The sequence below is a fragment of the Equus przewalskii genome, chromosome 14 (genome assembly GCF_037783145.1).
Source record: "Equus przewalskii isolate Varuska chromosome 14, EquPr2, whole genome shotgun sequence".
Lineage (NCBI taxonomy): Eukaryota > Metazoa > Chordata > Mammalia > Perissodactyla > Equidae > Equus > Equus przewalskii.
In genome coordinates this window covers 7,472,351-7,616,529 of record NC_091844.1, presented here as the reverse complement: position 1 = coordinate 7,616,529, position 144,179 = coordinate 7,472,351, and the positions used below count along the sequence as shown (strand labels likewise).

Sequence of the window (144,179 nt, the reverse complement as noted above, 5' to 3'; positions counted from 1 at the left end):
GGAGACTTATCTTCAAAGTCAAAAGTCTGGGTTGATTTCAGAAACCTCCTGGAGATCCAGAATCCCGGCGAGCTATCTCATGGTGGTGCTTTTTGTTTGAGCACCATTTTTTCCCTCTCTTGAAAGAAAAAATTCCTGTAACACATTTGAAATCACAGTCTTCTGGGGGAGAATGTTTGTGAAGAGGAGGCTCTCAGTCTCCCTTCTCCATTCCACCATCCCCTAAGCACAGAGCATCTGCTGATAGAGTGGGGGGAAGTTGGGCGGTGTTGAGGGACCACAATCCTCTTGACCTCCCTGTGCTTGCTGACAACGTTGACTCCAATATTTCTTAAATTATCATTTTTCTCCAATAGCCCAAAGCAGATTCTCTATTTCTTCTTGCTTATTTTAAAAAAATCTATCTATTAAATACCTAAACGAGTGAACTGCTGTGCTTGGTGAGGGTTTGGGAAGAGACACATCAGTGGATTATACAGCACTTCCTTGCTCTCCAGAGCTTGGGGAGCAAGCGTGGGTATGACATTTTCATAGGTCGGACATGCTTCTCCAGGCCACACCAGCTTGTGGAAGCCACTGATGCGTGGGGCCACAAGAATGTCAGCCTGGAGTCTTCTGTAGCTCTAGATCTGTATCAATTAGGGGTGCATTTGGCTGCAAGTAACGGAAAAACCAATAGGGTTTAAACAAAAATTCGTGTTTGAGGCTGGCCTGGTGGCGCAGCAGTTAAGTGCGCACATTTCCCTTCGGCGGCGTGGGGTTCGCTAGTTTAGGTCCCTGGTGTGACATGGCACCTCTTGGCAAGCTGTGCTGTGGTAGGCGTCCCACATATAAAGTAGAGGAAGACGGGCGCAGATGTTAGCTCAGGGCCAGTCTTCCTCCAAAAAAAATTGGTGTTTATTTTTTCTCATGTTGGTAGAAGTCTAGAGGCTTGGCAGCTCAATGACATCAGGGTCAGTGATCTTTCCTCATGGTCACAAGATAACTGTGGACATGCTGGACATAATTCAAGGCAGGGAGAGGGGAAAGGGAAACCTTGGTCCTATCTCCACTTTTATCTGGAAATGCTTTCCAGAGCTCCCTGCAGGCTTCTGCTATGTCTCACTGATCAGAACTGCCCCATGGGCTTCCCTGCCCCCAAGGGAGTCTGGGAAGGCCAAATCCCAGCCACAAGCACTCAATTTCTTACTGTGCAGTAGTGCAGCCCTGTCTGCAGGCTTTCTTTTTTCACCTGTTACAGCCCCGGTTTCCTAGGAAGCTCCAAAATGTTTCTCTGGCTGGGTTGGAAGAAGGCCGGAGTGGCAATGCAGCATGTGCCTTCAGGTCTGTCCCTGTGCTCGCAGCCTTCAACAGCATCCTGGACCTGGATCCCGTGCCCAACCTCTCTTGCTTTGGGACAACTCCTTTCCCCAGTGGGAACATTATTTTGGAGGGGCAGCCAGTGTCCCTGATTTGGGAGGGAGTGGATCTGGGGTAAGGTCAAATGGTAGCCTCTCCATGCAGGGCAGTGAGCCCATGGAGCCCACGGAGCCCATGTGGCTCACAGGCAGTGCCTGGCTGGACGGACACAGACATGCCCAAGGTGCTGGTGAGCATGTTGTTTAGGCCTTTATGCCGGGACTCTCACGAAAGGAACATGCTATGGGAACAGAGAAGGGGAGAAAGGACTTCTGGAGTGGTGATGTGTGTTGGTTGGTGGGAGGCTAGTAGGAAGGAAGATGAGGCTAGTACATGTGTCACAGAAGAAAGAACATCTAGTTCACTGGTTTGTTTATTCATTCATTCAACAAACATTAATTTTTCCTTCCTTAGCTAGCAAAACAGACATGTCCCTTGCCCCTGGGAGCTTCAGTCTCATGGAGAAGATAGACAAAGATGCCAGAATGAGTCCCGTAAAATGTAAATTTGTGGAAAGTGTGAGGAAGGAGAGAGCTGTGGTGCTAGGAGGGGTGTAATCAGGGGATGTCACCTGCTCAGGCAGGTCAGAGAAGGATGCGTAAGGGTGAATGAGATTTCAGCAAGCGGAGGCGGGGAAGGCATCCATTCGAGGAAGCAGACTGAGCAGGGAGGGGGCTGGACAGGGCTGGCGGGTTTGGGGAAAGTTGAGAGGTCTGGGCATCCGAGAAACTATGAGCAGGCGTTGGGACAACTAGGTACCAGGCTCTGTACCAGACGCTTTTCACGTTCTGAACTTAAGTTATGCTTGGAACAATCCTGTAAGGTGAGGATTCCCTTAGTTTTGGTTCCTCTGGAACTGAACTCTGAGACTTGCGTGTAGGTAGTTCCAGGGGAGGTGATTCTAGGAGTAGGATTGAGGGAGCCCAGAGAGGGAGGTAGGAATGGAGGAGACACCAGGCGAAGGCTGATTTATGGAGGTCACCTGCTGTGGCCGGTGGGGCTCTTGTCCACCAGGACCCCCTGAAAGGCATCTAGAAGGTCTTTCACAATGTTTTTCTTGAAGGAATGGACACAGATCCGGGGGGAGGGGTCCTGAGACACCTGCCACAGGTGTTATGTTCATTTTAAAGACGAGGGTCACAAAATGTTAGCCTCTTGCCCGAGTTTCCACTGCTGGTAAATGACAGAGCAGCGATTTGAACCAAGGTAGGTTGTGACTACAAACGCATGCTCTCACCACCTTACTCTGCTGTCCTCGTCACTAGATATTACACCACACAATTGTCAAGAATCTGAGGAGTGGAAATGCATGTTAATGTCAGTGCTGGTGCGATATTTTTCTGACAGTCAATAACTCCTCCAGGTCTAAAAGGGATGCTAAATCTCTGCTTCTGCCAGGGCACCTACCTGAGAGGAATCACCTCCCTGGTGGGGGTGAAGGCCGACATTGCGGGAGCCACAGAGCAGACTAACTGGCCGGGGAGGATTTAACCCAAACACAACATAGTGAAAGGGACTTCAATAGGGTCTGTGGTGAATTGACAGTGGTTGCAGGTTCTTTGCTGTTTCTTCCACCAAGATTTAAATCTCTTCCCCCTAAAACCCAGTCTGGTCTTAGTGACTTGCTTGCCCATTAGGATGAGGCAGAAGTGGCTTTGTGGGACTCCCAAGTTTGTACACAGGAATCTCTGCAGCCTGCAGCTGAGCGGCTGGAACGGAGCACGGGCTCCCGGAGCCCCGAGCTGCCATATCATGTCTGACTGCTCTGAGGCTGCCACGTGGGGAGGCCAGGTCAGCCCTCCACTGGAGATGATCAGCTGAGCGAGCCTTCTGACTGTCCTGCCACGGTGCCAGACATAGTGGAGGCTCTCCACACCAGGTCATCTTCCAGCCAAGTGCCACCAAGGACCCTCTGCTGATGCCCTACGGAACAGACGAATCACCCAGCTGCCTGTATTCCTGACCTACAAAACTGTGCCACAAAGTAGCATACTTGTCATTTTAAGTTTCTACGTTTTGGAGTAATTTGTTCCTCAGCACCAGATAACTGGAGCACCCCCACGACTTTCTATTTCCTGTTGTCACCGCACTCTACCCTTCTTAGAAGGACGTGTGCCGGCTTCACATTTAGGCCAAAACGTTAGGTTACTGTCAGAGGCGTGGACTGAGTTCTAATATGCACACATTTAGAAATCACTGGGAAGTTTGGACCTGTCTTTCTTTCTGTGATTCATGGCTGGAACTTTGAGTCAGCATCTGAGGAGACTGCCCCTCAGAGGTGAAAACACTCCATTCTCAGCGTTGAAGTTTAAGCGGTGGATGTGAGTCTTGAGAGTCGATCTATGAACACAGGCACACAAAGCAGTAGAAACTACACATGCTGCGAGGAGGGTTCCCTGAGGGGGTGTAAGTAAAGCAACGACTATGGATGTGCTTTCTGAGAGGAGGTAAAGCAGAAAGTAGAACAAAGACTCGGCGGGCAATGCCGACAGTCAAAGAGACCAGGAGTCAGAGGAGACCCAGCTGGGTGCTCTGAGGTGAGCCGATGGTGTGCAGAGTCCACGTCAAGGCTAGCGGATGGATTCGAGCAGGAGCCAGAGAGACATGCAGACGCTGGCAGCTCGGGTAAAGCTACCAGCTTCCTCGCCTTGCTGGTGGCCTCGTCACAGTTACTTGTGACCTCAGTCACAAAGACATTGTTGGAAAAAAGGCACCTCCTTTCACTAATTGTGTAGCTAATTTAGTGAGGCGCCTCACCTCTTGGGGGGCAAGGATGTGACATGGTTTTATTTATTTTTTCAATAACCGCAGCCGGCTGTGCCCTGCCGAGCCCCTTTTGGCTGGCTGGGGATCCTCTCAATGACTCTGCAGTCCATTTCCCTAATTTTTCAATAATGCTGGGTTATTGGAACAGTCTAGTTGTGATTTTTCAGACTTAGTCTTGTTCATTTTAAAATTTTAGTCTCACAATCTGTTTCTTTCTTTTACCTACTGTTGTGAGTATGTGTGTGTTGTGTGCTTGTGTGTATGGCGGCGTCTGTCATCTCACACACTCTTCGTTTCCCCTGAAGTCACACCCTGGGTTGGTTGGGCTGGTAGGAGGAAGAGGAAAGCCCTCGACGGCTCCGTGCGTGGCTGCCTCTGGCCAGGCTACTGTCCTTTTCTGCGGGCCGCCACTGCTTTTCCATCTTGCCCTGAACTGGCCTGGTCCTTTTGATGCTTTCCGCCGAATGCTGGCTCTCTGGAGGTGGGAGAGGGCACTGGTCGGTTTCTCAAGGGTCCTGGGGAGGATGGTCTCATTGTGCACACTCCCCTGGTTTTTGTGATAGTGTTAATGGCCCCATTATTTCTGGGTGAAGAACCTCAACATGGCGGACTACCTTCCCATAGCAGGCCTCCCATATAAAGGAAAATAAGGCTTTTTCCGAGCCCTTGGTAAGTTCCAGCCATCTTGAAAAGCCCTTTCACGAATGTTACCTGACGAAGTCCTCTGGCCTCGGGAGGGAACAGAGGCTGAGAAGGGGAGACTTTCCCGGCCACACCCGTGGTCAGAGGCCTCGCTGGGATTTTCACCCCTGTCCTCTGTCCTGTCTGGTGTTTATTCCCCACACCATATCCACATGTCCACAATTGATCATTTGTGCTTCCGAGAACTTCCTTGAGCCTCATTCTGTCTTTTTAAAGATGTGGCAACCCAAAGTTCACGCAATTTTCCAAATACGGCTGAAACTCGGTCCTGTGTAAACACAGGATGACAGTTGTTTTGACAGCAGTGACTTTGTTGCCCTTCGGCTCAGGGGGACAATGGGTGAAGGCTGCCAGAAATGGTCACAGTGAGTGGACACATTTCTTCTCAGGGTTATAATGAACAGATCGGGTGTCTTTATCTTATAACAACAGTATAGGTGACTTTTCTGAGGTCATTTTAAGGAAAAGCATAATCATGAAATTCTCCCAGAGAGGTACATCTACAGTTTCCTGCTGACTACTCATTACTTTGTCAGATCTTCTTGAAGTTTATCAGCTTGCCATTTTATTATCTGGAAAAGTTGAGAGTCATCACAAAGTTGCAGATTTCTCTGTGTACTCCCTCATTTTAGACCACGCGGAAGCATTCGTTTATCTTGAAAGTTGGTTTTGGTCCCCAGGTTTCCTGTCTAGACTTGCTAAATGCCTGCTCTTCTGCTGGCTGTATTTTCAAGTCATCAAATTAGAACTGGGGCAGGTCTGCAGAAGGACCAGAATCCAGGGGAGATGATGACTTCCAGACGAGGCAGATTATCAAAATCTGGGATTTCACCCAGGCAAGTCAAGAATGGGCACAATAAGCATGCACAATCATGAGGAATTTAAGTCAGATTTACTGAACATGCTAGAACATTCTAGAGGGTGCCACTTCAGGTTTGACAGGGGATGTGCGTTTCAAGGGCTTTAAGTAAAATTTCCTCAGAGAAGTGCTACATATTTACTTTCCCACCAGCAGCAATGCAGGTGCCCAGTTCTCCATATTCTTGTCATTGTGTGGTAGACATTTTTCTTCTAGAGAAATTCAAAGTCAGTGAGCAACTAAGCCCAGGAAATGGAATTCTCTCAGGAAGTGCTCTTTGGAATGCCCACCTGGGCAGAGAAGTGGATAACATCCTTATTTCTCCCCAGTTTATGGTGTTTGCTTTCTCACAGCAAACACGTCGAAGGAATATGTCCAATGTTTGGAATCGGCTGTTTAATGGCTGTGGCTATGAGGCCATTTGGTGCTGCTGAGCCCTGGGGAACCCTCAGCCTGTGAGTTTAGAACGGGGCTCCTCTTGACTGAGGGGGGCCTTGCAACATGGCTCTGAGGGGATGCTGCCCCAGGGGTCTGTGAGCCTTGACTGTCCAGGATGGCTAGCGTTCAGGCAGACAGGTCGTTCCTGATGCAACTTTTCAGGTTCTTAACAACAAAGGGGCAGCTAAGCCATGTGTTCTCACCTGACCAAGGACCTCCCTCAAACCCTGGAAAAACCCGAGTTCACATTATTGATTTTAATTGAAATATTAATTTAAAAAGTATTCTTGGAAGCAATTTCCATACCAAACATTTTCCAAGAGTGGTTGACCAGAGTGTCTGCGAGAAGACGTGTTAAAGATATTAAAGATGAAAGATTTTATTCACGTCTCCACAACACCTTTTGCTCTGGGATCTGTTTTCCCTGCTCGTAAGAGCACTTTCTCCTCCTTTAATTCATTTTATATTTTAAAAAATCTGGCAACAATTTTAGTTTCAAAATTGTCCTTTACCTCCAGCTGTCCCGTCTCCTTCTGGCACCTCTCTAGAATGCGTCAGATCAGGGAGAGGATGCAGTAATGTGATGGCTAATTAAGTACCAGCCTAACCTGGGTTCGAATCCCAGCTCAGCCGCTCGCTCACTGTGTGTCAACAGACAGCTTCCTTAAAATCTCTGTAAACTAGGAGATAAGGCCTATCTCATAAGGTTGCTTTGAGGATTAAATTAAGTGAGGTAATGAGTGGCAAGTGTCTGTCACAGAATAAATGCTCCTTAAAGTATAGTTATTATTAGATGAATGATATCGACAATTTCCAACTCTAGGTTGAGTTGCTTCCAGGAGTTTTCGGATTACAGTGATTTCTCGGTTTGCTGGTTGATTTCCCAGCTTTCTGGGGAGTTATCCTTCCCCTTCAACCTGTTATCTCCCCCGCATCCTGCCCAGCCTGAATTCCCCTTTTAGACACAGTACCCCTCACAGCAGACGCTGATATGTACTTCCCAGACCCAAGCCTTGCTTGCGATCTGAAAGGATGCATAAAGAATGTTGAGTGTGGGGGCTGGCCCTGTGGCTGAGTGGTTAAGTTCGTGCGCTCCGCTGCAGGCAGCCCAGTGTTTCGTTGGTTCGAATCCTGGGCGCGGACATGGCACTGCTCATCAAACCACGCTGAGGCGGCGTCCCACATGCCACAACTAGAAGGACCCACAACGAAGAATATACAACTATGTACCGGGGGGCTTTGGGGAGAAAAAGGAAAAAAATAAAATCTTAAAAAAAAAAAAAAAAAGAATGTTGAGTGTGGCTGTCTCTGGGGAGGAGGATGGCATTCTGGGATGGGAATGATGCTACTTTTCAAAGCATTGTTTTACCAAATGCCCATATTCTTCTTCCATTTAGTTCACCATACTGATTTTCTCTAGCTATATTAGGGATAACTGTGTGATCTTAGCCACATATCAGTGAATGTTGCTGAATTTTGGGTTTCCTATTTGCAAAACAAACGATTTGAGTTGGAGACCTTTAACATCTTTTGTAATTCCTCCTAAGGACTCATTTTAAGACTAAAGCATTTTAGGAAGCCGGTTGCACGTAAAAGCAATTTCCCATCTAAGATATTTAAGTTGGCCACGACACCGGCACAGTGTTCCGTATCCCAGTAATCCATGTCTTACGGAGAGCCAAGACAGCGGGGATGTCTCAGGTCAGGCACGCGTGCCGCCTGTCTCCTCTTGTAGCCTGAAAGGGACAGTGTGCATCACTTCTGGCAGACCCAATAGATGCAGCAGGTCCTCCTGTTTGTGTGGGTGACTTCAATCCTTTTAAGTCAAGCCAAAAACTGGGATTCAGGTCAACAGCGGAAGGAAGCCAGTAGCCTACTTGATCAGCATGTGTGAAGTCTTCTGGGATCTCCCATCAAATGGCCTTGTTTTCAGAAGCTCTCCTCCTACTGGCCAGTGATACCACCCAGTGCTTTGAAAGCCACTGTTGAGCAATGGCTGGCTGGCATTCTTCAGAAAACACTTCCGGAATAGAAATATTTACGCTTTACCAAAGCCAAGGAGCTTAAATAAATTGATTGTCATTTCTTCCCTCCGTGGAGACTTTAACAGGCTGGAGGTTATTGTTAACATGCCTTTGAGGCAAACTGACAAAACAGGGCCATTTATGGGAGAGCAGCAAATGTGCTCACTGAGGCAAAGCTTGGTCTTCCCAGGATTGTGGTTTCAAGAGCCCCAGGGCGAGTGAGTCAGTACATGCTGGAGGGCCTGGCTGGTGGCTCAGGAAACACTTCACTGAGGGCCATTGATTGCCCTTGTGTGGGTGAAGCCACTGGAGTCTACAGGGAGGCTCACGCCGAGGCCAGCAACTCCATTTTGTTGATGCCCAGAGATGTTCAGACTCCCAGGGATAGGCTCTAACCAAACTTAAGAGGCTGCTGAATTCCAGAAGGTCAATTTGTTAAGTATAGTCTTGCCTTCCCGGTGCCTTATGGAGGTAAATGGGGGCTGAATTTGGGGTCTGAAGGCAGCTTGGGAAGCATGACATCAATGCCACTGGGAATGCAAAGGCCTAATGGAATTTTCAGATGGTACAGTGCAGCCATTAAGAGCTGGTTCCCGGGCCCAGACTGCCCAGGACTGAGTCCCAGCCCCTATTATATTGGTGACATTGGAGAAGTTTCGTTAAGCTTTCTTCCTCTGTCTCTGTTTCCTTATCTGTGAAATTGGTATAATTTCACCAGATAATTTCAAAGTTTGGTGTGAGGGTTAAATGAGATATTACATGTTAAGCATGGACAATGCATGGCACAGAGCGAGCGCCAGAAGCACTAGCTACCACCCTCATCATCTAGTGCAAAGGTCAGCAGTCTTTTTCTGTAAGGGTCAGATAGCAAATATTTCAGGCTTTTCTGACCACACGGTCTCTATTGCAACTACTCAATTCTGCCATTACAGCACAAAAGCAGCCAGAGACAATATGTAAGCAAGTGGATATGTGTGTTCCAGTAAAACTTTATTTATAAAAACAGATAGTGGGCAGGATTGTGTCCTTGGAGTGTGGTCTGCTGACCCTTCATCTCTAGAGTCCCTGTGAAACTGGAACCCCAGGTGGAATTACCAAGCAAGGCCCAGGGGCTAACACGAGGAATGGTTAGTCTTTCTCTTTAACATAACAACTCTCCCACCCTTTGGGAGGATGGAGTGGGCAGATAGGGAGACTGAGGCACTCATTGTCAGTGTGAAGTTGGCAGAATTTGATTCTCTTGACCCTTATTTTGGTGCCTTTTCCCCAACCCTGGGCAGCTCAGTGCTCACACGGGTGGAAAGGATCCAGTATGCTCATTTGCAGAGGATTGAGAGACATAAATTCCTAGTCAGCTGCCAGTAGGGATATCAAGGGATCAGGAAGGGTGGAGTCTCCATTAGAAGGGGTCTTGGTGGTCAACTGTCAGATGCTTCCGTCCCCTCAGCTGCATCCTGTCCAAGGAGAAGTGCGGTGAATCCACAGCCAGCCTTGACCGAGAGCATCCTCCAGGCACGGCATCCATGATGGCTGGAGTCAGATCTGTAATAAGGCCTCTGCCCCGGGCCCCACACTTTAGAGAAATAAGCAACAAAACCTAATGACTTCTTTTTAAATTTAATTTCAGTCTCATAAGAAAGGTTTTTGAAAGATAGGCCAACAATTGAGCAAAAAGGAATTATGGAAGAAAGTTGCTTAAACCAAACTGGACCCCTCCAAGCCAGAGGATGCTGGATGGAGAGCACCGAGTTTGTGTGGGGAGAGGAGAAAAGTCACATGCCTGCTCTCAGGATCCAGAGAAAGCTGCTGCTTTTGTATAAAGCTGACTGCCCAAATCACTCAAAATGGTATCTAGGCAGGAGCTGGGGTCCTGAATGACTGGACTTTCTCCCTCCCCTTTGCTGGGAGGGTGTGGTTTTGGAACTGCCTAAAAATCCTGAGTCAGAAAAGCGAGGTGTAGGGGTGGGTGAATCCCTCTAGTTTCAGGGTCAGAGAATCAGGCCTGGATGCTGGCCCTAGGCCCTGAACTCAAACAGGTAGGAATTCAGACTTAGCGATCCTAGGTGTATATTAAATACCTTAGAAATATCCACACACATGGTATGTGGGCTTCTGTTTGTAGTCTAATTTCAAGTCTCAGAAATGTTAGGAGTGAGCCTGGCTGAGCTCGTGGACAACTTGTGTTTCTGGACAACTTGATTTTCCTGGTTCATCTTCTGAACATGTCCCTTCTAGATATGTAATCAACACCCACTTGGCTTTCGTCAAAGCTGTGCTGGCTGGGGTACAGCTTTCCCTTACAAATGACCTTTCATGCATCAAATTTTACCAATTTTGTGTAGGTCAAAGTAAACCCAAAATTCCCAGAGTTCGTTACTGTTATAATCATTGTGTGTGTGTATGTGTGTGTATGCATTTGTGTTATGTATATGTATGTGTATACATATGTGTGTGTGTATACATGTGTACACACACATATATATTATTTGATTTTTTGGTTTTGTTCTCCAAAATTGTCCCCTGTATTTTCTAAATATGAACAGGGCTGGGGTAATGGGTGCATGGGCCATTTATTTGCCACCCTCAACTATTCAGAATAGAGTTAAGAGTCTAGAATGGAGTAAAAAAATACCCTCTAAATGGCTAAAATAGTGCTGTATTTGTTATCTGTTGCTGTTTGACAAATTTGCAGAAAATGGTGTTGCTTGAACAATGATAATCATTTATCAGCTCACAGTTTCTGAGGGCCAGCAGTTCGGGGGTGGCTTGGCTGTGCTCTGGCTCAGCTCTTTCATGAAGTTGCAGTCAAGATGTCGGCCAGGGTGCTGTCATCTGAAGGCTTGACTGGGGCTGGAGGACTGGCTTCCCAGATGACTCATGGTTGGCAAACTGTGACAGGGGACCTCAGCTGCCGCATACCCCCCCCACAGAATAGCTCGTCTTCATGACTTGGCAGCTGACCTCCTCCAGAGAGTGTGATCCCAAAGGCCACAGTGGAAGCTGCAACGCCCATTATGCCCAGCCTTAGGAGTCACCTACCTACTGTCATTTCTGCAGGTCAGTCCTGAGTTAATAGTTCCGATACAAGAGCATGAGTCCTGGAAGGTGAGGATCATTCAGGAGGGAGGGTCATCTTGGAGGCTGACTCCTGCCGGTGTTATAATATTTCTGTGTGAGATGTGGTACCCGCAGACTTGAATCAGCCCTGTTCAGGCCCCCTTTCTGAGGACACCACCTTCTTGGACTGCCCTCTATGTGCTCTGGACCTACAGATGTTGCCACCACCTGGTTCAGCTACACCTCCTCATGAGTACGTAAGGAATTCCTTGGACCCAGGACTTAAAAATAACCACAAAAAGATTATTTGAGAACCAAATCCAGATGGTCAAAAGTACACATGAACATGTGTATATCCAATTAGTACTAATGTACAAGTGTATGCACAGTATCATCTTGACATTGCTCCTGATACTTCCTTGTTGGAGAACTGGTGACATTTGTTGCCCTAGGGAGCTATGGCAGTGTGTCTGTCCTACCCCAGCCCTCTTCTTTGGTTGACCTTTGACGGCTTCTGCATCCCACGTGATCCATTCTATTTCACACTTTTAACTCGCACTTTTTAACAATAGTTAAAAAGAGTCCCCCTTTCTCTGTGTTGCTCAAAGATCATCTTTAAAGGACTAAGTCTTATCTGCAGAATCCCATAAGCTCCATTAACTGTATTGGAGTTAATACAGTGCTCTAGATACTTGCATTCTCATTCGTTCACTCACTTACTCTCTCATTCATTCAGCTGTGACCGTGTACCCACTACGTGCAGGGTATGGGCTGGGCATGGAGCCCTTTGCTCTCCTGTTGCTTGCTGCACGATGTGTCAAACACTGCAGGGCATGGAGCCCTTTGCTCTCCTGTTGCTTGCTGCACGATGTGTCAAACACTGCAGGGCTTGAGCTGAGTTCTCCTCCATTAGAATAGGCTATTCTAATGGCTTCTGCAAAACATCCTTCTACAAAGTGCCCATGAAAGCTGCCTGTAGTACAGGGGGACAAGTCTCGTTGTAGGTGGAGAACAATGCTTTCTGGGCTGATGATACTGAGTGGCCCCTGCAAAGGTCTTTTTTACTGTTGTGTAGCTCTCTTCTCTATTGTTTCCTATGTTCCAACATGCCCCAGATGCAGATGCTCAAAGGGCGTGAGCCCTTTGGTCCTCTCCAAGAGTGTATTCATCCTCTGACACTTGTATATCTGGCCTCCTGATAGAGATAGGATTCAAATCAGCTCTTCTAAAAGGTGGAGTGACTGCTTGAAGCAGGTGGCAGTAATGTCAAGAGTCCATTGAAAGAGACTGAGGAAATAGCAAAACTACACAAAGCAGAAATCAATACTCAGAGAGTCCCTCTGGGGACATTCAGAGGTAGGCTGCCCACACGGCTCGGTTTAGGGATGCAAGACAGCACACACATTCCCTGGAATGTTCATCACCCTGCATTTGAGGCTGGGCACAAAAAGTCTGGGCTACCAGGGAGGGGCCTCACACTCATAAAGTTCTGCACACGGTCTGGGGATAGGGACTATGCGACTATGTTACAATGGATGCTGTCTGCTCAAGAGAGTGACCTAGATGGAGACGGGAGGCCTCCAGAACTCAGGGGTGACAGCAGCTTTTCTTCTGTTGCGCTAGCTCCGACCTGTGAAGTCGGCTCTCAGCCGAGCTAGTAGCATGAGGAGGAAATGAGCCTCCACAGCCGTCCCGATTCGCTGTCCACCAATGCCGTCATCTCTTGGGTGGTTATTAGGGTCTGCTTTGATGTGGACTCTGGGAAGTCACCGTGAATTGATAGGTCTATAGTCTTCTCGTGGAAGGGATGGTTTGGTGAGTGTGGGTGTGCATGTCTGGGCAGTGGTGACCTGCATGTCTAGAACCAAGAGCTCCCTCCCCAGTTTGAAACTTGTGAACATGTGAGAACGTCTGAGCACTGACCTTGCTCCTCCCCCTGCCAATGGAAGGAGCATTTTCTAGGCTTTCCCCACCTAGCACCCAAGGCTATCTTTATGCCAAGCACCAGAACAATTTTTAAATATGCTAATTACCCGAGGGGAGCTCTTTCAAGGGGAAAACAAATAAAGTCTTCAATGAATACGTCTAATTCTATGTTTGCGATGCGTCCAAAAGCATTATGAGCACAAGCCACAGGTCCCACTGTTGACTGCAGGCTCAGGTGTGTTAGGTCTTGGACAGCACACCGCTCCCCGTGTCCCTCTCAGTTCAGCCGTGCAGGCTTTCAAATCAGAGAAGCTGGGGTGAACCTAAAAGACAGTTGGTTACCCAGCCACTAACTTGTGGACTTTATGATGGGGGCAAGGAAACCTACAGTTTTTGGCTGGCTACTCTGATGCAGGCATCTGCCAACGCTGTTCATTGTAACAGGTCCTCTGAACCGCCCCACAGTTGGTATCAAGACTCCTATTTTAATAGACAAGCAGCCAGTTTGACTTAGGGCTTGGGGACAGGCTACTGCCACACTTTCGAGAGCCAGGTGAGGGAAGAGTCCTGTACCCTCACGTGCACAAGTCTCCCACATGGCCCCAAACCACTTTAGGATTGATCCCCCCCTTCATCTTCCTTCAAGTCCCCGTGACCCACTACGATTGACGATCCATCTGTTCTTTCTCCTGAGCGCCCGACAAGGAGAGCCGTCTTGCATGGCGCTTATCTCCTGTTCCTACAGTGATGAATTCCTCGTGCCAGTCGGATCCTCCAACCCTCTCCCCTCTACCTTTGCACCCACAGCCTTGATGTGACTCCTGCTTCCCCCTCTTGTTCGCTCCTCTCAATTGTTATAAGCTGGTAATCATTGGAAAGAATTCAGCTAACTCCCGGAAGACCAGAAAGCCATCCTACCGGTCTGGCTGGTTTGGACTCACCTGCTGAGAGCGAAGCCCGCTGGCTGTCACCGGCCTGAGAGTTGGCCGGAGCTGGGGGAGGGCGGGGCTGGGGTGGAAAGGGACGTCGTCTAACTACTATTTTATAGGACACGATCCATTTTGCCTCCTCCCGTCCTTTCTCTGTCTAAATGTATTTGTGTGTATGTATATGTATGCATGTGTGCATATGTACGTGTATATCTATCTCTGGACGCATGTATTTATAAATACACACGCAAATGAATTAAAATCGAGTAATTCAAGCCCTGCTTTCAAAATGACGTTTTAAGAATTGTTTATCAAAACATAAAGTCAATTTTTGAAACAAAAGGAAAATGAAAAGTAATCCCTATTTTGCAAGTGCAACAAACGTCTCCAGAGCTTTGCGGAGTCGGATTCAGGCAAAGCCCCGCCTCTCGACTACCGTGGAGTCTGCGCATCTGTCCCCCTGCAAGAAGGACCCTGAGCGGCGGTCCTGGCATCCCTGGGCCCCAGGCTGAAGGCAAGCCCGTGGGAAGATAGAAAGTTCGAGAGGCAGAGTGCTCTGCCTCGAGCGAGATCTGGGCTGGGGCCTGAGCTCTGTCACCACGCAGTGCCTGTGCAGATTCGGACATGTCACTTCCTCTCTTGGGCCTCAGTTTTCCTCTTCTGTAAAATGAGAGCGTCCCTAAGTGACCCACAGGTTCCTAGGAGAGCCAGCATTCCGTGACTTATAATCACGGGGCAGTAGACTCTGAGAGATGCTGTCGCAGGCCCATCGACATCCCAAAGGCCCAAATCTCACCTCACTGGGGAGGGGGAACACGTGGCCCTGACTCTGTTCCGATTTGCAGAGGCCGTGATTCAGAGCCAAGACGGTGGCCCCAGAGATCTTCTTCACCATTTCCACAGGAGACCGAGAGTAAACTGGGCTGGGAACCCCCACAGGAAGTCTAATGCCAGCTTCTTCATTGACTAGCTCTGCGATCTTGGGCATATTTACCCTCCTGGGGTTTCTCTACGGAAACATGTGCCTTGCCAGGTCATAGTTAGAACTGTGCTGATGGCAGCGGCTGCCTCCAGTGCTGCGGGCTCCCCAGCAGCTGGTGATCATGACACAGTTTAGCAGCTCCACGGTGACCTGAGGCTGGCTGAGATTCCTGGCCCCTGCAGCAAAGGACTAGAACTTAAAGCCAAGGTCTAACGAGGTTTTTATTTGTAAAAGTGTCTTAGTGAGTGGAAAGCAGCAATTAGATTTTCCAGAAAGCACTTGACTTTAGTTTCTGGGAACTGTTTTTATGGCTTCACAGCAGTAAAGCCTTTTCTCTCTTGAGCTGCAGGGTCAAGTGGGCGCTGAGCATTCTCTCCTTGGGAAGCGTTTCCCTTGGATGGCGTTCAAAACAGCAAATCCTATTACACATCTCAATTTGGAAAATCCCTGTTTTGACTATATTTGACCAAGGATTAACTTCAAATTTAGATTGAATGAGCAGGTAACTTCTCTTGTTCACATATTTATAACGGTAATATTTCAATATTTCTAATTTTTATGTTTTTTATTTAGGTCAGTTTTGGGTCTTTTTTCTGAATCATGGTCAAAATATCCAGATGAATATAAATATAAGACTTTTTACACATAATCTCACTTCTTGTAACTAAGCACTTGTATAAGTAAATTTTTTTTATTTGCAAGTGACAATCCATCTTACAGTAGCATATGAGAGAGAGAGAGAATCTATTGGCTCCTAAGACAGTAAAGTTAAGTAAAACCCAGGAACGGAAGAGCTTCAGGCATGGCTGGATCCAGGGTCCATCAGGGTGCCTTATCTTTGTGTCTCTTGGACGGGTTCTCTTCATATGTAGGTATATCAACCACTAGTAGCTCAAGGTGTACCTTATACGTGCACAGTAACCCACATGAAAAAAGATCATCTTCTCCAATATTTCTGGCTGAAAGAGCCCAAGGAAGTCTGACTTGTCCAGCTGGTGTCCTGTGTTCCTCTCTGGACTAGTCACTGTGGCCATGAGCAGGGTATAACTTCATTGGTCAGGCCTGGGTGGCATGTCCTCAACCATTCTACAACTCAGATCGTGTGCCTGTTTTCATATCACTATTTCCTCATTTCTAAAAATAGTGAGAAGAATATTCTGGCTTATTACTTAAGGCGACATTGTTTGGTGATTGCTTGTCATCACGTGCTTGACTTTCTGGGACTGCAGCATTGCATTACACAGATGCCTACAGACATAGGCAGTGTAAACAGATGTTGGCTGCTCAAAACTCAGGCTGGCCTTCTCTCCACGGGATGACTGGAGGGAGGGGATCCGGTCCCTCCTCCCTTCTCCTCTTGGGATTTATGAAGGGCTTTCTCATCTCCTGAGTTGTTTAGTCTCTGCTATTGCACCCAGAGCCAAGAGTGGAAAACTAAGTTGAAATGAAAACCTTGGAATTTATTCTTGAAAAATCCCAAAGCCTTTGCAATGTGTCTCTCATTGCTCGAAATCAAGGGCTGGTGCTGTCAAGTGACACGTGGCCATCATTTGCATTATTTGACCTAAGCTCAGTGTCATGCTATATCGACGAATGGTTTGTCTAATAAGGAGACCATGATGGTAAATGATTCTGAGTCCTCCTCAGAAATGAGAGGGTGGCATCACCAGGGTCACCTCCCTTGCTAGGAAAGCCCCTTGAGATCCAAAATGAGTCATGACTGTTTCAGGGCTGTGCTGAGAGCGCAGTGCTTTCGTGTTAATTGAAATTCCCCTTTTCATGAGATTTCCTTAAAGAACAGGAAAAAAATGATCAGGGGAAAATGAATAGCATGATGCCTTAGCTCCTGAAAGGCTTGAAATGATTCCCTCTGTGTCATTTCACCCGGAGAGGAGACAGGTTCGTGCTGTTGGTAGATAGGGGAGCTGAGGTGCCACGTGAGCCACTTGGCCAATGTCACATGCTAGTTGGGGCCCAACTGGAGCCCTGACTCCTTCTCCGGGTGCACACAGCCTCAGATACATTTGCACACAGCTTCAGATGTGAAGTGGGGGTAATTTATTTTCACATCTTCCTTAGGAAACCAGGCCGTCCATAATCATCAGAACCTCGTACCACACATCCTAAAATTTAAAACTCATCTCCCCAAAAAGATCTTATAGTCTTACCCCCTTGGACAGTCTTCACAATCTCTCTACCAATCTTCTAGGTCATGCTCCTGCTGTGTACTTCTGAACAAATAGTCCCTCCCTGTGATCAAATGTTTTTGACCTCTTTTCAAATGCACATGATCAGTTTTCCCTTTCAGGTAGCCCTTTGAAGTCTGTTTGCATGTGCGTGCCCTCCACCATGGGTCGTTGAGCAATTACTGGAAGGTGGGTGGGAGGTGGTTCTTGGCTTTGTGAACACATGAATGCCCCCCTGTGACCCGGAGGGCTGAGACCCGCAGTGGGGGTTTCTCGAGCGAGGGCGCGTCCTAATTTCTTCCTGCCTGAGGATCCCTAGGAAACAACCAAAGCCATGTTCCAAAATTCCAAGCGTCTGATGTTTCCCACCACCAGCCAAGCCCCCTCTTCCTTGACCCCTTCCCTCCCAGTGGTTCCCCTCCTCTGAGTTGAATGCTAGCTGAATGTTGGGCTCCTGACCTTCCACTGGCCTGAGTGGGGCACCGGGAGCCTGTCCCAGGACCTGCTGGAGTGACGACGACGTGTGCATTCCTTGCTCCAAGGGCTCTTCTCACTGTAATTTCAAGACCAGGAGTTTTCCCTGAGTAGGCACGGTCTGCCTGCCCCACAGTTAATTGACTTCACTAAGCTTCCTGTTCCTTATCTGTAAAATGGGGATAGTATGTCCTACTCACCCACGGGGTTGCTGAGAGGGTCAAATGAGAGAAAACCCAGAGAACTTTAGAGGGACTGCCATCCTGACCTCCAGTCTCTCCATTAGGCAAGGCTGGAAGTTCCATCAGCTTGATAGGATGAACCAAATAGGCACAGAACCAAATTCACTCCTGTACAGGGACTTCTGAGATGCAGCCGCATCACTTTGTTTGATCCTCATGCTGATCCTGTGCGGAAGGTATGGTGGGTATCCCATTTTTGCCCATGAAAATCAAAGGTTCAGAGGTACAGGGACTTCTCATTTCTAAACTTGTCCTTTTCTCACTATGATGGAACCACTTGTAAATAATCTTATTCGGAAGATGTTATAGCTCTGCAGAAATAATTCAAAGTTGCAAAGAGTTTGCGAAAATATGAAGGGCTATCTGCATCTTTAAGCTATTTGGGGCAAAGTGTTGGGGACTGCATTATAGCCCTCTAATAAGAAATTTTCGCCTATTGATGTGTATGGGGTAGCTATTCTGTTTAAACCCAATTCGGGCTGAACTAAAGAAGCCTGGCTTACGGGCTGTCAAACGCACAATGTGCGGCTGCCTTAACCGTTAAAGACAAGGATGCATTAAACATTATCTCAGAGTAAGAGGACGCCCTCTGAAGACAAGAACGCACACTTCCCTTCCTAGACACCAATATCAGTAGCACCCGTATCAGTACTCCTGAAGATAAGTTACCTGTCCTGACCCTTAGGGTCATGTTGACCTGCTAATCTGCAACTGAATATCTCTTTGAAACTTTGGTGAATACGTATCCTGGGTGTGTTTGATGTATGTTCTTTGTTCTGAAAAGATATAGACTGTACTGAAAACTGTGCTTCTCCAGAGCGCTTTCTTTCTTTGTGAAGGCTGCTCTCCCGGGTTATAATCCTCAGTTTGCCTCAAGGAAAATTCACCTTCTTTCTCCTGTCTATAGAATGGTTATTGGCTATGCGTTGACATCCGTCTCTACTGTGTCTGGTATGGGGAAACCAGACTTGTCAAGATTTGGGTGCATCTGATGACAAGATGCTGGACCGGTAGATTAGAGGTTCTCCAGGTGGTCACTTTCTTGCTGGAGGCGATGACGTTCCAGTGGAGATTGAACATTTGCTTTTCTCAAGGTGCATTTTCACTTTAAGTGGCGAAGATGACCACTTTCTCCTCTGGCCTGTCCTTACACAACGTTGAGTGGGGAATATTCTGGGCATATCAAAAGCTTGGCCCTCAGACATCATGAGAGGTGGGAAGATCAAGGAGTTGAGAATCAGAAAAACCAAATTAGAAGACCAGAGCTGTCATTTAATAGCTGTGTGACTGGAATCACTTCTTTCACCTCTCTGAGTCTCACTCTTTTCTTTTATAAAATGGGTTTATTATAGCTTCATCGCACAGTTATTGTGAGGATTAAATGAGATAAAGTTGAAACTGGGGGCCAACTTAGTCATCTGTTTGCAAAAGTAGTTCGATAACACATTACTAAACCCACCCTACAGATAACATCCCTGATGCTTCATCCCTCTGGTAACAGAGGCTGAAGTTTTTCAGGAACTGAGAGTCGACTCCTTGACCAGGTCAGGCTGGTTAAGACCACTGACTCATCAACTGGGCATGCTTGGATGACCAATAGGTGACTGTTTGATGTCAGGGGGTAGGGGGTGGATCTCCACCCTCAGATCATGCTAAGGCAGCCCCTTTGTGCATATGAGTCCTCTGAAGAGCCATGAAGCTTGACCTCCCTTCAGACCACCCTGCCCCTCTATTCCAGAAATACCCCAATTGCCAATTTTTGGGGAGACTTGTTCTCCCCTCTCCTCCCTTGGCTGCCTTGTGAATAAACCTTTCTTTTTCAAACTCATTGTCTCAGTGATTGGCATTTTGTGCAATGGGCAAAGACAGACCTGTTGGTAATAAAATATGGAAAATTCCTGTTACAGAAGACAGTCGATAACAGATAATTGAATCTCCATGCCTCAGACTTTAAGCTGTCTCTCTCTCTCTCCCTCCCTGCCCCACTCCCTCCTTCTCTTTCTCCCTGTCTCTCTTTCTCCACCATCCCAATTCCACACCCCTTGGACAATCATGTGACATCTCTGAGCCTCAGTCTTCTCAACTATAAGAGAAAACAACAGAGTTCCTTTAACCATCAGGACAACTAAATCAACGCTATCAACCCCAAACATGGTTTTCCTCGTGTTCTCTGCAGGGTGGAGCTGAGAGCCGAGTCACCCCCTCCGTCTCCATGGCTTCTCAAAGAGCCTTTGTCCTGCTGCCGAGACTGACTGCAGCTGGCGATTGCCACCACCTCCCAAGGGCATGTCATAGTGGTGGCGTTCAATAATCGTCACCTGGGGATCAGGCCTGAGATCCCCCTTTCCCTCTAGTGAAGACTCAGATCGGAGAGCCAGAGAGGACTTAGGGAACCAAAGTTCAGAGAGTTGAAGTGACTTGTCTGAGATCCCAAAGCTAGTCTGTGCCTGAACCGTGATAAATAATGTGAGGGGACAAACGGCAGCAACCTCTCAATGAGTATTTGAAACGACGCCTGTTCTCCTCTCATTTTCCCTTGATTTTGAACTCAGTGTTATAACACTGTCTGGCTGGACTGCGACGTGACCACTGGGAGTCACTCCCAGAGCAGGGTCGGACTTTCCCCGGGTTGCATCTCCATCAGGTAGAAGGACCGCTAAGCGGGTGGGAGCAGAGAGCTCAAGGCCAGTCTTTCTTCTAAGCTGCTGTCTTTTCTTGAGTACCTTGGGTTTTCCCAGGTATAAAATGAATTAGACAAAATAGATGGTTCTCATGCCTTTAGGTTGTTCAATGTTCTAGAATTGGACCCCTTTGGTCAAAAGAAATTTACGTGTCACTTCAGAAGAGAAAATAGAAAACGCAAGGGTACTCTGGTTGAAATCAGGGAGGGAAGGCAAGAACCTGCCTGCACCCCCCCGACCCGGCACCTCCAAGGCACATCAAGGAACCCTACGGTTCCTCGGAGCACGGTTTGAAAACTGCTGGATTGAAGGCTCTGTAAGATGTTCTGGTTGTATGAGTGCGTGAGACCCATGGGGTGGGGTGGGCTGGGGCTGTTAGCAAAGACCTGCCCCCGCCAGGGTCCTCCCTGGAATGCTCCTTGCCCCATATGCCACGCGCAGACTCCCTTTCTCCCTTCCTTTCCTGCCCATGAGCTCAGATGGCAGGTTTCAGGGAAACCCGAAGGTTCTGATCTGCCCCCTTTCCTGGAGGAACTTATCCCTAAACTTTCACGGTAGGCGCTCTATGAGGAGAAAGCCTCTCCAGAGGTGCATGGGAGCCAAAACGCGTGCCTGGAGCCCCTGCTGGTGAGAGAGACAGTGACCCACTGAAGAGCTGCCAGAAGCATTAAGAGGTCGCGCCCTGGAGAAAGTGAGGAGGGGTACTCCCTGGTCATTGCCCCACCTGCACTGGCATTACATTAGCCTCTCCTGCTACATCGGGGGTCAGCAAACTACTGCCCACAGGCCGAGTACGCCCGTTGCCTGTTTTTGTATGGCCTGGGGGCACCAGGCAAGCATGTGAGCTCGAGCCGGGGTGTCTCCATGCACCCCTTTGCCCCACTCTCCTCCCAGCACCTGCAGAGCACTGAGCGGTGGGCTTCCGGCCTGCGAATTGGAGACTCAGTAATCTCTCTTCCTGTCAGCTGTCCGAGGGGAGACGGCCACGTCTCCAGGAGGAGACTATCTGCTTGTCATTGCATCAAGAGAAATTGGTGGGGACTGAATCCCCTTCTACCCCTCACCCCACCGATCTGGCCCGCCAGGCCTCGTCCCTCCACAGGTCACTCTTCTTCCTGATACTGTTTCCAGCAGATGCATCTGGGCCCAAAGTGTGCCCACCACCAAGGCAAATACATATTTTCTTCTTGGCCCACAATGTCTAAAATATTTACTCTCTGGAATTTTATAGAAAAAGTGTGCCCACTTCAGTGCTATATGATGATGGGCTGTGCATTTCATAATTATATAACAATAAACAATACTATTAGCTACCATTTATTCAGGCTCAGAAAGGTTAAGTAACTTGCCTAAGGTCACACAGCTAGTAAGTGGCAGAGTGGGATTTTGCAGTGACGGTTTGGCAGGAGAAGAGAATAAATGATGGACTGCCATGCTGACAGTATGTGCCCCCCCCCCCCCCACCTTCAGCTTCTTCATGGGCCACCCTCACTCCAGAAATGCTAGGTGGCTCTATGCCCTGGCCCTCCTCGTGAGCTCGCTCTGGGGCGGCTGCCAATGCTTCTTTGTAAAAGCTTCCTTTTAATTACCATGGTTGCATGTCAGGACACTGTAGCCAGAAGCTTCTATCTTTCTGGCATTTTCTTTCCTGTGTGGCTGCCCAGGTTCAGAGGTTCCTTTGTGACTCGGCTAACTCTCCTCCGGAAACTTAGATTTCCTCCTAAACTTCACCCTGTGGTTCGGGAAAGAGACCCTTGTTTTTAAGCGCTGCCAAGTTCAGTTTCCGGTGCGTCGGAGTTGACAAGCCCCCTGCCTCTTGCCCGCCCCGACTCATCCTTATGGAGCAGACTCATCCCACTTACTGGGCATCGTTCAGAAATATGCTGTTAAGCAGATTTTCCAGATATCAGAGTTCAGGCTCCGAACACCCAACTTTGGAAACTAAGTAACTATTTTGCATTTTAATCTTTGTAAAATAAGTTCTTACGCAGAACTCGTTCTGCACATTTAATCTTTTCCTGGTGACTTAGAAGCCCCATTAAAAACGTTAGTTATCATCGGGGCTGTGGCAGAAGGCTGCGTGAGGGGGTGACGAACTGTGTGACTTTGAGAGGTGTACGAACACAAAACCTCGAAGTTTCCGCTTCCTCATCTCTGAAATGAGATGATGGTGTTACCGACCTTTAGAATCGGGTGAGAGGGATGTGAAGTGATCGCACAGCCGTTGGCACAGCGAGTGGTGCACAGGATGCTCCCTCTAGGTCACTGATGTTACACTCGCGCATAACCCCACCCTGGGGCAGTAGTTCCCAGCCTTGACTCTGCCCTGCACTCCCCTGGGGCTTTTAACAGCCCGAGCCGGGGCCCCACCCAAGTTCAATTGACTGGAAATCTCTGGGGTGGCTCCTGCTCCAGCATTAATGCCCTTGTTTTGATTTGTTCTTGCCTGCCCTCTCCACCCTTACCCCGGCCCTAGCCTTTCTCAGATGCAGCTGAGCCAGGAGCCAGGGCTTCTATGCTGTGTGCAGTCTCTGTTCCAACACCAACTGGCCCCTTTCTGTTGAAACTTTAGTGAATTTATATTTTAATTTTAGAGTTTTTTCTGACTCCTCTGCCTATCGCTCTTAAGAGCAGCTGATACTTATTAAGGGCTTGTCTAACCCCTTCTCCTGCCTTCATCAGCCCTTCCACCTGCACCCACACCTGGTCCCCGGCGCCCAGGGAGCCCAGTCTAAGGAGGCACTTGCTCTCAGGGCCCGGCGAGAGTCCACGGTGTGCACACCGCCTTCAGTTCTGGGCTCTTGGCGCCTGTTGGTCTCTCCCTAGTCTCGGCACCCCCACCTGCCACCCTTCTCTGATTTTTCCCTTCATTCTCCACCAGGACTGGAATCTGCGTCTGTTTCCTCACTGACACGGCACAGTCACCAGAACGGCGACTGTGCATCGTAGGTGTTCAGGAATGCGTGAGCAATGGTCCCCACAGGAACCCTGGGCCTTCGCTTCCACCATTATTCATCATTCCTCTTTTACAGATGAGGACATGGAGGCACAGAAAGGCTAAATGATTCGCCCGAGGTCCCCAGGAAGTGGCAGCTCCGGCCTGGGCTGAGGTCTGGTGCCTTGCAGACCACCTCCGCATTCCATCCCTCCCACTGCCCGGAGCAGCTCTGGCTCCCAACGGGCTCCTCAGTCCAGGAAACCAGTAATCACGTTTCTAAAAAGAATTGTGTGATAAGTAAATAAGCCCTGAAATAACCTAAGACATGTTATTTCCTCCCCTCTTCCTGACAGTATAAACCCAGCTATTATTTTTCAACAGATAAAACCATTAGCTCAGAAAGTTTGAAGTTTCCTTTTCTTCTCTTAATTCACACCCCAATTCCCGACCCCGCTGCTGTCACCGACCACCGCAGCAGAGATGCCTGTCCCCAGGGGCGCTGAGGAGCCCATCTTGGGTGCCTGTGGCCACTTCTTATTCGGCCACAGGGAAAGATGAAAGGAAGTACAAGCATACCAGAGGGAGAGTTAGGCCTCCAGAGAGGGCGCTACCCTTCCCTCCTCACAGGAGCCTGGCCAGGGTGGGTGCCCGACAAGCTGTGGGCACGCTCAGTGGGCACTGGGGGCCTCCCCGCCAGCCGGCAGGGCCTGAGGTCCTGGGGAGGAGGGTGTCTGAAGACAGCGGGGTGAGGAGGACTCCGTGTGACAGCTTCCTCGGGGCTGGAGGCTGAGTGCTGCTCAGCAGAGGGGAGAGGTGCGTCAGCCTCTTCTTCCTGAGAAGCTGGGGAACTCTGAGCCACAGCATCTCCGGCCCTGTCCAACACACCCCGCCAGACCCAGGTTTCAGGGCGGGCTCCCCACCCACCTGGGAGCTCCTCACTCCCACACCCATCTCTTCTTCGGGAATTATTTACCAGACGCAGTGCTTGCGATCCATTCCCCAACTAAAAACACTATGCTCACCTTAGACTTCTCTAGACCGTGACTTTGACCTGTGGGTTTCTGTTACTGCCTCTCTTTCGCTCTCAGAGAAAGACCTTTATTTTATTGTAAATACACCCCTAAAATCATATATGATCAACGTCCCAGAATTTTGTATCAGTTCGTAACATCTCCACGAGGAAGCCTGGCTAATGATGACGTAGAAACAGTGGCAGGACTGCTTGGACTCTGAGCTGGCTTCCAGTAAGCTCTGTGCTGGGAGAGTCTGATTACATAACTCTGCCATGTGCTAGATTTTATTTATATGCGCCCCGAGGCAGGAGCCACATGGTTTAGTGTCCTACAGAGCTGCTGGTTTCTAATTGTTAGGACCCATCGCCTGTCACCGAGGGGGGACTTTTTATTGGATTGCTTAAGAGGCGTTAGGCTAGTTCTGTGCAGCACAGGGTGAATCAAGTCACTTAGGGCCAACTATGTAAGTGCAGAGAGTAGGGATGTGACTGTGGGATGGTGAGAGGTGACGGGCACCTCTCTCACCGGTTCTGATGCTCTAATTTCTGGTCAGAGGTGGGTGATGGAGGTAGGGAAAGGGGTGAACTTAGGAAGAGGTTAGGCTTCTAGGAAGGCTGCTAGAACATATGTGTTCTACAGAGAGCCCCGTGAACACTTTGTGTGACTTTGGTAAAGAGCAGAGAAGATGATGAACGCGGGCTACTGTTGGTAGCATCACTGGACGGAAGACCACTCACTTCCTGACCATCCTCCCTCTCCTCCATCCCGCCCTGAGTGATGGTCTGGCCACTCACCAAGTCAACACTCCGTGGTTTATCCAACTCCCTGGTGCTCTCAATATTGCAGAGTGCTGTTGCATCTGCTCCTAAAGCATACATTAAATTTGCCTTCCTCCCTGTGTCTCCCCTGCCTCCACCCAGAATCCTGTTATGCCTTGGGGGGACCATTGTCCCAGCCTAGTAACTCGTCTCTCTGCTTCTAGTTTCACTCCACTCCAGTTCTCTTCTGACCACGTAGCCAGAGCCTCCTTCTGAAGCACGGCTCTCTTCCCAACCATTCTTGACAGCGGTGGTCCTTGATCCTTTCTTGGTTACCCTGTGGCACGGTAGGGTCCCACTCAGAGGGAATACCCTCCCATGATGCTCCTGGCTGTTCATCCCTCCTCCTCCTCCACCTTCTCCTCCTGCCTCTCTGCCATAAGAACACACAACAGCCTGCACGTGAGGGATGGGGACATTGCAGGGATCACCTCGACGGAGTCTAATTAGTAACACACTACTTGCGCCATACTTCCTGGTTGACCTTGTGATGAATCAGGACATCGTGATTGAGCAACACTAGCCCAGAAGTAGAGGCCAACGTCCTTTGCAGGGAACACGAGGCCTTTCCCAAAGCCTCCCAGACCTACCCTTCAATTCTCATTTTTCTTATGGTGGCCTCCACCCTCTGCCTCTTCTTGTGCCGTTCCTGGAGCCCACTGTCCACTGTCTTCCTTGCACGTCTTGCACACACTGGTGGTCTCTGCTGCGGGTGCGCTTCCTGCTCTCCATTAGAGCAGTTCCTTCTCACTTTCCAGCCCCAGCCCAGCAGCGAAGCCTTCCTTCATCCCCTCGGCACTTGGTGTGCATGTTTGTCACAGTGTTTATCGCATTGAATTATATTTCTTCTTCTGATTTCTTGAAATCAACTTCTTTGGGTATAATTTACAAACAAGAAAATGCACTCATTTTAGGTGTGCAGTTTGACGAGTTTTGACAAATGTATAAACCCCTGTAACTACCAGCATAGGCAAGATACAGGATATTTCCAACATCTCAAAGTTTCCGTCGTGCCCCTGCCTGGTCAACACCCATCATCCCAGCCCTATGAAACTGCTGATGCGCTTCCTATCATTACAGGTTCCGTTAGTCTCTCCTCGAGTCTCATAGAAACGGAGCCTCGAGTATGTGCTCGTTTGTGTCTAGCTTCTTTCACTCAGCGTAAGGTTTTGGGGCTTCATGCACGTGCATGCACAAGTAGGTCACTCCTTTCTTCAGGGAGCGCTATTCCCTTATATAAAGAAGCCACCATTTGTTTACCAATTTTCCTACATCTGGGCTTTTCCCAGTTTTTGACTGTTAACACTGAGGCTGCTGTGAAGTACAGGTCTTTTGTGGACATATGTTTTTATTTCTCTTGAGAAAACAGCTAGGATTGGAATTGCTGGGTCAAAGAGTAGGCATATATTTAATTTTATAAGAAAATGTCAGTATTTTCCCCAAAGTAGTCTCACCATTCTACATTCTCACCTGAGCGTAGGAGAGTTACAGGTATTCTCTGTCTTTGTCAACATGGTTATTGTTGATCTTTTACATTTTAGTCACTCTGGCAGGTGTGTAGTGCTATCTCATTGCATTAATTTACATTTCGCCTCATCACACTGTATTTTAAATGTTCGTTTAAGAGTCATTTTCTCCCATCTGACTTCAATGCAGGGGAAGAGGTATTTACCTTTGCTGTTGAATGAACACAGTCTGAACATCAACACAGTCCCTGCCCTCACTCACTTAAAATCGAACTGGGACATCCTGGGAAGATGCTACATCAGTACTGGGTAGGATGACCAACTGTCCCTGTTTGCTGGAGACTGAGGAAGTTCTTGGGCCAGGGGACTTTCAGTGTTAAACCAGGGGTAGTCTTGGGGAAACCAGGATAGTTGGTCACGCAGGGCATGTGGGTAGCTGGCAGATTGCAGATGTGACATTTAGTCACAATTACACGAACCTGGAATTTTCTTTCTCTGTAACGGATCTTAACGTAGTTCATGAATCCCTACTTCTGCAGATGGTGGAAAAATCCAGTCTTTCCAGTTCAAGGTAACTCAGGTGCTTTCAGTCTTACGTATGTTTACACAAAGACTTACTAGTTCCAGATGTTCTGCCTGCTCCTTCTCCCCTCTTCTCCCAGCACCGCCCACCCCAGGAGCTGCCCAGTGAGCCTGTTGACCTGGTCATTGGCATTGTGCTCTTGATTTGCACATGTCCTGCCTTGTCCCTGGTCACAGGAGGCTTGTGCTTTGTGGGGTGGCCCAGGAGCTCTTCAGAGCCCTTCTGTAGCTCACTGGGGCTACTGGCTTCCCTCAGGCCATCTTCCCAGCATCCTTCCCCCTTCACCTCAGCTGCCTTGCTGCCCCGTCCACAGGCTCCAGGTTGGACACGGGGCTTCAGTATAAGGCTTGCTTGGAAATCAAAACGCAGATGCCTTCTTGTCTTGGGTCTCTCCCACCGCCACCTCCACTGCAGCCCCAAGCCCAGTCATAGTCCCTCGACGCTTCTTGTGTTATGTGCTGGTTCAAGTGGGTGCTTCGCCTGAGCAGGAGCTCTCTGATTTATGGCATAAACTCTATGCTTCAGGCTTCTACACTTTTGACTCTTGATATATAAGGATATGTTTCTTGAATTTCAACAAATAAAGCAAAAATAAACACAAAACTCTTTCGTCTCTCGAGGACCAGACTTAAAAGTCAAGGCTTTTAAAGTGAGCATTTTGATAATCAACCTGATGGCCATGTCTGCTTCTGATTCAGTCCTGCCCCTGCCCGCTCTGTTAGAGTGACATCCAGCGGGCGTTGCCTGCTGCTTGACGGGGAGGGTGGTGGGCACAGGGGAGGATGGGAGAGACGGGCAGCTCTGGAGGATGGTTTGAAGGCTTCTTGGAGAGATGAGACTAAAGACTGAACTCTAAAGAAAGGGTGAACTCTGGCTAAAGGGGAGGAGGGCCTGGAAACTCATTCCAGAAAAGGAGCCTGGTGTGAACCAGAGCGCAGAGCTGTCTGAGCCTGCCCTGTGGGAATGCTGATAAGGCAGCCTGGCTGCAGGGGAGGATGTGCGTTCCCAAGGAGATAAGAGTGGAGGGAGTTTGTGCCATTCCTTCAAAGTTCACCTCAAATCACCCGCTCGTTTCTGATAGGCACAGCTGGGCGCCTCGGTTGGCCACCCGCCCATTCCTAGTGTCTTATGTTCACAGCATGCCTTTCCCTGACACAGCATTTCACCTCAACCTGAGGTGAAGGTGTGATTGTCTCCATTCGTAGAGAGGAAGCCGGACCCGGCAAGGGCAAACCATTCGTGTCAGGTCCCAGAGCAGTCATTCCATCATCCCACAGGTATCTGCTGTGTGTCCCCTGTGTATCAGGTATGAGCACCACGAATTTTTATTTCTTTTGTACTTTATAAAATTTTCAAATCACACAATAGGACACTGCCTTCTAAAGTGTGAATGTGCAAGGAGTTTGATATCTTCCCTAAGTCTGTGTAGCACACTTAGAATATGCATAGGACTAGTTCTCAAATTACATATACAGGCACAGATATACACAGGTCTGGGCAGGGTAGCTCCAAGGCCCAGGCTTGTTCAACACTCCATTTAGGAGAATTGCTAGCCTGATAACCATCAGTAATTGACAGTAACTTAAAACTTTATTGAACGCCCTTTAAAAACATCAAAGTGTGCCTGTGTGTATGTGTGTGTGTGTAGCGTGCATCACTTCGAAGTGAAACGGAGCTGTGAACCGGGATGGAAGGAGGCCCCAGAGCAGGACTCAGAGCCAGAGCTGCTGACCTCTGGGGAGACGGCCGTTGGCTGGCTCGGCTGCCGTCCTCTCCCACCCTGGAGGAGGGAAGCCTGGCCCAGAGGGTCCTGGGAACGAGGCCCAAGACTCCACTCGTTGGCAGCTCTTCACTTGTATTTTTCATATTGAAAATGGGAGGTGACCTCCAGTTTAAGGAAAATTCCAAGAGATTTGTCTTGACTAATCATCTGAAAAATGAGTAGGGCAGCCAGATGATTTTTCCAAGGCTCCTTTTCAGCTGGCTGGGTCAATGAGTCCAAGGTTCCCTTAAAGGGCCCTTCCCGGTTTCCCACGTTTGTGACCCTGTTGTTTCCAGGGTCAGGAGGCCCAGCTTGGCCCCTGAGCTGGACTCAGGGAACTGTTGATGCTTCTAGGGTGTTTGAAGGGATGAAATGTCAGAGTGAGGATCACTGAGCTCCCAGCAAAAATACATTTCCTGAAGGGCTCCCTTTCCCCTAAGAAAATTGAAGAACAAGAACCCCCATTGACTAGCCATTTTGTCCCAGGCCTCCTGAGGGAGTTTTCATTTATTTTTATTACTTTTAGAGATCAAAACAGACAAGCAACTGGAGAAAGTGATCAAAAGCTAAATAATCATAAGATTATACAAATTGATCTTATGTAGAAAATTAAGATTTTGGAGACTATGCCATTAACATCTATTACATTGTAATTTTTAAAAATGATATTACCTAGAGCTCTTCTGAGTTCCAAAACTAAAATATATATATTTATGCATATACATATATGTTTAAAGTAGTGCACACTTACTGCTAATCACAAATATATATAGGTAGAAATAAAATCTCACTCTTCCCCTATGTTCTAATTTATACCTTAAGGAAAGATAGGCATGACACTGTTTATACAGCTACCCGTACGTTTTATCCCCTGCAGGGTATTTTATTATATGGTTGTATCATAATTTATTTAATCAATTCCCTGCTGATGGCTTTATCACAAGGCTTTTGGCTGCAAGTGTCAGAAAGCGACTCAAACTGGCTTAGACAATAAAGAAATTTATTCTATGAACTGAAGTTCACAGAAAGGGGGGCTTCAAACTGGGCTTAATTCAGTGGTTCTAGCTCCGTTGGTTGTCATTATTGTCTTTGGTATTTCCCTGTGATGTGTCCTCTGCGTGTTGGTTTTTTCAAAGGTTGTTTCCCCTCATGGTGGCAAAGCGGTAGTCGTAGCAGCCCCACATCAGGGTCACAGAGGAAGACAGAGAAGTGCTGCTGCCTCCTCTGCCAAGCAGGGGTCGTGTGATTCTCCCTGGCTGGACCCCTTGGCAGACATGGCCCCTCCTTGACCAATGAGTGGTCAAGGGTCATCTTCGAAGGAAGCGTCTGGGCTATACGTTCTCCACAATGGGCCCTTAGAGTCAGTCCAAATTTTTCGAAATTGCACATACTGTCAAAAAAAAACAACCTTGTACAGTACACATAAAGCTGAGTTTAGGATAAATGCCTAGAAACAAGTTTGCTGGGTCAAACAGAATGAAAGTTTTAAATTTGGCTCGATATTGACATTTTATCCTCCAAAAAAGATTTTAACAATTTTCGCTTACAACAGCTGTGCCTAGTTCCTACGACCTCACTTACTCAGATACTGGAATCTTCTAGTCTCTGCCAAAACAAATTAAGTTCCAGTTATATTTATATTTATGTTTCTTTGGTTATTAGTAACCTTGAACATATTTTTCATATTTATTGGCTGCTTTTCTTCTTCTGTAGAGTGTTTATTCACGTCCTTTGCCCAGTTTTTTCTTGGATTTGTGGGAATTGTTAATTTATTGTGAGCATTAACCCTTCGTTGGTAATATGTATTACGAACATTTTCCCTAAGTTTTCATTTGTTTGTCAAATTTTATTTTTTTCCGCACATTGTCTTTTCTATACAAAAGCTTTCACTTTCATGTAGCTGAAATTATAAGTTATTTTCCTTCACAGTCTCCAAGTTTTATGGCTTGTTGAGAAGTCCTTCCTCTGTTGAGAATGATTAAAACATCCTCCTATAGTCTCTCCTTTATTTTTTATTTCAACCTCCGATCTGTCTAAAGTGTGTTTGTTGTGAAGAGTGAGATGAGAAGTCAGGTTGGCATCCTCGTCTGTCTGGCCCCCAGGCTGTGGTTTCCTTACCGTTCTGCATGGCTCAGACCAGCCGTTCTCCTGTTTCTCCCTTCGCGGGCCTTGCCTCCTGTGGGAGGAATCCCAGAGCCACACACACACTCACCCCATTGCTTTATGTGCAGGACAAAGTGGGAGCTAGTCATCCAGCCCTGGAAGTGCCTGGAAACCATGTCAAGAGCTGTTGGGAGGATGTTTTCACAGTTCAGGGACTCAAGGAGCTCCCTTCCCGGCCAGCTCTGAACTGACTGGGGTCAAATGAGCTGATCGGTCTGTTTGGAAACAGCTGCTGGCATGGTGGGTATAAACCTCCCTTTCTCCTTGAGCCTGGAACATCAAGATACCTTTTCTCTGCCCTTGTTTGTTCGAAGTGTTCTTGTTTGACCCAGGCACGAGGTCTAGCGATTCTTCATCTTAAGAATATGTGAAGATCACCCGCTTAGAAAACTCAGAAAGAGAGATTCCCAAGGCCCCAATCCTGGTGCAGAAGGTCTGGGGCCAAAGTGTGAGAGATTCTGCATTTATTCATTGCTCTGGTCTGGATATTTGTATCTCCCCCAAATTCATATGTTGAAATCCTAACTCCCAAAGAAGATGATATTAGGAGGTGAGGCCTTTAGGAAATGATTGGGTCATAAGAGTGGAGCCCTCGTGAACGGGATTAGCGGCCTCGTAAAAGAGACTCCAGAGAGCTCCCTGTTCCTTCCACCATGCGAGGACGCAATAAGTCTGCAACCCAGACGAGAGTGCTCACCTGACCATGCCGGCACCCTGACCTCAGACCTTCAGCCTCCAGAAGTGTGAGAAATAAATGGCTGTTGTTTGTAAGCTATCTAGTCCATGGTATCTTGTTGCAGCAGCCCAAGTGGACCAAGACATTCATTCCACAGAGATTTCATGACTGTTCAGGGCACTGTCTAGGGTCCATGGGTAAAATACAGTGAAAATTGTAGACAGGTTCCTGTTCTTGTGTAGCTTACATCCTAGTCGGGGACAGAGTTATAAGCAAACAAACAAACAAACAAACGTACTAGGTACCGAAAGAATCCATTAGGCAAGGTGATGATTCTGGTAAACGCTGGGACGGAAGGATGAGCCATGGCCCCCACAATTTGGAACACAAACAAAGATTCAATCTCTGAAAAATGTCTGCTTTTGGTTCCTTCCCTCCCTTCCGTCCTCTACCCACCGATGTTGACACACTATAGAGGAGACTGATGATGATAAAAAGGGAGATGTGGCGGCTTTCTCAGAAGTTCACCATGTGACTTCTCCATGGCCCTTGTTACCACTTGTTTTGAGTTTTCACAGAACCTCAGTGAAATGGTTTAAAACTGAGCACAGGAGAAGCACCCTCGGGGCTCTTTCTTGGATGTCAAATAGATAAAATATTGCCTCTTAAATAGCCTAGACCTCATATCCTCTTATTTTTCCAAGGTAGGAGGCAACAAAGTGCTCTTTAGAAAAGCCGTGGTTCATGGTCAACAAATCTCTAAACTCAAAGAAAAGAGAAGAGGCAAAGAGCATCCCTGCTTTACCCAGTAAAAAGCATCTTCTCTTACACAGTTTCTTCCGCCTTTCGACATCAACAACTCCCCTGTGTTATGATGAGAGGATGGAGGAGCACAGGTCAAGTGACTTATCCGAGGCCACACAGCTCTGGAGTGGCGCAGTCAGTTCTCGACCCAGTCGCATCACTTCAAACCCAATGTTCTTTTCATTTCATCAGTGACGGCCGCACATGGTCTCCAGCTTCACAATATAACTTGAGATTTAGCTTTTTTGGATTTAATTTTGATACTTCTCAAACAAGCTCAAATGTTAAGATTTTTGCTAGCTGTCTTAGTTACCTATTGCTGAGTAACAGCCACCCCCACCCCCTGGCCAAATCCAGTAAAACAACAGGTGTTTTCTTTTCTTTCATGATTTTGTGAGTGGGCCAGCACCGGCCTGGCAGTTCTGCTCCACACGATGCCAGCTGGGGCTGCAGTCAAGTGGGAGCTTACTCGGGCTGGTGAGGTTCCATATGGTTCTCTCACATGGCTGGCGTCTTGGTGAGGACAGCTGCAAGGCAGGGCTCAGGTGGCATGCTGCGATGACAGGGCCTCTCTCTCTCCTGTAGTCTCAGGGCCACTCTACATGGTGTTGCCATGTGTTCCCTCCATCAGGGCAGCATATTTCTTACACAGTAATTCAGAACTCTCAAAAGCACAGAAGCGGAAGCTACTGGACAGTTGTGAAGTGTTGGCCTGGAGCTGGCACAACATCCCTTCCTCTGCCTCCTATTGGTAAAGCGGTCACACCAGGTTCAAGAGAAAAGAAAACAAACCACCCCTCTCAAAGGGGAAAGTGACAAAGAATTTGCAGCCTTCTTTCATGCACTGTAATGTCCAACAAGGAGTGCTTGTTTTCTCACTGACATTCTGTAAGGTGAAAAGGTAGGGATATTTTTCACAATGGCATTCGATAAAGTAAAGCAATGAAGGAAGTTGTTTGAAACATGACCTGCTCAAGATGGTGAAATTTTTAGTGATTTTTGTTTTCTTCTTTACTAAACATTTCTGTGTTTCATGAATTTTTTCAATACATCATTTTTCTAATCAGAAGAACAATGCCATTTGCTATTATATACGTATATACATGATCATATATATATACATACACACACATATATCCTGCAAACATTTTTCACTTGTTTTCTGACTTGGACCTTGGCAAAGTTGGTGATCAACCTGGATCACCTGCTCTGCCCTTAACCAGTCATGTGACCTTGCACAGGCCCCTGACTTTCCCAGGACTTGCAAGTAAGACAGGTTGTTGGTACTGGGAGTTTGATAAGATGACCTCTAAAGACCCTCCCAGCTGATGCACTTTCAACTCTTTGACTGCATCCAATTCAGAGAAAAAATTCTTTACTAAATCTTTTCTGTTAATCAGTTTGTGCAAGAAATATATATTCATTCAATGTTGGCTCTGTGCCAGACATGGCAGGCACTAAGGGAGTCTTGGTCCACGGATCCTACCCTTAGGAGCCTGAGAACTGGTGAGGGAGATGCAGTGATGGACAAAATTGTAACAAATGTTAAAAAGCATACCTACAAAGGGAAATACAAATTGAAGCGTTCCAAAAATGGAGAGGTGAGCACCATTTGTTTGAAAAGAAAAAAGAAATTCTACTGCTTTCCAAGGAGATTAGATTTCCACTTGTAGAGCTCTTCATTTAATATGTACGTATGTATCATTTGAATGTGTGTATCTATCTATCTGTCTATCTATCTGTCTATCTAATTTCTGAGTCCTTGATTTCAGAGCACCATTAAAGCACACACACACACAAACACACATATTTACGTGCAACTAGTTTGCAGAAATCAGAGAATTCCAGGGTTTCCTTGTAAAAAGAACGATTTAATACATACATTAAAAAAATGACTACTCACTGTTAAACAGTTTAACTTGGATCCTTTTCTTTCTAGTAAGCTTTTCAGGGGATGCACTGACAGAATATTCCCTGAAAAGGCTGCTAGGAAGGAAAAGTCAGAGTTTGTTGTTGGGATTGTTTTTAAGCTTGATTATTATTCCTTCTCCCTATTCCCAGATCTGCCATCTGTTTATTCTCTTGCCTTGAGATCTGCTACCACTCACTTCTACAAGGCCAGTAGGCTCAGTGTGAGTTTGAGCACTGCGCTGCTCTTCTGCCCCCAAACCCCAGCCCAACATGTATTCCAAAGCTGGCAGCCATGCAGTGTCTGCGTAGAAGGCTGCTGACTGCCAGTGTGATGGAGGCTGCAGGGATTCCTTGGGTCTGCTGCCATCACCAACATTACCATTCTCAATGTCTTCATTCTAGACGTTAGATTCCAGTCTCATCCTTCCAGTCTCACCCTTTTCAGCTGGATTTCTGTTCGGGTTATGGAAAGTCTCATTTCTCCTTTCTGCCTTGGCTATTGCCTGTAGAAACAACCAGGGAACTATAAATTAGCTATCTGGGTTTGTAACTTCTTTTCAGCCCAGTGTGCTAAAGTGCTTGGAACCAAGAGAACGAGCGGACATTCTCTAGTGAAATGATTCTTTCCTCACTACAAACTTTTGTGATCCTAAGCCAAGAAAGGCTCATCTGTCATCCAGACATTCTGGGTATAAACCCTTTACCTGCAGTTTTCCTACGTCTTTCCCAAATCAACTTAGCCAACAGAGTTTGGACTCAAACCTTCTTAGGACTCAGTAGGTGTAGTACCCATAACGATAGGAAAGATATCAACACACTCAGAGACTGTAAAGTTCCTTCAGTGGAAAAGGATATGGAAATTGAAGGGGAGAATTCCACAAAGCAGGAACTGACACAGATGACTCCAAGTATGGTTCTCAAGTCCTCAACTTGCCCAAGGAGGTGTACAGCGGAGGGTTTTGTTCAAGGGTAATGTGAGGATTCTGCTAGATGTAAGAAGCTCTTTGCCATTCACAAAAGAGATTATACCTTCCTGAATCTCTGCCTACTTGACCATTGGAGACTCAGTGCATGCCTGCTCTCTCACCAGATACAAACTTATGATGCAAAATCACCCTGTACATTTCTGATTGCCTACTGCAGTTCCCAGAAGTGTCCCAAGGAGGCCCAGAGGCCAGAGGTTCATTTCTTCACAGGGTGTATAATGGGTATCTTGATAGATAAGAATGGAAAGACAAGCTAAAGACTTCAGATTTTATTGGGGGAGGCTATCAGGAGCCACTTAAATTTCAAGCAGCAAAAGGTGGCACAATTGGCTTTAAGCAGATTGTTCTCTTGGCACTGGTGGCAGTGTATGATAGAGGTTCCCAACCATGTCAACCATGATCTGTGCCATGAAGGGATTTATCATGCATGTCTTAAACTTATTACAGTTTAATTCCAAGTGACATTATACTACTTTATGTGTAGTATAAGAACCTTGTAATACTTTTATTTCTCCTTCTTGGCCTTTGTGCTAATATTGTCCACATTTTTCCTCTACATGTCATAATACATTGTTATCATTTTGGCTACAAGCACTTATCTTTTCATGAGATTTAAATAATAAAAACAATCTTATCTATGTATCCATGTAGTTGTCATTTCTGTTGCTTTTCATTCTTTTGTGTAAATCCCGGTTTCTATTTGGTATAATTTTTCTTTTGCCTGCAGGATTTCCTTTAACATTTTATGTATTGTAGGTTTGCTGATAATGAATTCTTTCAGCTTTTGTTAGTCTGACGTCATTTCCCTTTAATTTTCAAAAGATATTTTTGCTGGATAAAGAATTGTAGGTTGACAGTTGTTATTTCATTAGTACTTTAAAGATATTGGTGCAAAGTCTTCTAGCTTGCATAATTTCTGATGAGAAATCCTCATCTTTGCTCTCTGGCAGCTTTTAAGATTTTCTCTTTATCACAGGTTTTAAACAATTTGAGTATGATGTATCTTGGTGAGATCTTTCTTATGTTTCTTGTGCTAGGGGTTTGTTGCACTTCTTGGATCTGTGGGCTTGTAGTTTCCATCATATCTGAGAAATTTTCAGCCATTATTTCTTCAAATATTTCTTTCTACCACTGCTCACCACCCCCATCCCCCCCTCACACTTTGGGGACTATGATTACATGCATATTTGGATCATTTAAGTTATTCCACAATTCATCAATGCTCTGTTCATTTTTTACCATCTTTTTTCTCCCTGTTAATTTTGGATAGTTTCTATTGCTATGTCTTAAAGTTTACTAATCTTTTTTTCTTCAACGTCGCATCTGCCATTAATCCCACCCAATGTATTTTTTTTTAAAAAAACTCAGAGTAGTTTTCATCTCAATAAGTTTGATTTGGATCTTTAAAAAAAATCTCTTTCATATTTCTATTCGATACGTTTGATCTTTTCTCTAGCATTTTGAACATAGGGAATACAGTCATAATAAATGTTTTAATATCTTTGTTTATTAATTCTGTATTTCTGGGTTAGCTTTGATTGATTGATTTTTCTGCATGTTATTTATGCTCCCCTGCTTCTTTGCATGCTTGGTAGTTTTTGATCGGATGGCAGACATAGTGAATTTTACATTGCTGTGCTAGACCTAACAGACATATACAGAACACTCCACCCAACAACAGCAAAATACACATTCTTCTCAGTTGCACATGGAATATTCTCCAGGATAGATTGTATGTTAGGTTATAAAACAATCCTCAATACATTTAAAAGGAATGAAATCACACAAAGTATGTTTTTTGACCACAATAGGATGAAACTGGAAATTGGTAAGAGAAAGAAATTTAGGAAATTCACAAATGTGTGGAAATTAAACAACATTTTCATAAAAACAAATGGATCAATGAAGAAATTAAAAGAGAAATTAGAAAATACTTTAAGATGAAAGAAAATGAAAACACAATATACCAAACTTACAGGATACAGCTAAAGCAGTATGTAGAGAGAAATCTAGAGATGTAAATTACTATTTTTTAAGATGATCCCAAATATATAACCTATTTTTCCACCCTAAGAAACTAGACAAAGAAGAGAAAACTAGACCCAAAGCAAGCAAAAGGAAGTATATAATAAAAATTGGAATGGAAATGATGAAATGTGAAATAGAAAATAAAACAGAGAAAATCAACAAAACCAAAAGTTGGTTCTCTGAAAAGATAAAACAGAATGGGCAAACCTTTAGCTAGACTGACCAAGAAAAAAAGGAGAGAAGATTCAAATTACTAAAGTCAGGAATAAAAGAGAGGACTTTACTAGTGACCTCACAGAAATAAAAAAGACTCCAGGGAATACTATGAAAAATTGTATGCCAACAAATTAAATAGTCGAGATCAAATGGATAAATTCCTAGAAAGACATTACCAAAACTGACTCATCAAGAAACAGATAATCTGAATAGACCTAAAACAAGTAAAGAAATGGACTTAGTAAAACAAAACAAAACAAAACAAAAAATTTCCTACAAAGAAAAGCCCAGGCCCAGATGGCTTCACTGGTGAATTCTACCAGTTAAAGAAGAACTAACACAAACCCTTCAAAAAACTCTCCTCAAAACAGAGAAGGAAGGAACACTTGCAAGCTCATTTTATGAATCCAATATTACCCTGATACCAAAACCAAAGACATCATAAGAAGGGTAAAATAAAAAACAATATTCCTTCTAAATATAGACATAAACATCCACAGCAAAATAAGAGGAAACCAAACAAAGCAACATATAAAAGGCTTATATGCCATGACCAAGCGGGATTTATCCTAAGGATGCAAAGTTGTTTCAACAATATCCAAAAATCAACAAATGTATTAATAGAATAAAAGACAAACTCCATGATCATCTCAATAGATGTGAACAAAACATTTGACAAAACCCAATACCCTTCCATGATAAACAGAGCAACCAACGGACTAAGAATAGAAGGAAACTTCTTTAACTTGATAACGTGCATCCATGAGAAACTCACAACTAACATTACACTTAATGGTGAAAGACAAGTGATTTTCCCTCTAAGATCGGGAACAGGAGAAGGATATCTGCTCTTACCACTTCTTTTTTTTTTTTTTCAAAGATTGACACTTGAGCTAACAACCGTGGCCAATCTTTTTTTTTCCTGCTTTTTCTCCCCTAACCCTCCCCCAGCATATAGTTGTGTATTTTAGTTGTGGGTCCTTCCAGTTGTGGCATGTGGGATGCTGCCTCAACATGGCCGGATGAGAGGTGCCATGTCTGCGACCAGGATCCGAACTGACAAACCCCGGGCCGCTGAAGCGGAGTGTGAGAACTTAACCACTCGGCCACGGGGCCGGCCCCTGCTCTTACCACTTCTATTCAACATTGTACTAGAGGTGCTAGCCAGACAAATTAGGCCAGAAATAAAGGCATCTACACTGGAAAGGAAGAAATAAAACTCTCTCTCTTCGCAAATAACATGATTCTGTATATAGAAAAGTTGAAAAAATCCACAAAAAAATTTAGAACTAATAAAAAGTTCAGCAAGGTTGCAAGATACGAGATCAATATACAAAAATCAATTGTATTTTTAGACATTAGTAATAAAAACATGAAAGTGAAATTAAGTAAAAAATTCCATTTACAATAGCATCAAAAAGAGCAAAACGCTTAGTAACACTTAACAAAAGAAGTGAAAGATTTGTACACTAAAAATATAAAATATTGTTGAAGGAAATGAAAGAAGACTGAGATAAACTGAAAGATATTTCATATTCATGGATCAGAATACTTAATATTTTTAGGATGCCAATACTCCCCAAATCGATCTACAGATTAATCACAATTCCTACGAAAATTCAAGTTGCCTTTATTGCAGAAATTGAAAAGCTGATCATAAAACCCACAGGGAAGTGAAAGGGATCCAGAATACCCGAAACAATCTTGAAAAACAAAAGTTCAATGACTCACACTTCTCAATTTCAGAACTTATTATGAAGCTGCAATATTCAAGACAGTGTGGTGTTGTCATAAGTCTCAACATAAAAATTAATGAAATAGAATTGACAGTCCAGAGAGAAACAGAAGTTACACCTCTACCTCACATCATATACAAAAATTAACTCAAAAGGGATCATAGACCTAAATATATGAGCTAGAACAATAAAACTCTTAGAAGAAAATAAAGGTGTAAATCATTGTGACCTTGGATTAGGCAATGGTTTCTTAGATTTGACAACAAAAACACTAGCAGCAAAAGAAAGGTAGATGAATTGCACTTCATCAAAATTTAAACCTTTTGTGTTTTGAAGCACACGCTTGAGAATGTTAAAATATAGCCCACAGAATGGAATAAAATATTTGCAAATTATATATCTGATAAGGAATTTTTATCCATAATATATTAAAAACTCTTATAAGTTTACAGAAAAAAACAAATAGCCCAATTAAACAATAGACATAGGATTTGAATAGCCCTTTTTCCAAAGAAGATATACAGTGACCAACAAGTGTGTGAGAAGGTGCTCGACATTATTAGACATTAGGGAATGTAAACCAAAATACAAAGAGATACCCCCTCACATCCACTAGGATGACTACCACAAGAAAGACAAGTAATAATAAATGTTGATGAGAATGTGAAGAAACCGGAGCACTCATTCATTATTGGCAGGAATGTAAAATGGTACAGCTACTTTGTAAAATAGTTTGGGAGTTCTTCAAAATGTTCAACATAGAGAGTTACCACATGATCCAGTAATTCTACTCCTAGATATATATCTAAGGTAATTAACAACACAATCACCTGTACACAATGTTCATAGCAATAATATTCATAATAGCTAAGAAGTGGAAACAATTCAGATGTCCATTAACTGATGAATGGACAAATAAAATGTGGTACATCCACACAATGGAATGTTTTTTGGCCATGAAAAGAAGTACTACCAACAGCATGAGTGAACTTTTAAATCATTATGCTAAGTGAAAGAAGCCAGTCACAAAAGGCCATATATTGTATGATTCCATTTATATAGAGTGTTTAAAATAAGCAAATCCTTGGAAACAGAAAGTGGTTGAGTGGTTGCCAGGGGCTAGGGGAAAGAGGGATGGGGAATGAATGCTAATAGGGTATGACTTTCTTTTTGGGGTGATGAAAATGTTCTGAAATTGGATGGCGGTGATGGAGGCACAACTCTATAAATATACCAAAACCCACTGAATTGTGCAGTTTTAAAAGGGAGAATTTTATGGTATATGAATTATATCTCAATAAAGCTGTACTAAAAATAAGAATATATGAGAGTACCTATTTATAAATGCAGAGGTTTTAAATAACCCTGTAGAAACACGTTGAACTGGTTGAAACCAGCTGAGGTTGGGAGTGTTGGAATCACAGCCAATGGCCTATCTGGTGCCCTCCCAAGAACCAACAACAAAATCTTCTAACTTGCAGCATACCAGAGCATCTACCAGACTGGCTCCACAATGGTTTCAGCCATTGCCCTACAAATGATCAGGTTTTCATGATAGAATAAGAATGAGGATTGAATTAGATGAGTTGTGCCCAGGGACGGGAAATAACAGCTCCCTCCCCATCCTCAGGTCAGGGGTTTGAGAAGCACCTTAGCCTCCAGTGAGTAATCCAGCTTCCTGCCAAGAAGAAGGCTAGAGATATTATTGCCACCTCCGATCAGAAGCCCAGGGCTAACTGGACACAAATGGCAGCCGGATCCTCATGTGACAAATCACAGCGAGTGTGCTGGAACACTTGTATGGCAGGTTACTGCTACCCTGGAAGTTGTAACGGCCTCAGGTTGCTGGTGGGTTTGGGCTCGCTAGCTAGGGGCAATTTCAGAGGCTTCCCCTTTTGGCCATCTCAGTGGCTGTAGTATGAACAGCCCAGTCAGTCACTCATTATTATTAATAGCCCATTTGCCTGCGACACTGGGGAGTGTATGAAACAGAGAAAATGCAGTCCCACCTTTAAAGAAGCTAAAATGTGGGTCACATTTCAGGGTCTGTGTTTCTCAAATTTCAGCCTTCCTCAGAATCACTGGAGGGCACAGATGGCTGGGTCCCCCCTCCAGAGTTTCTGAACCAGAATATGTGGGCCAGACACCCCCACCTTGCCATTCACTCACGTATTTTCTTCTTTCTATCTCCTTCTTTTTCTTCTCCAAATTTTCTTCCATTTCTTTTTGGCTTTGTGATTATCTTTGTCTTTATTTCCCCATCCTGTACACTGTCTTCACTACATTTTAAATCTAATCTTTTAGTTTAAATGCTATTTCTGGAAAATTTCCTTTCACGTGGTCCATTTTGCTAGAAAACACAGGTGAAAAAACATATTAATTATATCTCCTCAAAAATGTTTATCTCGTTTGACCCTGAAGCCAAGGATGTGTAGTGCATCTTGGAAGGCTTTGGATCAAAGTTCACTCTTTGAGTTTGTAGATATCGTCGATTTACTTGATATAGAAACTTCAGAATCAGAGTAGACTTGGAAACGGTGCCATGATTGCTCCATACTCAGCTAAGGGTGCCTGATGGCAGAGATCTTGGTTCTCCTGTGTTCTCCTATTCAGCCTGCTCTGAGGAAAGGGCCGCTGGAGACAGAGTCCCACCCTTCCTTGTGAGGTCGTGCAGCACTATTTCCCTCTCCCTTTAGATGCTTCAAGTGAGCATGCCGTCAACGGGGCTATCTTCGGAGAGAGATTTTGTGCTGGCAGATGTTGAAGATAGTTTGGTCAGTGCAAGTAAGAGCTGATAGTCCAGGCTTTAAGATTGTCTGGCTGGGTCCCTTCAGAGATGGTTAGAGTTTTTCAGTGTTTTCTAATAACCAGCCATGTGATAAAAGTGAAGCTTAGTGTATGAAAAATGACTTCCTCCCAGGAACTGTACTCAAGGCTGAGCTTTGGACCTGTGCCAGTTTTATTAGAGAACAGGAATGATGTCAGAAGCATTATGAGGCCTTATGGGGGCTTCTCCTATGGGACTATAAGCTTCTAAAGGGCAGGCACGTGACTTAGCACCTATGGCAAATGCTGACTGGTTTCTGGGTACATCTAGTCCTGCTCTGGACTCCAAGAAGTTCTGCTGCTGCATCAGAGAGTAAGCTGCATGTGATGACTCATTTCCACACTTTAGAAAACACTTTCTTTGAGTAGGTGTTTGGAAAGAAAATGCAAAATAGGTGTAACTTTCCTACGAGTCAGCTGCTGACTTGTACTGATGGTACCTAGAATAAAATCTTTTTTTTTTCTTTTTGGAAGCTACCTTCTCCCCAGATGAATGCTTTGTTCCTGAAAGTGGAACTGGGATATACCTGGGTGGAGCGATATCATCTCCTTGTGTGTAATCTTACTCGTTCCCTTTTTATAAACTAGCTAGAGGATCTGGGTAGTCAAGAGTAACCCCTGAGCTACTCTTGACACAAGAAGATATGGGGAAAGCATGTATAGAGCTGTTATGAATATTCCTATCTTTCAGTGAACATTTCTACACTTTTCCATCGGTCATAAACCTGGGAGTGAAATTCCTGTGTCATAGGATACGCATACGTTCCTTGATAGTGGATACTGCCACAGAGTTTCTCAAGGAGATTTTACTCACATGTACTCCCAGCAGGACTGTTGGAGAGTTCTAATTGCTTGAAATCTTTACCAACATTTGATATTTTTCTCCCTTTTTCACCATTCTAATAGACGTTCCTTGTATCTCATTATGGCTTTACTTGTGTTTTCTTGATGGCTAATGAAGTTGAACACTTAAATATTTGTTGGCCATTTAGATATTCTCTTTTGTTAAGTATCTGCTTAATTTTTTGTTCATATTTCTACTGAGTCATTTGTATTTTTCTTGTTGACTTGCAAGAGTCTTTAATGTGTTCTGGATGAGAATACCTTGTCAGATGTGTCTATTGCAAATACTTTCTTCAGCAATGTGTATTGCCTTCTCTTTCTCTTAATGGTGTCTTTGGATGAAAAGATCTTCATTTATCAATATTGTTTCTTTTATGGTTAGAATATTTCCTGTTCCATTTAATAAATCTTTGCCTACTCCTAAGTTATGAAGATTTTCTTCCATGTTTTCCTTAAAATGCTCTATTGTTTTACCTTTCACTTTAAGGTCAGTGGTCCATCTACAATTGATTTCTCCATATGCTGTTAGGTTGTGGTTCAAGACTCAATTTTAATTTTTCCACTTGTCTATTGAAATGACTCATTTACAGAAAAGAGTACCCTTTCCCCGCTTCACTTTGGTGACGTGTTTGGCATAATTCAGATAACTGTGTGTGTAGGAGTCTCTTTCTGGACTATTCATTCTGTGGCACTGGTCAGTTTGTCCATCCCTGCACTGGCATTATCCTGTCCTAATCACTATAACATTAAAATAAGATGATATCTGGTAATTAAAGTCCTCCTTCCAGGTTTTATTCTTCTTCAAGGTTTCCATGGCTACTGTTTGTACTTCATATTTCCATATGAAATTTAGAATCATCTGTCAATTCCTGAAAAAAACCCTACAGTAATTTTGATTGGGGTTGCATTGAATTCATAAATCAATTTGGGAAGAACTGACATCTTTATAAAAGTGAATCTTTCAATTATTGAACATGGTGTATATCTCCGCTTATATATGTATTCTTTAATTTCTCTTGGCAATTTTTATGATTTTTCAGTGTAGAGAACTGCATATTTATTAAATTTGTTTTTAGGTGATTGCTATTTTTAATGAGATTATACATGGTGTCATTTAAAAAATTTGCTTTACTACCTACGCATTGATAGAAGTAAAATTGACTTTTTAATTGACATTTTATCCAGTGACCTTGCTAAATTGACTCACTAGTTCTTTTACTTTGTAGATTATTTTGAATATTCTAGGCATAAAATAATGTTATCTGCAAGTAATGGCATTTATTTCTGAAGGGTGGTTTCACTGGGCTTAGAATTCTTAGTCAACAGTTTAGTTTTCTTTTGGCACTTAGAATATATATTGTTCCAATGTCCTTTTGCCTCCATACTTTCTGATGAAAAGTCAGTTGTTAATCAAGTCATTGTTTTCCCTGTACGCAATGTGTCATTTTTCTCTGGTTGCTTTCAAGATCTTCTCCTTATAATTGATTTTTAATAGGTTGACTATGATGTGCATAGGTCTGGTTTTCTGTGTTTATTTTGTGTTGAATTGTTGAATCTGTAAATTAATATTTCTCACTAAGTTTGAGAAGTTGCTGGTTATTATTTCTCAAAATATTTTTCTGCTCTCCTTTCCCCCTCCTTTCCTGGGATGTTATTACATGTATCTTGGCAGCTTGATGTTATCTGATGGGTCTCTGGGGCTCTGCCCATTTTTCGACAATCTGTTTTCTCTATGTTTTTCCTATTGTGTAATTTCTGTTAATCTATTTAAAGCTCACAGATTCTTTCCTCTCCCATTGCTAATCTGCTCTGGAGGCCACCTGGTACAATTTAAAATTTCAGTTATTGTCCCTTCCACCTGTTTTTTAAAACTTTTCATGTCTTCTGCTTCTCTGCCAAGATTCTATATCTGTTCATTCATCAATAACTTTAAAAAAATTACTTGAACATATTTGTCTTTATTTCTTCGAATATATTTATAATAGTTGCTTGGGTTTCTTGTTATATTCAACATCTGGACCCACTCTTGAATAATATATTTTCAGGGTGTAGAATTCCAGTTTTGCAATTATTTTCCTTTGATACTTTAAATACATTGTTCCATTGTCTTCTAGTTTTCACTCCTCCTAAGACAGCTGTAAATTTTCCCTTGAAAGTCATATGTCTTTTTTCTTTTGCTGCTTTTAAGTTGTTTTTTTTTTTTTTGGTATTTGATTCTCAACAATTTTATTTTGATGGATCTAGGCGTAGTTGTCTTTGGTTTATGCTTTTTAAACAAATTTGGTCCTCTCCTTCCTCCTCCCTGCCTTCACCACCATCACTACCTACCATGAGCAGTTTTGGCCACAGGAACCTAAATCCTCACAGAGGTTCTTCTTTGAGATACTTAGTAACAAACAAGTCCATTAGATCAAATATTATTTTCCCCTCAACTTGGGGTTTGCTAAGCTCCCTGAATATGTGGTTCATCAGTTTTGGAAAATTTTTGGGCGTTATCTCTTCAAATATTGCTTCTGACTTACTCTTTCTCTCTTTTCCTTCTCAGATTAGTTATAAATATGTTAAAGTTTTTGAATATGCCTCACATATCTTTTATGCTCCTTTTTATTATTCTTTTTTCGACCTGTGCATTATTTTAGACATTTTCTGTTAAATTGTCTCCCAATTCAGTAACTCTGTGCTCTGCTCTGTTTAATCAGTCGTTAAGTCACCAACTGAATTTTTATTTCACATGTTATAGTTTTTATAATGCTTGATTCTATTAGATTCTATTGTCTTGAGTCTATTGGATTCTTTTTTTGTAGATGCCCATTCTTTGTTAATATTCTTTATCCTTTTACCTGTTTGGTTTTTCCTAGAAAGCCTTGTGAGTCTCTGTTTCCTTGGTGCTGAGAGACTGTGGGAGACCCAGATATGCCCTGCAGAGATTCACAGCCCAGCTCCCCAGTGTTCAGTCCCATATAAATTAAAAATCTTGCAAATGTCTTGAGGGGAAAATATTATGTGCTTGAGGCAGCCTTGTCCTTCTAGGAGATTTTGGATTTGTGATTACTTCATGACTTCAGGAGATTTCTCTCTATGTTTGAAAAGCTTTCCATCTCTTTCCTAGTTATCTGCCCTACCCAGGGCCTCAGCAAATGTCCCATTTTACAAACTAGTCATATGTTTGAAGTCCCTCAAGTTTCTAATGTGTCAGAGGAGACCCACACAAGCTGTCAATGCAAAGTAACCAATAACCATTCTACAGATAAGAGAGATAAGGGGAGTTTTACTTGAATCAAACTGTGGATTATAATCTAGGAAGGCCTTTTCCAGAACAGAAGAAGGCACTTCAGAGAAAACATGGTTTTCAGTAGAGTCTTTTACCTTTTTAGGTTAAAGTGTACACATTAAACACACCTAGGATACATATTCATCAAAGTGTCAAAGAAGTATTCAGTTGTAAATTAGCAGGTCAACATGACCCTGATGTCAGGAAGGGGAATTTATTTTAGGAGTACTAATATGGGCAGGTGGGCGGGCATTACCAATAGGGTGTTATCAGCTTTGTTGGGGCGGGGGGGGAAGTGTGCATTCTTATTTTAATGGCTAAAGCAGATGTACAAGGTATGTTCAACAGGCCGCAATCAGCTTTTTTAAAACTCAAGCTGAATTAGTTTTGAATCTCAATAGTTACCCATATACCTCAAAATGTGCAAATCTCTTGTTAAACCACTGAAAACTTTGCTGGTTTCTCTTTTTCTCAGCAGGGTTCTCTGCCTGGGCCAACTTCAATTCTCAGCCTGCAGCCAGGATCGGTAAATGTCTTTAGAGGAAAAACAGCCTGGCAATCATCAGCTCGTGTTCTAATTGTTCTCTCTTACCTGAAATTTTTTTCCCTGCTCCTTATTTCTTTCACAGCAGTCTCATGCTTTTCAAAATACGACTTTTTAAATTTATCTATATTGTCCGATTATTATGGGAAGATCTAGTGTATTTCTTGTCCAGTATTTCACTCCCAGAAGTAGAAGTTCTTGACCACCTTATCTTGATATTTATTTCTCAACTGATAACATGAACTCATGTTTCTCAGTGCTCTTTCAACTAACTTACTTTGTCTTCCTTATTCATTTTCTCATTAATGAGTTACATAACATTTGGGCTGTGTTAAACATAGTGTTGAAAATTCTGCCTTGCATATCACCTGTGAATTCAGAAAACAAAGAAGCATGTTTGCAATCCTGGGTCCTGAGAAGTGGAGCTCTTGCTGATTAGACCTGAGGTCCATCTGCACAAAGCGTGGGTGGGAGGGAAGCAAGAGGAGGCTGAAGCCAGAGCTAATGCCCCAGAGAACAGAAGTGGAATGGTGGCCAAGGCAAGGTATTTTTCTGCTCTCCAGTTCCAGGACTATGAGTTCTTTGCAGGCAAAGAGTAGAGTGTCTTGTCACTAGGAATTTATTCAGGATCAAGCGAGATTTTGCTGAGATGCACTTGGAAAAGAAAACTTGTAGGCCAGAAAGGGAGGTAACCTACACCTGAGCTAAAACTACATATAAATTTCTCTATATGAGACTCTCAGGATGAGAACATTTTAAAATGAGAGGCTGAATATTAATCAGTTTCCACCTTTTGTTCACTAAGAGGTTGATGAGAAAGTAACGTTTGGTATGATGGACTTCTTTGTGATACAAATAATTCAATGTAGAACATTTGTGAGGATTTAGGCTCCTGTGGCTCAAACTGCGCAAGGTAGGTGACAGTTAAAGGTGATAAAGGAGGGGAGGAGGGAGCGGAAGATTAAATTATAAAAAGAAAGGAGCAGTCATTTTAAGGGAAAGAAAAAAAACTCTACCTATCTAACTCATCTTTTTGAGAAAGGTGGCAAAGGTTTATTCTGGAAAACCCTTGTGGAGGATAATGTATGCTCTATGGCTAGAGCAATGGATCCACTAGGTCTCCTGGTTTGCCACACAGTTACCTAGAAAAAGCTATTCACCAATCTCTACCAGTTTTAGAAAGCTCCTGTTACTAGGTATTGAATCTAGGAAATGACTGCATGCATTACTACATTCAGAGATAAGAATACCTGGCTTGGCCACATGAATGTGGGTCATTGTGTATGTCTGTGAGGAGATGCTGCATTTATACTTAACAAAATGAAGGTGATGCAATTTTTATACTTGATTGATTTTCAAGGAAACAGTTATGAAGGCCTAACAGTGGAGATGTGTAGAAGGATTTTTCCTAGGAGAAATATTTTATTTAGCAAAGTGATAGTACTCAATTTTCTGATATCCTTGTTGAGGCAAAATAACCAATAACCATTCTATAGATAAGAGAGATAAGGTGACCTTTACTTGAGCCAGGCTTGAGGAGTATAATCTGGGGAGGCAGTCTCCACAAAGGAAGAAAGCGTTCTGGAGAAGCATGGTCTTCAGTACTGTCCTGTATCTTTTTAGAGCAAAGAGCATACGTCAAACACACCCAGGATACACATTTATGAAAATTTCAAAGATGTATTCAGTTTCAAATTAGCAGGTCAATATGATTCTGATGTCCAGGAAAGGGAACTTGTCTTCAGGAGTATTGACATAAGCATTACCGATACTGGTGGGCATAGGAGGGGAAGCATGCATTCTTATCTTAAAATACTGCATCCTTTCATTTCAAGATAATATTTAATGCACTCTTTACTTTAATGGTTAAAGCAGACACACAGTGTATATTTGATAGACCATAAGTTAGGCTTCTTTAGTTCAAGCTGAATCAGTTTTGAACCAGAATAGCTACCTCATACCCCTCAATATGTGCAAATCTCTTGTTATCCTGATACATGGACACGTACACACACACAGGCTAGGAGGAGGACCAAAACCGAGTTGTTTCCCAAGAGCATAGCCTTTGAACTTCATCTCTCGTCCCCCTCACCAGGGCCTTTTTTTATTGCCCTATCAAAAATTGCCTGTTTTAAAGATTTATTATAAAACTACAGTAATCAAGACAGTGTCACATTGGTATTGTTGGGGAGGAAGACAAATCCTCTACTCTCTAGGTCCTTCTAGCTTGTCTATGAATTAAATTGACATGAGACAGAATAACAAGAGAAAGTCAAACAAAGCTTTATAACATGTATACATGGGAGAGACCCAGGAAAACTGAGCAACTCAACAAAATGGCCGAGCTGCCAGCTTAAATATTATCTGCAGCTAAAGACAAAGAAGGATGTTGGGGGTGGAGGAGTCAGTCCTGGGAGATTACCGGAAAAGCACAGTAAACAAGATGAAGGTTATTATTCAGATTTAAGTCCTTGTTTTCCACATTGATAAGAGTTTCTAGAGATAAGGTCATCCCCCCCTTTTTCCTGGTACAGAGGGGGAGATACCTTTACAGATGGAGATTTCCCTTACAAATGTAAATATCTCTTACAAAGTGTAATTTCTACTTCTACTTGGTTCTCAGAGCTTTTCCCATGTCTGTGGTTTTAAAAAGTAACCAGCCCCAAATAATCCTCATGCCAAAGAGACACATTTTGGGGTGGCCAATTCTGATCTCCCACAGTATAAAGACAAATAGATCAATGGAACAGAATAGACAGTCCAAAAATATAGGTACACATATATGGACAATTGATTTCTAACAAAGGTTCAAAAGGTAATGGAGACAGGGTGGTTTTTTCAACAAATGGTACTGAAATAATTGGACATCTATCTGCGAAATAAAAGCACATACACTAAAAAGCTTTGATCCGTATTTCACACCATCTACAAAAATTGTCTTAAAATGGATTATAGAACTAAAAGTAAAACTTAAAACCATAAAACTTTTAGAAGAAAACTTCAGAGAAACCATTGATGATAGTCTGAGATTAGGCAGATATATCTTATATATAACCAAAAGCACAATTCATAAAAGAAAAAAAGTGATAAATTGGGCTTCATCAAAATGAAAAATCTTCTGCTTTTCTAAAGACACTCAAGCAGTGGAAAGACAAGCCACAGAAAACATTTACGAATCTCATACCTGAGAAAAGACTTGTATCCAGAATATATGAAGATCTTTCCAGATGCAATAAGAAAATAAACAATCCAATTTGAAAATGGGCAAGAGATTTAACAGATGTTTCATCTAGGAAGGTACATGGATGAGAAATAAGCACATAAAAGGATATTGAACATCATTAGTTCTTAGGGAAATAGCTGTTAGAACAACTAAAATTTAAAAGACTAAGCATATTGGTGCTGGCCCTGATATCAGTTCCCCTACATTAAACCCAGCATATATGGGGTTAAAACCAAAGCACCTTTTCCCTGCTTACTCCCTGGCTCCCTGGCTCCAGAATCCACTATCTGCCATGGAGACAAACAGTCAAGGTTGCCCACCTTTAAATTCCCTTATCATCTCCTCTTCCCTGCAAACAGTGTCCCAAGGCTGGACGCAGGCTGGTGGGAAAGCTCTGACCAGCAAGGCCACTGACACCCCCCACCCCCATATACAAGCAGCCACATTCCTCACAAAGCTTTAAAACCCCTCACCTCCCCTCTTTCTGGGAGACAAGAGGAAACAAGACAAATTTGAGGTCTCACTCTCATCTCCCGGCTGGTATCACCCAAAATTAAAACACTTTCCTTGCCATAAGCCTGGCGTCCAGTTTTTATTTGGCTCCTTTTGCGTGGTGGGTAAAGAGCCTACGTCTGCAGGCGGTAACAATATGAAGGATTGGCGAGCAGGTGGGGGGAATGGAACTCTCAGGTACTGCTCGTGGGCATGTGAAAGGGTGCAGCCACTTGGGGAAACAATTTGGTAGTTTCCCCAAAAGGTCAAAATATACCTACTATCTGATTCAGATATTTCATTCCAGAGGATTTACCCAAGAGAAATAAAAGCCCACAAAGACTTATACACAAATATTCACAGCGGCTTCACCTGGAATAGCTCCAAACTGGGAACTATCAAACGTCCACCAACAATTGAATTGATGAGCAAATGGGGGTATATCCATACAATGGAATACTACTCAGCAATAACACGGAAGCAGCTATTGATGCGTACTATAATATAGATGAATCTTAAAATAATTATGCAAGGTGCAAAAAGCAGGCAAAAGGAGCATATACCATATGATTCCATTCATATACATTTCTAGAAAATGCAGGCTAATCAATAGTAACAGAATGGCTGATCAGCAGTGGCCTGGGGAGAGGCAGGAGGGATGAATTATAAAGGGGCATGAGAGAATTTTTGGGATGATGAATATATTCATTATCTTGATTGATTGTGGTTTACATAACCTGTGAAATACGTCAAAACTCAAATTTTCTACTTCATAGCTTTTCCCCAAGAGTTTAACTTTAGAACTTACCCTCTCCCTCCACCACAGTGTCTTTTCTTTTTTTTTCTTTTTCCCCAAGGAGCTGACACCTTAATTGGTGATAAAAGACAAATACACGTATAAAAGAATAATCCATTCAAAAATAAATAAATACTATGATGCACTATAGCAAATCATCGTAGTAGCAGCTATCTACAAGCAGGAGAACAGTGGCATAGAACTGGCTTGAAGACATCATGATTATGTACCAGTCCCACCTAACCAAGTGGTTTCTCATTTTTTTCTAGTTTTGTTGAGAAATAATTGACACGCGTGACTGTATGAGTTTAAGGCGTACAGCATGATGGTTTGGTTTACATATGTTGTGAAATGATTACCATCATAGCTTCAGGCAGCATCCATCTTCTCATGTAGATACAACAAAAAGAGAAGAAAGAAAAAAAGAAAAACGGAAGATAATTATCTCCTTTTGATGAGAACTCTTAGGATTTACTCTCTTGACAACTTTCCCGTAGATGATACAGCAGCGTCAGCTACGGTCATCATGTTGTACGTCACATCCCCAGCTGGTACCTTTTGACCACCTTCCTCCAATTCCCCGTCCTCCTCCTCTGCCTCTGGTAACCACGAGTCTGATCTCTTTTTCCACGTGTTTGTTTTGTTTTTTAGATTCCATGTGTAAGTGAGATCACACAGTGTTTGTCTTCCTCTGTCCGAGCTCTCGTCTCTCCAGAGAGTGAAGGCTGAGGCTCTGAGGCCGGTGAAGAGCTGGATTCGGCTGCTGTGGTTCTTGGGGTGTCTCGGTGGCTTGAAGTTAGGGGGAGGAAGAGGACCCAGTGTACAGAAGCAGGAGTGCTCTGAGAGGAAGGAAAACCAGGCTAGAAGGTAATTGTTGATTGAATCAAATGCTCTCAAAGGAAAATTTTGTTTTGTGTTTATATTGTGCATGGTTTTTTTAAAAAAGAACAGAGAAAGTTACAGACAACAACTAGTGTTAATTGTATATACCAGGCACTGTTGTAAATGCTTTACAAGTTATTTTCTCACTTAAAAATGTCCATACTACAATGAAGTAAATACAAACATAGTTGCAATTTTACAGATGAAAAATAAAGGCATAGAGTGGTTAAGAAACTTGCTCAGTGTCACACAACTTTACCAGCTGGGCTGTTTGACTGTAGAGACCAGCCTCGGGACAGTGAGCTCAATCCTATGCATAGGCCTAAAAAGCCAATGAATCTCAGTCCCGATTTTGCCACTGTTTCTCAGCTTGGAACCTCTTACGGACTATATCACTTGGTGCCTCGCTTTACAGAAGAGGCTGGTGAGGTGGGGAGGGAAGACTTGTTGAGGTCTCGGGACTGTGGGCTGGCCTGCAGTGAGGACCTGGATCCCTCCTTCCAGGTGTAGGCCTTTTCCCTCTCGCCATGTACAGGGTAGGAAATGATGAGGACATCTCGTTCAGAATCATCCCTTTAGACAACGAGGACTCAGATTTCTCAGAGAGGCAGTTTGAGGGGAATCCAAAAGAACCATTTTAAAGTCAGATTACTTCGAATAACGTCATGGATCACGATTGCTTAGGGTTCCTGCACATGGAGGGAAGACGAGGGGAAGTAATGCCATTGAGCTGATTTTTAAGGAGAACAACAGAGTTTGAAATTGAGTAAGGAACAGAGCAGACTTGCAGTCTCACAAGCTTTTTGTGAACCAGTAGGTACATTTAGACCTTTATATTTTTGTGATTTCTGTAACTGAAACCACATTTGCAGTGAGCTGGAAATTAAGTGGCTTTTTTGCTCGTGAAATCTTCACCTATGAGGATATAGGCATAATACACATGGAAAATAACCTTTTCTGCCTACACACACACACCCCTCCCAAGGTACTTGATGATAATGGCTCTTGAAGTGCCTTGAATAGGATCCAGCTACTACAGGATCTATTGGTTTCCTTGTACTGGATATAATAGTGTTTGTGGTCCCTTTGAGTATCAGCTACAGAAGGGACAGGAGCACATGAGTGTTTGGTTTGTAGGGACTGAGTTTTTACTTCATATTCTATAGATTTTTAAAGTTTCTATTCGAAGTAATACGTACTTTTGGTAAAATATCTACAACATATGGAAAAATATAAAGAGGATGAAAAGAAGTTTGTGTTATCAACAATTTCTTCCTTCCCAAATAACCACTGTGAATGCCACGGAGGTGTCTCTCCTTCAAGATTTTTTAAATGTAGTGTGTGGATAAAACCCTTTTTCTTTTTAAACGTAAAACAAAATCATAAGAGAGTGAAGACTGCAAAGAGAGGAAAATGTGTCAGTATAGGAGGGGACGCATACTGTGTGGCACTGAAAATGATAATTATGGAGGCCACGTAATAGCATAAAAAGCACTTGCCAAGTAGTGTCAAGTCAAAGAGATTACAAAGGTACATGTGCATAGAAAAGAAAGAGTAGATGGAAATATTCCCAAATGCTGAAAGTGACGGGAATTAGGCGCCAAGATCATGAAGGACGTTTTCATCTTTTCTTTCTTTTCCCTATCTTTTGTATTGTAGTTATATTTTTATTTTTACTTATAAAAATATTAAAAAATCTGTTCTAATCAGAATTTTTTGAACATTCCTACAGATTTAGTGACATCAGTTAAACTGTGTAAAGGACAAATGAAGACAATACGCTTCACCTAATGTTTAATGGCACGATAAATTGAAAACATTTTTTGAGCTGTGACTCATATTTAGAAGTTGGCACATAAGTGAAGACAAATAATATATCATCTTACCTGACTAAAAACAGTGACTTCCTTATTCACTGGAAGAACTGAAGACTGCACCCAAAATTCACAGAAATATACAGCTAGGCACTGCGACAGGGTAAATAAGAAAAGGAGCTGAAGTGTAGATCTAAATTCTAGTCTTGGATTTGTCCCTACTAGCCCCAGTTTCCTATTTCAAAATGTGAATAATAAGAAAATGTCCTGCCCGGGCATTGGTTTGTCATAAGGGCAAAACAAAACAAAAGAACCCACAGAGTGAATGGAACATCAGAGGGCCAAGAAGAGATGGTAGAAGGGGTTCCTGTTAGATGCTCATGCCCACCTCAAATGGCCTTTGAGTACTTCCGGGATGCAGCAAACACACCATCTTTGGATTTGGTCCATTTCACTCCTGAGAGCTCTGTTGTTACAAAGGTCTTTCTTAAATCGGCCTCCAGAACTTTCTATACCATTGTCCTAGTTCCATCTCTGGAGTAGGGTACCAAGGTCTCTAGCATGGTCCGATGGCTTCCAGGTGTGCAGATATCAATCCCCTTGGCCTCTGTGCCAATGAGAGAACCTGGCTGGTCTTTTCTGGCCATGAGCAGCCCTTGTTATCGTTTCCTCTTAGTGCCATGATGGGAGAACATTTGGAAAACACTGGTCAGGAGGACAGTCTTGAGAGTGACCACCCTCACTTGTGTTAGAAGTTACACCTCTACCGGGGAAGCTTAGCATGCAATCTCCTACCACATTTAGGATTCACAGAGGACGTCTTAGTCAATCAAGACCCTGATACTTGTTTGGTTTTGTTTCCCACCAGTGCTTTCGTTTTTCATGTGGCCTGTCCTATACTTACAAAATTATCTTTGGGAAGTAAGAATAGGATTTTAGATTTGTCTGTGTTTAATTTCATGTCATTAGATTTGGCCTATGGTTCCATCCTAATGAGATCTTTTGGGATCCTGATTTGTTCACTCAGTGAATTCACAGTCCATTTTAACTCCATCACATGACAAGCTTGCCAGCTCTGTCCTCAGCTGTAGGAACCTGTTCTGTACCTCCCAGCTCCTTCACCAATCCCTGGCTTGACTTTGTGGCCCTCTCTTCCCCTGCATTCATGGCCTTATGGAATATTACCAGGATCCACCTTCCAACCCCTTCCAACCTTCCAGTTCTTTTGGCCAATGCTCACTTGATAATTCTTTTGACTTCAGATTCCAGTTCTGCTTTCTAACATTGAATTGACTTTTTTTGGGGGAAATGTATTCCTTCCAATCTCCCTTCCTTCCCCTACTCTTCAGTTGCTACAGCTGGAGGGTGACCATGACCATGTCCACACTCAACTGGGCTGCCAACTTTGCTGGGAGAGATCAATCATGGAGTCTGAGGTTTTTCTACTGTGGACCACTCTTTAAACTGATCCATTTGTCATGGTATATAGGTGTTTATAGAAGTATCCAACTCTACTAACTGCGTTCTTAATCTTGCTCATAAAAAAGAGGTTTGCAAATGCTTTCATGGACTCCTGATTCATTAAATTCACAGTATTCCACCTAATCTCCCCATCTACAGCCCCATCAAACAGAAGATTGAGTGAACTTCACCAGACTTGGCTCATTCTTAGTCAATTCATACTTTCTCTTAGTGATCATGACTTCATTAAGTGCTACAAGACTATCGCTGTAATAATTCATCTAGAATCTTTCCTGTTCACTAACATGTGCTTGTGAAATCCCTCAAGCCCAGGAATAGACGTGGAAGCTGTCTGTAGGTATGAAGCATTAAGGGATGGCATTCTCCTAGGAGGTTTGGTAGGAAGCTGGAAGACACGACGGGGCTGTCTGGGAGAGTCATGGAGATGATCTGATTTGTTTATGTCATTTCCTGGAATAGGAGTGAAATCAGCAGGCAAGGATCCAGCCTGATACTCCCAGGGCCTAACCACAAAGGTCACAAGGCAGCCATTGGACTCAGCATGTTCACTTTTCCAGCGGAAGGGGACAAAGTTTAAACTAACAGAATGTGTCACTGGAAGGCACTTCAGAGATCATTTAGACCGGTGCTCCTCAGACTTAAATGTGCACGTGAGTCGCCTGCGGAATCTTATTGAAACGTAGATTCTGATGCCGCAGTTCTGGGATGGGGCCTGAGAGTCTGCACTTCTAATGTGCTTGCTGTTGATGCTCCTGCCTGTGGCCACACTCCATGTAGCAAGGATTTAGACTATACTGTGGGTTTTCTTTTTCAGGTGTGGAAACTGAAGTCCAGAGAGGTGAAGTGATTTCTCCAAAGCCGCACAGATCAAGTTAAAGGAGTCTTTGGGGGCCCAGACCAGTGTTTGTTTAATTATAAAATGGCTGGGCTTAGTAAAACAGAGGTATACCCCCCTTTCTTAAAGTCTCATGGCACGAGGAGGGAGAGCCGAGGTTAGATTCCAGGTATGTACATGCTTGCACGCAGGCACACATACACGCACATTCCTGCACACACATGTTGTCTGTGCTTCTTCGTATTCTCCTTTCTCATCAATTGTGATGTGTAGGAGATACATGACGTACACATGGATTACCAGGAACACACGGTTACAACCATAAAGATATTCTTAAATGCAAATCAATTCTGAATATGTAAATTCTTCCATAAATATATTCCAGGGAAACACATGAGTTATTTTTGACCTCTTAAGTATATACAGATATTCTGGAGTTTTGCCAAGACCATGTTACTGATAAAATTGTGTCATAATGACATTTTCCGATACTTTTAATAGTAAAAGCCCTGGGCTTGGCTGGGTGAGTTCTGTGCTCCAGCATTCATGAAGCTCCCTGGGGATTTAGAGATTTTCCATTAACTTCCAGTATTGAATTTTTCTTGCCAACTATATTTATCTGTTTTCCCCGAACTCTGTTGGGGGGAACCAAGCAACTGAGAAAACCCAGGCAGCAGAGTGTGTATGTGTGTGTGTCTGTTCATACGTTCACTAAACAGTGCAGGTTTCCGTCATTTTTCTCCTTGCTGAGAAGTGAGAAGGAGGATGGGAGAAGAAATTGTCTGGAATGGAAAACAGGGTCAGAAAAGTCCTCAAAATGAAATCTCTCCTCTCCAGTAGAAGTTCAGGAAAGATAATAAGCTAAACTGATTAGAGCAAAATGGGGGCCACAAACTCCTACTTGGGGAGGCAAATCCCCGTGGTGCGTTAGACCCAATGGTGTCTCATCCAGCGCCTGCATATCGACTGGGTAGTGGGCTTCCTGGGGCCAAGGCCTGGGTCTTCCCGGAGTTTTTCTTCTTCCAAAATGCCTAGAAGAGGGCGTTGCACCCAGGGGGAGGCCGGAAGCATCTCTCACATCAGTCGCTGGTGGCCAGCAGCCCTGGAAGGCTAGTGTGCTTCTACGAGCGCAGAGGGCCCATCAAGGAGCCCACGAGGAGGCGTTCGTCTGAAAGCTGCAGACCACCACTGCCTGCAGCTTGTCTTCTCTCCTCACTGGCCTCTTCTTGTCTACTCAGAGGCTCCCTGTTGGCTGTGGGAGGAAAGATCAAAAGAGGCAAAAGAAAAGGAAAGAAAACAGCTGGAGGAGATGGAAGAGGGGAGAGAGGAGGGAACATGAAGAGAAGGTGGAAGAGGAACAGGGGGAGGAGACTGAGGCAGACAACATGGGGAAGAAAGGAGGAGGAGAGGAGTGGGGAGGAGTGGAGGAAGGAGGAGGAGAGGGAGGAGCGGGAGGCAGAAATATGGTGAGCTGCTTGTGCAGAGGACACGGAGCTCGGGCTCCTTCCCCAGGCTGTCCCCCCCAGCCCCAGTGGCCGCTGACTTCCTGCTGGAGCTGCGTTAATGAGGACACTTTGGGTTGCAGGTAATTGAGAATCCGACTCCAGTGACCTGGCTTAAGAACACGGAAAGGATGTGTTGGCTCCCGTCAGGGAACAGTGCAGAGATAGTATGGGTTGGGTCAGTTTCCAGCACTTCCTCTGTAGCTCTCTGGAAACCCCTCTCTTGTGTGTGGGCTTCATCCTCGTGCTCACTTCCCTCTTTGTCTTAAGAAGTGTGCCCACAGCAGCCATCTGAAGAGGGTGCTTGCCACCACTGTCGAGCAGAAGCCTTAAGTCTTGCTGGTTGGACCATCCCTGAGGCCTTGCTGTGGCTAGAAGGATACTGTGCGCTGCCCGGCTGGGTGTGCCCATCCTTGACTTCTTTGGAAGGAAGGGTGGGACGATGCTGGCTGGCTGAGACCGGGGCTGCCAACCCTGGAGTTGGGGGTGGAGTTAGTCCCCCAAGCCTCATGGCTACTCCACTCAGAGCAAGGTGGACAGTTCCCCTCGAACTTTGAGGTCTTCTCAGCTGTTTTAGTGAGGTTACATCTTTAGAAATTTGTTGATTCCCCAGATGGCCTAAACCAGAACATCGCAGTATAGATGGGTTAAAAATCTGAGCAAAACCACTGCAAGAATGTTGCGTTAAACCCCGAGACCATTCTGCTCATTCTTAATGTTGAAATCCCGGTCCATGGCCAGAGTGGAACATTTGTTTTCACAATTAAAGCTCATTAACTTGCCAATTAATCAGGGCTACGTGGTAATCACCTAGAATGGGAAGGAGTTCTGGGACACCCTCTGGAAAGAACATCAAGAAGGGCGAGGAAATTGCTCTGTTCCCAAATAAAGAGCACTGATCCCAGGTGAGCTCAAAGAGTGATGCCAGACCGGCCTCCACCTCACTTGGCTAAGGGATCTGGCGGAAAGTACTCATTTTTTCTATGTCTCAGTTACCTTATCTGGAATGGACAGAATCTAAAGCATTTATATTTCCTAGAAAAATGCCCGATGTCTACTAAGTGCCCATTCTTGCTGTCTCTGTTATTGTCACGGAGAGAAGACACTGGTTCAGAGCAGGGAGACCCCCCCTGCAGGGTGCCTCGGGGTGTGGGGGGGCGCTGCTTGAGCGAGCAGTAGGGAAGACCAGAAGCAGGGGGAGGGGGCAAAGCGGGGGAAGTGTTGCGTGTGTGGGTGGCGTCACATCCAAGAGGATCAGGAGAGATTGTGGCAGGATGATGGCTGCACAGCATGTGCATGCAGTGCTTCGAACAGTGTTTTCTAGAGTCGGTGGGTGGCCCATCGAGACTGGCACAAAGGGTTCTTGTGAAAGGCAGCGGGAACAAGGTGGAGAGGTATGTTGAGGCGCACTGGTGGAGGGCCTTGAATGTCAGGATAGGAGATTTGGCCCTTTCCCTCCCTTGCTGCAGAATTTTGAGTAGCACTGTGATAAGCTGGACCCTGTGTGATGTTGAGAACGTCAATCTGAATGCTGGGCACAGGAGGGGCCAAAGAAGAGAAATAACAGAGGCAATCAAACAGCACCGTCTCTCCTGAACGGACCAGGCCACCCCTCAGGGAAGCCAGAGGCTCTGACTACAGCCCACATTCCCCGGCACCCTCCCTGCCCTGCCACGGCCCCCCTTCCCCGACACCCTCCCCAACCTGCCGTACCCTAAGCATCACCTTGCACCAAGGGATGATCAGTGGGTCTCCTCGTCTCCAGGATGTTGAGAAGAGAGCCTTGCAGTGTTCCCAGGGCCCATGGCAACGGTGATGGGCAGATCATGAAGACGCTTTGGGTCTGAAACCTGGAAAGAACTGAATTCAAGGTCCTGCAGCATCACTGGGGCTCGTGTCTGTGGACATGGTCAAAGAAGGGTTGGAAGATGGGTAGATGGGGAGAGGGTACCAGACTCCACTCCTGGCCCTGACTTATCAAGACTCGGATGACAGGAACCCATGACAGGCTGGACATGCTGGCAAGCCTTGTCCAGGTTTAATGCGAAGTCATATGAGGAGAGAGACACTGGCTTCTGAAAAATTAGAAGAGAACAGTGAAGAGTGTGGTGTTTCGTAAGGGTTTGGCACGTTTTCTGAGTGATTCTGGCTGTCTGCCTGGCGCTGAGTTTCCTGTTCATAGTTCCCCACATGTGTCACTGCCGAGGATTAAAGCCCTAACAGCCTCTGACACAGGCGTCACCCAGAGCCCGCTTTCTTCTTTCTTTTAGCCTCGGCACAGTTGGGTCGTCTGACAAGATGTGAGGTGTCACTCTCGTGCTGCAGGACCAGACCCAAAGCTCTTTTGGAAAAAGTAAAAGGGAATTAGCAACTCTATCCAGGCTTCAAAATGCACTTTTGTTTTTAATAACCGACATCAGCTCAGCTGGCCTCATTTGGGGGAAGAAACCCTGCGGGCTTCTCTGAGAGTTCCCACCACCCGGGGGGCCAGCGCTCGCACACGGCCCAGCGATGAGGAGGGGACGGTAAGACGACTGATCGCACTTCGGGGTTTTGTTTCTGTATTTTTTCCTCCCTATCTTTTTGCTTACTTACACAAGGATGAAGTATTTAGGAGGGGAAATGGAATCCGATACAACTGATAATGTTATGCTGTTTGTTGAAACAAGATTTTCAGGATTTCTCAGAGTTACATGGTTCTGCAGGCATATTTAACCTTAAGATGTGTCCGTGAGCCGTATTAAAAGATCACCTATGATTATGCATGCTATATTCTATGGAAGACTAACTATGAAATATATGGGAAATGTATAAACTACATACTACCTCTAAGCCATAAATACTGATGTGACTTTTGGTAAATTGTGAGGTTTAATTGAAGGGTATTGTAAACAAACTCCTTGTAAAATGCAGTTGCTGATGTTAGAATTAAGACATTTTATCACTCTCTGTTGAGCTTCTGCAGTTTTCGAGAGGCGTAATCTGGCCCAATATTTGGCTGAAAGCATTGCATTATTATTAACACAACCAGTGGTTGTTTTTAAGTTATATGTATTGTAGTAGCAAGACTTGTACATATTTCCTTCAGCATGGGCTTAACATGTCATCTAATACTCATGAGTATGTTTTTTCGGAGCTTGCAGGTGTGACGCCTATAGCTGAGAGGAGGACGGTGCTCTCAGGGGGGTGATGCACACTGCCTTGCATTCCTTATTCAACACCCTTGACCTCCATAATTCCTAACACTAGTGTTGTTGTGGGAAATAAGAAAATAGGACAGAATCTGAAAGATTAAAGCAAGGAAAGAAGAAAATAAAAAGGAGAACAAAATGAGGTTTACCGTTCAACTCAATTCAACTTAAAACTCCTCGCTCTTATGCAAAATGCTGGTTTGCACTGCGGCTATGAGGGTGTGAAAGCTGGATGGTGGGAAGGATGTTTCAAGAGATGCGGCTAGTGACCAGCTGGTTTGGTAAATCACAGTGTCAGCCTCAGGCGACTGGAGACCACGATGTGTGTGTTGGAGGCCGAGGCAGGATTTGCATTCACTGTAGATGCGTGGATCCGATGGGAAAGGCAAGAAGGCAATGCTGCCAGAAGGAGTGGGGAGCCTTCCTGAGATGACTTTGGCCTTCTGACAGTGGTGGTGAATTTAAAAAGACACTGTGGCCTTTCTCAATTCAGCAGGCAGCTGTTAATCTCTTCACCCACAAACCCTTTTGGGCACACATCTATTAGTTTACTTAGGAGAAAAACTTGACAGGCATGGTCGAGGAGTGGCTAAGATCCACTTCTAAAATATCTCCTTTAAAATGTACACAAGCAGCACATGCTCACTGTCAAAAAGAAAATTTAAAAAGAATACCTAGACATAAGTAAAAAAGATGAAAAAGAGAAACCTAACGTTGTGAGATAAACACTGTTAACATTTTGGTGGGTATATTTTTCTCTGAACACATTTACATTTTGAAAACACATACGTGTACTGTCCATGCTGTTTTATTACCTGCTTGAGCAATATATTGTGAGCCCCGCTAGTGAATTTCTTTCTGAAAAAGCTTTTTTATTTTTTGAGGAAGATTAGCCCTGAGCTAACATCTGCTGCAAATCCTCCTCCTTTTGCTGAGGAAGACTGGCCCTGAGCTAACATCCATGCCCATCTTCCTCTACTTTATATGAGGGTTGCCTGACACAGCATGGCTTGACTAGCAGTACTGCAGGTCCGCACTGGTGAACCCTGGGCCGCTAAAGTGGAGCATGCGAGCTTAACCGCTGCGCCACGGGCCGGCCCCTCTACAAAAGACTTTTTAATCATATTACACAGATAATTTACCAAATCATGTTGGTAGATATTTGCTTGTTTTCTTTTCTATTATTGAGATTACCTAAATCAACCTCCTTGTAGCGAAAGCTTTGCTTCTCTTCCTCATTATTTCCTTGGGATAAATTTCCAGAACAGGAATTGTGGGGTCAAAGGTGTGAGCAGTTTTGAAGCTCTTGATCCTGCTGCTAAATTAATCTAGGAAAGAGCTAATAATTCATACTCTCTCCAGCATGTAGGAATACCATTTTCCTACACTTTTACCAGCATTGAATTTTACCTTTTTTTTTTTTTTAAGTGTGCTAGTCTGATAACTGGCAAAAGGTATTTTGTTGTCTTAATTTGCTTTAAAGAAACCCTTTGTAGGGTCTGGCCGCATGGCTTAATGGTTAAGTTCGCGCTCTCTGCTTCGACGGCCCAGGGTTTCACCGGTTCGGATCCTGGGCACAGACATGGGTCAGCTCATCAGGCCACGCTGAGGCGGTGTCCCACATACCACCACTAGAAGGACCCACAACTGAAATATACAACTATGTACTGGGGGCATTTGGGGAGAAAAAGCAGGAAAAAAACCCGAAGATTGGCAACAGTTGTTAGCTCACATGCCAATCTTTAAAAAAAAAAAAAAGCCTATCTATTAAAAAAAACAGAAACCCTTTGTAAAGCCTTCTGGCTTCCTATTCTGCCCCTTTGGGTTCAGTTTCTTGTCTTTTTGGGTCACTCATTACCAAAGGCAATAGTTTCCTACAGTAACTTACGCCAACCTAAATTCTGAGGCCTTTGACCTCGTTTCACGTCTGTTAGCGAGTCGGCTGAGAGTGGGACTGAATCAGATACTTTTGCTGAGGCTTTGTACGTTTTGAACAACCTAGGGCAAATCTCAGTCTTGATTATTTTATCTCCTCTGTATCTCTAAAATCTAGAGATAAGGACTACCCTTCCGCTCCACCACGCGATCATGCTAGGAACATAAAGGGCAGAGATGGAGGAAAGTCCTTGGAATAGAAAAGAAGTAAAAATACAAAATGGTGCTATTAATATTGTTGTTACTAAGAAGTTTATTTATATTCTCAGCTTATAAAGTACATAGTTTTTGGAGAGCTGCATGCTGAAATTTTGACGATGTCTTCTAATTCTAAACTCGGAAGGGCTGGGTGTGTGTTGCAACATTTTTCTTGGTTCTTCAGCAGCAGTGTTTGCTGGTTCCAGTAGCACGTGAACATACTTTAAAAACAGATTTTATTTTGTTGCTTATGTATCTCACTTGCATACAGGGCAACACGCCTTTCCTCTCACATTGCATTGTCATCCTCCACCTGCTTTGCTCTGATCCCCAGTGTGAGCTTCTTAAAAGTGGGAACTGATTTTACGTGTGTTTCTCTCTCCAGGACCTGGTCTGGGGTCTGACACCCTGTGGGGACTCAATAATGTTTCTTGAATGAGTCAATGGAAGGGAGCTAGGAACATTTTTATCCAACTCTGCGAGGAAAGGAATATCCCAAAAAGGAATCGCAAAGAATTTTAAAAATGGAGCTTTTCTGGGGCAAACTGATTATATTCTTTGTTTAGTTTAATTTGGGTTGGTTTCAGTTTCCACTGAGTAAATCTTTAAAGCTCTCAGTGGATATTGAGCAAATGAATACAAGCCAAGGGCAGAACCAGAAAAGTCGAGACCACAGCTTTTGCAAGTGCGAGTCTCTTGGATTTGGCGTGGGTGTGAAAAGCTTTACCGGGAGTACAGAGTTTCACTCTTACCTCCAACTCGGTGCCAGGCTGTTAAAAGCAAGACCAAACTGACATTTAGCGATGGTTAAAACTTGGAACTAAGTAAATAATGATGATGGCTAATACTTAATAGAGCGCTTACCATGTGTGAGATTTGGTTTCAAGTGCCTCGTCAACGAGGTAGTCAGTATTATTATCTTATTTTGCAGATTAAGAAACTGAAGCACAGAGAAATGATTTGCCTGAAGTCAAACCAGTAGTTAGTGCACAACTGGGATTCGTGATGCAAACCATCTTCCTCTAGAGTCCATGAGTTGGGGAGGGCAGGAGTGACTGAACTTTAGAGGCAATGACACATGGTTTTTGGACAGCTGATGGTGTTTGTGCTGTTCATTTGGGTCGCCTTTCATTGTGTTCTCACCAAGGAGCATACACTGTTCTGGGTTCTTTGCATTGAACACCTCTAATCTTTCTCACAACCTTGCAAGATTGGTATCATGATTCCAGCTCCAGGGCCAAATGCAATGAGACTCTGAGAAGCTCAGCAAGTGGCCCTGAGGTGCCAGGTAGGGATGAGCGAGCCATCAATCTACGTCAAGTCTATCGCTTTCTAGCCCATGAGTCACACTGCGCTGGACAATTGAGTGCTGATGTGCTTGGTTCTTCCCTCCAAATGTGATGAGTCCAGTTCTGCTGCATTTGGAGGTGTTGGTCCTGGAAACTCAGCCAAGCCATCCCCTCACTTGGGGGTTCAGTGGGGGCTGCTCAGCCTCAGTCTCCCTGAATTATGTGGGTCAATATGAAGTGGCACCTGGAGCTGATTTTCAGGCTGGATGCTCCCTGGCAGGACCATCCAATTCTGCATGTCAACCTAGACATGATGGGGGTTTGGAATATGTAGGGACACTTTCTTTACACTTCCTGTCCATTGAGCCCTCCATTCTGCACCAAGGACGTCTCCGAGGAGGCTGGGATGGAGCATGGTGAGTACAGTGTGGGAGCAGAGGCCCTCTCTGCTTCCCCTGGGCAACTTATTTTTCTTTGCTTAGTTGTCCCAGTTACAAAATGGAGATAAGAGTATAAATTAAAACGGTATTTTACTTGTTTTTCTGTTAAACTTCTTGGTAAGATTTTGGGATTTTTAATTTTTTAAACAGCTAACACATGATTGATTTACTTTTGAACAGATTACACAATTTAAAAGGCTGTTTAGTGAAGTCTCTCTCGTTCTTCCCTTTTCCCAGCCATCTGTTTCCCTCCTTCTCACCAATAGGTAACTGTTGTTAATAGTTTCTCATATTTTCTTCTACTTCTTTCACACTGTTGTAGAGTTCTCCGGTGAAACGGAGTCAATAGGACATACAGCTCTCTCTCAGAGGAGACTGATTGTAAGGTATTGGCTCATGTGGTTACGGAGCTGAGAAGTCCCACAGTCTGCCGTCTGCAAGCTGGAGCCCCAGGAAGGCCGCTGGTGTAGTTCCAAGGCTTGAGAGCCAGATAGCCAGTGGTGGAGATTCTAGTTCAGATCGAAGCTTGAGGACCAGGAGCACCAAGGGCAGGGAAAGGATGATAGGTCAGCTCAGGCGGGGTCAGACAGAGTTAGTTCAGCCTTTTTTGATCTACTTAGGCCCTCAACATATTGGACGATGCCCACCTACATTGGAGAGGATCATCTGCTTTACTCGGTCCACCAGTTCAAAGGCTAATCTCTTCCAGAAACACCCTCAAAGACACACCCAGAAATATTGTTTAACTAGGTGTCTGGGCACCCCATGGCCCAGTCAAGCTGACACATCAAATCAACTGTCGTACACACTAACAGCATACACTCTTCTGTCCCCTGTTCCGTAACTGTATCTAATCAGCTAGATAATCTTTTGGTGGACTTTTAAGTTGTTTGCAATCTTTTGCTATTACAACCAATATTGCAATGTGTAACAGCCTTGCCTGGGTCATTTGGCAGAAGCGCAAGCAAGTGTATTTGTTGGCTAAATTCCTAGAAGCGGAATTGCTGGATCAAAGGCTATGTGCATCTGTGATTTTGAAATATATATTTCAAAATTGCCCGCCCACCTCCCACCAGGTTAGAACAATTAACAGCTCCACCGGGAAGGTCTGAGAGAATGTTCCCCTACATGCTTGTCAACACAGTATGCTGGCAAACTGGTTTTTATTAAACTTTGATGGTCTTATAGGGGGAAGAGTTTAACTCACTGTGTTTTTAAAATTTTCATATCTCGTATCATGACGGAGGGTTTTTCTGGAGGGAGACAATTTTTTTTAGAGTAGTTTTAGGTTCACAGCAAAATTGTATAAATTACAACTGATGAATCTGCCTTGACTCATCATGATCCCCCAGAGTCCATAGTTTACATTAGGGTTCTCTCCCAGTGGGGTGCATTCTATAGGTTTGGACAAGTGTATGATGACATGCATCCACCATTATAGGATCATACAGGGTAGTCTCACTGCCCTAAAGATCCTCTGGGTTCCACATATTCACCCTCCCCTCAACCCCTGGCAACCCCTGGCAACCCCTGGTCTTCTTACTGTCTGCACAGTTTTGTCTGGATGGACCACAGTTTATCCATGCACCTACTGAAGGACATCTGGGTTGCTCCCAAGTTTTGGCAATTATAATTGAAGCTTCTATAAATATCCATGTGCATGTAAGTTTTCAACTCCTTTGTGTAAATACCAAGGAACGAAGTTGTGGAATCGTATGGCAAGAGTGTGCTTGGTTTTGTAAAAAACTGCCAAACTGTCTCTAAAGTAGCTGTACCTTTTTGCATTCCCCCCAGCGACGAATGAGAGTCTTTATCGCTCCATGTTCTTATTGGTATTTGATGTTGTCAGTGTTCTGGGTTTTGGCCCTTCTAATTGGTGTGTAGTAGTATCAGTATTATTTTAAAACCATTTGTGATCATAGCTTCTGGTTTGTTCAATGATTATTTTTTAAGGCTTGGCTGTGTGTACAGCCACAGGATGCCACAGTGGGGGAGAGAGATCTGCCTGCTGCCTGCAGGGGTCACAGAAAACAGCCAGGCAGCCGCAGGAGTTGCGTACATGGCGATCAACATTATGAAAGAGACACATGGCTGCTGAGACACTGACTGATGAGCCAAGATCTGCGTTAGCCTGGTGACGGGGAGCTCTGGTGGGGGAGGCCTGAGGTCTGAGGCTTAAGGCGACAGCAGAGGGACAGCAGCCTTAGAGCCCTGTTGCAGGAGCAGCAAGAAGGTCTGTGCATGGCTGTCTGAGTGAGGGGGAGGGAGGTTCGAGGTGAGCTTGGAGACAGACACACGGCCTCATCACTGTGGGCAACTGGGTCCATGGCAAGGAGTCTGGACTTGCTTCCGAATTTCTGGTAGCCTTCAGTCACAGGCTGGGGAGATGGTGCCAGGCTGTAAAGGCTTACCTCATAGACCCTACATGCTCACCTGTATGATATTGTGGAGGGGCAGTTCCTATGCACAAGCACTATGGGTGTCATTTTGTATTTGTCACAAAAGGTTGTGGCAGGGGTGACATTCAGCATAGGGCTGGCATCCAGGACATTGGACTCTCTTGCCCAGCCCTGAATTCTTGTGTGTGTGACAAGTGGCAAGAGCTTTGCCTAAATATGGCCATGGAGACATTCTACCTGTTGCAGAAATAAAACTCAGTTTACACAGGGCTTTCTTGTTCATTATCTCACGTATTACTAAATGAACTGATCATTTCGACAAACTATTATCAAGTGTCCAGTCTGGGCTAAGCTCTGCATGAGCTGCTGATAGGGTGGGAGAGGAAGAGGAGGTGGGAGGGAAAACACAAAGATGAAGAAAATGCACAGCAGCTTACAGCCTCGTTTCAAGACAGAATCAAATGTCAGCAGTCAAAGAGAAGGCAGGAAGGGGACAGTGAAGAGGGCCCAGGCACTTCCAGGGGCCTGACGAGAACTCTGGCCCTGCAGTGTGGGCCACTTGCAGAGCTGCCCCAGGGGCCTGCCTGGGGACCCTCCGGGGAGGGAGCTTCTCTTAACATCCTTCTCTGGAGGTGTAGGCAGGGTTATCATTCTAACTGCAGAGGTGAAGAAATGAGAGCTTTCCTCAAGACCACTGAGTGGGCAACAGGGGAGCTGGGCCCGTCCCCTGAACTCTGAGCTCTCTGTGCTTCAGAACAGAGCAGAATTCCTGTTTAACATCTGGAAAAGGCCCTAAAGAAAGGATCTCTCTCAACGACCCCTCTGGCCCTCTGCTTCCATTATCATGAGTCTGTAGCATTGGCAGAGCCCTGCAGAAGGGGTGTGGACTGGACACAACCTCAGGCGGCTGAGGGTAAGGCTCCAAGCTGAGAGAGGCTTCCATCTTTGAAGAAACATAGGGCATCGAGACAAAGTATTGTTGTTCAGTCTCTCAGGCCCATCTCTGTGGCACAACTGGTCATTTGTGGCCATAGCAGAGTGGGGTTAATGTGTGTATGGGTATGTGTGTGGCAGCTGGGGTGAAGGCCTCAGGAGCTGCCGGCCCTGACCATGTGCTAAGGGTGCACGTTTCCACAGATGTGGGAACATCTAGGCAGGAAGCGGGAAGGCTCTGAGATCAGTTACAACCTCAGGGAGCTCCAGCTCCTGGTCCGGGGAAAAGAGGACACGGTTCATTTCTGAGAAGAAGGGACTCCATGGGTAAATTCTAGGTGCTCAATCTGGACAGAAAAGCCCAGGCGAATGCAAGATGGGTTGGGGCTGGCGTTTGTTGAGTGATGATCATAGGTAAAAGAGGCAGCTGAAGGAATATTTACAAAAGAAAATTCCAGAGACATATTTATAAGCCTTGATATGTATCTGTGCTAATCACAATTGAAATGAATATTTCAGGATTCATGGATTTTTAGGCTTTTGGTTTTCCGATATCTGTTCTTAATCTGTCCACAACAATGGTATGACTAGCTCTAAAGACTAAAATTTTAGTGAGGATTTTAGCGAATTTGCTGTCTGAAGCATTCAGACTTTCCCCAAACCCACGAAGAGATGAGTGATGACGTTGGTACAGAACTAGGCAATGGCATGTTTGTGTCTCTTGTAGATGTTTGCCTTTGAGTCCTTTGACGGGAAATTATTGGAAGTGAAAACACTTCTAAATTATCCCCTGTCTTTTTTCTAAACATGCTGAACCTCTTGACAGTGAGTCCTTTCTGGGGTGAGGTAAGCAGTGTTGCTTTTGATGACTGTAGCTACTCAGTCATTTATGCCAACAACATAGTCCAACATGGGCCACAAAACCAACACATTCCAAAGCCATGAGTGTGCTCCCCAAAGCTTGGTGTTGCTTCCCTAATTCTATTCCTGGAGTTAGCAAGAGGGTAGAACTTGACTGAAAATCCTGGGGTAACTTTACTTGGACCATTTATTACCTGTGATTTCATTTGCTGGCCCTTTGATCTCTTTGTTCTGGGATGATTAGCAGCCGTCCTATCGTGGAGATGCCGGTGGTGCTGGGCCTCCCTACCCAGGTACCAGCCTTGCCTGGCAGTTCTTGAATGAACCAGAATCGGCAGTCTTTCATCTGTCTCCTCATGACAATGTCTAGGTGCTTTTCAGACATCATCTGTGTTCCTTACGCAGGTTTTATTGTTTTTAATTTGTCTGGAAGGGAACTGAGGCCCAGAGATACGCAGTTTCTTGAGACTGTAGCAAATGAATAACAGAGACAGTATTTGAACACAGATCTGTGCCCCTCAAGCCTCTTTACATCTCATTGTGCTGAAATGATAAGGGGGCTTGACAAAGAGAAATAGTAGTTCATGAAATGGTTCCTTTTAAGACATGGTTGAAGTAGTCAAACTTGTATGAGTGATGAAGTTCTTCAGAGCTCACTCACATGGAACACTTGAATAAGGCTGCCGTCTACCGCCTCTGATAGGAATTTAGCATCCAAACTGACACATGTGATCTGTAAGCTAGCTTTTTAAAAAGGTATTACGTACAAAGTTTATTTTCTAGACTCTGAAATGATCAGTAGATAATATTTAAGCCAAAATCAATACAAAGAAAGTACATGTAATAATAAAGTACAAATTCAACTATAATAGGGACTTGATAGATATTTCTCTGGAATGATGAAGCAGACCCTGTCTGAAGTAGGTGGGGAAACCTGGTTCACAAAGAGTCTCACCCGTCTGTTAAAGGATAATCTACACGTTAATAAGGTGAGAGATAAGTGCTGGCAAAGGTGTGGAGCAAAGGGGGCCCCTGTACACTATGGGCGGGAATGTCAACTGGGATAGCGACTATGGAAAACGGTATAGAGTTTCCTTGAAAATTAAAAGTAGAACTACTATATGAGCCAGCAATCCCACTTTTGAGTATATATCCAAAGGAAGTGAAAATAGGATCTAAAAAAGATAGCTGTACTCCCATGGGCATTGCAGCATTATTCCCAACAGCCAAGATATGGAAACAATCTAAGTGTCCATGAAGGGATGAATGGATAAAGAAATGTGGTATGTGTGTATACAGACAATGGAATATTAGTCAGCCATGAGAAAGAAGGAAATTCTGCTGTTTCTGACAATATGGATGGAACTTGAGAACATTATGCTAAGTGAAATAAGAGAAAGACAAATACTTTATATCACTTACATGTGAAATCCAAAAAAGATGAACACAGAGAAACGAAGAGTAGGGTGGTGTTACCAGGGGTTGAGGGGTGGGGGAAATGGGGAGATGTTGGTCAAAGGGTAAAAACTTCCAGTGTAAGATGAACAAGTTTGGGGATCTAATGTACAGCACAGTGATTATAGCCAACACACTGTACTATATACTTGAAAGTTGCTAAGAGAGTAGATCTGAAATGTTCTCGCCACAACAAAGCAGTGGTAATTATGTGACAGAATGGAGGTGTGAGCTAACTCCATGGTGGTAATCATTTTGCAGTGTACAAATGTATCAAATCAACACGTTGAACATTAAACTTACACAAAGTTATACGTCAATTATATCTCAATACAGCTGGAAAAGAAAAGCAACAAAAAGCATAATCTGTAAAATCATATGCAAAGATTCACAGGGTTTCTTTCCTGGATGGAAAATACATGATTATAGTCGGTGATAGAACGCGTACTTGGTCTTAGTTGATTAAAAAATCTCCTGTGAACTTGCCGTGACTACCTCTGTGAATGAATTTCCCTCAAGGTTTAAGCATTTCTCCAGATTAACACCATGGGTTACTGAGATGACTCAGAGAGAGAAGGGGAGGTTACATCTTTTCTTTTGTAATAATGTGGGAAATTACACCCACCATCACATACTGTACTTGAATATTTATCATCAACCTCAAATTCTGAGATTTATTTAACTGCGAGATCAGAGTTCTAAACTCTTTTTCCCAGTTGAAATTTTTAAGAAATTTGGTAAGGTAATGTGACGTAGCGTCCAGAAACTAGGTTCATAGGAAAGTGAACAATGCTGGTGGGGGTGCGGGGGGCGGTGGCGGGGACAGGTCCTTCCCTTCGTCTGGCACTAATATCCAGATCCTAAATGACTGTTCTAGGGAAACCTGCTGTTTGTGAGTCAGCCCCTGAAGCACAGCTCTCTTCTTTCGCCCGGCCCTGTCTGTGGGGTCGGTGTAGAAAACAAGTGTTGTTGTGTTAGTGGACCCACTCAGTTACATACGTATAGAACACACGTCTCTGAATCTGATCATCCGCCATGGTCTAGGCCAGTGGTTGTCCATCCCGGCTGCACATTGGAATCACCTGGGGAGCCTCAAAAAATGCTGAGGCCTGGGCCCCACCCCAAGAGGGTCTGATGTGTTGGTCTGGGACACAGCATCGGCACAGGGATTTTCAAATTCTCGCCAGGTGATTATACCGTGCAGCTGGTATAATGTGGTTTGAGAATCACTGACCCGGGAACTAGACAGCCATAAATTCAGTAAATTACCCAAGCAAACAGGAAGCTGGCTAGAAAAAGGCTGTCTGGAGTGATTGCCAAATCCTGCCTGCTGGGAGAATTTGGGTCCACTTCCCAGAAACCCTTGTCCCTGGAAGTTATCAAAGGCTCTCTATCCTGTAAGTGTGCTTTGAATTTTCTAAGGCTTGGCGGGCATAAGTAGTGTAAATGTAGCCACTTTCCTTCATTGGCAAAGATTCCAACATCTGCTCTGTTCAGGATAGAGTCCGTCAGAGAAGGAGCCTACCTTTAAGCATTTGATGAGTATCAGAGTAGGGAAGAACTCAAGCCCCACAAAGTCGGGGTTGCCAGTGCCATCAGAGGGGGGAGGGGAAGCCAAGGGGTAGGGATAGGGGCGATGGTCACCCTGTTCCCCTGGTTGGAGGGGTGGGAAAACGGTGTTTAGGACGGTCCTGGAAGGGTGAGGAGGAGGAGGGCATGAGCTGGAGGAGGAAGAAAGTTAACATTCTGGGCAGAGGGAATGAGTAGCCACTGGGGAAGCTGGCAAGGAGACTGTGTTTGACTCAAGCCTAGAAGCATGAAGGGCAAGGAGAAAAGTGTGTTCAAAAAGGTAGAATCAGGGGAGACCGAGGCGGGTCTGGAATGTGAGCCCAGAATGTGAGCCCTGGTGGTCTGGGCTTTCTCCTGGAGGCGGTGGAGCCCTGCGTGAGTGGTTTTAACTGCCAAGGTTGAAGCAAAGGGCAAATAGGGACTTGCCTAGCACTATTTATCCCGCTAATCTGGATTGTTTAGAGGAAAACAGTCAGTTTGACAAGATGGAAAAGAAGCCCATGTAGGTCACGCGTCAGTTTTGTACTGACAAGGTGGGTGTATCGCATGAGGGGGTTCGCACTTTTCCTAATTGCTGCCTTATTTCTCTCGCTTCTCTTCTCTAACTTCTAACAATTCCTTTGTTCCTCCCAGTCCTTCTTGTGAGGAAGAAATTTAAGAGATTTCCCCTCTTCCCGCACATGTAATCTTGTCATCTCAAGTAGTCACAAGGAAACTCTGAATATAAAAAGATTAAGTGTGCCATTAGGAGGTTTGATGGTTAGCATGTTACTTATGTAACAATTTTGGGTCATACCGACTCTTAAGTAAATAAAACCGTAACTGCTTTCTTTTTCTTCTTCTTCTTCAAAATAGAAAAATAAAATTTAAAGGTCAGCCAGATTTTGGCGTAAATGGCCAACATACTTCTGCAAATGATGTTTCTCGATTAATCTTATTGCATCTAAATGCTCGTCAGTGTATTCGGGGAATTTTACGTGTAAGAAAGTCTGTAAGCGCTGCTAGTGATTCAGCCTAAACAGGGGTAGAGAGAGCAGTTTCCCTGGAGTTGAGATCACTTTGTCTAAGTCTGATTTTAAAGTACCGAAAAATTCTTATTGAGTGCTTTGTTCTGTGTTAAACTTTTTAGAGGATACAAAAAAAGAAAAAGGTGGGTGGGGAGGATGGCCAATGTCCTGAAAACCTCTTGGGCTTGCTTTTTCTCCACTGGAAGAAATGAGTGAAACCCTGTTAGCAGACTCTATCCTTGGTCCTAGTATTTTCTTTATGACCAGGTTACATTTTTCTAGATAAACTTTTCATATCTATAGTTCCTCAGTTCTGCTTCTTACTGTTCTCATGTTAATTCATGGTCTCATTGCCATGGGTTTGACCCAGTTTGAAAGAATCTAATGATACACGAGGAAGGAAAAAAATCACTTTAAAAAGATAATCTTATTTACATATGAATCTCAGATACATGACAAAGTTTAAGGAAATAAAATATCAGAAGTCTTAGTTTTAATGTCTTAGTTCTAAATATTGGGCAGTATTGTCCCATATCTACACCCTTTCTCATCAAACCTCAAGTCCAATTTTGGATTGGGAAGACATCCTTACTCCACACTTGAGCGTCTTGCACACCTATCTTTGGGGGGCCAAAAATAACAACACGAAGCACCTGCCAGGTGTGACTACAGCAATAAACACTTTCTCTGTATTTTCACCAGCCTGCCAGGCTGGGCTCTACTATCCCCGTGTGACAGATGGGAGACCTGAGGCTGATGAAGCACAACCAGAAAGAGCAGAGCTGGAGGCATCGTGGGCCTCTCCTCTCTGACTTCACGCTGTTTGTGGCATCCCCACGGACCGACGTTTGTTGCTTGGCTCTCCTGTCGGCATCACAAAATAGAGTGGTTGCCCATATTACTGTTAGTCACCGCCAACTTCTCAGATCGTTCAACAGCTGCCAGCATTTCTCTTCAGTCACTTCTGTATTCAAAAAGCCATCTTTCAGCCTCCATCCTAACTTTCTTCTGGAAAGTTCTCTGCTTATTTATTTAGGTGAATCTCATCTTGTTATGAAGGGGACTTGAGGCAGCTTGTTGCCTGTTTAGATGTGTTTCCAAGTCTGTACGACCCCTTGGGGAATGTAACAAGGGTTTCTCCGGAAGGGCTTGGAGATGGGGGCCGGGGAGGAGCCCTGCCAGGCAGTAAACTCTTCCTGTGTCCGGAGCACTTGAGTTTCGAGAGTTACTCCCATTAAGACCTTGGGAAAGTGTCGAAGCTGCTACCTCCTGGAATTTTCCCATCAAAATCAGTCCTCTGGCGTGGTAAAGAATGTGTTTGTAAAGTATCAAGAAAAGAAATACATGCGTATATCTATATTTAAATTGCTCAAAATAAGCATACAACCCTGGGAGCTGGACGGTAATGGTGAAAATTGTAACTTCATGCTGAGGTTAGGCCGGAACTTTCTTTTGATAATTCGAGCATAAAGTTAAAACATGAGCTCCTTACTGCACTTCAAAAATATGCCTTTGTCCACAGAGAGTTTTCCCATTCAAAACTCTTTGTACTCCCACGCGAAGTCGGAATATTTTCTATGGAAACCAAATTGTACTTCCTTTGATCTGCTGAAAATTAAATTTCATGCAGTCAGTAGGTTATTGTTTTAAACTCAACTGCACGAGATTAAATTCTGGAACTGAAACACCAATGACACAATTTCACAATGCAGTTGTGACACTCATTGAAGCCTCAGGTGTTGAGGTGGATGGAAGGTGCATCTGGCACCAGATGGCCTTCTTAGCCCAGTGGGGACAGAGTTTGAGAGTCTGAATGGAAATTACTAACAAGTGCAGAGCACTAGCTCTTGGTTGTTCACGCAGGTGGCTTTTAGTTGTAAATCATTCTCACGGTCATAAATCCCTTCTCAGAACTCCGTAACCCTCCTTTGCGAACCCAGGTGGACAGATGGTGTTCTCCTGAAATGGCTGGATCGGAAAGCCTGCGCTGAGGCCTTGGGTTCTCAGTCACCACCTCAGCATCATTACCTTTCCCGTGCTTATTTGGGTAGATCGACCCATGTCTCTGTCATGTGGTCTTAAATGTTAAAATATTTCAGCATGGAGACTTCGATGTGTGTGTTGTGCGAGTGTAGATATTGTGTGTGTGTGTGCTGTGTTTGTTGTGTGTATGCTTTCTGTGCGTGTTGTGTGAATGTGTGTGTTTTGCGTGTGTGTTGATACTGTATGTTGTGTGACTGTGTGTATGTTGTGTAACTGTTGCACGTGTTGTGTTTGTGGTATGTGTATATTTTGTGTGTGTGTTGTGTGCGTTTTGTGAATGTTTTATGTGTGTGAGTGTGTGTTATATGTGTTATGTGAGTGCCCAGTGCCTGGCATATATTTTACTAGGGTCTTGGTAAATATTTATTAAATGAAGGCAAGGTCATGAGTCCTGCCCCCGTGAAGCTCATTGTACGAACTCACAGGCTGGACTGGCAATTCCTTGAGGGTAGGGCCTATCTTGGGTTCATTTTTCTGTCGTTCAGTGTTACTCAGAGGGAGGCAACACTGGCATAAAGTAAGTATAGGGGCTCAGATAGGAAATATATATTGTGTAACTAAGCACAATTTTGTTCTCAAGCTCAGTCTTCTTGAGGCAGACACTTATCTTCCACATTCACCTTTTCACATGCTATGCAGTTCTCTTTTTTATTATGTTTACAGTTTATTTTATGTCCACATACCGTAGAACGTAAGCTCCAGGTGCATAGGGATTTTGTCTGATTTGTTCCTAGATACATCCCAAATACTGAGAACACTGCCTGGTATGGAGTATGTGCTCAATGAATATTTATTGAATGAATAAATGTAAGAATAAATGAGTTGCAGCATGTCAAGGTTTTTAGCCAAATACAGGTGTTGTTATCTCTGTCACAGCTTATTTGAAACCTCAGTAACTCTTGGTAAAGAGCCTTCCAGGCTTTCTCCCTCTTGGTCCTCTCCCTAAGGTTGATCTAGCATCCTGCAGGGACTGCCTCCCATGCTGGCATTGTGGAGGGGACCCCAACCCAAGCTGTCCCTGGTGAGATGTTTCATCCTCTTAGTCAATGGTGGTAGTCCCTGCCTTTGGGTCCTTGTTGCATCCTGTGCACTGTGTGTCTACTGTGGTGTGAAAGGTCTCGCCCAGGGTGTGGGGCATCAAGCCACCCAGTGTCCATAGCTGTGGGCCTCGCCATTGTCACAGATGTGAGGCCCCTGGATTCCAGCCTGCTGCTCCCAGAAACTCCCTGTGGCTCCTCCCACTCTACTGGTGGCAGCTCCCTGGGCTCTGTGATTCTCCTGTGCCCAGCTCCAAGCCGAGTCTCACTCTGCACCCAGCTTCTCTGGGGGAATCGCCACCTCCCAGGCTACCCCAGGAGGAAGAGGCCACCAGCCCAATAACCATAGGTTTCTACTCCCGCTTCCAGACTTGACTGTAAGAGCTAAGCTCTTGCTTTCTCCTTTTTCTCTTTCCATGGCCTCTTCCCATTACCTACAGGACATTCCTCTGTGGCTATGTGGTAGAAGGTCCCCACTGTCCTGGTCTAGACCAGCTTACTCTTCAGTTTGTGGGTCCACTTTTCCTCCCTGACTCTTGAAATGTAAAGCCTAGTTTGAGGTGTTTCAAATAAATGCCTTTTGTCCCTCAAAAAAGCCTGGCACAGTTTTTCACCACATTTTAAGACACATCTTGCAACAGGTGATAGGTCATAGTTACTTGGGAGCATTTCTTTTCTTTCCTATTGCACATATTACAATTAATGACATTTTAGCTTAGACTATTATCTGGCCATGGCCTTAAACTCTAATCTGGGGTTCAAAGATGAGCAATTTCTTTTTTATTCTAGTCTCCATCTTCCTCTCTCTAAGGTCAGGAATGCCTCTCCTTCAAAGGTATAAAGCAACCAGAAACAATTAAAGAGTGACCCAGAAAGAATATACATTGTTTTATATATTGGAGAAATATGACTTCCATTACATAAGGTCACCCTCTGAATCAATACAAATGAGGTTGGACCCCCTCAATGCAATAGACTGGTTTCCATGCTATACCCTGGAATACGGCTAAAGGAAAAAATGTGTCCTTCTCAAAGAGGCACGGCCTGTCATGGAGCAAGGCATGAGGTCTCTTAGACAAATGGGACAGTGCTCACCCAGGCCACGGACCAGTCACAGCATCTGAGAGACCCTGGCGCAGGCTAGGATGCAGGCTCCCACGACTAATGCCATTAAACCTGGAATCACCCTCCTGTCTGATTCCTTGATTGTTAAGAACACTCTGATGCTATCTTGGTTTCCCAGTGTGTTCTTCCTGGAAGAAGAAAACATGCTGCCAGCAGATAATAATAACTTGTCCCTTTGGCAGTTGTAGGTTTTATTTTAAGCTAAAAAGCCAGAATTCCCTTCTAAACTTAGGCGTCTGTCTCATAAGAACATTACAAGTGCAAGACACAGAGAAACCTGAATTCCCAAGTCTGTGTGATGAGAGCCAGGCCCCATGGACAAGGGAGTCCACAGACGTAGGCCACCCTGCAGGACACTTTGGGGTTAGCTAGATGCCCTTTTTGGGAACAATTTGGCCTCAAAGAATGTCTTTATTTTAAAACTTCTATATTTAGGTCAGAGTTTTCTATGTCAGTTCCCTCTCTGTCTCTGTCTCTCTGTCTGTCTCTCTCTCACACACAAAGACATGTAACTAGAAACACACAATAATGAATGTGGATGTGAAATAGAGAAGGGCTAAATCTTGTAATAATAACCAAATCTAAAAAAAAAATCACTAAGAAGAGCAAGGGGCACTCAGATGTTGGTGATTACAAGATATAGGACTCAGCAGTTACAAGAACCATGGGCTTGTTTAAATGAGTTAACTTTGCTCAAGCAAAAAGAGAGAAATAGTAGTCAACATTCAGGAGTGCCTCCTGGAACCCAAGGGCAGGGATGCAGCCCGGCTTCCAGAAGGGCTGGAACCAGCCTCGGAGGTTGCCTCTTAAAGTCTGAAGGAGTCTCTTTCATTTCCTGTTTCCACTTCCTGCTTTTCTCTTTCTCTGAAAACTGGCTTTCTTTGCCACTCTGGTTCAAATGGGGAAAAACACACCACGCTGCATCTCCCAAATGGAATTCAAAGCAGAACAACACCTTCTTTTTTTGACTCCATCCATGACACATAGAAATTAGCTCTGAGTATTTCAGACTTGATGCAAAATTCTTAGGAGAGAGAATGTGAATGCTGTAGCTTGGGGTCTAGTGAATACTCTTGGCCGGATCAGCCATGGCTAAGAGCATCCTCCTGGGCCCATACCTATAGACTGAAGGTGGGGGTCAGGGAAATTGCGTTACTTTCCTGAGAAATAGGAGTATGTTACACACTAAGTAGACACCAACCCAAAGGCATCTATACAAACGGAGAAAGATGGAGTGCAGCCTTGAGTTAAACATTCAAATATATTCAGTCTATTTCCTTAAGGTGACACTGCATTCCAACCCAAGGCATGTTGCTTCAAAGGATGATAAAATATAATGCCAAAGTTTCACCAGTCAAAGACATTTAACCACAGATATACCAATGTCATGCTATCCTTATTACATGTGAAGGTGTGTCTATATCTTACCCGGAAAAGCATTATGAAGCCCACTTTGAGAAGCAAGCTGAGTTTTCTTGGAACTACATTTAGACTTTTTGGAATGAAGTATTCCAAGAATTCTATGCTTAAAACAAATTTGAGAAAATCAAAGCAAAATTTACCATAAATGTTGGTGGTAAATGAAAGGGGGAAATAGTTCTGAACTATATCAATACTTGACCCATATATGACAATAAAATGTTACAGTTTAAAATAACGTACACTAATATAATTTGAAGAAAACATAGAAATAGAGGTAGAGTGTCTCATATGGGTCTTTCTTGGTTGATAGAGAGCAAGGAATGGGTCTTGGAAGAGATCGTAGAGGAGGACAGAGAAGAAGATGGAGGGAAAGGATGTAAAGGGAAGAGGGAGAGGAAAGGCGGTCTAATGGGTGAGAGCATCTAAGTAAAGCACTCAGATGTTACCCCACTACTGAGACAGGGGAAGCCTAGATAAGGATGGTGCGGGAGATGGCAGAGCAGCCACCCTCACAGCTCTCAAGGCTGCTGGCTGGGAGGATCTCCTGCAGGCTCTTTTCAGCTACTACCCATCTACCTAGAACCCATTGATCATATAGCAGGTGCGTCTTTTCTCTGCAGAACAACTTGTCAGGAAAACCACAGTAGAGGGTTTACTCTTGCAACTTCCTTCATGGTCTCTGCAAGAAGAATAATTCTTAGCTGGGATTTAGGCTGGCACAAACAATGTCTCCTTTTCCCCCTGGTAATAACTCTTGGGAACCTTATTATTGTTTCTTAGGCTGAGGGCTTCCAGAGGAAGTGAAGGGAAGAGTTTCTGACATGGGGTGGGGGCAGTCACCAAAGGGACTTCAGAATTAAGTCACATTTAGCAGCCAGAATTTACACTGTGGCACGCAGGTGAGGGATGGGAATAAGGGAGAAGCACAAAATGTTAAGAACTTTCAGCCCCACTGTGGCACTTATTATTCAGGAATGTCAGCCAACATGGTGGAGTCAAGGCCTTCTTGAGGTCTTGGGTATAATATTTCAAAACAGGGCTCACATTAATAAAAACGAGTTCTAAAGAGAAGGCTCAAGTCGTCTGTGCTTCAAAAGGAAAGCTGAGCAAAGCTGAGAGGGTCTTCCAGGGGGCCGGTCCATGAAAAAAGACCACTTTTGTGATGCTTGGGATGCTACCAGACTTGGAATTTGAAGTGGTTCTCCTAGAAGACTTATTACTGAATAGGTCACGAACTGTGGTGGAGGAATGGGATAAAGTCAAGGGTGACCAAGGAGACCACAAGGACAAGTCAAAGAAAACAGCGTCTTCATCTCCGACCAGTAGCTTTGTTTTGAGGATGAATTAGAAGGTTTAGATTGGTGGCTCTTAACTTCAACAGACTTAATGCTCTTTTTCTTAATAAATATTTTATAACATCCCCTTTACTATCCTATAGTAAATTCATTGATAACATAACCTACTTACACATGATATTAAAACTTAACTATATTACCTTAATCAGAATGGGGAGGAGAAATGAAAGTTATTCCATATGCATTTCCACCTGTCTGTACATGGGCCTACTGAACTGGAAGACACAAGGAGACCATCAGAGGCTTGCAGCTTCACACCGAGGAGTCTGTAACGTGGCAGCTGCAAATGCAGATGGAAACAGTGCGTGTCTCACTGGAGACTCAAACAACATGAGTGGCGTTGCCTTGACAATGTGATTTTCCCCTGTGGTGAAAAAACTTCTTTAAAGTTCCAGAAAAAATTAAGCTCTATTTTCCCTCAATTTTCATGGTAGCTCCATTTCTGGAAAATTCAATACATATTAAAACCGTACAAAAAATACTTTTTGTTTCTATGAAAAAGAGAGTTAGGCTGCAGGCTCAGATTTCACCTATATTCCCATCTGGTGGGATATTTGCAAGTTTTGTAGGATGGGGAGCAATTTGCTGTGCAGCACGGTCCTGGGTATTGCAGACCCCCAACTTCTGCCTACCACATAGAGCACCTTCCCAAACAGACGACCCAATATACTTCCGCTATCCTTAAAACTCCCTTAGGGCAAGCCCCACTCACTGTCCCACAGTCATGGGGCGGAAGTGCCCTTAGGGGTCTTCTCGGCGTGTTGGTTACCAAGTGTTGGTCTGAGGAGCGGCTGGTAGCTCTTTAAACATACAGATTCCCGGGCACCATCTGCATAGATTCCACTCATGAGGTAGGGCTTTAGAATGTCCAGGAGACTCTGGTGTGCAGCCAGGCGTGAGGCCCACTGACTCAGCCATCCCTCCATCTGACTCACAAGGTCCCTTTCGCAGATCTGGGGCCAGTGGCTGTCCAGCCTGGGTTTGAAGGAGGAGGATTTTGGCATCAGTTCTCTTCCCAGCCCATTTATTAGCCCTAAAGGCAAGCCGTGAATTGGAGCACGTGGTCTGAGCTCCTATGTAAATCCTCTTCTGGGTCCTTGGGTGTGGCGGCCGGGGAGGCAGCTGATGGCTGATTTGGACTTCAGCTTTCTCTGCCCTGCTCATTCTCATGTTCAGGCCCCGCACTTTGTCAAAGGTGAGAAACACTTTGCTCTTGGTCTCCATATTTTATTTTATTTATTCATTTTTTTAAGATTTTATCTTTTCTTTTTCTCCCAAAGCCCCCTGGTACAGAGTTGTATATTTTTAGTTGTGGGTCCTTCTAGTTGTGGCGTGTGGGATGCCGCCTCAGCATGGGTTGATGAGCGGTGCCATGTCTGCGCCCATGATTCGAACTGGTGAAATCCCGGGCCGCCACAGCAGAGCGCACAAACTCAACCACCTGGCCACGAGGCCGGCCCCTGGTCTCCATATGTTAAAGTCCCATTGCCTGAGTCAGCTCCCCACCTGCGTTTAGAAGGATCTAGGAGAGATAAGTTGTCCTAAAGTGAAAGACCTGCATATCCATGGATAGTGCATGGTGAGACAAAACAGAGATGGCTGAGAGAACTCTAGCTGGTTGTGGGAAAGAGTTGGGGCAAAATACTGAAATCAAGTACAAGCGCTTTCAATGTACAGAGGTAGGTGATTCATTTATTCATTCAATGAATAATTTAAAACGCACCTACCACATGCCAGGCTTTCTTCTAGACAATGATAATACAACAGTGAACAAACTGGACCCAAACTCTACCCTCCCAGGGCTTACATTCTAGTAGAAATTTGCTGTTAGTGCCACGGAGTGGATTCTGACTCTCAGTGCCCCTGTGGACCCAGCCCTTTGCACCACGCTCTCACCTTCGGGCACTCTAGCAGACAATACGTTGCTGCTATTTGCAGGGTTTTCATGGCCAATTTCTTGGGAAGTGGGTGGCCAGATCCTTCTTCGGAGCCCGTCTTAGTCTGGAAGCTCTGCTGAAGCCTGTCCACCAAGGGTGACCCTTCTGGCATTTGAAGTACCCGTGGCATAGCTTTCTGCATCACAGCAACATTCAGCCACCACAGAATGACAACCCACAGAGGGATGATCTGGTTCCCTGACCGGGAGTGAACCCGGGCTGCAGTGGTGAGAGTCCTGAATCTTCACCACTAGACCCCCAGCGCTTCTAGTTGAGATAAACGGTTAACAAGCAAGATCACAAACTGATATGCAAAGGAAGTTAGATGGTGACATGTGCTATGAAGCACCAGCAGGGATTTATGACAGGGTAGGGATGTGTGTGCATGTGCATGTGTGTGTACATGTGCGTGTGACGTCTAACGGCTTGAGATTATTTGGCGACGAGGAGGACGATTTCTTTGGCAACAGTGATTTGCAGTTTAGTACGTAGGAGGAACGGGAAAGAGGTCTTGCAGTTAGGACAGGAAATGATTCAAGTTTGGTTAAAACTTTTTTAACAATGAAAAACGAAGAGAAGCAGAACCACTTTGTCATGGCAATAATTAAATTTCTGAGTTTACGTAAGGAATGTTGAGAAACTTCTGGTTGCAAACGGCCCTTTTGTTTCCTTTAAGTGCTTCTTTATCTCTGAGTGCTGCTTGGATCGCAGTGCCCGAGATTTCTTCACCGGCCCCTCACGAAGACTGAGTTATGTACACATCTCACACCCACTTACTTTAGCCTGGGGTGCTGGTGCAGAAATACCCTGCTTTCTGAATGTGGTTTTGGCTGTGTTTTTGGAATGAGGAATTTATCAATTGTGGTGACTAGTGTATTCTCTTTTAGCCAGAAATACCGACCCACTCTTTACCAGAAAACTCTGTATTCCAAAAGTGATATCACGTTAGGAGTTTATGCCTAACAAACCTTCTGTAATATTTGCTTATTTGCATAATATTATTCAGTTACAAATGTTGTCAGGTACTTTAGTTATCTGTAATTTTCTCAGTAACTCTGTGGTGCAACTGAGCAGATATTTTTATACCTATTTCATAGGTTCAAAAAGCCTAAGTTACCCAGACACAACTAATATATGGCAAATAACCATCGCCTCTACCATTGACTATGTGTCAGACAATGTTTAACTGCTTTTTACATATTAACTTATTCAGCCTTTACTTAACTTATTATTATTAACTTATTATTAACTTATTTAGTACACCAAACCAGTAAAGTAGAAACTACTAATAACACTATTTTACTGTCAAGAAAACTGAGACACAGAGAAGTCACAGCAAGTCTCAGGTGACTTGCTCAGCACCACACAGCTAGTACACGGTAGAGTTGAGATGTAACTTACGGCAGTAAGGCTCCGTTGTCTACACTCCTAACCACTAGGCTAGAGGCTATACGCCTTCTAGTTCTAGAAAGCAGACTTCCCAGCTCCTACCTGTTTTAGGGTGTTTTTCACTTTATAAACAGTGACACTAAGATAAATGGTGAAACTGGAAAAGGCAACAATAGGCACAGGAAAGATCATCAGCTTTGGAGCACGAGCTGAGTCCCAATTTGGTATTTCACTCCCTGAGTAATCTTAGGCGAGTTCCTTAAGCTCTGCAGAACTTCTGTTTCTGTCTGTAAGAGGAGGAGACAGTGATATGGTTCATAGCGTGCTGAGCATGAAATACGATGTCCTCCTAAAGCATCTAACTCACTGTCAGACACACAATAGTGCTTGATATTTACACATTTCCTTCTTACATAAATGATCAATTATTAGGCATGGGCCAGAAGAACCGTTAGGAACGTGGTGGTGAAGGAAATTGGAAACGGCACTGGCGATTTCGCAGAGCCTTCGAGAAATTCAAGGTAGACCTGTGTTACCTCAAAGTGCAGTTAAGATCTCAGTGAAGAGTTAGAACCCAGTTCCTTACGGGTGAGGCTTGTAGGGCTGCTGTTCTGTGAATGTCATTTCAAACTCTGGGTAATAGGGGAAGCAGTTGGTCTTGGGGTTGATTCTCCCTTCTGGCTTCTTGACCTGCCCGTTGTCCTTGCTCCTGAGAAGATGCTTCCAGGAACCACGCAGTGGTCTCCACAGGGCTGCAAAAGCTTTAGGTGGAACTGAAGTTCTCAGACTTGTGGTCTAAGGACCCCTTTACATACTTATAAATATTATTGAGAACTTTAAAGAGATTTGTTTATACGGTTAACTATTGATATCAACTGTATTAAACATTAAAATAAGCTTAAAAATAAATTTTTATTGATCATTTAAAAATAATGATAAATTCATTACCTGTTAACCTAAATGACATCTCTTTTATAAAAATAATTATCTTTTGAAAAAAATAAATTAGAAAAGTAGCATTGTTTTACATGGTTTACGCTGTCCTCTATATCTCTCTAATATTTGGCTCAACAGAAGACAGGTGAATGCTCCTGTCTGCTTCCACACTCAGTCCTCTTTGAGAGGGACATCTTGTAGATTCTGGAGAACCCCTGTAGGCTTGTGAGAGAGCGTGTGTGAAGAAGGCACACACTGTCTTTGAATTATTATCAAAGTAGTTTTTACTTTGTGGACCCCTGAAAGGTTCTCCAGGAAATTTGAGAGCCACTAATGCAGAATATCTTTTTCCCTAACAATTTTTCTGAACATGCTTAGAATCTCCTTTCAAATTTCTCCCTCCTGATGCCTGTACTCAACTAATCCTAAGTGTTAATAATTCTTCCTTCCAAACCTTTAGCGTTGGCAACCCTGGAGATGGAGGATTGCGTTCTTTGGACTGCATACATCTCCCTCCCTCTCTCCCTTTTCCTTTCCTTCCTTCCCTCCCTTCTTCACAACTGTTCTTTCCTTTCCACCCCCAGGGATACAACCCTGGGACTTTTCCAGTCAGACTGGTGCTTCACAGCTGGTCTCTCTGGCTCTAGGATCTGACAGTTGCCAGGCTGTCCTTTACCCGACATCATCCACAATTTACTTCCTTCCTCAAAAGTCTTGCTCTTGGCTAACATTTACTAATTCTAGGTTATGTTGTATAGATAATTTCTAACCAAAATTAAAATAAAAATTTTTTGAGCTGCATAAAGAATTTTAGACACGTTCACGGTAAACTATTATATCTATGAATTTTGGAAACTATGTAGCTGAATTCTGCTGCCAGCCAAGATTGAGTAATAGGGCCTGGATTTACTTTCTCACCAGAGACAACCAAAAGAACTGTATAAAATACATGAAGCCAGGGTTTTTAAGATACTGGACATCAGCCAATGAAGGACAGTGATTCCTGAGAGAAAGGAAAGAAATGAGGTGAGCCCTACAATTGCCCCTGCTTACTGACTTGAGAGAGTTTCCAGGCCATGGAAGAATGCCCAGCCATTTTCTCAGAAAAGGAGGACCCAGGCAGGACTCTCCAAACTTCCTGGACTGACGGGACAGAGCTGAGAGCCAAGGGGGACCACGGTGGCTGCAGTTCACAGGAAGAATGCCACAGAGGAGAAAGCTCCGTCAGAGAGAACTTCAGATTTGCAGAGGGGCCCCTTTAAGAATTCAGCAGAGTATCGATCATCACGTGCATGTGAGGAAACTACTTGAGGCCAGAAAAAGAACTATCCTAAAGATTAGATGAAATAGTAGACAGTATACATGGCCAGGAACAATTTCTGTTCCCACCAGCCAGAATGGAAAACCTTACAATTTGCAGGCATTCAGTAGAGGAATAAGAAAGATCATGCTCCAGCAAAACTGAATGTTGCTGTGATCCTGCCTAATAAGTCACAAAAGCAAGACCCAAAATACTCAAAGTATTTCCAAGAACTAAAATGCATCCCAGGACTCAAAAATATCCCACATCCAACAAGTTAAAATCCACAGTGTTTGGCATCCAATAAAAAGTTACCACGTATGCAAACAAGTAGGAAAATAAGGAGGTGAAAAATTAATCAATCAAAACCAAATAAAAGGCAATGCAGATGTGAGAATCAGACAAGGGCATTCAAGCAGCGATTATAATTGTATTCCATCTGTTCAAAGAAGCAAGTTGAGAAATGGAAGATGTGAAAAAAAGAAAAAAAAAGAAGACCCACCTCTAATGTCTAGAGACGAAAACTCTGTCTGAGAGGAAAAATGTCTGAGAGAAGAAATACACTGGATGAGATTAACAGCAGATTAGACATTGCAGAAGAATAGATTAATGAATTTAAAGACACAGCAACAGAAACCATCAAAATGAAACACAGGGGAAAACAAACTAACAAATAGAAGGACAGAGCATCAGTGAACTGTAGGACAATTTCAAGCACCCAAACACTTGTAATTGAAGTCCCCAAGAGGAAGGGAGGGAGTGACAGAAGAAATATTTGAAAATAATGGCCAGAACTTTTCCAAATTGGATGAAAACTATAAACCCACAGGTCCAAGAAGCTCAATGAACCCCAAGAAACACAAAGAAAAGTACGCTAAGTTTCAGCATAATCAAATTGCTTAAAACCAGTGAAAAAGAAAAATCTTAAAAGCAGTCAGTGAAAAAAACACACCCACAGAGAAATAAGGGTGACAAGATGGCAGACTTCTCACAGAAATAATGTAAGTTAGAAGATTTTGGAGAATCATCTCTAAAGAACTGGAAGAAAAAAACCTGTCAGGCTAGAATTCTATACACAGTAAAAATATCTTTCAAAAACAAAGGAAAAATTAAACCATTTTAAACATACAAAAGCTGAATTCATCCACAGCAGGCTTATACTACAAAAACGTTAAAGGCAATTCTTTAGGCAGAAGGAAAATGATGATAGATAAGATCTGGATCTATCCAAAGGAATAATGAGAACTAGGAATTGCAATGAAATTATTGCTTAAATTTCTTTAAAAGAAAATTGACTGTTCAAACAGAAGTGCAATGTAAAAGTAAAATAAATGACACAACACAAAAGGGCAGGCGGGGAGAAATGAAACTATAGTATTGTAAGGTTCTTATATATGGAAGGATAAATCATTTATGGAGAAATTTATAGCACTAAATGCCTATTTTAAAAAGCAGAAAAGTGTCAAATCAATGACCTCAGCCTTCACTGTAATTAGAAAAAGAAGAACAAATTACACCCACAGCAAGCAGAAGAGAAGAAATAATAAAGATGAAAGCAGAAAGCAATTAAATAGAAAACAGAAACTTAATTTAATTTCTCTATTGTGAGAAATCTATAACACCAAAAGCTGATTTGATCTGACCTTCTTTGAGACGATCAATAAAGTTGATAAACCTCTAGCCAGAATGATCGACAATAAAAAAGAGAAGACAGAAATATACCAGCAGGACTTAGATGATATCACTGCACTACATTACAAATACTAAAAGGATAATAACAGAATATTAGGAACAAAATTATGCAAGAAACACCGACACGTAGATGAAATGGACAAATTCTTTGAAAGACACAAACTACCAACTTCACTCAAGAAGAAATAAATAACTTGACTAGCTCTTTATCTATTAAAGATATTGAATTTGTAATTAAAAATCTTCCCACAAAGAAAACTTCATGCCCAAATAACTTTCCTGGTGGATTCTACCAAACACTTAAGAAAGAAATCATATCAGTTCTGCACAAACTCTTCCAGAGAATTGAAGAGGAATAAACACTTCCCAGCTCATGAGTTCTCCTATCTCTAGGCTAGCACCAATCGGACAGCAAAACCAGACAGGATATGACAAGAAAAGGTAACTATAGACCAATATTCCGTGTTAACATAGATATAATTCTAAATAAAATACTAGTAAATCCAATTCAATAATATATAAAAAGGCTAATACATCATGGCCAGCTACGCTTTATCCCAGGAACGCAAGCATTGGCTTAACATTGGAAACTCCATAAATATAATTCACCATATTAATAAAATATGTGAGAGAGAAAAACTGTATAATCATCTCAACAGATGCAGAAAAAGCTCTTGACAAAATCCGACATCTATCCCTGACAAAAATTCTCAGAAAATTGAGAATAGAAGTCACTTCCTCAACCTGATAAGAGGCGTCTATGAAAGACCATGAGCTAACATCATACTTGATGGTGAAAGGCTGAAAGCATTCCTCGCTTCTATTCAGCATCGTACTAAAGGATTTAGTTGGTGTAAAAAGTCAAGAAATGAAATAAAAGTCATCCAGATTGGAAAAGAGGAAGTAAAACTATTTTGCAGACAACATGGTGGTTTGTGTAGAAAATCCTCTGAAATCTATAAAACAGCTACTAGAACTAAGTGAGTTTTGCGGGTCACAAGATCAATATACAAAGGTCAGCTGTATTTCTATATACTAGCAATGAACATTCAGGAATTGAAATTTATAAGCAATACCCATTACAATAGTATCAATAATATGAACAACTAAGGGATAAACCAGACAAAAGGTGTAGCAGACCCGCACGTGAGATGGTAGCGCTGGGGGCGCCATGCTGCCCCTGAGCCCACGGTGTGCTGGCACTGTTTTTGTCTGTGGGCTACACTCCCTCCCCTCCCTGGCTTGGACTGGTCTCTCTGCAGAGACTGTGTCAGGGTCTTTCCCAAACTGCTGGTTTTTACCGGTCTTCCAGGTACCTACCTCACTACTTCCACACTGGGAGCAGGGAAAGCAGAAAGAGTGCTCAATACTTTCTTAGCCATCACCATTTTATTCCCAAGATTCTCTCCTTTTTTTTTTTTTGAGGAAGATTAGCCCTGAGCTAACTACTGCCAATCTTCCTCTTTTTGCTGAGGAAGACCGACCCTGAGCTAACATCCATGCCCATCTTCCTCTACTTTATATGTGGGACGCCTACCACAGCATGGCTTCTGCCAAGCAGTGCCATGTCTGCACCCGGGATCGGAACCGGCGAACCTCAGGTCGCTAAAGCGGAACGTGCGCACTTAACTGCTGCGCCACTGGCCAGCCCCTCTCTCTTTTTCTTGAGACAGCATAGGGAAAAGACTCTCCTCTCAGGAAATGTATTTGAATGCAGGCTTTCCTCTGCATTCAAATCTTCTGTACCAGGACCCTCGCCTTGTGCTCTTAGGAAAGCCTGGGTTCTGGGTACACACCTACCCCTCTTCTCCTTGGGCACTTGCTCTCTGAGAGTGGTTATGTTGTCATTATTTTCAAGCCAGGGAGTAGTTGGGAAATCTCCAAGTTACTTGACAAGCACACAGTTAATATGTCAAAGCAACAGGACGATAAATGATTTTTTTCTTAGACAATAACAAAAAGGAATGACAAAACTGTAGCGTGTGGTAAGATTTTACAGTTTAATTTGCTAACGTAATTGTATTTTAAATCTTTGGTCATTTTTTAATTTTAATTGAAAGGTAACAAATATTCTGCTGCTGATTTTATGACACTATGACTGGGGACCACAGTATTGTCTCTGCTAGAAATCATTGCGGGGGAGCAGAAGTTTGGGGTGATACCTACCATACAAAACCCTCCACACCCTCCTCCTTAGCTGGTCAGTTGACTACTTCTGACGTTCAGGGTTTCATATGAGTATTTTGGGACAAGGAATGGAGGGATTCCCCACCCCTCCAAAAATACATGGTTCCCATCCCTGAAGATCTTACATTTATTTTTACTAGAAAAATAAAAATATTCATATGAGACAATTACGGACAAAGCATTACGTTGATGAACGCAAGGTCATTATAATAATATACAAACTGAGTACATAAAATATAGAGGAACGTGTAAGCAGGTATGATTTAGCTGAGCAACGACAGACTGAATGATGACACAGTTCATCAAAAGGAAAGGGAAAGGCATGAAGAAGATTCTTGCTCAGATGTAGATATAAAATGAGCAAGTTGTCCATTTTGGATGAAAACTAGCTTGCTGGAGAAGGCCCCAGTGCCAGAGGCCCTGAAGTGTCTAGACTTTAGAGCCGTACTGAGTAATAGAATATTTCACAGTGATGGAAATGTTCTATGGCTGTTCAATATGGTAGCCACTAGTGACAAATTTGCAGACACTCAACTCCTTAAACGTGGCTAGAACAAATGAGAAATTGTTTTTTAATTTTATTTAATTTTAAATAATTTAAATAGCTACATATTCCTAGATCCATCACGTATTAGAGCACAGATCTAGAGAAATGAGAAAGGGAATCCTCGTAGCCACCTTCTGGGAGCTGCTGCATAAGTCACACACAGGGGACTCTCTTTGTCTCCTGCCCAAAGTCTGGTCCAGTCTGGATCCTGAATCTTTTATGCCATTACTGGGGAATTGAGGTCAGAGGCTTCTCCCAACATCGCTCTGAAGAGTACTCCAGGCCCCGCGGCGTTGGCCTCTGAGGACAATACCAGCTACATTTTAGACCGTAAGCTGAGCTCATCAGTCAGTCTAACTATCCCAGAGAAGGAACAGCTCAGTACCCACCATCAAGGCTCTTTATTTAGTGATTTACTTGTGAGGAGGCAAGAGGCAAAGAAGGAATCAGCGGGACTATGGCCTCTTCTCCCAACTCTTGGGCTCACGGCAGAGAAGTTTCCTAGGTCCCACCCTCCGTCAGGGCAGACATGGATGACAGGAATTGCTATTGGGCAGCACTTCACCTGCTGCTGAGTTGTTGCCAAGTTGTTTGTTCTGGGGAAAGTCGAGAGAAAGGAACAGTTGAGTGTTAACATAATCTTTGGATTAAGGAAATGATTCAACAAATATGGCCCTTCTGAGTCTGACCAGATTTTTCTTCTGCTTCAGTTGTCAGAAGCAGTGGCCTGCTGTTTACCCTTCAAAGTACCTCTGAGGGTGGAGGCTTATTTCTCATGGGTTGCACTATTTCTTGGAAAATCATTGAATACCAACACTAGAAACTAAATCCTTCTTGCTGATTTAGTTAGTGTTTGCTGAAAAGGATAAGATTATAGTTATTTCTTTGACTCAAAATAGCATAATTACTGCTAAACCTATTTGACCACCTCATAACTCTCATTTTTCCTTTGCTTGCTGGTGAGATAGTCATAATAACAATCTTAAGGAAGTCCTCTGAACCTGGGCAGTGTTCAGAGGTGATGCTGGAGAAGGGAGGATAGGTGTCATTTTAATTCTGAGAGACCCTGCACGCTAGGCTGACTCTATATGGTACAGGACGGGCCACAGAGAATCATGACACTTTCTTGAGTATGGTCATTGTTTTCCCTATTTATTATTGTGCTACAAACTCAGTGACTTAGAACAACAATGCATTATTATCTCTCAAGTTTCTGTGGGTTGATGGAACCCAGCTGGGTGGTTCTCCTTTGGGACCTGTCCTGTGGATATAGTCAGATAGTGGCTGACTAGGGTTGACTGGCTTAACATCCAAGATGGCACACTCCCAAGCCTGGAGTTGGTTCTGGCTGTCAGCTGGGGCTATGGACTGCAGTGCCTCCATGTGGCTTAGGCTTTCTAACAGTATAGCAGTCTCAGGATAGTAGCAATACTTCTTACCTGGCAGCTTTGGGTACCAAGAGTAAATGTTCCAAGAGGCCCAGGAAGAAGCTGAAAGGTTTTTGATGATCTGGCCTCAGAAGTCCCAGAAAGTCAATTCTACCTCATTCTGCTAGTTGAAATTGGTTAAGTCACCGAGGCCTGCCCAGATTCAATGAGAGATTATTAGACTTCACCTCTTAATTGGAGGAGGAGTGAAGAATTTGCAGCCATCTTTACCTACTACAGTGATCATATCGAAAGAAAACTACTTAGAGAAAATAAGTTGGCAGTTATATTCAGAAAGGATCAAAGAGTTGAAAGGCTGCAACATGAAAGTCTGGATTTTGGAAGGTGCTTGTGGAAAAGGGAAAATGACAAAACTTAGAGACGAATTATAGAAACTTGCAGAGAACCAAAGATGGTGGGACCATGTAGAAACACAAGGGAAAGAATATTAGATTTAAAAATGAGTTTAAGAAAGGCAGTACCCTTGTTATGTGTCGTGCATGTGACTAAGCACAAACATTTCAATAGGCCCTTCTTGGCTGACGTGGAGAAGCCGGTAATGGCTGCCTTGTGGGTAGTGATGGATGGTTTGGTTCTTGGGGTTAAGTTTCATGTGTTGAAGCAATCATCGAATCGGACAGCTGGCATAAGAGAAAGGCACCACCAGTCTGGTTCTGTTAAGTGCAGTAATTCCTAGAAGTTACTAAGTCTATCGGCCTCTGGAATTTGCAGTGTGTTTCTGTGTTAGCACAGGGAAAACCAGCGCAAGAAGCCACTTTCAGTGATTTGCCTTCATTGAGCAAGATTAAATCTGCAATTAGAACAAGGGGTTGGCAGGACTGTCTGCCATACCCATCTTTCCTTCCTCTTGTTATAGAGTAGGTTAAGAAATAGTTTATTGCTGTGGCAGTCTTATGATATTTTACACTTTATCATCAGCTCTCATCTGTAGTTCACATGTGGCTTTCTGATTGGTAAAAATCTTGCAAAATCAGAATAGAAAGACGATCACAGAAGCCCACGCAAATTTGCTTAGAGAAGGGGCGAGTGTCGAGTCAAGTAAAACCAAGAACTTGCAGTGATGGGAGGTAATGAGAGATGCACATTTAAAAAGCATTTATTTGGAGGTCAGTGGATGGAAAATGTGTGAAAGGAGCAAAACTAGGCTGTAGAAGGAAGTCCATCTGGGACAGTGGTTTCTAAAGGTATCTCAGAGAACGCTGTGGTTCTGAGTGGTTACTGGCAGTTCCATCAATAATAAGAAATAGGCGTAGCAAGAATCACGGAGGCTCTGTGTGCAAAAACGTAATTTTCTTTCTTTTTCATAACTGAAGCCAACTTTGCTCATGAATCCTCATTTACATCTGATGCCAGAAAAAATCTTGCCAATTCAGGGTTGTTTAGTCTCCACTGGTTCAAGACTCAGTCTCTTTGGGGTAACAGCACAAGCTGTTCAGAATTCTTCCCTCTTCAAACCCCTTTTTTTCTCTGGATGGTAACTGGAGTTCTTTGGGGGTGAAGGACATGGACTGCTTAAGGCTTGTCCTGGCATCTGGGGAGGGGTTCTGGTCCATAGATCATCCTCTGGTCTTACCGACCTCAGCTGAGTTCGTGCTTGCCCGGCAGTCCCCAGCTGCAAGGGCTTTTCTAGGTGGTGGCCTTCTCAGCCGCTCTGCAGCCTCTAGAGGGTTTGGGGACTCTGAACACTCTGAGACGCACGAGACTTTGTGAGGCAGCCTGTCCTCAGGCCCAGGCATCCTGCTGTCAGGGCTGCCCCATGGATGGGCCATGCTGGACACAGGGCTTTGCTATGATGCTGCTGGTGTCCTAGGCTAAACCCTGGGGAGCCCAGCAGTGCTCCTCTCTTCCAGGATTCCCATCAATCTCCTCTCTTGGGAGGAGGCCAGGCTTTCTCTCGTTTGGTGGTGGTGGAGAGTGGGGGGCGCTGGGCCACCTCTCAGAGACCTTCCAGGGCCAATAAATACCAGTCACCTCCCCTCTGCTTTTCTTCCTGTCTGCTGATCAACTCTGCTCCTTTGGGTGGGGAAAAAAACCTTTACGTTACCATACATCTTTCTGAACTCAATGGTTTATGATGTAAACTCTATGCTCAAAGTTCTCCAACACTTTGGCTTTGAGGATTCAAGGAAAGAAGAACAAAAAGGCTTCTTTAAAGCTTTCAAGCCCAGTGTAACTGTTTATAATGAACAATCCTTCAAAATGTCTTGCCACACAGGCCATGGGAGATGTTTTATTTTTCAGAGCATCGGATGATGCTGTGCGGGTCAAGGTGAGTTTGTTTCACGTGAACTATTAGATAGCCCTCCAGGAGAGGGTCCCACGATCTGAGCAGCTTGCCAGGTGGGGCCAGACTGGAATCCTCAGGGGATTCCATCTCTCTTAAGGAAGGTGGTCCTGGGGCCGGGGAGGGGGGCGAGGGGGGGCGAGGATGGGTGAGGGGTGAGGGGGAGACAGACAAGTCTCCCAAATGATAAGAGTTTTGGAGGTGGGAGGGTGGTGACGGAGATGCATTCCAGCAGGCGTCCCAAGGCTGTGGATGTTATTTCTGTTTCTCCTAAGTTTTTGTTAAACACATCTGCCACCGTCTTCAGGAAGCATGTGCCTCACAGTGAAGCACACACTCGCCTGCAGAGCCTTTGTATGTGCTGAGACCAGAGCAGAGCGTGATACGGTCTCCACCTCACGAAGCCTCCAACCCAGGGCATGGAGCAAGGCAGGTGGTCACACGGGTTGCCTGGGAAAGGAAACAAAGGGAGGAGTCAGGGAAAGTGTCAGCACGGCTGAGTGAGGGAGGAGGTGACCTCAAGGCCCCAGATAGAAGAGTGGGTACAGGTGAGAAGGGGAAGTCTTCCAATCCTATCTCCACAGTGGGGGGTGTTTGAGAGTCCCACCTGGGTCTAGGGGCTGTGTGTCTAGCAGGACGGCTGGTGGAGGGGTGGGTTGGAGGAGTCAGAATGTAAAGAAAAATAAAAGGAAAGTGTAATTTTTATTTCTACATTATTTGCTCAAATCAAGTTTACTTTCCACTTGTAAACTGTTGAAAAACCTTCATTACATAAGCAGTAAGATGAATTTACATCCACCAACACGTGGCTTCTGGACTGGTCATGCAGTGGGAGTGCAGATGAGCCAGGCGCGCCTGTTTCAGCTTTCGTTCACTGCGCTTGGATGCACAGGCTGAAGCAGCTCCAAGTGGGGGCTCAGAGTGAGGGCAGCACTGAGGGAGCTCGGGACAGCTGTTTGCAACCCTGGCTGCACACTGGAAGCACCCGGGAGCTTTAAAAACACTGACATTTGGGCCTTAGCCCCAGAAATTCTGACATAACTGATCCAGGCGGCGGTGTGCAGGCACTCCCCCTTAATTCTAACGTGTAGTCAAGGTTTCGAGAACCGCCAGCTAAAAAGGAATTCTAAGAGATGTGACAGCTGATCAGTTCTCATAATACGATGTCACTGGCCCCAGATCTGAGCCTGTTCCCAGAGAAAGGGGAACCATACAAGCTCCGGAAGGAGATAAAATGAAAAAACAAGAAACTCTCATCATGCCAGCCACAAGGCAGTATTAGGACTGGTGAGTTATTGCTGCCCGTTCCTTTATGCTTTTCTCCAGACTAGGGTGATCTGGGGCGGCTGAGGCCCAGTTACCTCAATTCTTGAGTTCCTGAAGGGGATGTCAAGGGATGGGTTAGGGAAACAAGAGCCTGCGCAGCCTGGAAGGGATACCGGAAGGGCTGGTGTGTTCTGTTAGAGAGGAAGCAATCATCATTTACTCAATGTCACCCCAGAGGATGGCCCATTAAGTCCTCAGAACAAGCTGGCATTGTCACTTACGGGAGGCAGGAGTGGAAAGGGAACAGCCCGCTTCAAGCTCCTGGCTGTTGGGCCTGCAACCCAAGCCAGCGGCTGCCAGAACCCCTGCGTGCTTCCCTCCCCTCACCGAGGTCTAGGTGTGACCCTGGCCATCACTGCATTTCTCTGAGTGTGAATTCCCAATTGCAACCTGAGCCCGTGGGTTTTAACCTTAAAAGATAGTCATTCTGGCCAAAAAGTCTGATATCAAGACTGTTCCACTCGCACGCTGCTGCTTCATCCCAGCGCTTACCAACAACAATAAAACTAGCCGGGGACGCTCGTGTGGTATCGACTCTCTGCCTGGCGCTGGTGCACAGTTAGCTCATTTACTGTCCCCAACCACTCGGTGAGATGGGTGCTGTTATGTTCCCTTTTCACAGAAGAGGGAACGGAGGTACAAAGAAGTTGGCGACTCCTCCAGGTTCCCAAAGCCCGGGTGAGAGAGCCGGGCCGGCCCCAGGTCCGCAGGCTGGCCGGCACTCCGTCGCTCGCGCTCCGGGCACCAAAGTGTGAGCGTTGGCCTTGCGGCCGCGAGCTCACTCCCCGAGCTCAGGCCCCGGGCCCGCATTGGTGGCAGCCGGGTGGTGAGGTCCAGGAGCGTCTCAACTCCCTTCGGGGGGACCGCGCGTGGCAGGACGGCCCGGCGATGCCCAAGCCGCAGCGTCCGGAAGGGGCGGGCGACCTCCCCGGCTCCTCGGGAGGCGGCACTGGGCCAGCTCCTGCCTCCTGCGCTCCGGCCCGGCCCGCCGTCCCCGCCCCGCCCGCGAGTCCCGAACCGACCCGGGCCGCGCCCGCACTTCCCGCTCCAGGGCGGCCGCCGCTCGTGCCCGCGGCCCGGAGCCCGCTCGGAGCGCGCGGCGGCGGGCGCAGGGGCCGAGCGCCAGCATGTGACCGCCCGCGGCAGGCCGGCCCCCGGGGTCGCCCAGGTAGGCGGCGGGGGCGGGGGTTGGGGACCGCCTGTGGCTGGGACACCTTCGCGGGGGCAGCGCTCCCTGCGGGGGGGCGCGGAAAGCCGCCTCCTGAGCTCGCCGTGATTGATGGCTAGTTTGTTGTGGAAGAAGGTGATGGCGCTTAATGCCGGGAGCCGGGGGATTGTTTGTTCCTGTGTGAAGCAAGAGTACACGTTGTTCAGATCCCTTCTGGGGGAAGCTGCCGTGGTTCTGGAGGATCGTTCTGGGGGTGTGTGTGTGTGTGTTTGTGTATGTGAGTCTGTGTAAATTGCTTCCAGGCATTTTAATCCGCCCAAATTCAGCTGGTTCAGGAGTGTCCCGGTTAGGGGTTTAGGCCCAGAAGGGTCAGCCTGGTTAACAAGATGAGGGATGAATGCCCTAAGCACAGTGGGAGGCTATAACTTGCGGCCCCTCCGGGGAAACGACGATGCTGGGTGGTGTCGCTACAAGCAGACGCCAAGAAGACACTCATCAGTCACAGCCAGAAGGTAAGGCACTTTACAGTTTATAAGGCCCTTTATGCTTACTGCCCTTTTATCCTCCCGACAGTCTTGTGAGAAACATGCTATTAGCACCCTCCCTTTACAGGAGGAATCAGAAGCTCAGACAGGGCGACTAGCTTGTTGAAGGACTGGCAGCCCCAAGGAGAGCAACACCTTAGACACCAAACTCTATGCCTCTATTGTACCACATTCTGGCTCCCAGCAGCCCCTGCCTACCGGGGCTTTCCCCTCTGCACAGCCAGGAGGGAGGAAGGCTGCCAGGAGGGTGTGCAGATTTCTGCCTCGGCGGGGGGGTCCAGGGGGTTTCCTGGGGTCAGGGGATGCTCATCAGCTGGACACACGCCAGTGGTTTTAGCTGCACAGCTTAGGGCCGTCTCTGGGCCACTGATGCCATGGAGAAAACGCAAGCTGAGTGAGATCCATCCATCACTGGAATGTGATGCTGGGTCACCCTGGCTCAGTGCCAAGCTTCTGAAGGTGAATGTAGGAACTGAAGCTCCGTGACCATTGATGAGCTGAGGAGAGCTGAGAGGGGTGCTGAGGAAGTTTGCCATCTCTTTCCCCACCCATTTCCATGCAGTCAGGGACATCTTCTCTCTTGATGCCTTTTACTTTCTTATTTAATAACCTATTTAATATTTCATTTAATATTCTGTTCATATACTATGTTTTGTGCTAGATAAAAACATGGGGGCTCTGGGATGAAGTTTGATGGGAGAAGGGCTGTGGAACCCCTAATTTATTTTCAGTCTTACTTGACTAGCTGCCATTCTGCTGCATGTGGCGTGTCGCTTGTACCCGTCCACTCTCGGGTGACCTCCGTGTAGTTCTGGAAAGGATATTTGACCTGAATTCTCACATGACCTTGGTGGGGCAGAACCATACCCTCCTTTCTAACAGGCTCTACTGAACCCCGTGTGGCATAATGTGGCAACAAGGCTTTCTTTATGGCTTTGGGAAACGTAGCATCTTTTGAGTAATTCCTTTACTGTTAGTGAAACACTGCTTAATATTAGATTCACTTATTTATTTAACAAAGTTTTACTGAATGTGTGCTGTATGCCAGGCACTGTTCCAAATACTGAGGATAGAGCAGCAAACAAGATACATGAAAATCCCTCCCTCTAATGCACGGAAGTCCTCTTGGCGAAGTCACAGCATGTCTGCGGTCTCTCTGCATAAGGGGATTGGGGGGTCTTTGAAATTTGCCCCTTTGAACAGGATGTGGGCACACTGGCTGCCCACAGGCGGGACACCCCTCAGTGTCTCCAGTGGAGAGGACAAGAAGACACGGGACACAGACGCAGCTCCCTGGTTCCCTAAAGAAGAGCAGGGGTGCGGAGATAGACTTCGTGGCTCGGCTGAGCACTCGGCCCAGGGCAGATGGAAAACGTGTGACTGGGATGCCTCAGAGGGAGGTGCGTGTCCACCTGGAAGCAGGTGGTGGTGTTGTGGAAAGAGTGTCTCAGTGATCAAAGTGGCAAAGCTGAACAATTGCAATGAAACTGCCATAGCATAGGGGGTAGGGAAGTACAGAGGTGATGATTATTGTGCTACATACTGGACCCTCTGTCAACTTGCCAGTTGGTAGGACAGAAGTCGTCAGGGGCACTGTGACTCACCGGCCATGGCCCAGCCCCTCGAGGTGCCCCATCTGCTGCTGTCAGCAGATGCTTGGTTTGTGTTTTCCTCCCTTCGAGGTTGTCAGGTGGGCTGACAGGATCTGCATGGTCAGCAGCTTTGTTCCTCCCCGCTGGTTGCCTGCTTGGCCCCAGGAAACGCTGCTGCTGCAGCCTCCTGGCCATGCCCGGCATGTGGGAGCATGCACAGGGGCCCTGGCACCAGAGTGGTCTCCCCAAGGGTTGGAAGGGCCTGGAGTTCCTCAAGGCCCCTGGTCAGCTGCGTACTTTTGCATTCTGCGCTGTCTCCTCTTTTCATGCACGGCGTAGAGTAATGACGACCTGTTCTGGAAAGGATTTATAAGATGCCATAAATTAAAAAAAGGATGAAAGAAAAACAAGAGTGGAGACAGAGTAGAGCCTGACGTGAGTCTAGAAATGTATCAGATGTTAACCTTGATGGACTGTATATTTGTAAAGTTGCCAGTGGAGCTGCAGATGCAGAGGAAGCCCGGGCCCCAGCCCTGCCTGCACCTTGGCATTGCCTGAGGTGCTCTGAGAAAGGCCAGTGCTGGACCGCCGAGCGAGCGAACCAGCATCTCCGGGGTGTGCCCACGCGCTGGTATTTTTAAAGCCCCCAGGTGGGTCTAACGTGTACCCAAGGTTGACCCCACCGACATACCTTCTTGCAGGCTGTGTGGGAGGAAACCGGGCAGGGCACAATCATCTGTGTCTTTAAGATGAAAAAGAAGTACTCAGGAGAAGCAAAGGCTTCTTGGTCCTGAGAGAAGCAGGGACTTTGTCCTGAGGGTCCCCGGTTAAGAGGTGCAAAGAGCAAGTTTTAGGCTGTCTCTTGAAATGACCCCCGTTGAAAGTGCAGTTTGGTGGCTGCATTTCAGCTGGACCCAGGGTGCTAAGTGGGGCAGGAGGTCTAGGCATCCTGGGCTCTGCACCTCCAGCTTCCCGAGCCGGAGAACTTATGGACCCCTGGAAATACAGCCCAAGAGTTCAATTGTGAGTTAGATGCTGTCACTTTAGATCAGTGCGTCTCCCCTCGTTCAAAACCCAGTACTCCCTTTTAGTGCAAATATTTTAAACACCCCTTTTAAAATTTTGAAATAATAAAACTTACCTACAATGTAATTTCCAAATAATGAATATAATAGCCAGATGTAAAGAATAAATAAAAGTAATTTGTATCAGAATTATGTATTTCAGTGTGTGGATGCTTTGGCAGAGCCAGCTAGAACCAGATGAGGCCACCCGATGTGTTATGTAGACTGCCCGTAGGACAGCATGGGACAGCTGCCAGTCAGCCTGGAACAGATGAGTCCTGGTGTAGGCCCAGATACCACTGACTGAGGAGTGACTCTTGGTCAAGGTCTAAATGCTGGTCAAAGGCCAGCCCTCCCTCCCTTTTCACAATAGTTGCATTCCTGGAAAATTCAGTATGTTTGAAAAGTGTGCTGAAAATATATATTTTATGTAAGTGTAGGATGGAGTTAGACACTAGGCTCCAAAATGAAAAATGATGTTCTCCATTGGCCTGAACGTCTGTGTGATGCCTGGAAGTCATGCGGGATGAGGACAAGTTTTTCTGGGCAGAATTGCCCTGTGTTGTTCCGGAAGTCTGGCACCCCTGGCCTCCACCACCGCATGCATCGTTGTGATCACCCAAATTGTCACCTTCCCCACACTTTTCAAAATGCTCCCTCAGGGGCCGTACTGGCCCCTTTGACAACCACTGTGTTCCTTACATCACTTGGTAATAAGTGATTACAGCACTGATGCTGATGTGCACCCTGAAATAGCAGGGCCCTGAGAGGGATGAGCCAGCCATCCGGAGTGCACGCATGTGAATTGTTAAAGGATCGTAGAGGTGCTGATAGAAAGCAGAACAGTGTGGCCGGATGCAGTGAGGGGTGACTACTGGGGGACACAAGGGAATGTTAGGGGGGTTGGAAATGGTCACTGTCTTGATGGGGTATTCCTGGTGTATACAGTTGTCACAGTGAATGGAATTGTAACTTAAGATTTGTTGTGTGCTTCACTGTATGCATATTTTACCTTAATAAAAACCCCCACAGAAGTGAAAACAATTAAAAATTCTTATGGAGAAAGTCTAGTCCTCTGAGACTCGAGCTGTAGATCCCACTTTGAGAAACAGAACTGTTCTCTCCCGACTGAAAGGCAGTACTCGGGGACATTCTCTTTCTCGCAGTCACCCTTCTGGCAAGTCGAGTGTGGCTGCACTCAATATCACGGCCTTTGGCCAGTGTCTCGATTGGAGCTGCGCTGGAGGCATGAAAGAGGCTGCGAAGGGCAAGGCTGGGCATTTAAAAGGGGTTGAGGGACGGGAAACCAGAGCCATTCCCATCTCTGGGTCTGGTTCCTGCTGTCCGGGAGCCCTAACTCATTCCTGGGGGTGAAGTGGAGACCTTGTCCACTCACCCTAGCGGTCAGAGGCTGGAGTCCAGCCCATTCTGTTTGTAGCAGTCCTCTTGTGACAGCGGTCATGTCCCTCTGTGTCTCATTTTCCCCTTTGCCCTTAAAACCCATGTGAAACCACCAGTCAAACCACCAATCTGGTGGCTTTGTGCCCTGTAAGAGCTGAGTAACTTTCATTTCGTAGCAACACCTCAAACCTCCCTGGCTATTTTTACTTTGTCTTCGTATCCTTCTGCATGATACCCTTTGATGATTAAGTAGCTTTCCTTGCCTCGTGGATATGGGTAAGTAAGCCAGGTAACTACTGTGAGCTAGGCTGTTGGATCCATCCGCTGATAGGAAGGTGGCCAAAGTGTCCGTGTGTCTTGGACTTTCTGAAATGATGAGTATTGCCTCTGCTGTGGAGGTGGTTTTGTTTGCCCATAGTTCTGTAAAGCTCTTTCCCTGGGGGAGGATCGGTGTAGCCATGCTGAGCGCACAGTGGGCTTTGTTCATCTCTGCAGGACGGAATCAGTCATGTCACATTTGGAGCACACTGTGGTGACCCCAGACTCCTCTGTGGTCACTTCCACGTTTTCCTTCCCTGTCTCGAGTGTGGAACCATCCTCGGGGCTCCTCAGTAGTTAGAGTTAGTAGGGTAGTTGCTCTGTCTGTCTGGACCCATAGGTGGGAGTTTGTGGGGCCCTGGTGCTTCTGTTTCTCCTCAGTAGGCCTGAAGAGAGATGACTGTGGGTGTTTACGTAGGGCAGCGCCTTGCAGATTTCACCGTCAAAAGACTCCTTTTGGGAAATGAGAAGTAAATGCTCCACCCGGCGCTCCAAAGGAGCTCACCTTAGGGTCTGTGTCTTCAATGCCTCACGTTTTATCTCTGGGAGATTTTTCTTTCTGTTTCATAATACAGCCGTGTTTTCTCTAATATAACTCCCCCAGAAAATCTTTGAGTAAAATCAGTACCCCAGGAAGATAGACGCTGAGTTCCCTGGCTGTCTACAGCTTCTTCTTAGGGATTTGTGGATTCTAGTTTAAGAAGCAGATTGGTGGTGCCGGCCCAGTGGTGCAGAGCTTAAGTTTGCACGCTCCACTTCGGCAGCCCGGGATTCGCCGGTGTGGACCTGTGCATCACTTATCAAGCCATGCTGTGGCAGGCGTCCCACATATAAAGTAGAGCAAGATGGGCACGGATGTTAGCTCAGGGCTAATCTTCCTCAAAAAAAAAAAGAAACAAAGACTTGGGTAAGTACAGATTCTAAAATGTTTTCCACAATCATGTGCTTCTATGGCATTATAAGTAAATTCCTTCATGCCTTGTCTTTACAACTGACATTTTTGGTCTTAACAATATTTGAATCCTTGTAACAGGTGAAGATGATAATTATGGGTTTTGTTTTAATACCATAACCCATTCTTTACATGTTTCCACTGGTTTTGCATAGAACTTGGAGGCTGTGATATTTGATGACCTAAAGAACCCGCTTTAGTCCTTGCTTTTTACAAGGACTCGTCCACCGACCGCTCTCAATTACGGTCCATGAGTTGGAGCTTAATTCTCTGAAGCTCTCTCCATTATGTCAGATACACCTTTAGACACATATTGATTAATGTTTGGGATGAGAAGTTGTATTAAATGATGCTGTGCATGTATTTACGAGGCACTCAGTGTGAAGAGCGAGTTGGTATGAGATGGAGAAGTGGAAAGTACCGTTAGGATTTCCTTTTAAGTTTCGGATCTGGGCCTCTGCTACTTCAGGTTCCTGAAAGAAGGAGGAGTCACCTAGTGCTGTCTTCTCTCTCTTCTTGGGTTCCTGCAGATGTTTGGCTGCTGTACAACTTCTCTTAGACCCAGGCAGGAGAGGTCTCTCCAGGCCCCGTACTTTGAAGGGTTCTGCTCGCTTCTCAGCCAGCCACATGCCCGAGCCACATTCCACGTGCCTTGGTCTGGAGGGCCAAGAGCTTGTGCACGTTTGGAACCTGTGCCAACCAGCCCCTCCCTCTTGGCCATGACCCAGGTACCCGGGACCCTCGGAATTCCCTGCCCAAATAGGCTCAACTCTGATTCCAGGACCTAGGCAGGCCTCTCTCCTGGGTTGTCCCCTGTGAACTCCACTGCTAGTTTGCCTCCCTGGTCTCTGGAATGGCCAGGGCTGTATGGAGGGTAATGTCTACCTGTGTGCACATTCAGGGCCCTTCTTAATATGGGATGGGGCTGGGGGCAGGCTGGGGAGTCAGGCTTGGAGGTTAATTTAGATAGAAACAAATTTGGAAACTAGCCACATTGGGGCACTGCTCTGTGCAGATGCTGTGTGGGACAGTGCAGCCTGTGCTCAGACACTGCCCCCGGTACCAGGTGCTGCCACTCTCCCCAGAAGTGGACCCACATGGCACATGCATCTTCATGATGTCTGGGTTGTGTCTGGTGCCTGGCTTCCGTCCTGGAAGGTAAGGTTCACAATGTGGGGGAATTCCTCAGGAACAAGAAGGAAATTCCTCAAGATTGTGGGAAATTCCTCAAGAATAAGAAGGCGTTAATAGATGTGATGTGGCCACAAAGTAGGAACACATGCCCTTTCCCCCTACACCGGGGCCCTGGGCCTTGACGAAGCCACCTGGGTTCTCACAACAGCCCCTGTGTCCCCTAGCTGTCACTTTCCCTGAGTCTGCACTGAGTGTGGAATCCCCTGCAGAGTGACAGGACGGCGCTGGGAGGGGAAGTCAGTTCTCCCTGGAAGAGGGGCTTCTGTTGGGGCCTGTATGTTCCTTGGAAATTCTTATATTTAATCTCTGCTTCTGTAACTTAATTCACCTTGAAGTCTCTCATTCTGGGTCTACTAGGAAATTGCTTCGTGCCTCCAGTGTGCATTTTCATTTTCTCTTTAACAAACAAGTAGCTTTGTGTGTAAGTCCCTTGTGCTACATAGTTGTGTTGTGATATACCCATGTTTCCAGATATCCTGTGATCACTAAAAAGCACTGGGCATTCTACTCCAGAAGTTCACAGTATCTAGCTTTTTCATATGAATGTCATAGAAAGCTGTTCTTCCTGTTTTCACACCACTGCACCGCAGTGACCGGACCAGGCCGCTGGGTGACCCGCCATGCCCCGGCTGACTGCCCCAGGCTGGGCGTCAGTTCCTCAGTGCACCGCCTGCCTCTGCACATCAGGTGGGAGCTGCTATGGGGAGGGCGGTAGCAAGTCCCGGGACTTCGTATGGAATACAGGTGTCGCTGCAGCTGCGGGTAGAAGGGGCGCAGTATGTGAGGGCTTGTTAATTTATCTGGGGAGTTAATCCTTCCCCTTAACTTAATTGATTTATCTTATGTGGAAAAGTCATCTGAAAAATAACCGGGTGGAATAACTCTGTGACTTTTCATTGTTGCTATTTTCTAAAAGCACATTTTGAATTTTACTGTAAGTCAATTTTAAAATCTCAGCGGACTTTGCTGGGTAGCCTCTGAGGCAGGAGGCTTATTTGCCGGGTTCTTCTTCTGGCATTAACGGGTCTCCACCTCCATCCTGCTCCTGGGGCCCCCTCCGCAGGGCCCTCCCCACCTCTGGGTGGGAGCTCTCTGTCTGACCCCTCAAGGAGCATCCTGCTTTCCCCAGGAGGATTCCTGGTCATCGCCAGAGCCCCGTACTAGTTCCCCTTGCATTTCCATTCTCTGACCCACTCACAGTACCCATATTCCATCCTCTGCCGTCATTGATTCTTGGCCAGGTCTTTGTTCCTAGGCAATGACAGGCAAAGGTGGTGGGAGGGTGGATTCCTTCCTTCTTTCCTTCCTTGCTCCCTCCCTCCCTCCCTCCGATCCTCCCTCCCTCTCTTCCTTCCTCTGTCCCTCTCTCTCACTACATGCAAGAAGTGTGGATGGGGCCTGCCTCACAGGACTGTGGGAGCAGGGAGGGTCTACTCTGTGCTGCCCTCTCCCCTGGCCCAGATCAGAAAGGCCAGCAAGCAAGGGAGCCACCCATTGCTGCCAGAGCCCTGGTCCCAGAGCCAGACGTCTGAGGCAGCCGGTGCACTGTGCCAGGAAGACCCTGTGTGACTTGGCGCTCCTGCCTGTGGAGGACGAGGTGTCTGCAGGGGCCCCTGGGAAGGGCTTCTGATCAGGATTCGCTCAGAGCTGGCCGACTAGGAAGGGTCGAATTGAATGACAGTCCCGGGAAGCACCACAGAGGCATCACGGAGGCAGAAGGCTATGGTGCTGACCGTGTGCGTGTGCAAGGAGCCTGTGCAGGGAGTGGCAAGCCCAGAGGTGAAGGCAGGAGAGTGGGTGCTGTCGCCCTTGTCCCAGGAGCAGCCAGGAGGGCTGATGGGCGGCCCGGTGCTGCAGAGCTGACCAGGAAGAGCAAGACCCTGCGGCCCTTGGCGCTGAGGAGCTAGGCGCTCTGGTGGTGCAGGCAGTGCCTTCAGAGGAGCAGTGGGCGTCGGAGGCAGCGGGGGGCTGGGCACTAGGGATGGGGACGAGGCAGTGAACAGAAAAGCCTTTAAGAATAAAAAGTGAACTCTTTTAAGAAGTTTCTGGGGCAAGAGGAAGAGGGGAGGGGAAGGAGTTAAGGGGCACGTGGGGAGTCAACTCCTCTGCAAAAGGCTTCCTGGGCCTGCCAACTAAGTTCACCCTCTCGCTGGCCTCCTCCCCTGCCCCGCCCGCTCTGTTACTTTCTCCGATGTTCTCCAGTGATTGCCCTCAGCTGCGGTCAGTTTTGGCCACACTCACCGAGATGGGGAAGGACCATGCTGGGGCTGGAACAGGAAGATCAGCGGGTCCCCTCTGATTCCGGGCTGTGTCACGATTCACGGAGTTGAGCCGCTGTGCTCTGACACCTTAATGACGTGCTGTGTGCTGAAGTCTAAAGTGAATAATAAGGTGGCATTTAGAACATTTAGTCCGAGCAAAACGCTTGGCATTCAATTAGTCAGGCTGTTTTATTGACTGGGCATTGAAAGCCCTTATGCTTGGGCCTTACAAGCTTTTCAGAGGCCTAAGGGAGTGATTCAGAGCTGAAAAAAAGAATTAGACTTCAAAATACTAAAAGTAAAGTGCAACACCAGGGAAGGAATGGTGAGATGTCGACGAGGCATAACGGCAGGGCAGTCACAGCTCAGCTTTTTGAAGTTATTTCAAATTATGTAATTTGGAAGGCAGGTATCTTAATATGCTTGGTCTAAGAAAGAGCAAGGACTCAGCGAGTGTGCCTTTTCTTAAAAAGGAGCTGTTCGGGGACCGGCCTGGTGGTGTAGTGGTTAGGTTCACATGCTCCACTTCAGCGGCCGAGGTTTACAGATTCGGATCCTGGGTGTGGACCTACACACCACTCATCAAGCCATGCTGTAGTGGCGTCCCATATACAAAATAGAGGAAGATTGGCAACAGATGTTAGCTCAGGGCAAATCTTCCTCACCAAAAATAATAAATAAATAAAAAAGGGCTGTTCATTTTTTTCTGGCATGTGATGCATTTCTCTGAGCTGTGTTCTCCAGGCGCATTAAGCCATGAGATCCCCATAGGTGATCTGATCCACTGTTGCATCCCCATGTCTTGCAAAGTGGCAGCTGTGACTATTCCATCGAGAAGAGCTGGTGACATCAACCTCTTTGTATTCCTCGCTCCCCTGACTTCATTTTCTGAAACCATTGTCTCAAAGGACCGTGGGACATATGCTCTTTAAACTTATGACTCATTTTTGTAAGCTTGTTTTGGCCTTTTTTTTGGCCACCTCTTGAGATGTGTGTGGCTGTCGGTGACTTTAAGCTTCTTCATTTAAGCTTATGCTCATGTGTGCTCTTCTCTCCCCAGGTAGACACGCCCCCTTAAAGACGGTGATTCCCTCCTGAGGAGCAGGACCACTTGTACGAGAAAAGGCCTCCTCCACGGTAACAGGGCTTGTTGGCTCCAGGGGCCCGCGACCTTTTCTCCTCAGCAGCGGAAGTCCTCCAACGTCAGTTTCAGGTGGTCTTGGGGTCTCTCCCCTTGTATACAAAAGTACTTTATTTTTGTCGGTACGTTTTTCTTTGGGGCAGCTCTATGGTTTTATCAGATTTCTGAAGGGGTCTGCGACCTCAGTAAGAGCTCCTGCTCACCCACTCTCAGGGTCACTTTAGCTACGGTTGTGACCTGGGTGATGATGGCTCCCAGTTCAGTGTCTGAGCTCTCTGTGGTTCCAGCACATTCCGAGCCTCGCTGTCCATGTCACTTAACTTTCCCCTCACCCTCCAAGTCTCCATTTCAGTTGGAAGCAACACTGCTCACCTAGTGCCAGCAGACCCAGGTCCAGTGGTGCTATGAGCGACCTCTGGGCATCTCCTTGGGCTCTCTGTGGCCGCTGGAACCCGCCCTCCTTATGCTGGTCCCCACCTTAGTGAGTCAGCGCTGGGGCAGCCCAGACTTCCTCAGTCACTCCTCTCTTATTGCCTCTGAGGGGGTCTCAGCTATGCCCCCTTCTGTCTGTCCCCCACTGCTGCCTGGCTCAGCCCGCATCCTCTCTCATCTGGACATCCCATCCGCGACAGCCTGTTCTCCCTGCCTCCCCTCTTGTCTCCAGTTTATATTCCATACAGGTGCCAAAATTTCTATAAAAAGTGAACATCTGATCATATGCCACCCCGTGGCTTAAAACCTTTAAGTGGTGTTTTTGCCACCTGCAAATTGTAGTCCCCACTCCTTGCAAGACTGTTTGTGTTCTGGGCACTTTCACCCTCCCCACCTGTGCCTCTTGGTACCCTACCTTTGGTTTATGCTCCGAACATGCTGATCCCCTCCTCCCGCCCCTTCCACCCCGTGAGCCTCAGGTACACCTCATCCAGGAGCCTGCCTCCAGGCTGAATTAGGGCCCTGTTTTGCCTTGTGCCCTGGGCATTTCTCTACCCATCGACACTCCCCATCACTGTATAACTGTGGACATGCCCACTTCCCCTGCTGGCTGATGAGCTCTTTGAGCCAGACCCTGGGTCATTATTCCTATGTTTGTTTCCAGAGCCAAGTGTGAATGCAGACAGGTAGTAGATATCCCATATACAGTTGTTGAATTTGGCAGTGAATGAATAAATAAATGAATGGATATCTGAAAACCTTTTATCAAAACTTATATTTGTCATCCGAGCATGGGGTGATTTATAATAGCTAACATTTGAGTATGACCATTAGCCCGGCAATGTTCTAAGCCCTTCACATGTGACAACTCGTTCAATCCTCACCCCAGCCGTCAACAACAAATACTGTCACTGTCATCCCCATTTGTCAAATGGGGAACTGAGGCACCAAGGCTGAGTCCTTGATGGGGTTGTGGGCTGTATCTTGTGATCACGTGAGGCTAATGCCTCAATTGTGGCCATCTTGAGGAGCAGGTTCTTGTTGTATTTTATTACTTTTGTCTCTGGCACTAGCACTCTGCCTGGCGTGCAGTAGAACACACATGTTGCTGAGGGACTTCCTGGCTTGGCCAGCCTTTCCGCTACTGGCACTATGAAGGCTAGTCAGGTTTGGCTTCACCCTCAGAATTTCTGTGTTGTTTCGGGCATAATGAAGTTTGTGCTGATTTCGTCAGGAGCATGTTTAGTTTTAGTCTTGGGTGCATCTTTACCTCCTTCCTTTGCACTATCCTCTCTCCCTTAGGTCATGTGACCCTCGACCCCCATCTCATGGCCTGAGGCTGACCCCCTTGCCCTGGGGTTCTGAGAAAGCCGCCTGCTGAGGAGAAGGGGCCACTCCCCCTCTGAGGCTTTTTCCCAGAGCAGTCCTGGGGCAGGCGAAGTCAAACCTGGACCCGTGGGGCTCGGCGCCTGTGTTTTATAGACTATCAGAGCAGGAGGGGTCTGAGATCACCTGAGTCATCGCCCACCTGTACAGATGAGGAAACTGAGGCCCAAGGAGGAGTCATGTCCAAGGTCACACTGCCCTTTGGTGGCAGGCCACCAGCCCTGGACTTGGAATGATTAAATGTTGTTTCCCCATGATTAATTTGGAATTATGTCTCGAGGTGTACTCTGTACAAAATTCAGTCTGGCATCTTCTTTCTCCCCTGCCTAGTAATCAAATAAGCCAGATCTTGTAACTCATGAACTAACAGCTGGCAGCGTTCACTTGTTCAGTTGGTTTCATGGTGCCTTTATTTTGCTGTTGATAAATTAACGTGAGTCACCGATTGTCCTGAAAGTGGTAATTGGGAAACATTTTAACTCTTTACTTTCCTCCTCTTTAACATAGAGACTTAAAGCACTTTCACAGTTACAGGAAGAGGTAATAAGCCAGGCCGTAAGACTCCACAGCCTTCAAGCTGGTTTTAATAATTTGAATATAGGTTAAAGGCAAATATGATAATCTATTAATCTAGGGTAATTTGGGAGGCCAAGTTAGGTGAATAAAATGTCAGCATTACAGGATATTTAAGGAATGCGGTCTTACTGCTCTGAGGGAGGTTTCAAGGTTTGAACCAGGCTTAGCAATCATTGTCCTCATGCCGGGGGTAAGCTGACGAGATTATGGACGGGGGTGTCTCTCATGATTAGAAAGTCTTTTTTCCCCTGCATTTATTTAAAAATCACATTGTGGTGTTTTTTATACATTTTAATACCATTTCTTTTTTCTTTTTTTTTTGAGGAAGATTAGCCCTGAGCTAACTGCTGCCAATGCTCCTCTTTTTGCTGAGGAAGACTGGCCCTGAGCTAACATCTGTGCCCATCTTCCTCTACTTTATATGTGGGACGCCTGCTACAGCATGGCTTGCCAAGCGGTGCCATGTCCACACCTGGGATCCAAACCAGCGAACCCCGGGCCGCTGAAGCGGAACGTGTGCACTTAACTGCTGTGCCACCGGGCCAGCCCCTTAATACCACTTCTTGAAGCGAACATTTTTCAGCTAATATTCAAATGATTGCATGTCATTACAGTCTGAATTAGTGATGTCTTAGTTGAAATATTTCTTTTTGAAGAAGAAGATTAGCTCTGAGCTACTCCTCCTCTTTTTGCTGAGGAAGGCCGACCCTGAGCTAACATCCGTGCCCATCTTCCTCTACTTTATATGTGGGATGCCTGCCACAGCATGGCTTGAGAAGCAGTGAATAGGTCCACATCTGAGATCTGAAACTGTGAACGCCAGGTCACCAAAGCAGAATGTGTGAACTTAACCGCTGTGCCACCGTGCTGGCCCCTTACTTGAAATATGTTATGTTTGTAGTTATAGCTTCAGATAAGAGTATAGGCAAATTTCATCGCCTATAAAAATTAATGGACAGAAGTTCTCAAAGTATGAAATTACATGGTCTACCCTGGATGTTGCCCCTGAGGTCAGGTAGAGGGGCTAGCCACTTCTTTTGTTCATTTTTTCATTTGTTCCACGAGAATTTGTTAAGTGCCTCCAAGTTCCCCGCACAGTGATGGATGCTGTGGGTACAGTGATAAGAAGGTCCTGGTGCCTGCCCTCAGGAGGCTTCCTGTCCTGCTGAAACTGCAGTAAAGTCTGCTAAGGCCTGTGATCGGCATACACACAGATTGCTGGGGGGCCCAGAGGAGGAAGGCTGAGCCAGGCAAGGGGGCTGGGGGCTCCCTGCGCAGGGTGGGAGGAGGGAGACACGGCTGAGAGCTGATGGATGTGGGAGGTGGCCAGGTGAAGGGAGGAGGGCATGGTGAAGACAGAGGCCCTGAGGCTGGAGAACAGGGCAGGGTGACGGCTGACTGGGGACTGGGCTGGGGAGGGAGGTGGGGATTGAGTCTGGAGAGGTGAGGCGGGGCCTCAGCACAAGGACCCGCATGTGTTTGCTAAGGAGTTTGGGCTTTTTCAGGGCACTGGGGAGCCAATGAGGTGTTTTGAAACGATCATTCGGTAACTGTGAGTTCATAGGTTCTCTGGATAGAGTGGAAGCAATAAATCCATAGGCAGAGAGACCAAAAAGGAGCCGTTGGTGGCCGTAATTAATCCACGCAGGAGATGGTGATTGCTTGAGCTAAAGAGGCTTCGGCAGTGGCCTTGAGTGACAGGGCCACTTGGTGATCTAAGGAGGTGGACTGGTTAGGGCTGGGTGGGAGATCCGCTGGGGTGGCGTCAGGATCCTTGAGCCCACGTCTCTCGTTGAGCGGGTGTGCAGTGCTCGGCCTGTCACTGAGGAGGGGAGCAAGTTTGGTGGGAGAGAATGAGTTGGGTTTGGGGCCTATTGAGTTTGAGGTGCTCATGGGCCTGTGAATAGATTAGTGCAGAAGTTCACTGGAGGTGCGGGGCTGGAAATTGTTGCACGTAATTGTAGGGTCCCCACTCAGGAGCAGCTAACAGGGACATTCCAAAAGGAGAAGAGGCTGCAATGAACATTAACTTCACTTGGGCTTGAGAAGTTTAGAAAAGCAGCCAAAACTGAGGTTGTTTTCCTTGTTCACATTCAATTGATCCTATGTCAGTGACGTTGTTTTATAGATAAGGCAATGGGCATGATTTCCTTCCAGCATCAATCAATCAAGTGCTTAATTTGATGATGTCCCCTGCCATGTGTATGGACAAAGTGCTATTAATGAAAACCGTATGTGACTAGGACCTCAGTTACTATGCAGCCGGATCACTGACCGATCCCTGTCGTAGCTGATGCCCTGTCGGTTGGGCCTTTAAACCACTCAGAGGGGCTGTGGAGGTGTTGTTTTCGTATTTTTCTTTGTGATAAGCTTAATACATCCTTATTGTAGAAATTTTAGATAGAAAGCCACGGAGAAGGGGAAAACCACCCAACCACAAAAACTAACCTAATTTTAGTTTGTTATCATTTCTTATAGTCTTTTTTGGGTGTATTTCTATGTAGCTGTATCATTTCGTACAAATGGTTTAGTGTTTTACCTTATAAAGTGCAGGTGTAGCTTTAAGCTGGATCTGAAAGTGTGGGGAGACTTTTGCAAGTGGGTCCTGGTAGTGGGGTGCATTCCAGGTGGGAACAAACCCCCATTAAGTAGAGGCGACATGGTTTAGGGTTTAGAGAATAGTCTATTTTGGATATAGCATAGATTAGGTTTTGGGGAAATTTAAATGGGATTCAAGACTAGAGATGAATATTGGGGCAAATGATGGAAGTTTTATTAATCTTGAGTTTGAGTTTGTCCCCATTTCCATTGAAAATCTCCATCCCCTTGTGCCCTCTTCTCATGACGCGTGAGCACGTTAATGACGTGGGGAGACTAACCCATCAGTATGACTTGGGGGGAGGGTGGGGCAGGTGGGCAGTCAGTGTATGTAGTTTTAGAGATTTTCTGGAATAGTAACATTTTTCTGTTTTTCTTCCATTCCTGTTTTTCCAGGAGAATATGAAAGTGTTACCCAGGCTTGTTTGTTTCATAGCTCTGCTGATTTCTTCTCTGGAGGCCGGTGAGTTAAGCATTTCCTTGGGTTCTTGTCTGCTAAGAAAATCTATTTAGAATACATGAAGTACCTTCCCTAACAGAGGCGTTTTTCTTACCTTTGTCTGTTGAATCCCAGGACACAGAGCCTCCTGGTCACAGAACGGTACTGTTGGATGTTCCTTTCAGCACCTTCACTTCTCATTCTCTCATTTACAGATTGGGAAACTGAGGCTCAGTGAGATTAAGAGCCCAGGTCATGTAGCTAGTTTCAGAGCAAGAGCGAACATCCGGGTCTCTGGTGTCTAGTCGGGCCTCTTCCCGATTTGTTGCTGATGGAAGAGTGTGATACGGGAAGTCCTGGCTTTCATTCGAAACAGATGTTGAGGGCAGGCTTGATGAATACACAGCTGAAAACCATCAAGAGACAGTTCTTTGTTCTCTCTGTTTATTCATTTTCTCTTCCTCTGTACCTCCCTTACTGCAAATGCATGGAGCCCCTACTGTGTGGCAAGCACTAAGTTCTGGGGATACAGCAGTGAATAATCAAGACAGAAATATCTGCCTGCATGGGGTTAACATTTAAGTAGGCGAGAGAGACAATACATTAGATAAATAAATATATATTAGGTCGTATGGTGGTAAGCAGACAGAGAGAAAAAAAGCAGGAAAGGAAGGGATAAACTTTTGGGATTTGGATGGACAGAAGGTTAAATTTTTTGATAGTGTGGCCAGAAAAGGCCTCACTGAGTTGACTTTTGAGTCAAACCTGAAGGAGGAGGAGGCAGCTATACAGATATCAGGTTGGGGGTGAGGAAATGTTCTAGGTGGCATGTGCCAAGGCCCTGAGGCCAAGAGTACTGGTATGTTCCAGGAACTAAAATACCAGTCTGGTTAGACCAGAGTGAAAGGTGAAGGATGTGATCATTTGCATAGTAGGGGGATGGTGGAGGGTTGATTGTGTAGAACCTTGTAGACATTTCTAAGGATCTTGGCTTGTACTCTGAGTGAGATGGGCAGACTGCAGGGTTCTATGTTCAACACTAGAGATGTGATCTAACTTACATATTAACAGGCTCATTCTGGTTCTCATATTGTGAACAGATCATAGGGAGGCAAAGGTAGAAACAGAGAGGCCATGTAGAAGGCTATTGCAATAATCCAGGCAAACTGTGGTGGTAGCTTGTTCTAGAGCAGCAAGGAGAAGTGAGCAATAGTCAGAATTTGGATATATTTTAGGATAGAGCCAACAGGGATTGCAGATAGATTGGATGTGGGTGTGAGAGAGAGAGAAGAATCAAGGATGACTCTGAGGGTTTTGGCCTGAGCAAATGCAAGCTGGAGTTGCCATTGATGGGATGGGGAAGCTCAACTGTTTAGACTGGACATGTTAAGTTTAGCTGTTCATTAGATGTCTAAATAGTGATGTTGACTAAGCAGGCTGAAGCCTGGGGAGAGGTCTGGCTTGGAGACCTCAACAAGAAGCTGGCATTAGACCCAGGAGACTGGATGGGGTCACCTGGGGAATGGGTGTGGTTAGAAAAGATAAGAACTTTAAGGACCGAATCCCATAGTCCTCCAGGGATTGGTGGTCAGGCTTCCACTCATCAGAGAGCCGGTGAAGGACTGGCCTGAAATGGAGGAGAGCTAGACAAGTGCCAAGGGAAGAAAGTGTTTCAACGATGAGCAAATAATACGTGTCAAATGCAGGTGTTAAATAAGATGACGTTGTTTTTTTGATTTAGGGAACTTAAAAGTGATAGGTGACCTTGATCAGAACGATTTTGGTGGAGTGGTGGAGCAAACGCCAGAGAAATAGAAGAGTGTGTCTGAGACCTTACTTAAGGTTTGCTCTTTTCATCACTGTGATTGCTGTTGCTCCTCCTAGTAGCTAAATACTTAGCAGCTCTCACTGGGCAGGTACTATGCTAAGTTCTTAGCTACTTTTATTTCAAGTCTATGTTTTTAAACAGATTTATCTATATAGGTTATAATTGACATACAATAAACAACACGTTTAAAGTATACAATTTGATGTGTTGGCGTAGATATCTACCCCGAAACCATCATCACAATCAAGATAATGAATATATATCCATCATTCTCTAAAGCCTCCTTTTGATCTTTTCTAATTCCTCTTTCCCATCCCTCCCCGCTCCCTCACAGCCAGGAAACCATTGATCTGCTTTCTATCACTGTAAATTAATTTGGATTCTCTAGAGTTTTAAATAAATGGGATTATAAGGTATGCACTCTTCTTTTTTTTGTTTCTTTGGTCTGGCTTCTTTCGCTCAGCATAATTATTTTGAGACCCATTCATATTGTTGCATATATTAATAGTTATTGTTTTATTACTTCGTAGTAATCTTTTGTATAGATATATCACAACTTATTTATCCATTCACATGTTGATGCCCATTTCAGCTATTTCCAGTTTTTGACTATTAAAAATAAAGGTGCTGTGAACATTAGTGTACTTTGAATGGACACATACTTTCATTTCTCTTAGGTAAATACCTTGGTCATATGTTAGGCTTAGGCTTACGTGAAACATTTTAAGAAAGTGCCACAGTGTCTTTCAGTGTAGTTGTACCACTTTATACCCTCACCAGAGGTGCATGAGCGTTCTAGCTCCTCCACATCCTCACAAACACTTGATACTGTCAACCTTTGAAGTTTTAATCCTAAAAGTAATAGTATCTGATTGTTGTTTTAATTTGATTTTGCTAATTATAATGAACATCTTTTTGTATGCTTTTTGCCATCCATATATCTTCTATGGTGAAATTTCCAAACCTCTTTCCAATTTTGCATTGGGTTATCTGGCTTCTTATTATTGAGTTTTGAGAATTCTTTATTGTGTTCTGAATACAAGACCTTTATCATATATGTGATTTGTAAGTATTTTCTCCCAGTCTGTGGTTTGTCTTTTCATTTGCTTAAAGATGTCTTTCAAAAAGTAGAAGTTCTTAATTTTGATGAAGTCCAGTTTATCTTTTTTATTTCTTTTATGAGTTGTGCTTTTGGTATTATATCTAAAAAATCTTTGTCTGACCTTGGGTCACAAAAATATTTTCCTATATTTCTTTCTAGATGTTTTATACTGTTAGATTTTACGTTTAAGTCTGCTCTCTTTTGATTGATTTATAAGTCATTGTTTTATGCAGTTATTCTTTAAAATCATATAGGAAATAGAGGAAGTTATAAGCCCAAAGACATTCATACTGACTTGTGTATTCACCTGTGTAGTTACTCTTACTGATATTATTTATTTCTTCCTGTGGATTTGTTACTGTCTAGTGTAATTTCATTTCAGCCTTAGGGACTCTCTTTACCGTTTCTTGATGGATGAGTCTATTCACAGTGAACTCTCTCAGTTTTTGTTTATCTGGGAATGTCTTCATTTCTCCTTCATTTTTGAAGGATAGTTTTGCCAGATAGAGAATTCTTGGTTGGCGGTCTTTTTCTTTCAGCACTTTGAATACGTCACCCGCTGCTTTCTGGCCTATGTAGTTTCTGAGGATCAAGCTGTGATCTGACTGAAGCTCCCTTGTATGTGAGGAGGGGATTTTCTCTTACTGCTTTCAAGACTCTCTGTCTTTTAACAGTTTGGCTATGATGCATCTCAGAGTATATCTCTTTTAGCTTGTACTACTTGGAATTCTTTGAGATTCTTGGACATATAGATTAATGGTTTTCATCAAATTTGGGAAATTTTGGCCATTATTTCTTCAAATATTTTTGCTGACGCTTTCTCTCCTTTCCTTCTGGGACTTCTGTTATGCATATATTGGTGGTATTGATGACGCCCTACAGGCCTCTGAGGCTCTGTTTGGTTTTCTTGATTCTTTTTCAGACTGGATCATCTTCCAGGAATCAGATGACTTATCTTCAAGTTTACCAATTCTTTCTTCTGCCACTTCAAATCTGATGTTGAGCCCCTGAAGTGAATCTTTCATTTCAGTTATTGGACTTTTCTACGCATAATTTCTCCTTGGTTCTCTTTGATAATTTCTTTTTATTGACATTTTTTCACTTGGTAAGACATTTCTGTTATAGTTTCCCTTAATTCTTTAGACGTGGTTTTCTTTAGTTCTTGGAACATATTTATAATAGCTGATTTAAAGTCTTTGTTTAGTAAGTCTAATATCTGAATCCCTCTGGGAATTTCTGTTGGCTTCTTTTTCCCCTGTGTGTGGGGAATACTTTCCTGTTTCTTTGCGTGTTTTGTTGAAAATTGGACATTTTAGGTGGTATAATGTGGCAACTCCAGAAATCAGATGCCCTGCCCACCATATGCAATGTTTGTGGTGGTTGTTGTTGCTGCTGCTGCTGCTGTTCATTTGTTTAATAACTTTCTTGGGCTAATTCCATAAAGTCTGTGTTTCCTGTATGGCCACTGAAGTCTCTGTGTGGAAAGCTAATGATTGATGAGATTTCCTGAGATTATTTGGACCAATAAGTCTTTTCCCTTTGCTGAGGGGGCTCTATGTGTGTGAGGCATGCCTTCAGGGGTTAGGCTGTTCACAGCTCTGTCTTAGCCTTTTCTTCATGCTTGTGCCTGACCTTGAGTCATCCAGATTTGAGGGATTGGTCCTTCTTTGGTCTTGTCTGGGCGTGTACACAGCCCTGCACACATGGGCACTCTTCTAGATTCCCCAGGAATACATTAGAGCTTTTCAAAGTGTGGACATTTAGTTCCCCATGTCTTCCTTTTGGCTGGACTCTTGTTTGTCTCAACTGGTATTAATTTTCAGGAAGCTGGAATTTTAAACAATTGCCACTGATTGACCTTTCCTTTTTTTACTGGACGTACTGAGGATAGGGCTTTTCCTGTGGAACTCTGAGCAGATCAATAACAACACCAATCTGTGAGTGTGACTTTTCCGGGAAGCTGCCAGTCAGGTTAAAGTGTGGCAGTGCTCTGAGAATGGGACTTTTTGAGGAGCTCCAAACCTGGTGTGCTCTTGCAAGGCTGCTGGTCTTCGCAGCTGCTCTGTTTGCAAGGCTGCTGGCTTTCAAGGTTATAGGAGAGCTGGGAAGAGGATAGAATGAGAGTAAGTTATAAAGCCGCAAACCCTGCTATTCTACTGAGAGTAAGCTGGTATTGTTGTTGTTTAATAAATGTTCTGAATGTTGCAAGCCTTTGATTTTGAAAAACTTTTTCCATCTTTTGGTTGTTTTTATGGAGCAATGGATTAATGGATACCCCTACTCTGCCATACTGGAAATCCTGCCTCAGACGTTCTTTTTTTTTGCATAAAGGTATCCAATTTCTTGGAAAGACTATCCTTTCACCACTGAATTTCCTTTGTGCCTTTGTAAGAAATCAATTGGATGTGTTTGTGTAGTTTATTTATGGGATCTCTATTCTGTTCCAGTGGCCTATTTATCTTTATGCCAATACTGCACTGTCTTTATTCCTGTGGCTTTATAATAAAGGTTGAAATAAGGCAGTGTAGCTCCCTCAACTTTGTTCTTTTTGAAATCAAGTTTATTTTGACTAATTCTATATGAAGTTTAGAATCAGCTTGTCAGTTTTATGAAAAACCCTGTTGAGATTTTATTGGGATTGAATTGGATATAAATCAACTTGGAGACAACTGGCACTTGAACAATGTCAAGTCTTCTGAGCCATGAACAGAATATATATGTCTTCATTTATTTAGATCTTTTAAAGTCTATTTAAGCAATACTTTGTAATTTTCATTGGAGAGGTCTGATGCATTTTTGTCAGATTATTCTTAATTATTCATATCTTTTGATGCTATTGTAAGTGGTATTTAAAAAATTAAGTTTTTAATTGTTCTTTGCTAGTATATGCAAACATTCAATTTTGCATATTCATACGTATCCTACAATTTACTAATCCTTCTAGGTCTTTTGTATATTTCATAGCATATTGTACATAAATGATCACGTTGTCTGCAAATAAAGGCATTTTACTTTCCCCTTCAATCTGGATGCCATTTATTTCTTCTTGCCTTAATGCGCTAACTGGATCTTCCAGTGCAATGTTGGATAGGAGTGGATAGAGTGGACATCCTAGCCTTGTTCCTGATCGTAATGGCTATGATAGCTGTAGGTTTTTCATAGCTGTCCTTTATTAAGTTCAGGAAGTTCTCCTCTATTCCTAGTTTGCTGAGGGTTTTTATCATGAATGGATACTTTTTATGCATCTATTGAGATGATTATGTAGTTTTTCTTTGAAAATCTATTAATATATTGGAATTTCATCAATTTTTTTATATGAATCCAACTTTGCATTCCTGGGATGTTATGTACATGATAATGCATTATCTTTTTTTGATATATTACAGGGTTCAATTTGCTAAAATATTTTGAGGAAATTTCAAACTGTCTATTTGATTAGGGTTAACATAGTATGTTCTTTCTTTTTTTTACTTTTAATGTGTTTGTGTCTTTACACTTAAAGTGTGTGTATGTGTGACAGCGTGTCTGTGTTAGGCAGCATGTAGTTGGAGCCTTCTTTCTTTATCCAGTCTGACCATCTCTGCCTTTCAATTGGGGTGTTTAGACAATTAAAAATTTTTAATATGGTTATTAATATGTTTGGGTTTAACTTTAGGATCTTGTTATTGTGTTTCCTATCTGTCCCACCAATTCTTTTTTCTTTCTTGCTGCTTTTTGGATTAATTGAGAATTTTCATGATTTATTTTATCTCCTGCATTGGCTTATATTAATAAATGGATTCTCTTTTAATAACTACTCTAGGGTTTATAGTATGCATCTTTAACTTATCACTGTTTACCATCAAGTAATACTACACCATTTCACATATAGTATAAAAAACTTAAAACGGTGTACATCCACTTCTCTTTTCTTAAACTTTGGCCTGTTGTTCCCACACATTTTACTTCTTTGTATGTTATACATCTCACAATATATTACTATTCTTTCTTTAAACATTCGATTATATTTAAAGAAATTTAATTAATAAAAAAATATTATCCATGTAATAAACATTGCTGGTGTTATCTATTCCTTTGTGTAGATTTGTTTTTCATTTGATAGTATTTTCCTTCCTTCTGAAGGACTTCGTTGTGTTTTTCTGGTAATAGTGCAGGTCTACTGGTGATGAATTTTTACAGCTCTTATAAATAATGAAAAAAGTCTTTGTTTTACCTTCATTTTTCAAGGATATTTTCACTGGATATAGAATTCTAGGTTGTTGATATTTTTCTTTCAGTACTTGTCTTTATTCCCCTTTCTTCTGGCTTGTATTGTTTCTGGCAAGAAGGCTGCATCATTTTATCTTTGGTGTGGTTTTCTTCATGCTTCTTTTGTTAGGGATCATTGTGACTTTGGAGTCTGTGGGTATATCATTTTCATCAAATCTTGAAAAATTTCCACGTGTGTTTCTCCAAATACTTTTCCTGCTTCACCCACCTCTCCTCCTCTTCAGAGATTCATATTACATGGATTGAAGTTGTCCTGCTGCTAATTAATACCCTGTTTATTTTGTTCTGTTATTTTTCTCTCTGTGTTTAATTTTGAATAGTTTCTAATGCTATGACTTGAAGTTTACTAATCCTTTCTTCTGCAAAGTCAAATCTGCCACTAATCACATCCAATGTATTGGGTACAACACTGTAGTTTTTTCATCTCTAGAAGTTTGATTTAGGTTTTTAAAAAAATCTCTTTCATGTCTCAGTGTGTTGCTCTAGCATCTTGAACAAATGGAACACAATAGTAATAACTATTTTAATTTTTCCATCTACTAATTCTATCATCTGTGTCATTTGTGGGTCAGTTTTGATTGATGGTTGTTTTTCTTCTTATTATTGGTTACGTTATCCTGCATCATGGTATGCCTAGTAATTTTTGATTGAATACTGAGTATTATCGATTATACCATTTTGGGTGCTGGATATTTTTGCATTACTGAAAATATTCCTGAGCTTTGTTCTGCCACAAGGTTGTTACTTGGAAACAATTGATCCTTTCAGGTCTTGCTTTTAAGCTTTATTAGTCAGGATCAGACCAAGGTTTATTCTAGGCCTAAGTTGCTCCATCTACTGAGGCAGAACCCTTCTGGGTCCTCTGCCTGATGCCCCATGATTAAAGAGGTTTTCCATTTGGGCTGTTGAGAATAGCAAACTATTCCCAGCATTGTGCATGCTCCAGGTGTTACTCACTCTGATGCTTTGGGCAGTTCTCACTCTGGCTCTGGGTAGTTTTCTTCTGTGCTTACACTAATTGAATCTCAGCTGGAAACTTGAGGGAGGCTCTCTGTAGATCTCCAAAGCTCTTTCTCCCTCTGTCTGCACCTCTGAATCTCTTTGATACTCTGCCCTGCAAACCTGGTTTCCCAGCTGCATCTCCACAACTTGGAGAGATCACTGGGCTTTGCCTCCGTTTCCTCCCTGCAGTATCAGGGCCTGGGATCTTTCTCTAGGCAGTAATTTGGGGAAAATTACAGGGCTCACCTCCTTTGTTTCCCATCTTTCTAGGATTTCCATCCTTTGTTCCCTGATGTTCAGTGTCTTGAACATTGTTGTTTCAGATACTTTGTCCATTTTTTAGTTGTTCAGGTGGGAGAGTAAATCCAGTTCCTGTTACTCCATCTTTCTACAGAAGCAGATATCTCTCCGGCTAGGTTATCGCCAATCTTTAGATGAATAAAGAGGGGATGAGAGAGGTTAAACCACTTGCTCAAGGACACACGGGTAGTAAGTGACACACTGGATTTGAATATAAATCTTTCAGACTCTCAAGATAATACTCTTACTCATAAGACTGTTAAAATTCTAATATAAAATATGAATTGATTTATTTAATAATTAATGTGTTTATATGTAGATATTACATTAAAAATGAACAGATTTCTTATAGAAATTGCTTTCCTTGTCTCCCTTTTAAAGATAAATGTGAGGAACGTGAAGAACCAATAGTTTTAGTTTCATCTGCATATGAAATTGACGTTCGGTCATGTCCTCTTAACCCAAATGAAAGCAATGGCACTATAATTTGGTATAAAAATGACAGCGAGACACCTGTGTCTATGGAACGAGACTCTAGGATTCATCAGTACAAAGATAAACTTTGGTTTGTTCCTGCTAAAATAGAGGATTCAGGACATTACTATTGTGCAGTAAGGTAAGAAAGGAATTAATATGTTACAAACGTGTTCTATGTACCTGCAATAGTTAAGGACAGAAAAATGTTTTCATAGTGCTTAATTCACCTATTTTGATTTATTTTAGAAATTCAACTTACTGCCTCAAAGTTAAAATAACTGCAAGGTTTGTACAGCATGAGCCTGACTTGTGTTACAATGCACAAGCTATATTTACACAGAAACTACCCCTTGGAGAAGATGGACTTCTAGTGTGTCCTTATTTGGAAGTTTTTAGAGATGAAAACAATGAGTTACCCGAAATACAGTGGTATAAGGTAATTTTATATTAAATATGGTATTTTACTTTTCCAGCAAATAAAATAGCTTTTTGTCATAGACAATAGAATGAAGCTGCAAAGTACTTTTTCCTTTGGCATATCGTTTGCTTTAGAGTGGTGAAACAAGAGGAAAGTTTTAAAAAGATGTAAGACTGCATACATTTAATTTGCAGCTAAACTAGAATGTTACTTTCTGTTATTTTGATTTAATAAGATACAGTTGAGAAAAGTATAGTAGGAATGAGAGGTGTTTAAAGAGAAGGCTTATTAGAAATTTAAGGTTTTTAAAGGATAACTATTTATTAAAAATATATTATTTTGTGTTTTATTAAAAACATTGTGGTCCTTAAATAACTTAGTGGTTTTTGTCTTAGTGGTTCTGTCTTAAAAGTGGATTGGCTAGCACTCCATGGGACACATTATGCATTGGCATCTTTGATCTACCTAGTCTGTTGGGGTTTCCAAGGGGAGTCATCTTGTCGAGGTTGAGAAATACAAAATAAATATCAATGAAGAAAGGAAGTACAGCCTTACTAAGAAACTATGGTGTTAGCATTCTTTCCTCAAACCTCTTTTCCTTGCAAAATAAATTTGTCTTCTCTTGTCTTCAAAGTGCAAGGCTCATAGGCATAAAGATTTAATATCCTAGGAATAAAATTATGACTTTTGCACAAAAAATACAATATTAGAACTTTTATGTAAGTATTTTCTATTCACATATATATGGATTTTATATAACATTTGCCAATGTGAAAAAATGCAGTTTCTTTTGCCAGTAGACTGGGGAAAGCGGTTAATCAGTTGTCAATCCTTCCTTCCTCTCTCTCTGTCTAGGATTGCCAACCTCTACTTCTCGACAATATAAACTTTATTGGAAAAACAGATAAACTCATTGTGGCGAATGTGACAGAAGCGCATAAAGGGCACTATACTTGTCATATATCCTACACACACTTGGGAAAACAATATCCTATTACCCGGGTTATAGGACTTATTACTCTAGGTGAGTCATAGCTCCAGTCCTAGGAGTTTAAATCTGGAAGAGCCCAGAGAGCATGATTCTAATATGACCTTCATTGTCCATGGAGGAACTGAATCCAAGAGAAACTTGATGATTTTCCAAAAGTCACTTGGCCTTAGTTTAGTTTTTGTTGCTAAATACCATGTAAATATTTTTCATTCCTGCTTTGGATGCAGTGCTAATTAAACAGACAGCATGTGCTATGTTTTCCAACTGAACTAGGAAGATTGTTCTTTGGCATGGCTACAGATGGTTCTTCCAGAGAGCTCTGGGGCTGTCTCCAGCTGGTGTATGAGGACAAGTCTGAGAACCTTCACTTGGGGAATCTGAGTGTCTAGCAGTGAGGATCATTTGCTTGATGGGGTGGATGCTAATGGGTTTTGGAATAAGTTACACTCCCAGAATCTACCTCTGGTTACTTCTCTGTCAGCCCAGTTACTTAACCTCTCTAAGCTCGTTTCCTCCTCTTTAAGAAGATGATACAACCTTCCAAAATTGTTGGGAAGGTTGGAGGTCGAGTGTGCTCAGCTTGTGGTCATCTGCCTGGTGCAATGCAGTGCCTGGTGCATAACGGATGAGCAATCAATAGGTATACGATGATTATTGTTAATTTTCCTGAGGCTTTCAATTCTCCATTAACCATATTTCATATTAAGAACGGTTTTACAACAAAATGCACTCCTATGAATTACTCAGGGATGGACAGAATGTTCAATCTTTCTGTAAATAACAGGTTTTATAAGTTTTTAGTAATATAAGAAGAGTTACTCTAACCAGGATTTGAGTTAAAGGAGTCTCTATTAATAATTATGCTGGAGGCTGGCCTGGTGGTTTAGTGGTTAAGTTCACACTCTCCGCTTTGACCGCCAGGGCTTCATGGGTTCAGATCCTAGGCGTGGACCTGCACTACTCATCAAGCCATGCTGTGGTGGCAACCCACATACAAAATAGAGGAAGATGGGCATGGATGTTAGCTCAGGGTTAATCTTCCTCACCAAAAAAAGAAAAAAATTATGCTGGGATAGCAGGTGTAAATAGGAAATATCCCAGCAACACCCAGAATATGATCACTCTACGCATAGCTAAGTTTTCTCAATTCTATAATAATTTGTTTTTTTCAAAGATTAATTTTATTAAATAAATGTTAATCTCTGCCTTGGTCCCCAAAACATCAGTGAATCGTAATTTTTTTTTTTAAGATTTTATTTTTTTCCTTTTTCTCCCCAAAGCCCCCAGGTACATAGCTGTGTATTCTTCGTTGTGGGTCCTTCTAGTTGTGGCATGTAGGACGCTGCCTCAGCATGGTTTGATGAGCAGTGCCATGTCCGCATCCAGGATTCGAACCAATGAAACACTGGGCCGCCTGCAGCGGAGCGCGCGAACTTAACCACTCAGCCACAGCGCCAGCCCCAGTGAATTGTAATTTTTAATAGTCCTTGTATCACGACCATCCTGAGTTCTTAGCAGCCTCTCTCTGGTCAGTGTGTAGCTCTTGAGATACAGCAACCAGACCAGCAGACAGAATTTTAGGAAAAACTGGACACTAGGGAACTTTTAAATAGGTCAAATATGTGTTAAATATTCTCCATTTCCTTTTCTGATCCCTTATGTAGAAATAATATACTTAATCAGGAGTGGGGCCATATTTTGTTTTCTTCTAAAGGCAGATTCAGAAGAATTTATTGAGCATCTACTCTGTGCCAGGCACTATTCCAGGAATTCATTAGGGAACGAAAGAGACGATATCCTGCCCTAATGGAGCGTCCTTTTCTTTGACTGTGGTAGAATACTTGGCATTTAAGTTCATAGTTTCTCAGACTTGGCTGCAGATCAACCCTTGAAGCCAATCTTTTTGTTAATAAAAGTCAGATTGATTTCTGGAGCTCCTTAATATTTTTCTGCTTATTTTAATAAATTACGCCAAATTGCTTGGCATTCCACTCTTGCGTCATTACGAACATTACTAAATACGAGTGTGTCTGTCACTGGATGGCTCTTCTGGTTAGTAATGCTCCATCCAGAGAAGTCCCTTTCCATGGAGACTTATTTTTCCTGATTGGCTTTAAGAGAGGCACTTGTCTGGAGACCCAGGCCCTGGGCTCATCTGTGTGTTTTTGTAGCTTCTGTGGGCTCAGAAGGGCCCGGCTGTGTAGTGGGTGTTCACGGTTCACTGTGGCCTCTGTGTCCGCTTCCTTCCTTCACCTCTTACCTTTCTTTCCTGCCATATCTCTGGGCACCCGGGGGAGCGTCTAGCCACATGCCATTTACTATATTTTGGTGTATTTTGCCAAGTGTTGTCATCATTTGAGATTCTGATCTATAAGCAACTGAGAAGCCCTGTGGATGTTTTTCTTTCAGATGAAATCAGGCCCACGAAGCCTCTGATCGTGAGTCCAGTTAATGAGACGATGGAAGTGGACTTGGGTAAGTGGACTCCAATCAAGATATGCTGAAATTGTTGTTTTGAACTAAAGATTAAGGTAAACTCTATGTTTACTACACGTAGCCTAAGTCGTTCACTGGATATATCTATAGTTAGAGGGGAAGTGGCACAGATTGTGTCTTAAATGTTTCTTTGGATTTCTTGTCTCTTATGGCAAAAATCTAGCCATGTTTGATTTACCCATCTTACTTTCCTGTGGACACTTATGACTCCTGAAAACATCAGCCAAAGGCCGAGTTTAACAGGCCTAGGAATGAGAAATGTAATTTATTTGGCACAAGATGGATTTCTTATAGCCAGAGCTAAGCTTTTAGGCAGAAGAGTAAGCCTACAGGCCAAATAGATAGTCATTGTAGAAAAATACTTTTCCAAGTTGGTGAGAATTTTTTATTTCAAAAATAAAGATGTAAACCTATAAGTGTCCAGACCTATGCTAACCAATACAGTGGCCACTGGTCACATGTGGCTATGTACATGTAAATTTGAATTAAGTAAATTAATTTAGTTCAATTAAAAATTAGTCCCTCAGTCAAGGGCTTAATAGCCATGTGTGACCAGTGACTACCCTATCAGACAGCACAAGCATAGAACATTCCTGCCATCACTGGGCGTTCTCTCGGAAGTCACTGGTCCAAACATAAAAACAGATTTTTGTATCAGAGGATCAAAAATCAGCCTGGTATAGAGAATTCTCATCTGTAGCAGCATTTGCATGAAGACAGTGAACAGTTGTACAGAGATTAGAAGGTAAAAGTTTGTGACCTATGAATTCTGTACTTGGCCAAGTTATTATTCATGGTGGAAGGTAATATAAAGACATTCTTACATGTAAACAAACAAATATATGAAAATTTAAAATTAAACAGAAGCCAATAGGATCTAGAACAGTGTTTCCAACCTTTTTTTTCCCCCATGATTGCTCCCCTTTAGAGCCTAAAAGGGCATTTTTTCCCCCTAATCCCCCTCCTCTTCTTGGAATTTTAATACCACAGCTATATTGTCATTTGTTGATGTGCTGTGGTACTTCAGAGAGCCACAAATCATTGCAATGGCTAAGATTTTCTTTCTCCCTCTCACCAAGAACCACTTTTTGCCCCATTGGCCATTGCTCCTCATGAGAATACACACTCTAGAGGCGTAGACCTTAGAGCTCTAAAGCCTGGGTTGCACTGATCTCCAAATCTAAAAGTAGCTTCATATCAGGAAACAATTATGTTAATATATCACATCGATCAGAGGCACACATCACTGTCATATGATAATCCTAGAGTGTCAAACAGGCGTTTGATAAGATTCAATACCAGTTACCAATAGAATGACTTAGAAAAAGAGGAATTGAGGGATGCGTCCTTAACTTAATAAATAACATCATTTCAAACCAATAGTCGCCAACATTTTTAATGGTGAAACATTGTAGTGTTAGGCTTTCTACATGCATGGACTTTCTCACTGAAGTCAAGAGCATGACAAAGATACCCACATAATCAGCATTACTTAACATGTTCTAGAAGTGTCCACTATCGCAATCAAAGATAACCAAGGCATGCTTACTGTAAGGAAGAAAATAAACTTCTTTATTATTTTCAGATCATATAATTATGTACCTACAAATCTCAAGAGAATTACTGGGAAAAAATTAGAATTAATTGACCAGATATAAAATTAATATTCTAAAATATTAGAATTGCTTAGCAATAACTAACTAGACAACATAATGGCAAGAGAGATCCTATTTGCAAGAGTAAACATCATAGAGAGGTCTATAAAATATCTTAGCACAATCTTTTAAAAATATATGGGATTGGGGCCTGTGGTTAAGTTTGCACACTCCACTTTGGCACTAGGGTTTCGCCGCTTCAGATGCTGGGCACGGACCTAGCACAGCTCATCCAGCCATGCTAAGGCTGCATTCCACATAGCAGAACTAGAAGGACCTGCAGCTAGAATATACAACTATGTATGGGGGTGTGTTGGGGAGAAGAAGAAGAGAAAAATATTGGCAATGGATGTTAGCTCAGGGCCAATCTTCAAGAAAAAAAACAAATATGGGATTTATAAGGGAGAAAAAACCAAACAAAAACCCCAAACCCTGACATATAAACCTCAGAAAAATAGATTTAAAGCATTTATTCTCCAGGCAGTGGTATGAAGGGGGTGTTGGTGTCTCCAGTGGGGAGAAAACTGGTTCTTGTAAGAAATCTTGTAAGAAATGTAAGAAAAAAACTGAAATCAACAGATACATTGTATATCTGTGGTATTAAAACTTCATGGAGAGGGAGGCAATTAGGATAAAATGCCTTGAAAGGCTCCAAAAGGAGCAATAATGAAAATTGTCTTGAGAAAGGCCAGTTTAAGGAAAACTGTAATAGAAATGTGTATGTTTTTCTTATAAGAAAAACTGGAAATTGTAAAGATATCAACTCAAAATTACAGATTTCATGGAATTCCGGTAAAACATAAATGGGCTAAAAAATTGACAAGTGATTCTAAAATTCACCTGGGAGAATAAAATAAGATTATTAAGACAATATTGGGAAGAAGAGCTCTAAATAATATTAATATTTACCCTAAAACTGTAGCAATTAAGAGTGTAGTACCCTTGGCATCAGTATACACATTCAGATCAACCAAGACAGTCCCAAATAAATAAGAATTTATTTTATGATAAAGGCGGCATTACAAATGAGTGAGGAAGAGATTTATTATTCAATAAGTGTTTCTGAAATGATCCATCAGCTGTTTGGATAAAAACATTAAGTTAGAGCACCCTCTCATACCAAAGCCAATTATATTCTGGACAGATTAAAGAGCTAAAACAATCAAAACAATAAAACAGTGAACACATTGTATAGAGAACATATGTGGATATCTTCCTGATTTGCTGGTAGAGAGGGCTTTAGAAAAAAATAGTGAAAACAGATACAATAAAGAAAACTGTTATAAATTTGAGCAAATAAAAAAAAATTTACACCAAAGAATTTCCACAAACAAAAATAAAGTGAAAGCAACAAACTGAAATATTTGGATATTTGGAATAGTTTTCACATGTGATAAAGACCTAATACCCTGATCAACACATCAATAAGGTTACTATGAGAATGCAATTAAATAATGGACAGTAGGCATAACAAGCAGTTCCTAAAAGAAAGGCAAATGAATGCTAAGCTTATGAAAAACATGTTAATTCACCATGAATTCCAGAAATGCAGTTGAAAGTTTAAATGGAATTGTTTTCTTCTCTCAATTGGCAATGACTAACCAAAAATATTTGGTATCTAGGGGTCTTAGGGGTAAATGGCACTCACATACGCTGCTGGGCAGAGTAGGGGGGCACCGTCTCACTTGGGAGGGGGAGTTGGCTTTTAAAATATGTCTCTCTTTTAACTCAACCCTACTTCCTGATTTTTATTCAAAGTAATACTTTAGGGTATGTACAATAATGATGTACAAGAATGTTCATTGGAATATTAATCATAATAGAAACAAATTGTGTTTAGCAATAGGAACATAACTAATCATAGTATGTCCGTATTCTGGAATAGTAGGCAGCCATGAAACAGCCTGTTTTGGAAGGCTATTCATGAGAGCCGAAATTCCCAGAGCACAGTAATTACAAATAGTAGACAGGAACACCTCATTTTAAAGATTGCATATGTGCACAGAGAGGATAAGGAATGAGGTACATAAAGTTACTAGTAGTGGCTTTCTCTGGGTTTAAGGACAATTTTCTTTTTCTTTGTGCTTTTCGATAATTTAAAATTTTTATTCAGTAGCCATTTGTTAATCTAGTGAGATAGAAAGATCAGATAAAAATCTGTTGATGCCGTGATTAAAAATACATTGCTTTGCAGGATCGCAGGTACAACTGATCTGCAATGTCACTGGCATGTTTACTGACTTTGTGTACTGGAGGTGGAATGGCTCATTAATTGATGACAGTGACCCAGTGCTGGTGGAAGAGTATAAACCGTAAGTATGCTAAGAGCCAGACATGCAATAGAGAAGTTTTGGTATTAAATTCCATGTCATACTTGTTATAACTCTGATAATTTAATCTTATGGCAAGGGTTAGTTGACAATTGACTAGTCCTTAACCTTTCGCTCCCCATATTGAGTTTTGCTAAGCTAAACAGGATGTAAATATATATACCTCGTACATTTAAGGTAAAAATACATGTCACTCTGGTGCAAATTCTGGACCACTTGGAAGGGAAACCTTAAATTCAGTTATATATGTTGCCACGTTCTAGTAAAGCAATTTTTCTGAATTACCTCCCTGTTATTCCATTTTTTAAGCAGTTTGACTCATTAAATGGGGCCAGGAATCAGCCACTCACTGCTCAAGTGTCTAATGGCTCCCTATTACCTCTCTAGAGGTAAACTCCTGACTCCTTAGCGTCACCTGCAGACCCTTTGTCATCTGCCCCAATCTACTCTTGTTTCATATATTCTCCTCTGTGCCTCATGGAGAACAGAATGCATATGTCTGCATTTTTCTTCCTGGAAGCTGGTAATTTTAATTTGATTTCTCTGCTACTGAGTCTTTTACTGACAAGGGTCTTAGGGCTGTAAAATATCAGATCAGTGTTGCTAACAGCCTGATCGTTATACCTGTGCTTGGGGCTGGTGATTCTTTCTGCTACGGTTTATGCAACAAAGAGACAAATTATTTGGAGTTGATGCCATTGACTTTAACAACTTTATTTATGCTCTCTCTTTTGAACAGAGTGGAAAACCCTTCCCTCAAAAGAAGGCATACACTTATCACAGTGCTTAATATTTCGGCAGTGGAAAGTAGATTTTACCTATATCCATTTACCTGTTTAGCCAAGAATTCATATGGTAGAAGTGCAGCATATGTCCAATTAAGACAACCAGGTAAACAACAGAACTATTTATTTGAAATGCAATTTTGTTTGACGGTGGTGAGATGCCATGGCGTTGAGGTTTGCGAAGCTCTTTCCTCTGCCCGGAGCTCTCTTGGATTCCTCTTAACCTGGGTAACTTCTATTCCTCTTTCACTTCTCACCTCAAGTATTTCTTCTTCTAGGAAGCTTTTCTGTCCTGCTGTCTGCCCTCAACCCAGCTCTCTGCCCAAACAGATGAGGTTAGGCCTCTGTTAAGTACTTCCCTGGCACCATATGTCCCTGTCACAGGATCTATCATATTTAGTTTTATTTAACTAACTGTAAATTCCCTGATGGCACAGACCACTTATCTTACTAATCATTCTATTTCCAGAGCTATTAGCAACTTAAGTCTGGTACGTCATAGGTACCTAACGAATATTTTTAGGTAGTTGATTACATGATGGATGCACAGGGAAAGCCTAAATATCCACTTTCCAAGGAGGATGTCAGAAGTTTTGGTTTTCTTGAATTGTCTAGTCAAGCATAGTACTGAAAGTATTTTTGAAATATTTTAAGATTATTTATAGTTGAATTAAAAATAGGGTATTTATGAATGTGTACATGGAAGAAAATCTAAAAGAACCTACACACTATTAGAATTAGTAAATGAATTTAGCAAGATCGCTAGTCTATATATATATTATATTTCTATGTATGTCTATAAATACCAAAACAAACAAATAGAAATTAAATTTAAAATATAACATTTACAATAGCATCAAGAATTATCAAATACTTAGGAAGAAATCTAGCAAAGGTTATTCAAGATCTCTGTAAACAAACTAAAAAAAATTATTGAGATAAATTAGAGAGGACCTAAGTATAGTCGTGTGCCACATAATGATATTTCTGTCAACAATGGACTGTGTATACAACCGAGGTCCCATAAGATAGTACCGTATAGCCGAGGTGTGTGGCAGGCTGTACCATCTAGGTTTGTGTAAGTGCACTCTATGATGTTCACACAATGATGAGACTGCCTAATGACGCATTTCTCAGAACGTATCCCTGTCATTAATCCATGAATGACTGGAATGTAGATGGAAGGATATACAATGTTCATAGATCAAAAGACTCAATATTATAAAGCTGTCTGTTCTCCCCAAATGAATGTACAGGTTGAAAATAATTCCAATCAAAATCTCAGCAGTATTTGTGCAAGTGTGGGTGTGTGTTTGTGTGGGTGTGTTGTTGTGGGCAGGCTTATTCTAAAAGTCATATAGAAATGTAAAGGGCCGAGAATAGTCAAGGTGGTCTTGAATAGAAACAATAAATCTGGAAGATTTACATTATAGATGTCATGATCTTGCATGAAGCTACGATAATTAAAACTGTAAATGTCAACTATCAGTTGGGCCAATTGGATATGAGTCTGGAAAATGGTATATCTTGTTTTCTACTTCATACTTGAGTTAATTACAGATGGATCAAACATCTAAATTGGAAAAGTCAAATAGAGCTTTTAGATTCTTTTCTGGATGCCTACATGGCCCCTGACATTTAGAAGTCACTTTCTTCTTTCTTCTTTTTCACCCTCCTTACTTCCCCTTCCACTTCCTCCTCTGCCACTCCTCCTCTGTAATCACTGGATGAATAACTAGTTGGGGAGCCAGGAGAATGAGGAAGTGTGAAGCGTTCTGTATGGCGGCACTCAACCCCTCCTTTCCTGTCCCCCAGCCTTCAGCTTTCCCACCTGACTCTTCTGCCTCCAGGAACTTTTATAGGATTTTGAGGGTCTTTGACTTGTACTTGTTTTACTACAGAGTGTTCTGGCCTATAGTCTTTGATATTTTTTCTATGTTATTGTATATTATACTTCTTAGGTGGAAATTTAATACGATGCACCTTAGTTTTATATAGTATTCATTCTAAATAGCTTTGTACATTAGTACCCATTATTAAATGATAGTAATAAATGAGTTAATACTGTCTGGGATTTGAGATTGCACGCCAATCCCAAATATAGTTTCTCTGGGATGATAATGTTTAATTTGCTATGCTCAAATTTTTAGCTCTTTTGGTTCTAATATTTTTTTCCCCTCTTTTCTGCTGTAGTCCCTGATTTCCAGAAGCACGTGATTGGCATATTTGTCCTGTTAACAGTAGCAATTACATGCTCTGTTTTCATCTATAAGCTCTTCAAGGTTGACCTGGTGCTTTGGTACAGGGATTCTTGCTATGATTTTCGCCCCCCAAAAGGTACAATTTTGTATTCTATGCAGTATTTTCTTATTGGAGAGACGGGATAGTTAAGAGTTGTAGAAGATAACTCAGAGGGTTTTTACTTAAATTTTAAAACAAAGTGTGGCATATACAAGAATAGTAGTTACTGTTGTGCATAATTATAATTTCATGACCTGACAGCATTGTTTTCCAAGTTACTGCATTAGTGTTCATAATGGTGGGATAAACAGGCATTTAGAGCATGTGTTTATAAATCCACTATTCAGAGGCCATTGCTGAGGACCTACTCTGTGCTGGGTAGGATATAGGTCACCCCATAATCTGCCTTCAGATGAGAGAAATGACTTGATTTTCATGCATCAGGGAAGTGTTCTCTGTTTTGTTTAAACCTCACAAAAAACTAATATGATACTATATAGAAGGAAGAGTGGATAGAATTCAGTGCTGAGACATTTGGGGAAAAAGATAAGGCCGGGGAGATAAGGAGAGTTCCATCCTGAGGGGTAAGAGTCTCTATATGTGGGGCAGCCGTCAAGGAATACAAGAACGACTTTGCAGTAAAACACGATAAACAGGAACTTGTAAAGATGAACACTTGAAAAAGGTATTATAGTTTTGGTATTGCTACTTTATTCATGCCATCATACGAAAAAATGAACAGTTCATTCTGAAATGCCTGTTTGTGATCTTGAAATGCTTTGTGATATTGATATTCTGAAATGCATGTTTGTGATTTGCTTTATCAAATCTCTTATTTTTCCTTTTGGTTCTAAATATATTACATTTTCCCTTTAGCTTCAGATGGAAAGACCTATGATGCATACATACTGTATCCAAAGACCCTTGGGGAAGGGTCCACCTCTAACTCAGATATTTTTGTGTTTAAAGTCTTGCCTGAGGTCTTGGAAAAACAGTGTGGCTACAAGCTGTTCATTTATGGAAGAGATGACTATGTTGGGGAAGGTATGTATGGGGAAAAAAGTAAAAGTCTTGTTGTAAAAATGATTTAAGTACTAAATTAATTGGGTTAATTCAGTTGAGTCTCATCTTTCTAGAAGAGTGTGGCATAGGTACACATACTTGACAATTTTAAGAACCTCTTAAGTGGTACGTGATAATGAGTTTCACATTTATTAAATACCAGGTATTTGCTTTTCTCATATTTTGTTGGCGTGACAATTAACTAAGTTTCATTTAGTTCTGGAAAACTTAACAACTAGTTAGATCAATAGTTACTTCACAACTGATAGAATAAATTTGAGGGGTATAGATCAGATGGTATAACAAGAAAGTTTTAAAATGTCTACTGAAAGTATTTGAGTCCTAAATGAAATATCCAACTTATGTGGGTCAACTTTTGAGCTAGTCTGAAATGAGAAACTCCTTTAATCTTAAGTAAGGTAAGAAAAAGAGTATTAGGAGATGCAGGGTGTGGGGTGGGAGGAACCTTGTGGGGTTTGGGTTCTGGAGAGAATGGTTATAAATCAAAACTTTACTTACTATGCTGTTCTTCATGTTTTTCAGACATTGTTGAGGTCACTAATGAAAACATAAAGAAAAGCAGAAGACTGATTATCATTTTGGTCCGAGAAACCTCAGGATTGAGCTGGCTGGGGAGCTCCTCTGAGGAGCAAATAGCAATGTACAATGCTCTCGTTCAGGATGGAATTAAAATTATCCTGCTTGAGCTGGAGAAGATCCAAGACTATGAGAAAATGCCGGAGTCCATTAAGTTCATTAAGCGGAAACATGGGGCCCTACGCTGGTCCGGCGACTCTAGGAAGGGACCACAGTCTGCAAAGACGAGATTCTGGAAGAATGTCAGGTACCGCATGCCGGTTCAGCGGCAGCTGCCTTCATCCAAGTGCCAGTTACTATCCCCGGCCACTAGGCCAGACTCAAAGGAGAAACTGCAAGGGGAGGTCCACGTGCCGCTCGGGTAGCTGGGAGCCGCGCAGCCAAGAGTTGCTTGGGTGCCTCCTGTCTTAGGGCCTTGCAGGCTGGGCTGTGCCTCCACTGACTGGACAGTCATAAGATGCACCTGCATAGTCCCTTATCCCCAAGGTCACCTGGAATCAGATTGTTAAGGGAGCAGGATGTGACAATAGCAGGCCAGGGCACTTCAGAGCAGAGGGCTCGGGAAGTCCTTTAAAAAGGCAACAAATGCCCTGTCTGAAGGTTTGAACTTGCTGAGAGAAGACACTGGGACAACAAACGAGAGGAAAGAACGTGCAGGAGATAGTTCCATCTCCAGACGGTTTTATGAAGTTGTCTGCAATCGGAGGGTGGGGCTGAGACCCAGTCTGGGGACGGCAGGGTGAGTGGCCCTCCAGTGGCTCTCATGGGCAGTTCTGCTGGTGAGTGAGACTCATGTTTCAGGAAAGCACAAATATTCTTGGAGAACTTTCCGTTTGCCTTGCATTTTCCATGCACGTCAACAGCTAGCAGTCAGTTTCCAAAGACTGAATTCCATTTTCACAGACCTTTCAAACTGTCACTTCAGTGAACAAAGGGAGCCTCTAGGATTCCAAGGTTTTGAAATAACCTTAGCTTTCCACTGGAGAGAGAGAATTTCAAAAGCACGAGTAGCAGAGAATTGGTCCCCTCTTAGTGCTCTCTGCCCCCAGTGGCCATTCTGTTCTACCTTACTCTTCTGCCCTTTTCTTGACTCGTTACTTCTTTGGAAGGACAACTTCCAAGTCACTTCCTGCCTCTGTTCTGTCACACGCATGGCCCACAGATTTATCATCCCTCATCAAACGCTGTTCTCATCTTCCCCCAGTCTTGCCAAAACACCTCCGAGGGGCTGCTCCTGGCTCAGGAGCTAAAGCCCAGATCTCCCACTAGCATTTCACCACCACCCCAAACCCCCAATCTGTCCACACAGCTGTCCCCTCCTGTCCTGCTGTGTGAATGCCCAGGTCAGCCTCCTGTGCCTTCGCACCCTAAGGGTAAATATTTCTTAGAATTTAAAAATTCTAAATCTAAAATTATATTTTAAATGAAAGCAAATTGGGTTTTTAGGTATAGAAAATTATTTTTAAAGCTTGGTGATAGTCCTCAGAATAATTAGAGAAATCCTGGAAAACCTCAAAGCCAAGTTTATGGGCCACTTACTGAAGGACATGCCCAGTTTTAAAAGTTGTGTGAACATGGACAGACCTTCTGGTTTTTGTGTTTTTAGTATATAGTATTATGGATGAACAAAAGCTTTTATTTGGTATATTTTTTTCCCCCCAAAGTAGTCAGAACTAGACAACAGAGTTTAATACTTTGACTCTTCTCTTTCCATCTGTTTCTCTTGGATCCAGTCGGATGGCCCTGGTTAACACTGCTATTCTGGAGCTGCTGATATAAAGGAAAGTGCCTTATTTTCGTTTGGCAGCACACACAGACTGCAGCCAGAGTCTGCAGGGTTGGGATGCAGGGCTGTCATGTCCCAGAAAGCCTATGAGATGCTTTAAACGTAATGTTGCTGATCAGTTTTAGTCTGTCATCTATAAAATATATTTGCATGTGTAATACCCCAAAAGCCAATTCTGAAACAGAATTAACGGCACAATTGGCCAGGAAGTGAGGAGGGGGGAAAACAAGCAAGAATTACCAGTGGCAGTGCTCCTGGAATTTGGGGAGGGACAGGGATCCAGGGATGTGCCTGGTGGAGGAGGCGCCCAGCAGGAAAGTGCGATGTCATGGTGTCACGGTGTGACTGCTGTGCCCACGGGAGGATTCCGGAGGAAGGAGCCGCATTCCTAGTTCCCTGGGAACTTCCTTTGTTTTATTGTTTTCCCCGAAGCCTCTCTTAAGCTCTTCCTTTCAGGCCCTCCCCATTAATTAAATTTTACTGCATTATCTGATGGTAATTTTTTTTTTGGTCAGCCTAAGTGTTTAGGAAAAGTTTGTAAATGTACCAAGGTGTTTCATTTCCAGTTGTCTAACCTGGCTTAGCAGAATGTATATGTTCATTCTCCTGCCTCTTTATTTTACTTGCAATAAGAGAAAAGGTATTGAGCCATTTTTTAAAGACATTTTTGATAAATTATATTTGTACTGGTTAATGATGAAGGGTTTTTAAAGACTTGTTTGTATAATTCTGCAGCAGATACAAATATTTTTATATAGTAAAACACCAGATTCATGTACAGCATGTATCATTGATCAATGGACTTGACTTGTTTTCCAATAAAATTGTGAAAACCTGGTGTTGAGTATTCATATGCAAGTCCGTGTCTTTGCCCGCCCTCTCATGGGTTTACCACGCACACCCTCCCAGGTCATGTGGGGCCAGGACACCTGCCTGGGAGGTCAGAGGCTTTTAGCCAAATGATGAACCTTAACTCGCGTTTGTCGCCTCCGCTGTACTCCATCCGTTTGCTTGCTTCTACATGGATTACAATGTGAGTCTTACTGTTGTTAACCCTTGACCTTTCCAGAGAATCTGTGCAAGATTTGTATAGATTTTTACATTTTACAAGAGGTTTCCTTTTATTTTCTCCTTTGACCCAGGAGGTAAACAAAATTGGCCAAGTTGGCATCCAAAGTACTAACTCTAATGCTCACAAACTCTAATGATCAGAGCTCCCCTCACACCCAGTCAGTACCTCTTTATTCCAACCTCACAGCAATTCTAACAAGCAGACAACTCTGTCACCACTTACGCAGAAGGGCGGAGGTGGCAGGTCACCTTAGAGTCTGAGATTCCACTATGAATCCTGCCTCCACTGTCTACTCGGTGTGAAAACTATTTGAGCCCTAGTTTCCTCACCTATAAAATGGGTATAATACAGAATTCGTAGAGTTGTGTAAGGATTAAGAAGATGAAATTGACTCTGACATGCGCCGTGCCTAGCATATGGCAGGTCCTCAGAGAGCAGTAGCTTTGTTAGTAGCCATTCTGTGAATAAACTTGGTTATCTGAAGTCATGTTAGAGTCTGCAAATAGAGCGGATAGAGAGGAGATGTAAACCCCAAGTGGCAACTGACACCAAGGGAGGGAGCAAAATCCTAAATCCTAAAAATAAGGACAAAGTTCAAGACAGCCAGATGAAAGTGTGCAACACAGGGTCCAGGAGCCCCACGTCCCCCTGTTCCAGGCATTTCTGCGTCACTGAGGGCCAACAATCCACATTCATGGTGACCCTCTGCCAGCCCCAAACTGTAAAGGATGTTTAGCGGTCTAAGTAAAGAAAAGGATTTGTTTAACACATTCCTGAAGGGTTTTTCAATTTAAAAAATGCAAGAACTTATAAAAATTTAAGAATCAGCTACCCTGAAAACTTGCCTATACAGAATTTCTCCCTGGAAGAATTCAGAGAGCTTTTTACCATATTTTGGTTATTTTACCAGTTAATGTATTTTTTAGCAAACAGAAAAATCAATACCAACATTTAAAAGTCATTTCCTTTTTTTGGATCTTTGGGATTATTTCTCAGTTGGGCTGCCATCTGGTGGGAAGAGACCTGAGTATAAATTGCTGCACTGTCACAATTTGGGAACCAGAGTGAAACACTTGGTTTCAAATCTCTGTTTTCTTATCTGAATAACAGGACTTCCTCTGTTTCGAGGTTTTTATGTGTGGAAACCCTCTGTCCAGTATCCGAGAGAGAATCTCAAAATATATTTTCTTAATTTTACCTCTCAATTAGTACAGAGAAAATAAATTCATTTACCCAAAATGTATCTTTTTCAAATTCTTCGGTTTTGGGTGTGAGGGAGATGGGGGCATGTAATCCTGGTGTTACCTTCTAAAAATAATAATATCTTAAAGCAATTTTAGCAAGTCAAGATCTGGCTTGGTATTTTTGATATAGTAAGTTTCCCAAATATTAATTGAAAGACTTTTAGGAATAAGTATCATACAGTTATAAAGTCAGAGATTTCTTCAAATGAATTTGTCAGAAGAAAATCTTTTCCACTGTGAGGCAAGAATCTGTGCGTGTGGTGAGTCTGGTTTGCTGTGGACGCTGCAGAGAGGGTAGCAGGTGGGGAAGCGAACGATCTGGGCTTGGAACAGGAAAGTTGTTCCTTTTTTATTAAAATAAATGCACAAATGAATCACAACACTTGCAAGAATTCATAAGATAGGAAAAATAGATTACACGTGGAAAAACATACATGGGGAGACAGGTGGGAGGGACATTTTTTTGGTGTACTAAGTAAGATTTATTTTGCAACCAAAATATGAAGGCCTGTGTGTGTGTGTGTGTATGTTAGATTTAGGGAGAGGAGCAGCTACAGGAAATAGATAACACTATTCAAAATGAATACTAACATTTCAAAACAAAAACATGCTCATCTTAACACATATTGCTCAGGCTTCTTGGGAGGAAGGCTTGGCTGATTAAAGTGTGTAAATCCTGTGTGTTCGCCTGAAATCCGGTGTCCAAATGTTAACGCAGCAGCGGTCATTAAAATCTGCAGCTGTCAGACCAGTTGAGCCTGCACCACCTGAATCTAGGCTCAGGAGGCTGTTGACTTCTCTAGCACTGTGCTCAACTAGTTATGAGGTTAATTTACTCCGTCAAAGTCAGTGACGCTTGTTTTTCTCAGAACCTTTGAACTGGAATTGATCCCGAGGGTCGTTCGGTTTACGGTCCTGGGGCTGGGACAAACAGCACTGCTGTCATTCCCGTGTTCATCGGTTTTCCTTTCATTAAACACTTCCTGAGTGAGATTCCTCACACTTCTTTAGTGAGAGGGTAGTGTGTGTTTCACAGCCCCTGTGGGAACTGCTTCTGCTTTTGCCTGTGTGGTAATCCTGCCTGCCAATGGCTCCTTTTTCTCTCCTCGGCCCTCTTACGTCACTCATCCTGCTGAACCTGAGCCAGATTCCAGCTTCTCATTCGCCTTCACGGCTGTGGATGGTGGCCATCTGTTTGAACACTTGATTGTCAGCGACATTCCATAATCCTGCCTTGCACGCTATACTTCATTGCTCCTGAATTCTTACATTTCCTGAAACTGGACCCCAAGTCCTACCTGGAATTCCAAAACATAGGGGAAATATTTTTGCTCTCAAGTTTACTATGGGCTTGTATTAAAAGTGCTAAGCATGTGCCTAACATTATACTGGACACTGAGAAGATTATAAAGTGAGCAAATGCTTAAATCTAGCCATAGAGAATAGTGCTAAGAGGAGGTAGTTTGGGAAATGAACTCATATGGTAGAAGTTCTTAAGTCTCTGAGTGAAATACATGGACTTTATCATGTGGAGTCCGGATATGCGAGTTATTGGAGGTTTGGGGTTGGGACAACATTAGACATAAAGAAAGAGTTGACTGAAGGGCACTGTTCTGCAGGGGAATTAGGAGGGAGTAAAAAGCGAGACACGGAGGCCGTTAGCAAGTTTCTATAGTAATCCTTTTGTGCACAGTTTGTATTAGAAACATTTTTCTTAAATACACTTCAGAAACCCTTTTTGTATTATGGAAGCAATATTGGTTTGAGAGAATGCAGAAATTTCTGAAAAGTGCAAGGAAGAAAAAAGTCACCCATAACCTCACAACTTAAAGATAATTATTAACATTGTATTGTCTTTCCGTGGATATAACTGGGATCATATAACATACGCAGTTTAATACCCTAACTTTCTTTTAACTTAGTAAAATTATTTGCTCACACTACTATTGATCAAATATAATCCATGAGTGATTGATCAGTCTATCAAATGAATGGTCCATGATTTAGCCTTTCTGCTTTGGTTTGATGTCTAGATTATTTCCAGTTTTTAGCCATCGTGGTCAAAATGAAACAGTTGTCCCTGCGCAAATATCTTTATCCACTTCCTGGATTGTTCGCCGAGTGTAGATTCCTAGAATCGGGGGCTATGGGCAGTGGACCTTTTCTGGTCTTCACTAATTTTTTTCGGTAGTCACTTTGTTCTGCTTTCCTGTAGGAAGCGTGTGGCACTGAAAATACTCATTTTTAGATCCTTGTCAATTTGATAGAGAAAAGGGATATCCTTTGTGATAAAGATTTCTTTGCAAGTTAAATAATGTGGTTGCAAATTCCACTTAACATTGATAGTTCCTGGGGGGCAGCCTGTGCCTCCAAATTCATTACGACTCTTAGCTAGTTAGCAAGAAGGCTGAGAATGGAGCCCGGATGTTCCAACTTTCAGATCAATGACCTTTTTAACCAACCACTGCTATCAGATGACATTGACTAGGGGTAAATGAACGACCCTTCGCTTGCAGTAAGGAAAGTGTGTAAGCACAGGTGGAGAAAATATGGCTTAGCAGCAACAAAAGTGAAAAAAACAATTTAGGATGTGAGTGTACAGTAATCCCAGAATGAAGGAATGAGCAATGTGGGGGCAAAAAGAAAACAAAACAAATACATCCAAGCCTGACCAGACCATAGCTTATATCCACACAAGTCTAACATGTAGAATTGCAGGAATGGAGGCCCATCCCCTCTCTGGTTGAGAGGCCAGGAGACAAGCCAGCAGCTGAGTGGCCTTGAGGCCTGTTGGAGCCTCTGACTGCAGGGACTCGGTCTGGAGAGAAGGGCCACTGCAGCAACTTCAGCAACGTTAGATGCATGGCAGCGTGGGAGACTGGGTTCCTCTTTCTACGACCCAAAGGGTATAGCAAACATGTGACTGGATGAGATTTCCTCTTCCCTTTAGGAAGGATTGATTTGCTAGTAGGCCTACCACTTGGAATGGAAGAACGAGTTCTCTTTGGCAGGGATATGAAGAGATCCAAACACTGGACATGTCATCAAACTAGGTCACTTATGGCAGGAACGTCTCTAGAGGGGTGCTGTGCCTGAGCCAAATCAACCAGTGCTGGAGTGGATGTGGGGGTGCTGTTATAGCTCTGTGTGTGTGTGTGTGTGTGTGTGTGTGTGTGTATGTACCACAGAAGTCCTTAAATTGTGAGGGCTTAAACATGTTGATTATCGCACCATGTGGTGTCCCATGTACAGGAGGGTGCTTGTTACTCTATTCAACAGAGAGCCAAGCCTTAGTTTCTGTTATGACCCTGTGATTTTGTGATCCTCTGAATCTGATTTAAGATAGATTGAAATTGAGAAAGATCAGAGAGACATTCAAATGGGTCCCAAATGGGTCTCCACATGTTCATCTCCACTGTCATTGCTGTGGGCCTGGCCACATCACCTCTTCCTTGGTCTCTTCCATTAGCCTCCTTCACTGGGGCCGTGTTTCTCCTCTTGCCACTGCACCCCTCATAACCAATTCTTCACGCAGCATCCAGAGTGGATTTTCTTTGACTTTTTCTTGGAGTAGAATCTACATTTAGAAAAGAGCACATAAGTGAACAGTTTCAGGAAGTTTCACAGACAGAAGACAACTATGCTGCCAGCACCCAGATCAAGAAAGGAAGGTGAGTAGCATTGGAGCGTCCCCATCCTGTCCCCCCAAGTCACATATTGTCCTTGTGTCAAGGGAAACAACTGTCCTGACTTTCAACTGCATAGATTAATTTTGCCTGTTTTTGAAATTTATGTAAGCAGAATCAAACAGTATGATCTTTTTTTTTGTCTATTTTCTTGGGCTCGACATTCTATCTGTGAGATTCATCTATATTGTTGCCTGTATTTATACAGTTCTTCCTCAAGGCTCTGTAGTATTCTGTTGGTGATCTACCACATCTGTTTTATCTATTCTATTGTCAATGGGCATTTGTGTAATTTCTAGTTTTTGACTATTATGAGTACTACTCCCATGAATATTGTATCAAATGTCTCCCTTGGTGGCTATATGTTTGCGTTTCCATTTGGTGTATCTCTCAAAGTGGATTAGCTGAGTTAGCCTTAGCAGATCCTACCACATGGTTTTCCTAAGAGGTCGTGCCAGTTTGTTCTCTCGTCAGCAGTATATGGCAGCTCCAGTTGTTCAATATCCTCATCAACACTTGGTATTGTCAATCTTTGTAATTTTGGCCATTTTGGTGGGTTTTCAATGGTCACTGTGGCATTTAAAAAATGTAAATAAGATTATATCTTTTTTCTGCTTTAAATTTTTTAATAGCTTTTAATTTTACCTAGAATAAAACCCAACCTTCTTGTTATTGCCTACAGGCCCCTGGATAGTCTAGCTCCCATCTGCCCTATGACTTCATTTACTCAATGCCACTGCTCATTCACTCAGTTCTGGTCACACTGACTTCATTTCTGTTATCTTGAAATTTCCCAACTCTTTCCTCCTTCAGAGATATCGTTCTAGCTGTTCCCTTTCTGAGGACGATTCTTCCCCCGCTGTCTACCTGGTGGGCTCCTTGCTATTACTCAGGCCTCAGTTATACTGTCACCTCTTAAGTGACATCTTCCCCACACCCTCTCTATCCCTTCATCATAGGTCATATGTTTCATGGGTCTCACCAACCTCAAAGCATCTCTTTCTATTCTTATTCAGCGTTTTCCCCCACATCTCTTGTCCCCTATGCCTCACACTAGACACTAGATCGTAAGCTGAGAGAGTCTGTCTTCCAGCAGACTCTCAACACGTCGCCTGGCACATAGCGGGAACCATATAGACATTGGAGGAGTGGGTGGATGAACCGAGGAATGGGCTCGAGGGGGAGATTAGGCCTAGGACCTCAGGAAACTGAGTGCTGTTAGCACCACCCTCCTGTCACCCCTGCTGCTTCTTCCGTCTCCAGAAGCTCCTCTCATTCCAGCAACAAAAGTCGACCACAGAACTCTGTTCTGGATCCTCAAGTCACCTAGAGAGGAACAACGCGAGAACTGAAGAGCCTTAAAGGTATAAAAATTTTCCTAGAGCGCCAACCCCTACCCAAGCCGAATAGCGGGCTTTGGAATGTTTGACCGTGACATGTGAACATATTTCTGCTTCATTCTCACTGGGAAACTTTATCTGTGGGTTACGTTCAATGAGAAATCATCGTTATGTTTAGTTAGAACAAATGAAAGCTACTGTGCACTATATAAAATATACATTCTGAATATGCATCACATCCTGGTCTGAGGATCAAATCCATTGAAAGTAAAATTCAGCCAGTCTGAACTCAGCGATGCCCCCATCACACACACATTGTTGCTTCACGCCAGCTCTCGGGATGCGGTGACGAATCTTCAGAGGAAGGTGCTTCACTTCATAAAGAACCTAACCCAATTGAAAGAGTCCATCACCCATGGCTTGTGACTACTGGCATAAACTAAGAATATTTCCATTGCAAAAATACCTGCAATTGGGAAAGACTGACAAGGAAGGGCTGGTGGGAGGAGGATGATAAAGAAGTCTGTGCTCATCAAGTATCTATTACCATCAGGCACTCTGCTAAGGAGGTTTACAAATGTCACCCCTGAAAAGTAGCTCCAAGCACACCCATCTTCTAATAAAGGGTGCTGCTGGGGTTTGACTCCCTGTCAGGGAGAGGGCGGTGAGGTGCAAGTGTGCCTTCCTTTGAAGGGGACCACAGGAGACATCAGCGGGAGAGCTTATTGTGTTCTCTACCAATTGGTGAGAGGAAGATACACATTAGGTGCACAAAAGGGCAAAACCTATGAGAAGGAATTTCACACAGAAGACACACGCATGGCCAATGAGCACAGGCAAAGATGTCCCATC

At 43.9% G+C, this 144,179-nt stretch overlaps 1 protein-coding gene across 16 annotated transcripts; it reads left to right on the top strand.

Moving 5' to 3' along the window:
- The first annotated feature begins 60,341 nt into the window (after positions 1 to 60,341).
- Positions 60,342 to 136,823, top strand: IL1R1 (interleukin 1 receptor type 1). Of its 16 annotated transcripts, none has more exons than XM_008538465.2 (12): positions 60,342 to 60,799; positions 107,135 to 107,337; positions 112,604 to 112,670; positions 121,529 to 121,763; positions 121,871 to 122,060; positions 122,898 to 123,066; positions 125,443 to 125,508; positions 129,379 to 129,496; positions 130,254 to 130,405; positions 132,493 to 132,636; positions 133,417 to 133,584; positions 134,146 to 136,823. In XM_008538465.2, the coding sequence occupies exons 3-12, from the start codon at positions 112,610 to 112,612 to the stop codon at positions 134,562 to 134,564; spliced, it is 1,722 nt and encodes a 573-aa protein (XP_008536687.2). In that variant the 5' UTR covers positions 60,342 to 60,799; positions 107,135 to 107,337; positions 112,604 to 112,609; the 3' UTR covers positions 134,565 to 136,823. The 16 variants fall into 16 exon arrangements, with proteins under 16 accessions (XP_008536687.2, XP_008536682.2, XP_008536680.2 ...); XM_008538460.2 differs by having other exon boundaries at positions 60,449 to 60,799; positions 107,139 to 107,287; XM_008538458.2 differs by having other exon boundaries at positions 60,449 to 60,799; positions 107,135 to 107,287.
- The last annotated feature ends 7,356 nt before the right edge of the window (positions 136,824 to 144,179 follow it).

What these genes read in the sequence shown, in the direction of transcription:
- IL1R1 (XM_008538465.2), top strand. Translation starts at nt 112,610, where the DNA reads ATGAAAGTGTTACCCAGGCTTGTTTGTTTCATAGCTCTGCTGATTTCT. An exon ending in CTGGTGGAAGAGTATAAACC is followed by an intron (nt 129,497 to 130,253) that starts GTAAGTATGCTA and finishes TCTTTTGAACAG; the next exon opens with AGTGGAAAACCCTTCCCTCA. An exon ending in TGTCCAATTAAGACAACCAG is followed by an intron (nt 130,406 to 132,492) that starts GTAAACAACAGA and finishes TTTCTGCTGTAG; the next exon opens with TCCCTGATTTCCAGAAGCAC.